The following is a 108,762-nucleotide window of genomic DNA, read 5'->3' on the forward strand; positions in this document are numbered from 1 at the left end:
TTGCATTACGGGTCTAATTATTTTGTGTGGACAAAAAAATATTTAAATTTTAAGTACTCAATAGTTATATATCTAATTAAATTTCTTACGTCCTAACTACCGTTAAGAGATTCGCTCGTATTAGTTTTACACACTTTATGAAATCTGTGGGCAGAAGTGAATGGCGAGATTGGAATGTGTAGAGGTGTGCACGGGAGGCGGTATCGATCCGGGCTGCGCAACAAGTGCCGTCCGCCGCGGCCGCCACGCGCCGACCCAAAGCTGGGGTTGCTAGATCGAATTACTCCAATAGCGGAAGATAAAATAATAGGCTACTTAACCCTTTTTTAAAGTCTATTTCATATCATTTATTACTGTCCAATTAACCAAAAAAAATACTACCATATTTTATTACGACTTCAAAACCACAAAAAAACATTTATAAAGTTTACTTTAACTTAATTAGGCAAAAACATCATTAGCCATGTTAATCTATAAACTCTGTCAAACAGAAAAGGATGCATATTGTTTTCTTTGTTCTTATTTACTGACAGACTTGTTTGACAGAGTATAGATTGTCTGCGCATGACGTAAATCGAATTGAGCACAAAATTTTCTGACATTTAAGTTATGAGGCATAAAGTTCATCATGTCAGTGATTGACTCGGCATGCAGTTAAGTTAGGTTCTATGACGTCACTACACGTCTGACAGCGTTTTCGGTGGCCAAAGTTAAAATAAATATTACACACATTTTTAATCGAAAATACGTAGCCACAATACAATACAATACAAATACTCTTTATTGCACACCTCAATACACGAAACAACATAGCAAGTATAAACAACCCACCATACACTTTTAATACCCAAAATCTATAAAAATTGGTTTCTTATGTTAAATACTACAGGAAACAATCATTTCTTGTGCCAAATTCGATAAGAGTCTAGTAGCCTATTATAATTTTTCCCTATATTTATAACGCTGTGCTGAAGCGATGTGACATTAGACTCTGCCCTCTCCCTAAAGCTAAATCCTTATTACGTAAATTCCTACTGCCTCTAACTTACGAAGATTCTAAGGAAATATCCTGTCCTAAACAATAAACATTTTTTACAATAAGTCCCTCACACACACACCATACATATTCTCACATACTCTTTCACACTACCTAAATCACTAGTTACGGAACCCTCTGTTTACATTTGATATTTTCATTCTTAGCTTGACATTATATTTTTATATTAATTGTAATAGGTACCTATATTTCGTCACTACTTTGCAAAAATCTCGTATCTCACGCTGCACCTCAAAGTTAAAACGCAGTAAGTCTATATGTATTCCATACATACTTACTAAATTTTCTTTTCATTGACAGACGAAGATACAAGTTTTTTTAAAAGTAGTGACGATTTGTAAGTTTGCATTTATTTTTTCTTAAGCCGCTGTTATCTGGTAAAATCACGCATGCAGCTGACTTCCACGATGCAAGCTTAGCCTAGTGTGGGGGTCGTCGATTAATTGCATAAGTACTATATTTTAAACAATTTTGTTTGAAGTGTTTTGTCACTTGCACCGGTCCTTTGTCTCTTTCTTTCAATTTGTGTACGTTCTCTCAAGCAAATCCCTAACCGGTTATGCAGTCCTACACTGACTTAGTTAATACAAACTCAAAGCCAGACAAGTGCGAGTCGGACTCACCCAGCACGGGATCCCTCACATAATACTCGTAAATACGGATTTTGATTTTCCTCGTTTTAAGATTTTTTTTACCCGCTCTGAGTTCCAAAACAGCCACTTAAATGAAATAATTATTTATTGAAGTTATTATTCGAGAATTATTTTTCTTTGCCGGTAGTCGGGATGGTATATAAATAATGAGGAGGCACACTCAAAGGTTATGACAGATGGCGCCACCCTATTCACCCATAGTACAAGCTTAGCACCCATATTACAAGCTTTGCTTAGTTTGGGGCTAAGTTGATCTGTGTAAGGTGTCCCCAATATTTATTTATTTATTTATTAGTCCATACGTGAGAGCGAGAAGAAGATATGTTTTCTCTCTCTCTCACATATGAATGACAATGACATGCCTAGACACTTGCACAGGCGCCGCCTGGCGGGAGAATATGTCAGTGTGCCTCCTCATTGGCAGAATTCTGCTAATCCACTATAATCTGGCAACCCCACCCACACCATGCCTAACGTCTTGAGCGCGCCGACAATTTAAGATTCCTGCTTATTTGGAAGATTTGGAAGGGAAAATTATATTGACACTTTCTTACGGGGCTAAAAAGAATTTTTATATGAGGTAAGATTGGCGTCATATTTTCTTTGATATTGATAGGTACCTACTCATTGACTACTGGTGTATCTATATATTATGTATATATACGTGATAACCTAAACACAAAATTTAAATTTTGAAAAAACCCCGACCGCGACATAGTGGACCGATTTTCATGAAACATGGCTAAGAACACTCCCGACTAACTCAGCTTTCAGACAAAAAAAAACTAAATCTAAATCGGTTCATCGGTTCGGGAGCTACGATGCCACAGACAGACACACACACAGACAGACAAACAGACAGACAGACAGACAGACAGACAGACAGACAGACAGACAGACGGACGGACAGACAGACAGACAGACACGTCAAACTTATAACACCCCTTCGTTTTTGCGTCGGGGGTTAAAAAACTGGGAATTATGACAATATGAACTGGATTATAACAAAGATAAACAAAATGTGGTGTAAAACTCCCGTGAGACTCATACATATTTAAAAATATTTTAAGCGGGTATGCGTCGCGCTCTCGACATGTAAAGGCGGGGTGTCGCTACTCTTGAGAAAGGTTCTCGAAATTGAACCGAAACATGTCGAACGCTATATCGACTTAATACGTGAGTAACCCGCTTAAAATATTTTTAAAAATGTGGTGTTTTAATTAGATCCAAAAATAATTATTATTTTTGCTATAAATTTTACGTGTCAGTAGATTTGTACCGTTACAAATGAACATAAAAGGGTACTCCGTGTTCAGTGTCTCGATTTTTATTGCGAATATTGACGTAGAAAAAGTCATTGTATTTATAACTGTTTAATATGTACCTATCTGTCACTTATTTCTCTTTATGTATTCGAACAATTTTAGTGTAGGTACTTTATTGTTTATTTAGCTTCTGGATTGTATGTACTCGTACCTAGCTATAACTATAGCTTATTTACACGTGGTCACATGATTACATAGCACATAAAAAATCTCATTTAAATAATACCATATGGTGGCTTGCGGATTGCGAAGTAACCAAAAGACCCAAAAGTAATAAAACTGACCCATAAAAATACGAATAAAACCAACAAAACTTCGACAACTACGTACCTACCCACACAATAATGATATAACTTTTAGTTACAACATACATATTCTTCTTTCAAATGGCCATACATACACAATCCGACTGCAGGGTTTCTGAAACGTTGTTTCAATGGCTTTAAAAACACGAATATACCTAAGTTAGTTTGTAACACGAATATAGGGTGCAATAGGGTAATTCCGAACAACAGAAATGCTCTGGTAATTCCGAAAGGGGAATCTTGATATGATGGAAATAATGGTGGTTTTTATGCGACTTTCGTAATTAGACGACTTTCGGAACTACCCTAATGCACCTTACCTAAGTTTGTGTTTACTTCTGCATTCGAACTTCTGTGGAAGTCGGCTTATCTTAATTTAATATTAATTTCATAGAAACGTATCGCCCATATATTTATTTATCTGAGCACGTGATCTAAAACTTACCAAAATGCGAGATGCATAATGAGCTGTCTTTTGAGGTTTTCCCTTGCGCTATGACATGCGGTTCTTCAAGAAGCAGGTATTTAGGGTTGATAATAGGCCTAATGACGATGACAAGGCTTATTCTGGTTTTAACAGGTTGTAAATTAGATTAGAATCTGGCCCGTCGTTTTTAAATGAGCATTTCTTTTTTTGCCATTTTTTTATTTTGATTGTTTTAGGGAATTTTAGGTCAATTGTACTCAGAATCACGAGTAATTTCAATCTCACTGGGAGACAAAAAATGTCCCAGAATTACCATACATTTTTGTTACCCCACACAACATGTACGGAAAATGGTAACAAAATAAGAAATATCGTATGGGACAGTTTCTTTAATTACTAGGATTGAAAAAGCTGGTAATTCTGAGTAGAAATAGCATATTTTTGGGGCAAAAACGCAAAAAACAATGCTCAAATGTGACGTGTTTGCTTAAATAAATTGCCTGAGCGATTTGGGAGTACATGCTCGTACAAATCCATATCAAGTCACTATCGCAAAACTTTTCGCGTCCAACTCGGAGATAAAACGAGTTCCGGAATTTGTTAGTTCGCTTCATGTGTCGTTAAAAGGTCGGGAACTAAGGGGCCGGATTCTAACTATTCCTAACTAAGCCAACTTAATGTGATCTCAAACGGAGTTGGCAGCGCTTTCTATTGTAGTCAGTCAAACATTGTCTTATTCAATTTATCAAAACCATCATCAAGAATCAATATATTTAAACTTTCACGATTTATACGCATATTTAAAATTGCAAACGGGACTTAATCGCGTATTACTATGTTTTAAACACTATGTTCTAAACACTAACCTCCGACGTTTCAAGGACGTCATTGTCCCCGTGGATTTTTAGTCCTTATTCTGTGCCTGAAACCTGTATTCTATGTGTTTTTGATCTGCAGGGTTAGCACATGATTGCCGCGAGAGTTTGTCGCCGCGAGATAGACTACCCATCCTTATGTCATTAATACAGTTAGAAGAAGACGTGTGATCTATCTCGCGGCGACATACTCTCGCGGTAATCATGTGCTAGGCCTACTGAGCAAGTTTTAAACACCTCAGCACAGTGAATTAACGTTTAGTATGCTTTAGCACTGATAAGTGCAATTAAATATACATTATACTCACACAATAATTAAGATTTTAAAGATTTTTTTGTAGATATTATGTCGGTGGACTCGGAGGCCAACAAGCATACGGCCTGATGGTGAGCTGTCTCGTTATATTTTCACAGTAACATAGAAAATTTGACTGGCTTGTGTTCGTTTCCTATCTGCTTTTCACACATTAGAAAGGTATAGTTACATACCTACTCTATATTAAAATTTACATAACTATATATATACTTACTTCCTACTACTTCTATATCACAATACTCAGATGGGCCATTTTTTTTTCAAAGTTGTCCACCTCCACTTTTTTTTTAGATTTGGAAATTTTTATGTGGTTTCCACTCAGAATTCCGAGCTCTTTCAATCCTAATAGGAGAAAAAAACTGTCGCAAGGGTTTTTCCCACTCCGTCACCATTCTTTCATACATTTTGTATGGCGGTAACGGAATGGAAGGTTTGAAAAATGTATGAAATTCTTGGGACATTTTTTTATACAGGGTGTAAACCTAATACGGGCGAACCTCTTAACGGTGGTGAGTATAGGACATAAAAAATGGAATTAGATAACTTTTACTTAAAATTGAAATATTTTTTTTATCCATACAAATTAATTCGGCCCGCAACGTAATGCAAACACACTCGCGTTAAACGCTCGTTGACAGTTGTCATTGATTGTCATCGCAACCACGTTTACAGTACATTGCTGCTGGGAAATTTTTCAAAAAATCATTATGGGGTGAAAATTAAGAGTAACTCAAAAACACCTCTTAATTAATGATAACAATATTGAATTATATGCCTGGTTTCATTTATCGCCCTTATTAGGTTTACGCGCTGTATTTTATATTTTTTTATAGTATGAATCGCGTAAAAAGTACCCATGTTACAAAAAAAGTGCGGTGGACAATTTTGAATTTTTTTTTTTTTTTTTTATTATTCACAAAAATAAACTTATAATTAACAGTTTACAGGAATCCTCGCCAAACTGTAACGTCCCATATATTAAACATATTGCTATTAAAATTCATAATTTCCTCAACATTATGGTTGAACTAAGTTAGAAAAACACAACACAACTGCGGCGTTCAGAGTTTTATCTGTTGCCGTTTTGCCGCCGGCTGACATCCCGTTCATGCTCGGCGTGACCTTTAGCAACCGGATACAATGTTACAGGGAAATCATTTTATATTTATAATTTTGTCTGAGAAAAATATAGCCGGAAAGTTCTGCTTAATTTGTTTAAAAATATCGTGGCAAATTTACGAATTGAATTTTTATAATTATTAACGAATCTGGGAACACGGTACTGCCCCCGCAAAGACGAGCCAAGCGATGCGCAAGGGCACTACCTACCTAGCTTTTCTCGAAGTGGTTTTTTTAACCCTCGTAACTTGGGTAGATCTAGATATTCAGTCTTGGCAACATTTTACATGAAAATGTTTTCTGTGGGATATTTATTTGTTTATTTGGTGATTGATTCTACAATAAAATTCTACATATGTACTTAAATATGTTTCATCCGTTACTTGATTAAATATTCATATATATATACTTTCGTAGTGTTATCAAACAAGGACAGGAGTCATCAAATAAAAATGTATCAGTGCTGAAGTATATTAATGTTTATTCAAAGACAATGTTATAACATTCTGTATTATTTCCTTAAGTAGTCGTATTAAAACATCTGTTTCAAGTATTATATTTAAAACACAGAATATACTGAAATTTGTATAATACAAGGGCCCTACACATTTCAAATCCTCAGTGCTAAATAAGACGATCACGTATTTTATACAGCATACAATATTATATTTCGTAAACATCAATATTTGGTTATTATTGGCTTTGTAGTGGTAGAAATATATTTTACATACAGGTAGTATAAAGAAAGGCAAATTGTATCTTTCGCTTTAATAAATTTGTCATTATAATTAAGTACATACTATATTTATATTCTAAAGTTTTTGTAACATTGAAATGCGTAGTTAGACTATGTTATCATGTTTATCCCTTATTTTTCCGACAATCATCTCCTCAGATTTTTAACTCCATGTATTTTTTATGTAACTTGTGTTAGTATAGTAACTTACCTGTGTATGTGTTAGTGAGGTATTTTATTTAAGGTATTAAATCAGCAAATAATTTGTCGGCAAAACAAGGGAGCATCGTATTTTTTTTCAATACAACCGAAATGAATCAACAGAGTTACAACTGGGAACTAAGGATCCCTATTTCTTAAAAAAGGCACATCCATAAACTTGAAATACTTTAAGTTAACTATATAAATTCTTCGAAGGATCAACTTAACTATTTAAATCTTACAAAAAATTAAAAACATGTCTACTTTCTCAGGTAAATTTAAAATAAGTTTTATGATAATTACGAGGTAGATTATACTAGTTAGAAGGGACAGATAGTTCTTAATTTACCATTTATATTTTTATGGCTTTATATTAGCTAACTTTTTGTGGAACACATTAGATAACTTCAAAAGTTCCTGCATATGAAAGGTGGTCATAGTTCTTAAAAATATTAATAATAGGTACGGAGACGTTTTTAATTAATACAGACTTAAAATACGTAGACACCGGGATATTTATAAGTAATATAGGTACAAAACATGGTTAACTATGTACGTTTGATCGTCTGGCCCGCCCCCTGTATATTCAGAAATGACGACAGAATTAAAAATCTTACAGATACCTATATATTTCCTTATAACTTACTTGACATTTATATTTCGGTAAACAGACAAAATTGCGGACAGGTATTAAAAATGTTTCAACAACCTGATTGAATATTGTACACATAATATATCTATTTAAGTTTCTGAATACGCCTCGCGGTAGTTGCATGTACAGTCAACCAATTGGAACCCTAGGCCACTCTACAACCATGTCAAAATGACAAGCAGTAAGAGATTTCTTACAATTTGATTTATAACGTCACTATGACATAGTTCTACAGTGGCCTAGGGTTCCAATTGGTTGACTGTACCTACAATCTGCAACATGGTTCTCATAGTCGCTTACATTGCGGTCGGATATCCAAGGACATACAGATATGATGCGAACCATGTTACATGCACCTGACACGCCAATTTGCCTACGTAACGACCGATTTCACGTGTAAACTAAACCTAGATTAATTTGGGATTCCAATTAGAAATTTTGACTAGCTCTCAATTCACATAGTAACCTCTCACGGTCCACACATTTCGCCAACTAGCAATTATTCATTTAAATTGGGGTGCAATAAAGTAAAAGTTTAATGAAAAAATAAGTTGCTATTGTGTGTCATGCTACTACGCAACGGTTTTAAAAAAAGTGAAATCAATATTTTAAAATAATTTTTACATATTTTTAAGTAGCAATTTAAAATGTGAAATATATGCCGTAGGCGGAAAATAAATGTCTCTAGCGGTTCATTGTCTTAATTAAAAACGCTGAAAGCGTTGTAATGCGTGAAGATTTTAAGAAAAAAGAGCGAATTTTATTATGCAAAATTAAAATAAAAGCTAACTATTGTTTTCAGAAATATAAAATTAGGTACAAATTGTTCCATCTTTCTCGGGTAAAGCGCATGTACTCAAAAAATAAAATGAACAATAAACGCTATCGTAACATTTTCTGATTAAATTTAGTTAGTTTCTTTTCAAATTTGCAAGAGGACAACACGAACTACTGACTATTCACGATAAGAATCACACCTACCTAGGACACATCTGAAGTTTCATACAACACATTCAGTCGATTTTGTTTCTCTACACTGGAGGTTCCCAGCTCCTTCTACTTCTGTACCCTACATTCATCTTACATATAATCCAGTCATAGATACAATCTTCTTATCTAACATGTATTTTTACATCCATTGCTCTGAAATATAATCTAAACTTACGTCGAAATTTCGCTTTGCGTTGGCGTTATTAGACATACACACTGTGTATTTATTTTACTTTTTTTAAACAAGGATTTAAATTGGACATTGTATTACAAAAAGGAATACTGCAAAGTTTATTTGATTGTGCTTTCTAAATTGACCAGAGGTAATTGGCAGTAAGATTAAAGGAATATAGTCAAAGTTTTCTGATTTATATACGTTAAACCTACTAGGGATATAAATTTATATTAAAGTACAGTCGACGTCGTAAATACCTGATCTAATCTGAAACCGTTTACACTCGTGAAAAATGTAAGCAGGATTTACGGAGCTGCTGTATGTTTTCCAATTTATTCGGAAATACTTTCTACCGCATTATCTCCTAGTTATTTATTAGGGTATAAATCCTAGACAAAGCAATCTCTCAACACAGATTATAATATAAATGGAGGTTTAAAACTTGAAAATTAAATTTCTTAAGAACTTATCCACTGGCATGTCTTAGACTTAGTTCATTGGAAGTAAATATTTTGTGTTAATTGAAAATAATTAATGAACAAAACATTGCTTAACATTTGTAACATTATTAAATGATTTCTCCAATTGTTACTGTCATAAGTAATTAAAATTATAAATAACCCAGCAGTAAGTATTATTTTAAGGGGTAAACTTTCGCCATTAAACAACTTTTCAACACCTTGTGGGTACAGAAATAAAGTTTGTGGAAGTTCAAATGAAAATTTACTTTGAGGTGATTGTTTTAAAAGTCAATACAAAAGGTATTTGTTTGTGGTTTACGACGTAGAACATTGAAACATGTTTTATTATTTTATTCAACGTGAATAACAGCTACAGTCAATAATATTGTTGAGATATAAAAGTAGTCAATAATATTGCTTATAGTTCATGTCATTCATGAAGATTCGCCCCACTGATTTGCCTAATCGCAAATATGTAAATATGTAACCTTTTAGCAGATTTTTTTTATGGACTGATCGGCGATTAACCCAGTCACACCTGATGGAAAGTGAAAACAGAGTCTGAGACGGAGCTCACCGATTCAGTAATAGACTATTCACTCTTGCTTTAAAGAGACCGAGGTCGTATTTTTCTGAGAACACCGATTTTGGGAGCGCATTCCATTCATTTGCATTAGTTCAGTCTAATACACATTTATTAGATCATATAGCTGCTCGCAAATAATGTATGTCGACAGGACTACTAAATGGCTCAAAATGTCGCAGGCACAAAAAAATTCCGAAGAGGAGTTTGGAGCATCTTTGTGAATGCCACGAACTACTTATCTATGAGATTAATACGGACTGCAATAGAAGTTTATTTTTGTCAAATAAATAACCACACATTGTTTAAAAATCGACAATCTACCGATCACCTTTAAGAAATGACGCAAGAGTTGCGTTTGCTGTTGGCGTGCCGTTCCCTAATCTGTTGAAGGTGGGCGAGCTGCGCGGGCGAGGGGACATGGGGGGCGGTGGCGGGGGGCGTCCCCTGCGGCCCGGTGGGCAGAGACTGTCGCCTGCGCCGACGCAGCGCCGGCGACAGGTTGTACTTCACTTTGGCCTGGACCAACAGCTCCTTGAAGATCTGGGAGACGTTCATGTTGTCTTTGGCTGATGCTTCCACGAAACCGTTCTCCCAGTCGACGGTTACTACGGACTCGGTTGTGTGGAAATCGACCTGTTGAAGAAAAACAAACTTATTTTCTGGTGATGAGTAAATCCTGGCAGGCAAGTATGGTCGGGCGATAAATGATAAAACATCTGGCCGTCTCCATCGCACTTACAAATAGTGCGATAGGGACGGTCATCATTTATTGCGCGACCATGCTTGCTGCCTGAAAGCAAATGTTTCAATGAGAGTTCAGGTGTCGTAGCCGAATGGCATTTCTGCGACGCGAAACGAAATCGAAACGCCGCGAAAGGTAGTCTGGCGCTATCGCGCCAATACGCAAGAGCGATAGAGATAGATATCTTCGAGTTTTGTTTCGTGAGCGTTTCGTGAGCGTTTGTGCCATTCGGCTACGTACCCTGATATGGATTTAAGTGGAAAGTTTCAGAAGTAGAAGTACGAAAGTTTTGAAACAGGTAAAATAAGGATGCTCATATGTAAATCGTGTTTTTATTCTTTGAATATTTTTAAAAATAGAACAACCAATGATACCTAAAACAGAACGGAACTCTCTAAGATTAATTTTTTTATTAAGTAGGTACCATTTGAAGGAGACACGTGTCAAACTTTGTCCTTTTTTTGTTCCTATTTCAATGAAAACGTGGACGAGCAGTGCCATTAAAATCTCTTGTCAGAAAATATAATGTCCATTTCAATTTTCTTTAACATTTTTAATATTTTATAGACGATAATTTACGAACTTAGTTTCCTAGAAAGCTATCATCAAAGGCCGGATTCCGAAGAAATTATCAAGTGGAAATTGATTAATAATTAGCACGTCAACGTCAGCGACCCGTGCGTTGAACTTTAGTGAGCTCCCTGGCGATTTATTGCTCGAAGTTTTACGAGTCAGGATCCTAAGGTGCGAGTGACGTCGGGAAATTTGGCAAGACCAAAGATTATCCGTACGTAGAATCTGCATCGTAGTGCTAATTTATTTATGCCACGTCGGTTGGAAACAGGAACACCTTCCGCCTGATGTTACCTATGGAAGCCTGAGCTCAAGGGGGCATGAGCACCCTGTCGATGGCGAGTTGTGCATAATTGGTAGAGAACTTCGTCTGAAGCCGTAATTGTGCCCGAATCTCTTTATGTAACAAGAGCTCAGGTATACCTGAATAAAGTTGAAGGATGGATACGCGGAAGGAAAATCATTAGTCACTTTTTTCCTTATCTATATTTGTAAATATCTTACTGAAGTTATTATTTTTATTACATAATTTTTTCTGCAAACATGGTATTCATCTTATATAAATCGTGTCTTTTTTAACCCTGACGCAAAAACGACGGGGTGTTATAAGTTTGTCTGTCTGTCTGTCTGTGTATATGTCTGTCTGTGGCATTGTAGCTCCCGAACGGATGAACCGATTTAGATTAAGTTTTTCTGCCATGTTTCATGAAAATCGGTCAACTATGTCGCGGTCGGGGGTTTTTTCAAAATGTTTAATTTTGTGGTTAGGTTAGTTACATACGTTTTTAGCGTGTACCCTTCAATTGCTAGATTCATAAACAGCATAAGGGATGAAACTTTTACAAATAAGGATTTATATCTTCAGTTTGCGTAACTACCAATATATTTGTCACAGTCTAATTATTTTTTAGTTTTGTTAAACTGTTCGAGAATTAAATGCAGTGTCACTTTTTAATGGAACTGTAAGCTTGTTCTATTCTGGTCCATCTAGAAGGCACTTGATCTGTAGACAAGACAAACGAGCAACAGATGCCTACTCGTATCTCTTAGGAAACCGGAGATAATATTCTTAGTCGTCGGTCTAGTGAAAAATAAACAAAAGTATTCGAGGAACATTCCGCATGTAACTTCATATGAGTATAAACCGGAAAAGTTTTTCAATTTAGATGAAGCTTTATCTTACAAAAGTATTTTTTTTTGTAGTCGTAGGAATCAAAATACTACAATGCTTTCTGTATACAGTTAAGGAATAGTTATTAAGGAATATGTACTTCTATTTATTTGTAGGTTTACTTATTGATTTAAAGTACCTACCTACTAGGTTTTTTACTCATAGTTATAAATAAACAATGAATAAGTAATAAATACTGTGGGGTACCCTTACACAGATCAACCTATGTACAATTTTACATAGTCCCAATCCAAGTAAATCTTGTTCTATGGGTGCTAGGCGACTTGTGTATATAGAAAACATCCATGACTCAGCAACAAATATCTGTGTTTATCACACAAATAAGTAAATTCCCTTACTGGGATTCGAACCCAGAACTATCGGCTTAGCAGGCAAGGTCACTACCGACTGCGCCAGACCGGTCGTCAATAAAAACGGACTTGAAAAATTCGTATATGTACCTCAACTACAGATGGGCCGAATATTCGGTATTCGGCATATTCGGTAATTTTTTCAATGTTCGTATACGGCCGAATAATTCGGTTGCATTGCCGAATATTTACCGAATAAACAAAGTAAAAAATGAAAAAAAAAATGAAATATTTATTTTTCAAGTAGGCATATTACAATGCGCATATGAACGTCAAATAAAGCTACGCCGGCTCTAACCCTACGCCTCAGCCTCGAGAAGATTTCAGTCCCCCCTCAGTTGGGAGGGGGGTATCCACTATGGGACCGGCAAGAAACTCGGCGGGCAACTTCTTTTTAAAACATTACATCTTATAATTAACATGCATTAAATAACAAGATACAATTTAACATGCAAAAGTATTCATCAAAGAATATGAACAGACTAGTCTTGGAAATTAATTTCAATAAATTATATTATTGCTTAATAATACGTCGTTCTTCTTCAGAGAAAACATATCAAATTGTCACAGAAGAAAATGATAATATGAATCTCAATGTCATTAAATATGTAATTTACCTACACAACATAAAATATAAAATATTTGATGTGCTTTTTGTGTTTTGTAACTAACTAATGAAGTTCTTACATATTGAATTGGATAATAAGCTCCTTATTTTAGTAGCTTTCTAAGGAACTACTAAAAAGAGATAATTACCTATGCGTCAAAATAGAAATACAATTTTTTTGTAAAAAAGTTAAAAAACTGTAGTTTAAGACTTGAGAAGAGTTCAGAGTTGTTTTGACTAAGTTTCAGTTATCCACTGAAAACATAGGAACATACTATGTAACCATTATCTATTCGGCCGAATGTTCGGTTCGGTAAGAGCTGAAACGAATCTTCGACGAATATCGGTATTCGGCAAAGTCCATATTAGGCCCATCTCTGATCTCAACTATTTCTACTGTTTAAAATTGAAAACATAAACCAAAACTAACGTCAAGGACAAGTTGGAAGTTTCAGAAAGGTCTATTATTACAAAATATCCTTTCCCAAACACGCCAAAGTCACCTGATAGTCAATAATGTGTACACAAAGTTTAATCGAAATCTGCTGAAAACTTTCAGGCTATCCCAAGGATCTGCTCTATCATGAAATTGAACAAGTTATTTTGGTTCATGGTCGGAAATGATCTGCCTTTTAAAGTGACGATCAGTTATGAACTTAGTATAAAGTTAGTTCGCGACACTGCTAAACTTACTAAAAACTGGTTTAAAAAAGATGAAAAGGTTAAAGTAATTAGTTAAACTAAGGATTCTGTTTAGCCCAATGCTTGACTGGTAGAGAATGCCTCAAGGCGTTAAGTCCGCCATTTGTACTCTTTTTTTGTAAATTTGTGCAATAGAGTTTAAATAAATAAATAAATATGTCGGAGAATGACTAAAATGTGGTTTGAGACACGTTTTATGACGCTATATTTGACAAATAGAGCAAACAAGGGTTTACAACTTTGTACAACCTGGCTGGTATTCGACTGAGTTCTGCCAAAACGCCAGAGAGGACGTTATTGTCTAAAAGAACAGAATCGAAAAACAGATGATGAACAGATGATTGGAGGCTGCCGATCGAGCTGCAGGCAAAAATGGTTGAGGAGTGCTGGCGTTGTTGGAGGTTCTTCGGTCTAATCCGGCAGTTTGCTCGAAATAATAGGCGGGATGTAATCTATAACGTGTTTTAATGTGTAATCGATTTTGTGAAGTAAATTCTGTGATATGGACATGGTATTTCATTGAAAAGCTCTCATAAACAACTACAACGGGTCCTGACAACGGTTCTGGTATGATACGCCCACGATCCGACAAATATATATGTACCTACTTGAAGAAGTCTTCGAACCATGAAATTATAACCAAAAGGGATATTTCAGATGAATTATTTCTTATCAGAAAATTTATACAAAAACGTGGACAAAGAATAAGTACAATTTCTATTTTTATAAATACAACACTAGAAAAAGAAGGTAACTTGACGGTGACGTCATAGTATAATATAACTCATGTTTCATAATGTTCTGAGCGTAACATGTCGGTTTCACAATTCGAAAAGAGAAACCGATTGTTAAAAACTTTGGGATATAAGATAAGCCTTACACTTACGTTAATCTTTACAATGTTTTTAATGAGCCCAAACATTTAGCATTTATATTATTCCACGGGGCATGACGAAGATAAGAAAATAATGTAGGTAGGGTATACCTACCCACATTAATTAATACCTATTACTACGACATTAGAAAAGGTCAACAGATCGGTATAGACGCTAGTCTAAAGTACTCTGTCGATTGAGATAGCCAGCTGTCTTCAATCTGCCATGAAGTGGTACTTAAACGTCCAATACGTTCGGCGAAGTGTATTAAGAATGGATATTGGCGAGTCAGAAGTCGGGCCTCCGACACTGCGACCGGACGCTGCGGCGGAACTCTGAACTCTGAACTCTGCAGAGTACGTAGCCAAATAGGCGAGACGACTAAAAAAAATAATAAAATAAATAAATATTGGGACACCTTACACAGATCAACTTAGCCCCAAACTAAGCAAAGCTTGTACTATGTGTCCGTCAGTTAGATTATCAAAGAATTTTGACACGTATTTTTTCTTTTTTCTCGTAAACGAAAAATGACGACTGTACCGTCGTGCGTTGAAGTTTCGCGTGACGTCACGCCTAGGTATTTTTTTTACTTAGAAGTGACGTCACAAGCGCCCACTACGGAACTTTCATGCTCTTATATCTTTGTATTTTTTCATTAATTAGAAAAAGCGAAAAATATGTGTTCAGTATTTTTGGACGGTCTAACTGACGGACTAAACAGAATGCCATTTTTCTTATGTAGTCGTCATCCCTATTCACGTCGACGATTGTCATTCGGCTACGCCGGCAGGTACTGTTTTATGTTCCAAGCATTAACATTTACTGTTGTGGAATTTATGAGTAAACTTTTATGAGAGATAAGCGGCGTAAAACGGTTGAGTGGCTTGAAGATGTATTGGTGCAGGAGCTTGGATAGATACCGAAATGAACATACCTCTCGCCTACGCCACAATTTAACCCATATCCCACAGTCGACTTCTACGACACCCACGAAAACCGAAATGAAATTTCTATGAAATGCACAAACCTTGGGAATTGTGAACACCCAAAAGGTTACTATAGTATTTTATGCAACCGGCATTTAACGGAGGTCATAAGCTGGGTCCACACTTGTGACATGGCGACGGACCGGACTACGTGGCATCGAACAGGACATGTTACGCTAAATGATCTAAGTTACAAGTTTAGACGCATGGTGGCGAAATAAGACTGCTGCGTGGCGTGGCACGTTATTCTTCCTTCCAATAATAGGCTACTAGGCTCATATCGAATTTGGCACAATAAATGATTGTCTTCTGTGGTATTTGACATAATAAACCAATATTTATAGATTTTGGGTAATAGAAGTGAATGATGGCTGCGTATTTTCGATTAAAAATGTGTGTAATTTTTCATTTATTTTGGCCACCGAAAACGCTGTCAGCGATATAGTGACGTCATCGAAAATAAATAAAAATAAAATAAATTCCTTCATACTTAAAAAGTCATATCATAAATCATAAATCATAAATATTTTATTTGTAAACATAGGTACAGATACGGCCTAAAGACGATGGTCAACTCAGCGAAAAAGTCGCTTGCAGCGAAGTTGAGCACCATCTATGCGTTCTTTGTATAATTATGCTATTATTCCTATACACAAACCTTACTGGTATATTTAGCTGTCACTAGATGGCGTTGGCGTCATTGAATACAGAAAAATACATTTTTATGTTGATTGCAATCTTTCATTTGCTAATTTCGCTTCCATCCTAATTATTTCAAAGTTTTTTTCTTAGCCACATTTTTCTTTTCATTTCTATCAGGATCAGTCTGAGAATAAGTTCAAATTGGTGTCACGGAGTGCCATTTCAAGCCAAGACGCTAAAAAACACAAAATCACGTCATTGTCATGGCTGGGATTTGAACCCGGGACTTAGGAGCGCCCGACTCGTTTGCGCCTTGCAGTCTCGCCACTGGGCCATAGCATCATTAACGAAGCCGGCGAAATTTACTACCACTTAAAGATCATTCGATAAACATGCCAATGGAATAGGAACCTTATCCGAATGCAACAACCCCCAAATTGACATATGCCTCATTACTGTAAATTGGCAATACGTTTAATTTTACCAGTATTCCGTTTAGTATTAAAACGTTAAGAGGGTAGATTTAAATTCTATTCACACCATACAAAACTATTTTTCTATCAGACTTTTTCGTTGTTCGTCCTTCGTTGCCGCTTACGTCCGAATTAATTGCGTTTTGAGTTATATTAGGTATATATGTCACCGTAAAATTGTAAAAACCGTTAAATTCGATATATTGTTTAAGGAAACGGTCGAACTTTCCAGAGAAAAAAAATTGTATAAGTTACTTTGCTTGTTATGTGGCGGCTTAATTTCTATATTTCTTGTGATTTAATATTCAGTTTTCAAAAAAAAAACCGTTAGTTTATAATCTTACTAGTGAGATAGTTTCGTTTCGTTAGATTATAATCTAACGTAAAAATAATCCGTCAAATTGTGAACTGTACGTTGCGGTTACAATATTTCGTTAGTTCATAATCTCGCTAGTGAAATTATAAACTAACGGTTTTTACAATTTTACGGTGACATATATACTCATATCATAATAACGATGAGTTCTCATTCCAACATCGACATGATAATGAGATCGCAAATAATTGCCTTGCACAAAGAAGGATTTAATAAATCAGAGATAGCAAGAGAAATGGGTGTAAACGTAAGTATCTTTTTTAATTTTCACTTTTCCTTACAATACATGAGTTATAATGGCATTTCTTTGTTTTATACTTTTCTTATTTTTATTATGAAACAGGAAACCTTTTACCTACTTAACATTTTGTGAAATAATAACATATTTCTTTTTATTTTAAACCATTTCCTTTAATTAATGTATAAATGCAAAATTAGTATTCGCCATTTTATATTGTTGTTTTGCTAAAACATTTGAGTTTAGTAAAATCAACTCGAGCTAGACATTATTATGTGATGATAATAAGTATGAATATTGTTACATTGTTTCAGCGTAAAACTGTTAGCCTGTGGGTTGACAGGTATCAAGGGGAAGGATCTCTGTTGCATCGGCCTAAATCAGGTAGACCATGCCTAATAAACACTGAGCAACGTCAGCTAATGGTGCAGGAGTATGATCAAGATGGCTTCAGGCCCACAAGGCATTACGCAGGATTGTTTGGCACGAGTGCGCGCACTGTTCGGCGTGCGCTTCATAAAGAGGGTCTCCATCATCGCAGACATGCCGTCAAACCTTTGTTGACTGCTGCACATAAAACTGCTAGGTTACAGTTTGCTCGAAAACATCTAGACGACGACTGGACTAACGTTATTTTTACAGGTTAATAATTTAGAGTTAGGTTATTTAATTTACATTTAGTGTTTTTTATTACGTCTGTGTTTGTTTATTTCTCCATTTTATGGTAAAATCAAATTAAACTGGTAAAGGCTGTTTTAATTCTTCTAATACAGATAGGTAGCAAAATTTCATTTTATCCACAAGAGTGTAAAGTAATTTCATACAATTTTTAACTTGATATCCTAAACTGGCTGGTAGAATTTAACTACCTATGATATTGAATCACAAATATTGAATACTGAAATAAATTTATTTCATTTTGTTTCATGTTTTACAGTTAGGATTTTGTTTGGGTTGGTAAAAATTTGTGTGTTTCTTTTGGTTGAAAACTTTGTTTAACCTTCGTGCGTTGAAACCCTCGCAACGCTCAAGATCCCACTTTTGAACCACACGCTACGCTCGTGGTTCGCGGTTGGAATCTGTCGCTTGTTCGGGTATCAATATTGGCACGTGCGGTTAAACAACAACTTTGCCTCCTTGTAAATCAAATGACTGTTTTACAGATGAGAAGACATTTAAATCGAGCCAACACGGACGGTTGAATTTGTGGCGTCGAAACAATACGCGGTATGACAATGAGCGTGTCGTGCCCAATATGGAGTCAGGTCGCATCACCGTGAACATGTGGGGTTGGATGACTGCAGCCGGTCCGGGAGAACTAGTCAGGATACCTAGCCGCGCAAATAGTGACAATTACGTGGACGTGTTGGAAAATACGATGTTACCTACAGTTCGAAACGTGTATCCTGAGACTGAATTGCCGGTATTGTCGTTTGTGCAAGATAATTGCCCGATACATTGTTCGCGTACTGTAAAGGAGTGGTTTGGTCAACACAAAAATGACATCAAGGTCACCTGGCCTGCAAGGTCACCCGATTTAAACCCAATAGAAAATTTATGGGGTGTCATTGTCCAACGATGGGACAATCAAAACGAAAGAACACCGGCAGCATTGGAAGCACATTGTTTAAAAATTTGGGACAATATTCGCGGTACCGATTTGTGTCAAAACCTAGTTAACATCAATGAGATCCCGAGGTAGTTATTAATAACGAGGGAGGTTACACAAAGTATTAGTGTGTATCATCTTATAAGTAGTGTTTAGTGAATTCCGTGTTTAGTGATCAATAACAATAAAAAAAATATATTTTGTGGATAATAATGTAATTAAAGTGTCATTTTATCAAAATCACTAAGTAAGTATGTCACGACAGTAGAATTCAAATTTATACAGTGTGGAAAAACTACCCAGTTTTGTTCGTTTTCTAAAATAAAATAATATTTTTATTAGGTAAACTGAGTTTATCTACTTATATGAGCGCATTCCATCCAAGGCCACTCTGTATAAATTGTTATCTACACTACAGCACAGTTTTTTTATTTCTCTATTTAACCTGCAGTGAAGTTATGTCGTTATTAGATAAGCAAATACTTAATCAGGTCAGTAATATAACACTTTCGAGGTTTCAGCTGGCAAATACGTAAGATATATAGAAGATCGGATTCTCGATTTATCATATAATTATAACTTGTTTTAATTTCAAAGCATTTTTTTGTATTTTTCAATATACAAATAATCTTTTTTTTTAATCACCATCAACTCTGTTTGTTCCCTGCTATAAGGGAGAAAGTCACAATTTTCTAATGTGGTTTTCCATAGAGAAGGGTCCATATTATGCTTCATATGCAGTAAGGTCTGAATTTCTGTTAAAATTTTAGATGAAAAGGACCTTATTACATTTACATCACCAAGTCTATTTAGGCGCGGAATTAAATGTTTTCCTTCTGTAAGTGTTTTTTTAGGTTTAAAAATAATTTTGATACACAATAATTTGTTTAGTTCTGTTGACGTCAACAGTGCACATGGTAGTAAATATATTTTCACCTTGGGCTTTTGAATCTAGATTTCACTACGCTCAGGCAAATACCTTCGTAGTAAATATTTAAAATTGCTTCTTTTATTAATTAATATTCTGTTATAATACTTTGTTACATAGCAGTCCGATCTTCTATTTTAATACCTATTATTTTTATTGTGGTGAAGCGTCAATCCTTTTCCGTTTTGCAGAAATGCTACTTAAGCTTTAATCTCAATAAAATGTTAGGTGCTTGCCATTTTGAAGAACTAAATAACAGCCCTATTATAGATAGTTGGTGGCATAATTTTGCTAATCAAATAACTGATTTCTGATTTCTTCAATTGATTGTCAGCATGTGTAATACACAGAGACTAGCAAGGTAAACATACTATATTGTTAAGTTAGATTCCTTCTGTCGGTTTAAAAATATTCAACTAGTAAAATATTTATAGATGTAATGTAATAATATAAATATGCAATTAATGTCCCGTGTGGTGACGGTCCCGTGTGGTAACGGGTTAAGAATTTCACCACCCCCTTTCTTCCCGTGGGTGTCGTAGAAGTCGACTGTGGGATATGGGTTAAATTGTGGCGTGGGCGAGAGGCTGGCAACCTGTCACTGCAATGTCGCAATTTGGATTTCTTTCAACCCCTTTTTGCCAAGAGTGGCACAGAAACTTAGTAGTTCATGTGCTCTGCCTACCCCTTTATGGGATACAGGCGTGATTATATGTATGTATGTATGTATGCCATTAAGTATAATTAAAATGACTTCTAAATAAAGGATTAATAATAATAAGATTAATAAGTGGTTTAATGTTTATGAATTCCTAAGGAGAATCTAAAATACGAGTCCACCCAATAAGTAAGTATTTAATAACTGTGAAAGTGATTTTATTTACCTAATTCTTGGTTATTTTTATCACTAGTACCGTATAATGAAATAATGATAAACAGTGTTGACATGGCTAATAATCGAAACACGATTACGACAAAAATTTAACTATTATTTATAAATGTAAAAGCAAAATACCTATTTGATATAATAGGTAATAGTAAGAACGGTAATAGTCACATTTCGGCGCATTTAATTGCGTTATTTCAAATTAGTTCTAATCAAAAGGCACATCAAACGATGGTCTAATGCTAAAACTCGAAGTATTTAAGAAACCCATTGTGATTGTGCCCGTTATCGGCTATTGATAAGGCACTTTTCTAACTTAATAATACGATACTACTCTCCTGGCCGATTTCGACCACGGCGACTGTTTCAATATCTATTTCGTTGGTGCGAACCCACAAATACCCGTGCACATGACGGGCAGAAAATAATATGTATTGTATAACTTAGTAAATTATCATTGTTTCCAACCGGCACAACGAACTTTGCTTGACCAGTTTTACCGCTGCAATTATCAATATTATCATGCACTTTTTACTAAAGGTTAGGTTAGGTACTTAATTGTGAAGAATATTTTTATCAGTATGATGTTTGTTTCGAGAATTTAGTGATGCCGATAATTGGTATAAATGGCTTAAGTCTCAATGAGTCAATGGCACTTAAGACTATTATAAGTGAGCAAGTGGTCACATACCCACTTAGTCATAAAAGTTGCTACACTGGTTGATAAGTACTACGTAAGACCACAGATTATAACAGCTCTTGCTATAAGATATTACAGATGACTTCTAATGGTATATAACTATTATTATTTGGGTAAATAATATTACGTTATATGTACTCCATTTATATTATTATTCAGAAACGAAAATTTGATTTTTAATTCGTTAAATAAGTCCGTTTGGCCAGCAACGCCATCTCGGTAAATATTTGAACACCTTATTCAATCCGACCGCAGGCACGTGCATGCGATAATCGACCTAGTGGTTTCCATGCTGCTATGGTCGAGAGTGTACATATAGATCTTACATGGAGTTGTGTCAGTGTCGCTATGCTTTGCCTGTAGGCATACAAATATTTTAGTGGCGATTGAGCATGCAGCAAATATTTAACAAATAAGACCTAAGACTAAACCTTATTTAAATGATACATCTACAATTCAGAATCGGAGAGAAATTCTTTAATAGAATAGTAGGCTTTCCTTGCCAAAAATTTAAATAGACTTTTTTTTAAATCTACTATGTCACCTAATTCTAGTATGTTGTTTGGTAATTTATTGTAAATCTTAGGTGCCATACCGAAAATACTTTTCGCAAAAAGAGCCGTTTTTATGGAACTTGTGTAAACTTGGTTACATCGCCGAGCACTATTGGAAACAGAGAATTGGCTAATATTATTTTTGACATAGACGGCTGATTCAAAGATATATAGACAAGGCAATGTTAGAATATTATATTTAATGAAATGTGGTTTGCATGTATCGTCTATTTGTAAATTACACAACGAACGTAAACATTTTTTCTGGGCTTTAAAAGCTCTTAGTCGATCTGTAGAGTTACCCCAAAATATGACGCCATATCTCAAAGCTGAGGTAACATAAGCTCAAGGACCATTTAATACTAGACTGATATAGCCCATACAAAAAAGCGTACCCCTCAAAAAAGCTTAGTTTTTGCTTTAAAACTAGATGGCGTTGTTTCGTAACCCGGGAGTGGAAAAAAACATATTTTCACACATATTTTTACTTGTTTTTATATTATACTATGAATAACTATCAAAAAACTTTATTTTAATATCAAAATATTGGCTCAAAACACAATTTTTACAAATTATATTTTTTTGTCGGCCTCGACGTAGTTGTGATCGCTTCGCTGGCTAAGTTTGTTCGCATGTTGTCTAATTATTTCCAAATAAAATTACTAGATGACGTTGGTGGACTAGGAAAATGTCACATCCGTTTCGTTGTTCATTAATATAATATACTTAGTGATAATAAACCTATATGTTGAGCTCAAATACGTTCAACAAAACGCAATCATTGTGCCAACAGATGTGACATCCATGTCACATCACAAATGTCATTGTATGCTTTATTGAATATTCATAATATGGATATTAAATATTTTAGAATCGCAGCAGCAATGCGAGTAGAGATACAGAATTAATAACTGTATAAATTAATAATTGTATGACCAATGACCTCATACATAAAATTACCAGTTTAGGTGACAGAAGGCGAATCCAATTTGTAAACATTAAATGTGCTAAGGAAAAGAATCTTTCCGATTTTCAACGGGACACGGCTGAAGAGGCGAGCTGGTTTCGACTGCGCCCATGCATCTCAATTGTCCAGAAAGTTCATTCGATAATCATTTTGCTTATAATAATCTGAGTAATCACAGTGAATGGTTTGACAGTATTTCAGCTAACATGTAGAGAGACTTGCTAGCTTCGTCGGTCAGGCTTCGTCTTGGACACAACGCGGATAGTTAGGCCGCCAGGTGTGACACTTTGGATTACGTTTTACGTTTTTATAATAAATTAATGATAGTTTGTATTGTTTTGGTAATATATTTTCTACTCGTATACTACTCGTTTGGTACTCGTATAAACCTAAACTGAGATAATAAATGAATAAAAGGAAATAATTAGTGAAACTCTGACATAAGTAATAATTAATGAGACTAAATGCGTTTTCACATTATCCGATCCGATATCGGATGTAGGACTGATACCCCATACATTACAGGCGCTATCTTGGATTTTTCCCATTTAAATCCTTCCGACATCCGATATCGGATCGGATAATGTGAAAACGGACTAAGACAATAGATACCTTGTTAGTGTTATATACCTATGCCTATGTATATCCCACCAAAAACAGTCTGTTCAAAATAGCCGTCTTGATGGAGCTGCTTGTTTATCTCTAAAAAGTAATGAAATCTACATAAAGTTCCTTACTGCGATTTCTTTATTATTATAGTTAACTAGCCTTTGCCCGCGGCTTCGCTCGCGTTAAATTCGAAAATCTCTCCACAAACTTCCATCCTCCATTCTAAGGAAGTGGGGGGATATAAAAAGAGACAAAAAGTAGCCTATGTCACTTTCCATCCCTTCAACTATCTCCACTTAAAAAATCACGTCAATACGTCGCTCCGTTTTGCCGTGAAAGATGGACAAACAAACAGACACACACACTTTCTCATTTATAATATTAGTATGGATGTTGTGTGACTTGGCCGTTGAAGTGTAGCGGTGCTGGCGACAGATTGGTGCAATGGTGTCATGGAGCACCTGGTTATAAACTTCTTTAATACCCTTGTGTATAAAGAAGTTTATAAGTTTCATATTCGATGGTCCGAGCTAAGGTTCGTAAAGCCATGAAGCCGAGCTGATAATCATTGTCGCTAAACGCCGATCGAAACACAGTCTGAACTGAAGTGGGTGATAAACGTACGATACGAGCAGGTATGCGTACTTATGGCTCGACGACCTTTTTCGATTGTGTGTCACCGTAAGTACGCGTAAAAACCGCTGCGCATAGTAGTCGACCATCCAACGCGTACTTGCTCGTACGCCTATCACCCACTTGACGTCGCGCCAACACTTTATGGAAAAAGCGGGTTTTCGACAACTACCAATAAGATTTTAGACATTCAAAAATCTTCAATAATACTCAACTGTTTCGGTCGCACTCGTTCAAATATAGGATAGGATTGGTATGAGCGAGACGGTCAGGAGATTGATTGTCAACATGATATCTATCATAAACACCGTTCGAAATGGCCTCATTAAAATCTAAATTTTAAATATATTGAAAGTAATATTACTAATCATTGACGTCACGCTCAAAATGAAAGAGATAGAAAATTTGACAGTATGGTACTCTTTTGCATGATTGTCATAATTCAAAATAAGAACGATGGCTTGCGTTGTAAACAGGGACTGAAACATGACACGGGCCCCTAGCGTCATCTATATACTTTTCACTGTATCACTTGTAATGCCGTTGAACTACCGCGTGCGTATTTTAAAAAAAAACGACATTTTTATTCAAATGACACTCTTAGTGACATCTAGTGACATAAATTTACGGCTGCCAACGGGGTACGGTATTTAATATGGACTCTGCTGGTCCTTTATAATCGTCCTTGAAGTCGAAAGTAGATAAAGGGCGAGTCGCACAGTTTCTCGTCAGTCATTCACTAGCTGTCGCCGAGCTAATATAAGGAAGAAAATGGACGAATTAAAAGTGCATGTAAGGCATTGATTACTATATGAATTTCAGTCTGGCCATTCAGTCGCCGAAGCAGTGCGTAATATATGTCAGCGTGTTGCTCCTGAAGTTGTGTCTGAGGCCACGGCGAAACGATGGTTCCAGCGGTTTCGTAGTGGCGACTTTTCATTATCAGATCAACCTAAGTCTGGTCGACCGGTGAAGATTGATGTAGCCAAATTAAACCTTAATTGAAGGAGATCCGAGGCTAACGAGTCGTACTCTTGCTACCGAGTTAGGCTGCTCTCATGTCACCATAGAAACACATTTACACGAGTTGGGAAAAAACTACAAATACAGTGTTTGGATACCGCACGAACTTGATAGAGATCAACTAAACCGCCGTGCCGATATCTGCATACAACTTCTGTCTTTTCGCCGCACATTCAACTGGTTGGACCATCTTATCACTGGAGATAAAAAATGGGTCTTATATATAAACCACACACGCAAACGTCAGTGGCTAGCTCCAAACGAAAAAGGAATAGAGGCACCAAAAACAGAGCCTCACCCGAAAAAAGTTATGCTGTCCGTTTGGTAGGATATTCATGGTATTATTCACTGGGAACTCCTACCAAGTAGAATGACTGTTACCGCATCAGTATACTGTAATCAGCTTGAAAATTTAAACCAAAAAATCTGTCAGAATCGTCCACAGCATGCTAAAGTTTTTTTCTTACACGACAATGCTCGCCCACACATTGCAAAAGTGACTCGGCTAAAGCTATTGGAGCTAGGTTGGAAAGTGATACCTCATCCACCGTACTCTCCAGACTTGGCACCTACGGATTACGCATTGTTCAGATCGCTAAGCAATGCCTTGAATGAAAAAAAGTTCGATGATCAAGCCCATCTACGACAGTAAATGCTGAGTTTTTTGAATCTAAACCTAAGAACTTCTTCGCCGATGCTATTCATTCTTTACCAGAACGATGGAGACAAGTAGTAGATAACGAAGGCCGTTATATTTTTGACAAATGATTACTTTCTTACCAACCCAATAAAAGTATACCTACTTTAAAATGTTTTTTTGCTGTTTTTAGGTCATAATAAAACATCCTAATATTTTATTTCCGTTAATTGGACAATACTTAATCATATGAGACAGACTTTAAAAAAAGGGTCAAGTAGCCTATTGGACAGTAGGGATGTAGTGGACGCACCGCCAGTGATCCACTTCTCTCCCGTGTCTGTCCCATGTCTGTATCTGTGTCATCTGGCGTACTTGACAAATATGCAAGTGTGGACGTGTCCTAGTCACGCAAACAATAGCAAACATCCTTTGAAAAAAAACCTACTTTCGTTGGATTGGCTCGAAACACGTAACTTTAATGCGTGACAGTACACAGGGAGGGGAGTGCGAGCTTCGCCTCAAATTGTTACCCACGCCACTCGTCTTTTTTGACCTCCTTTAAACGCCTGTTGCATAAAATACTATTGGGTTGGTAAGAAAGTAATGAGCGAATCATAACCAATATTGTAATTTTTATTTAATTTATTATTTTAATCATTTATCAAAAATATAACGGCCTTCGTTATCTACTACTTGTCTCCATCGTTCTGGTAAAGAATGAATAACATCGGCGAAGAAGTTCTTAGGTTTAGATTCAAAAAACTCAGCTATGTAGTGTCGTAGATGGGCTTGATCATCGAACTTTTTTTCATTCAAGGCATTGCTTAGCGATCTGAACAATGCGAAATCCGTAGGTGCCAAGTCTGGAGAGTACGGTGGATGAGGTATCACTTTCCAACCTAGCTCCAATAGCTTTAGCCGAGTCACTTTTGCAATGTGTGGGCGAGCATTGTCGTGTAAGAAAAAAACTTTAGCATGCTGTGGACGATTCTGACAGATTTTTTGGTTTAAATTTTCAAGCTGATTACAGTATACTGATGCGGTAACAGTCATTCCACTTGGTAGGAGTTCCCAGTGAATAATACCATGAATATCCCACCAAACGGACAGCATAACTTTTTTCGGGTCAGGCTCTGTTTTTGGTGCCTCTATTCCTTTTTCGTTTGGAGCTAGCCACTGACGTTTGCGTGTGTGATTTATATATAAGACCCATTTTTCATCTCCAGTGATAAGATGGTCCAACCAGTTGAATGTGCGGCGAAAAGACAGAAGTTGTATGCAGATATCGGCACGGCGGTTTAGTTGATCTCTATCAAGTTCGTGCGGTATCCAAACACTGTATTTGTAGTTTTTTCCCAACTCGTGTAAATGTGTTTCTATGGTGACATGAGAGCAGCCTAACTCGGTAGCAAGAGTACGACTCGTTAGCCTCGGATCTCCTTCAATTAAGGTTTTTAATTTGGCTACATCAATCTTCACCGGTCGACCAGACTTAGGTTGATCTGATAATGAAAAGTCGCCACTACGAAACCGCTGGAACCATCGTTTCGCCGTGGCCTCAGACACAACTTCAGGAGCAACACGCTGACATATATTACGCACTGCTTCGGCGGCTGAATGGCCAGACTGAAATTCATATAGTAAGCAATGCCTTACATGCACTTTTAATTCGTCCATTTTCTTCCTTATATTAGCTCGGCGACAGCTAGTGAATGACTGACGAGAAACTGTGCGACTCGCCCTTTATATACTTTCGACCATAGAAGATTCTAGAACTCTCTCAAAAATTGTATGTGGAATTCAATCGATCGCTCATTACTTTCTTACCAACCCAATATTTTTACGACCATGAACCATAACACTACTAGTTCTCTAGAATAAATTTCGTGAAATTCACAGTTTTTCCTGTATTTTGACGCAAAGGTTTGCACTACCAGCGCCCGCGCCAGCTGTCCAAAGCCGGCCCCAGCCGGCCTGCCGGCACCCACGCAGTAACGTTATAACAGTGCGTTGCCATGGTTACAGAGCCAAACAATGCTTTTTAATTTTTTTCGTTACTACGTAGGTGCGCGGGAAGCCGGCGGGGCTAGCTTTGGGGAACAGACTTTTATGTAGGGTTTTAAAGATCTATGATGCACGACCTTGTAAATGACGAAGAAAAGTTCGAGAGTAGAAAAAATATACAAATTGTGTGATTCTGAGGTTTTATGTAAATACAGAAAGTTTACTGGATTTTTGAATTATTCATAGTACTTAAATCCTTTTTGCTGAAGTTAACCGATAGTTATTTCAGTTCTTAGCTACTTTTTATATTGCTAACAAACTTGCGAACTAAATATTGTTAGTATAGAAGTACAGTAACTTCGGAGCAACGTAGGCGTCTTTGCAGTCATTTAAATAACTCTGATAAAACTTTGGAATATCATGTTCTTATGACAGGTATGAGTATTTTGGATTTGTTTTTATAGTAGCTGAGAAAACTAATTAGTTCATTGAATATGATTATATCCCTATTCATTGATGATGTTGACTAAACATCAATATAATGTATGTATTTAATAAAAAAACGAATGCAAACATGTCATATACATTGCATGACATTGGCATATTTAAAAATAAGGGTAGTAAGTATAGATCCAACAGATAACCACCAGTGTACAATGATAATCAACACACATGTAAAAATAAATGGTAACATATTTCTGCAAAGTTGAGTATCTAACTAACCTTGACATACAAACAGTCTATTAACGTTTGTAGGTTGGTTCTGTTGTTTATAAGATATAACCTAAAGCATATTAGGTAATAAAATGAAAATGAATTTACTTTATGGGAGGAGGTACATTATTCCAGCATTTAGATGCTGTAACATAGAAACTGTCCTTAAATGAAATAAACAGATGTATTTTATTTAAGGACAGGAAAGGAGTTACTCAATCCAGATGGACAGAATCTGATTAATGTTAGTATTTAATAGCAAAACGTGAAGTAGGTTAGTATGATACCCGTTTTTGTAATACAAAAATGCTTCTAAGCGCATATTAACTGTCACAGAACACAAATGCAACCGCCGTGACAGCTGACATAGTTGCATGTCGGTCGTGTCCGAGACATCCAGCGCTCACACAGGAAATTCGATTCCGCCCCTGCTGCCAACAAATTGCAACTGGACCCACACACTTCCATACTTCCGCAGCTAAAATACAGAACGCTAAAAGGATTGACCTAGAAAAGGATTCACTGTTTGCATGGAGCATTGAACATTTCATAACAATATTCGCTTTGGCGTTCTCTGTCAAAACTCTTTATAAAGCGTGCAACGGACATCAAACTGGCCTAAAATTGTACCTTTGTTCTGTGCGGGTCCAGCGAACTACGAGCACTTGATGCTGATTGTTCACTTCGTTTAGATAGAAACATTTTGTATGTTTGTATGTAAGTATATAGGCAAGGACTTTCAATCCGGAGGTCGCGAAATCGATCGCCGAGCGTAACGTCACGTTCGAAATATGAAACCAAACAAGTGTAACGATTGAAGACCCGTTTTAGTGTTAAAAATTACGAATAAAAATGTTGTTAGTTGCAATCAAAATGAATCCCATATTTTCAACCTTACTTGTATTTAGGGAATAAATTATAAGCCCTTATTTTTCACCAAATCTAGGGTGAAATGTAAACAAATAACTTGAACAGTACGCCAATCCATCAATTTCACCTGCGACGAAGGCTGTTCAATTTTGCGGCAGTTGCCAGTTGAGTTTAACCACAACAACAAAAGCACTTCAGTGAAAGCGGGAAACAGGAATAAAAAATAATGTTTTTGCACAAGCGGTTTATCGGCACAAGATTTGTGTGGATTTTGTGGCTTATAGGTAGTACATTATTATTATAGTAACTCTTGATATATTTTTGCATTGTAAACCATCTAAAATGTGCATGATTTTTAAATTCTAGTTTAACGGTGTAGCGTAATTTAAATTAGGCATAGTTAAAAATGAATTGTACGTTACTAATGCACTTCAAACACCTACATCAAAACCTAAATATACTTACACCACGCTTACGTTTACTTCACGCTTGCACCACGAGGTACTTATTGTACATACATAATATCTTCATACCTAACTAAATTGCCAGTAAGAATCACTGAAATATACATAAAAGTTCCAATTGGGCCTTACTTATATCATATCAATTTGTATCTTTCTGAACACGAATTCATTTTAACGTGACTATGCGCGCATTTCAATTTATTCTAGACATGTAACTACCGATTTATTCTTATAAATTCCAAGAATAAGCACTACATGCCTGAAATATATTGAAAGGCGCCATTTCAGTCACGTGCGGCACGTAGCCAGGCCTACGTGAGTACCTACAGAAACACTGATTTGGTCCTTACCCTTTTCCACTCAATCGCTATTTATGACTAATAAGGTATGGACGCTTTGGGTAGTCCGATTAAATTATACATAGGAACCTTTGCACGCATTGTTTACATTGCGATGAATACAAAATGTAATAAAGGTAAATACGATAACAAATTGTGTGTGGTTATGTTTGTATCACAAATTGTTTGAAGAAATGTCACGTTTGTCGTTGACTGATCGGTATCATTGCAATCTCTTAGGCCCGATTTAGACGGCGTGCGAACTCGCATACGATTTTAGTTACATTGCGGGCTGTTGAGGCTACATACAAGTTTGCACAGCCATCAAATACCGCAATGTAACAAAACTCGTATGCGAGTTCTTGTACCGTCTAAATAGGCCCTTATTCACAATTATTATACGAATACGGCAAGTCTTGTGTTCTAAACAATAATATAAACATGAGCATTTAATCTTTGTTGTGCTCAGCTTATATTGCACGAGTTGTGTCTTATAAATAAATTGATGTAACGCCCGCCCACTTAGTTACAAACTTAATAACCGTAAATAAACTTTTCCCCTCACTACCTCGGAAACACGTGTTTTGTCCTTTAATACCAGCGGGTAAAAACGCATTTTATCCACTAGTGGGTAAAGTAATTTGACCTTGAATAAAGTCAAATTAACTGCTTTAAAATTGATAAAAGCAGGTGAATCTAGTAATAAAGATGATTTACCATCTGTGGAACTACTGGAAGCAGTGATAAACGCATTTTTTGCGTTGTAGTTTCCTCGCTATAGTGAGGGGAAAAGTTTTGTGTTACACTCGGGTGCAAATGTATTTTACTTCTCGTGTGTTAAAAAACTCGCAAGTTCAGGATTCTATTCTCGAACCACTCGCTTCGCTCGTGGTTCAACTATAGAATCCTTTCACTTGCTCGTTTTTCAATTCCACACTCGGCGTTAAAATACAACTTTGCCCCCTTGTATATCAAATAACTATTACCAATTCGTTTGTCAAATTAATTTACTACGCCATTGTGCACCAGTTATACTGAAGCATTGTAAAATTCATTAATCAATTACGGGAATAATTTAATGGTGTGCTCAGTGCCGACAGTGTAAACACTAATATTGGCGCGGGGAGCGCTCCAAAAATGATTGACTCGGATCGATGTTTGTTGGCTCATACAAGTGGTTCGGAACCGCTTCGTTATCAGCTCTATTTCGTTACCTTCTGAACTTGTCACTTTCGTGACATATTCCGTCGGTCTAGTCAAGGTCACAATTTGTTATCGCCTCGACGACAAAACGTGATATTGGTTAACTTCAATTCGAAGTCAAGTATTCCTCCCAATTTATACGACCCAAATTTAATAAATGCTCACTTTCTTACTATCCCAGGAAATGATAAAGCCGCGATCTCTGAACTTACCTTTTATGAATTTAACCGTTACAGTTCGTCTATATTTAGCTTTCAACATGTGAATAAAGAGTGCGTCAATGACTAATTTTTGGCCAGGCTGACTGATTTGTCAAAATCTTCACTTTTATATTTTGTCCACATTTTATATATAGGTATAGTCCAGTGTATAATTTTTTTTTCTTCATAGCATAATTACCTAGGTACATAAGTTAGTGAAAAGAGTATGTTCCCATATTTATTCATAGAAGGAGTAGAATTCTAACTGCAGAATAATGTGTGTTACAATATGTAGACGAGCACAGTGTTACTAGTATTTTACCGATGTCCACATTACGAGTTAGCAAAGTGACTATACTGTACTAGCTAGGGTTTGTATATTGACGACATAATTTATATAATGACAATTTATTTAGTAACCGGGTCCACACAGGGCGAGGCATGTTGCGAGGCAATGTGCTCGCACAGCAACTATTTAATGTAGACGCGCCTCAGCCAAAGCATGTTGCTCGGCCGAGCAAAACTTGCGTACTTACAACTAATGACGAAACAGGATAGAACGAAGCGGTCCTGGCCCCGTAGCCGAATGGCATTTCTGCGACGCGAAACGCCGCAGAAATATAGTCTGGCTCTGTCACGCCAATACGCAAGAGCGATAGAAATAGATAGCTACGAAAGACATATTATCGTGAGCGTTTCGTGAGCGATTGTGCATTCGGCTACGCACACTGAGACCAAGTATGTGTGTGAGACGTGGGCCTCAGGGCTCCGGGGACATGTCGTGACGTTGGACTAAACTTGTTTGTTCTTGTACCACTTTGTTGCCCAACTAATCCCGCTTGTTACGTAGATAGTCGTACTTTGATACCTAGTTAGTGAATTATTTACACGGAACATTATCCCTGATTCCAACTTTAAGATGATAAGTAAGATACATCAAATATTAGATCGAGTTAAATATGGTTCTTATATACTTTTATAGACATACATGAACCGTATTGGCACTAGTCAACACTGACGTAGTATGGAGTTTTGACACTGTCTTTTTGTGATATTTGTTTGATACAGATAAGTATAATTATATCCGATCGAAATCGTATCTAGAGCTAATATTTGATCTTAACAATATCTGAAAGTTCTAATTACATCTACTGTTAAAAAATATTGAGAAATAGACTGAAAACAAATGGGTGCGGGCATTTTCAGAATTTGGATCCCCCCAATTAGCGTAAGTTGTTAACAAAAATTAACTCGCTGTCAGTTTTGTGACGACAATTAAGCATAAAATCTGTCTAAAAATTTACTCTTTTTTCACATTCTGAATGTAGATTATCGTTTAAAGTTTACGTAATTAACACAAAAACAATATTTTTATTGAAATTGCATGCTTAATTATCGGCACAAAGCTGACATTGAGTTAATTTTGTTAACGACTACACTAATTGGGGGGTCCCAAATTCTGAAAATGCTCGTGCATGCCTATTTTTTGTGCCAGTTTGTTTTGTATTCTTAGAGAATAATTCATACACTCACTGACTTCTATTTATTCTACTGTAAATATCTAGTCCCCGTGTGGAGACACGTGTCTTCTTCGATCACAATCACAAGTTGCTTTCAACAAACCAAATGTGGCGTTCCATTTCTAAAGAGAAAATATTCTTCATGATTTCAGCTGGAGTGTCAGAAGCGCTAGTAGCCTAGCGGTAAGTACGTGCGACTTTCGTTCCGGAGGTCGCGGGTTCGAACCCCGGCTCGCACCAATGAGTTTTTCGGAATCTATGTGCGAAATGTCATTTGATATTTGCCAGTCGCTTTTCGGTGAAGGAAAACATCGTGAGGAAACCGGACTAAATCCAATAAGGTCTAGTTTACCCTTCGGGTTGGAAGGTCAGATGGCAGTCGCTTTCGTAAAAATAAGTGCCTACGCCAAATCTTGGGATTAGCTGTCAAATGAGCCGGTCTCATGAGCCGTGCCAAATGCCGGGATAACGCAAGGAGGATGATGATGATTCCGCTGGAGTGTCAGATGAAACGTTCTTAATGCATTTGAAGCATGAGGACCCTTGTCAGATAAAGGGCCACAAATAACTCATGAACGTGTTCGATAAAGCATCATGTTTTGTTTTTAATTACATACATTGAAGCGTTAAATTGTTTCTTGATGACGTTAGTATTTGCGTTGTTAAAATATTTTGTTGTGAAACGTGCTGTTAATTCGTCCGCTACATTATTTTATATAAATAGTCAATGAAAATGTTGTTATGCCGCAAAATTTTTAAATTATATTGTGAATGGAGTTGGTTAATTACTCGTGATGTTCTCATTGATCTACATTTATTGAACAGAAATATGGTAATTATTCAACATTCCTTTCCGCTTTCATATTTTCTATACTATAAATACATTTAAAAAATTGGGGTGGAATAAAGTAAGCTGTATTTAATTGGAGCACTGACTTCTTAGAACCATTGGGCGTTCAGCTATATGTGAAGCTCAGCCTTCGGTCTTAGGGACTTCGGTTCTACACGGATGAGCAAATGCCTTGCCCTTTTCCTATTATTTGGGGTCGGCGCAGCAGATCATCTTCCTCCATTCCTCTCTATCAGCCGTCATTTCCATACTAATACCTTGTTAAAATAATTATAAGTATTAGGCTCGTTCACGACACGAACTATGAACTGTTAGGAATAAAATCCCATCAATGACCGAAATGAACTGAATCTTTCCGTGTCCTGTGAATCGGTCTTTGCTCATTTAGTTCAGAAAAAAAAAATGCTTTTTTAAGTGTCCGCTGTTAGGTTCCTAGTATAACTTATCTATGGTACTTGTGTCTCACTAGTAATGTATCTGTGGTACGAACTTTCTTCTATGCCAAGAGGGCGTCTTAAACAGAGTTGTTGATTTTGCTCTCTTAGAAATATATTATAAAATAATATTAGTCTTTTATTCCCATCATCAAACATCCCCTTAGTAAATTGAACAGTCCTTAAGTATGAAAGTTACCTGTCTCGCTCCTGTCTCTGCCAAGTCCACTTTGTTTCCCACTACCACTATTGGCACGGCCGTACTGGCTTTTGTCTCGTGAATCTGATCCCGTAACGTCCGCACCTCAGCGAAGCTGTCAGGATCCGTGATATCGTATACTAGAATAAAGGCATCCGCCGACTGCATGGACAAAGCTCTCATGGCAGGGAATTCGTAAGCCCCAGATGTGTCTAATATGTCTAATGTCAATCTGACGCCAGCGACGTTGAAGTCTCCGTGATGCATTTCTTCGATCGTTCTTTTGTACTTGGGGGAGAATGTGTTGTAGAGGAATTGTGTTATGAGCGAGGATTTGCCGACTTTAGCGGCACCTAGGACTACTATTTTGTGGCGCACTGCATTGTTGGTGAGGGTGGTACTACTGGCGACTGTCTCTTCTGTTCGCTCGGTCCTGTAACAATAGAAGCTGCAATCAGTTCTCCATTTCAAATATTTTTTTAAATATTCGTAATTATTGCAGATAAATTAGATAAAACGTTTACAGGAATTTATTCCCAGCGAGCTGTAAATCATGTTGCGTCGTGGATTCTTCTTCTTCTTCTTGATTAGGGGCTATGTAAGGCTTCAGGGCGCCTTATGTATCACTGCGACCATTTCTGATCTATTGTGATCGCCACCTACTACAACTCTCCATCAAGTCCTACAAATTCGAAGATTTGCGTCGTGGATTACATTAGTTTAAAACCAATTTAAAACTAAATGAAGGTAGGAACGATTTGCAGCTTGCTTCTAAAAAGTTAAATTTGACTGGAATCCAATTTATACGGATATCTTAGATAGCCACGTGTAAAAACCCTTAGTGCGTTTTCACATTATTCGATCCGATATCAGATTTCGGAAGGATTTCAAAATCAAAAATCAAAAATGGTGGCTTAAATGTACTGGATATCGGTCGTACATCCGATATCGGATCGGATAATGTGAAAACGTACTTGATATTGAGGAAATACTTCATAACTGTGTTTCTTTATACCGTGTCAAGCTGTCAAGATAAATGACTAGGAATTGAATTCCCAAATGTCGCTTCTAGGTGAGCCGCTTTTCTAAAGCGAATGATTATCATGCAAATCGGTCATGCGTAGTTCACTGAAATATGGCGGCGTCCTTCGATAAAACTCCGCGAAAAAAGCCACTAATGTATTCGGGCGATAGATAAACAATGAGGGTACCCGGTTCCTTATCTGGCGGGCTGCGAATTAGCCAAATGTCTAACATTATACAAGGTTTTTATTTTATCTCTTGCAATAACTTACGGTGTTACCTACAGCTTTTAATGTCATATTAAGCAACTTTTACTATGGAACCTGCCCTGAAATCACGAAAATAATTGGTTGCTTCATACATTTTAACTACAGGGTTAACCGGAATATTTGCGTCTGGTGGAGTAATAGCGTCTTTTGAAGATATCTTCTTAACGAAACATTTTAGAAATATTGCAAACCTCTACGTCCGAAGTATTGTCACCACACTTAAAATTTATACGGCTATCATATAACTAGACTTTAATAGTTTCATGTGCTCTGCCTACCCCTTTATGGGATACAGGCGTGATTGTATGTATGTATGTATCATATAACAACTATATTTCGTTTAGACAATATCTTCTGAAAACACATTTAACCCATTTGCCGGTGGATGCTATAGTATGTGTGGTTAGTATAATTGGCTCTGTTTAGCCTATATTAGGTATTATGAATTTGTAAATGATTTAGGTAACTAAAGAAACACCCTTTCCTGAAATGTGTTTATATAGCCTAGTTCTAAAATCACAGAAGCGTAACGAAGACATGAATTGCAGATTTCTCAATTATTTCGAATACTGACATTGAAGATAATGTTACAGCTAATTTGCGTAAATTCGAATTCCTTTTCCCAATGGAACGCATATCAAATGTTTACATTCAAGAATGAAGACTGTTTTGCCTTGTTATTTTTTAATTATATAGGAGGAATAACAATAATTTTACATGTGCAGTCAACCAATTGGAACCCTAGGCCACTCTACAACCATGTTAAAATGACAAGCAGTAAGAGATTTCTTACAATCTCATTAATATTTGAGTTGCAGGCGTCCATAGGTTACGGTGACCGCTTTACATCAGGCGGGCCGTATGCTTGTTTGCCACCGACGTAGTATAAAAAAAAATAAATAATAATAATAACGTCACTATTACATACGTAGTTCTACAGTGGCCTAGGGTTCCAATTGGTTGACTGTACCTAATAACGCAAAATAGACATAAATAACATTAATTGTATTAAAAAAGTTACAGCGCTTCAAAATGTTCATTTAAATTACTATATCCAAAACCTACATACATTTTCCTGGTTGTTTACCATCTTTAAAGTAACATAGGTTTTTAACACATCAATATCAATACCTTTTAATACATGCTAAGATAATAGAGAACTAACGATCCCCTTAAATATTAAAATCAGATTAGATAAGAGGCCACCACAAGAATTAGCGGGATTCCTCGGTTATCCCGGGTCGCAGTTACAACTTGTTCGGAATGTTCGCTTCAATTTTCTTGTTTAATTGCCCTTATACCCTAGTTGACTTATACTCGTACCACAATGGGATTGAATAATAGCTTTAGTTATCTATGAGATATTGCCTATTTTGTTACTGGAGGATTCTGTCGGAGTACGTCGTAGTTTAATTTGAAATCATGTAAATATATTAGTCCCATTTGAATTAGAGTAATTATCTAATTGCATATAATTACGGTACATGCTATAATAATTTATGCAAAATTCGAAAAAGCTTTTTATAGCTTTTTTTATATACCATGTCGGTGGCAAACAGGCATACGGTCCGCTTGATGGAAAACGGTCACCATGACCTATGGACGCCTGCAACTCAAGGGGTGTCACCTGCGCGTTTCTGACCCATAGAAACATTTGCACTCCTTTTTTGAAGAAATTACTATGATTATACAGGTACAGTCAAGTAGAACTATGTCATAGTGACGTTATAAATCAGATTGTAAAAATCTCTTACTGCTTGTCATTTTGACATGGTTGTAGAGTGGCCTAGGGTTCCAATTAGTTGACCGTACATAAATCTATTCCATAGTCCTACCGGTGGAAAAGCCTACAGAATTTTGATAACAGCAGTCTACCTACTGAATAGTAGATAAATCATATTCGAAATCCACATAAATTTAACATTATAAAAGGCTCGAATCTCGTAGGATTACAGGTGAATCGGCACCATTCATCAATCATAAAGCGCTTTGTGCTACAAAATGGCGGGTTTTATCTGTTCAACGCGTCGCGTCTAAAATTAAAATGGTTGCATTGTCGTTTTCAATTAAAGGATAAACCTTGGACAGTTTTCCTGGCCGATATTTTATTCAGTTTTCTAAATACTCTAGGCAATACAAATACAAAGCATGTTTGTTTCGCAAGAGCGCAGGTGTGTTATATTTTTAAATCCAGTGTAAGTATCATACAGTTTATTTATAAACAAATACCTAAGTATTTAAGTAGCTACATTTGACGGAATACAAGCGATTTTGAAATTGCTTGAAAACTAGACGATTACTTTAACCACTCAATTGCTTTAAAAAAACTAGAGCTACCAAAAGCAACTGAGTGGTCAACATGGGCATACTGTATTATCAAGTGATTCTGAATATTAACGTTTTAACATTAACGATTTTTTTTTGTTTAAGTAACCGTGATATACGAGTCCCTTTCTTCCCGTGGGTGTCGTAGAAGGCGACTATCTATGGGATATGGGTTAAATTGTGGCGTAGGCGAGAGGCTGGCAACCTGTCACTGCAATGTCACAGTTTCGTTTTCATTCAACCCCTTATTTGCCAAGAGTGGCACTGAAGCTTTAGTAATTTCATGTGTTCTGCTTACCCTTTATGGGATACAGGCGTGATTGTGTGTATGTATGTATGATATACGAGTATGAAAAAGTAGACTCCATTTTTAATCAAATTGACATAGTATGAAATGAGTATGGTAGTTATAACAAGGTCAGTCGATTGCCGTGAGTCGTACACAAAGCTTGCATGATCATGAGTAGCGTTCATGAAATGTTAGTTCTTGTAAATGGAGATAGGAAACAGGTGATGCAAGTAGCTAATAGTACATTACGATAAAAATGCGTAAAAAACTGCACGTGTATCGTACGACGTTTTTCAGTACAGATGGCACTCCGAAGTTTCGACCTGGCATATAATGAACCACTTCTCGCACTAGTGCGTAAAAAAACAGCATCTGTACTGAAAAAATGTTTATTAAATCATGTAGTTAATTATGTGTAAGGAATTCATTATTTGTAAATATTATTTATCACAATGGAACCCATTTCCTACATCAGTCAACATCCACGACACTAACAAGAGGAAAGGGGGTAGTGAAATTCTTAACCCGCCATCACACGGGACTCCACCGGTTCATCAGTCGTACATATCGGGTTCCAAGTTTCAGCCATTAGGCGGGAACTCCATTACTGCGGCAGGACAATGGAGCAATCAAGCGGAGTTAATTGAAACGTTTCTGTCAACAGTAATCACTGTACGAAGCTTCGAATTTGCATAAACGCCACAATTTCCATGTTCACAGCCCGCTGGCTCTAATATGGTTCAATGGCGATTGTTATCAAGTACAATGTTGTGAACAACTGAGCCATTTTAAATATACTACACTAAAGAGCAGCATGTAGAAAACAAATTTTAATATTAAACACTGATTTAAACCTACATATTAAACTGACCTCCAACGTTTCAAGGACGGCGTTGTCCCCGTAGTCTCGGAGAACGTTGGAGGTCAGTTTAATATGTAGTTATACGCGATTAAGTCCCGATTTTAAAAATAAATTTTAATATTGTCAGGGCAGAGCGTAAAATCCGCCTGATCTTAAAGTTCCTGTATACAATTTTGACCAACCAATAGATAGCTCCACTCATGGAAGCGCGCGGTCCGTCGAAAATGAGCTACGAGCGGCTGGTTTGAGCTGGAGCGAGGCCACAAGGGTTGCTGAAGATAAGAAGGCGTGGCGCGAGCTTGTGAAGGCCCTTTGCACCTCTGGGGTGCCTTAGGACTACAACAACAACAATATATAGGTTCGCTAGATTGCTTCAGATGCCCAAAAGGTAAACGGTTCATAAATATCACATTTTGATTTTTCTATGATTAGTCTGTTTTAGAATCTCACTGCTGGGCAAAAGCCTACTCCGCTTTTTCCACTCAACCCTGCCATCGGCGTTTTCCCAAGATTTTGCGTAGAATGCATCCAAGTCATCTCAACAATGAATTATGCTTTTACAGTGTTTTGTTTAAAATAATTTATGAATAAATTATAGTTAAGTCAAATGTTTATTGTCCGAAATAAGCGATTTTCATGTTCACATCTCGTCGGCTCTATTATAGTTCAATGGCAACTGATCAAACGAGTACAATGTGGATACAACTTAAATGGGTCAGCTAGACCAATGGTGTTTATCAAAGTCATTATCACTTACAATTTATATTGCTGTGCGCGGCCAATCGTGAACAAAAGTAAAGTTCTGTGCATAGTTTTGACGGTAGTCACATTAAACTAAAAGATCCGTTAGGTAGGAAAGATTTCATAAAGAGCTCTAAGGACAAACTGACCAGAAAATTAAATATCTTCAAAAATGATATCTACAAATGATACCTACCTACCTTCATATTATTTTCATAACAATATTTTTTAGTATTCTACGAAATATAAATTTCAGTATTTACAAGGCATGAGCCAATACTGCATATTGATCGGTATATTTGCAGAGCGATAAGCTTGGTGACACGTGGACATCCATAAATAAGTACCTAAAAAAGTGCTAGCACATATCATATTATAGTCAAAAAATCATATCACTTAAAACATAAAATATGACTGTATACAATTATATTTAAAAAATAACTAGTATCATTTATATGTTGTTTATGAATAAATAACACAAACATTTTTATGAAATAAATTTAGAAAAGATAAGTATTTGCAGACTGATAAACTCGCTCGCTGACACACGGACAGCCATATATTATTATACTAAAGCCAGTATCACACACGTGAAAAAAAACACCTAGTTTAAAAGAGTTTTGAAAAGGCAATCACGGTCTATATCCCGGTCAATATAAATCTAATGACACCTAGTTTATTATCAAACATGCTTTTATAGTAAGCATTCAAACAATACAAATACATGCCAGGTTTTACAAGGCATGAGCCAGTGTGCATATTGATCGGTATATTTGCAAAGCGATAAGCTCGGTGACACGGCCAGCCCTAAAATACATCCATAATTATTATTAACTATAGTCCGAATCACAGCATAAAATACTTACTTCCCATATCTATGGGACGACGGCTTAGGTAAAAAAGAAAACCTAGACTTGTATAGTTTGTTACCAGTTTATGCCAGTATTTATAAGGCATGAGGCAGTGCTTCATATTGATCGGCATATTTGCAGTGATAAGCTCGGTGACATGCGGATATCCATTTTTTAATACGAAGATACCTATATTAATGTAACATATATCATATTACTAGCTTTTTTCCCGCGGCTTTATCCGCTTACTAAATCTAATCTTGTTTTCCCATAATAACTTTGGACTCCCATTGCACTCAGAAGGTAAATTTTGAAAAAATCCTTTCTTAGTGCTCCTCTACATCTTATAATAGTAAGGAACCTGCGTGCCAAATTTGGAATCTTTAGACTCAGCGGTTTCGGCGGTGCGTTGATATGTCAGTCAGACAGTTTTTTCTTTTATATACATACTAGCTTTTGCCCGCGGCTTCGCTCGCGTTAGAAAGTGACAAAAAGTAGCCTATGTCACTCTCCTTCACCTATCTCCACTTAAAAAATCACGATAATTCGTCGCTCCGTTTTGCCATGAAGGACGGACAAACAAACAGACACACACACTTTCCATTTATAATATTAGTATGGATTTAGATAGTCATTTTTTTCCCTATAAACGAACACGTAAAAAAAAACTAAAAATGTATAGATACAAATATTTTTTTACAAATATTCATAAACTAGTATAAACTTCAGTATTTACAAGGCATGAGGCAGTGCTGCATATTGATCGGTATTTATATTTGCAGACTGATAAGCTCGGTGACACGCTGACGCGATACGCGAGTATTTGCGTTATCGACGGATTACGGTTGCACAATAACTAACTTGTTGCCTTTAGTGCGATGGTATATGAAATAATAATATTTGAATATTTAAAAACCTATACCCCTAATATTATCCCTTACATTTCATTAACCTTTTGAACGCTTTACTTCTCGCATCAAAATGTGGCCTACACGCCAATACTTCTAATAGTAAATAAGGAAAATAAAACTTATCTGTCAGCAGGATAATTGCTTTGACAGCGTCCGCCATAGTCATTTTAGGCGTTGCTGGCGTCGTCATACGTATGCTGTCGTCATACGACGCCTTTACGGCTCAGCCATGATATTGGTCTAAGCGCGACAGCAGTGAGCGGCGGCCATACATTGGAGCGAGACACGGCGATGGGACTTTTCATTCGCACGTATGTCTGCCGCTCACCGCTGTCGCGCTTAGACCAATGTCGTGGCTGGGCCGTAAAGGCGTCGTATGACGACAGCATTCTTGGCGTTCTTGGCGGTCAAAGGGTTAGAGTATGCTCCACGCACGCCTCCCAAAGATCCGGAATATCATATGGCCTATGGTTTCCATATAAACTAGTATTATGCTATACATTCCTGTATTTTACATGATTCATATGAGCCTACTGCTATAGTTATTAACACTTTCGCTACCAAGAACCCGACTGTCGGGTACACCGCTCGTAGAAGCGTAGCCGATTACATGGGTTTCCCCGTATGTAGCGAAAATGTCGTAGCGCCGCGTAGAGCCCGGTTTCGAAAGTGTTAAACGACTTAAACTATTTAAGTATACAAGTTCAAATGAAATCAAAAATGATTTCTTTTATAGTATTCAGTCAATTCAGGCCCCGTAGCCGAATGGCATTTCACGCCGCAGAAATGTAGTCTGGCTCTGTCGTGCCAATACGCAAGAGCGATTGAGATAGATAGCTACGAAATAAATATTATCGTGAGCGTTTCGTGAGCGTTTGTGCATTAGGCTACGCACACAGACATATAGGTTTCATGAAGACTATTATTTATACTAATTTAAAGTTTTACTTTCACGTCTGGGCTACTATTGTAGTTTTGTGTTTGGCGCCGTTAATTTATTTACTTTTGCTTTTTATTATTAAGTAAATATAGTTCTGCAGGCGCATGAGTTGAAGTGCCTATTATTTTAGAGTAACTTAAGGTGTCAGTTCTATTAACCTTTAATAAATCACCGAAATAAAACTTCACTTTTATACAAATAATTACCCAAAGTGTGATAATAAAGCAAATTTTATACCCCGTAAATACAACAGTAAGAAGAATCTCATAAACTCCACATGTATGTTACGCTTCAAAGGATACATAAAACATTTTATTACTTCAACAGAGCCCCATCTTCAATTAGGATTATTTGGGGTGTCTCACGCCGAGTAAACATACTGACGAGAAAGTCTCGAAGCTAATAAAGTATCTCACGATACAACACTCACTCTTCAGACCCTTAGTGATAAACTTTTTGACTTCATTACCTATTCTCTTGCGCAAATCATTTTAATTAAATTCTGATCCTCTAGAATACCTATCTTATCGAACGAACGTTTATATTTGAATAATGCTGTTATTTACATTAAACAAACTGACCGTTTACGCTGAATTTCATTATTTAAACAGTCTTGATAAGACTGCAATTTATCTGCAAAAAAGAAAATAAAAATGAAACAAATGCAAAACGAGCACGGGCGAACTACCCTACTAATTACAGCCGGCCTAGCCAATGACAACCGTGGCCGCTACGACGTGGCGACCGAAACGCAGTCTGACTCTGTCGCACCACTACATGCCCTATAGCCAAATAATATCAATCAATCAATTATTTATTCGTGATAACTACAAAATACACAAGTAAGAAAACAGAAACAGCAAATAAAAGAAATTAAACATATACGTTACCACGAAATGGTCCCGACTCAGCATAAAATGCTAACCCGAGGGTTAGCGCTGGTCTTCCGTCGGGACCATTTTGTTGGTCACGAACGCAGCTGTACGACGCGGACCTGTGACACAGTGAACGCAGCGCAAAGGTTGCTGTTTATGTATTTTTTGTATCTTTGTTATGTCTCTGTTTGAGCTGATGGCCGTGTTGCCAATGCTCTAAATAAATTAAAAAAAAAAAAAAAAAAACTAAACGCAGCGGTGAGCGCCATATTGTTGCCGCTAAGACGTCATGGGTCATGGTGACAGTTATGTCATCAGCCCACGTCGCACAGTATGTGGATACGTGGTGGATACAATTATTTTATATAAATATTATTGCCAATGTAGCTATCCCTAGTACAAATAGACGAACACAGTGCAGAAGACGAAACAAACTATACTATAATGTGATTTACATACTGTAATATGGCATTTCTGCGACGCGACGCTGAAATGTAATGTATCTCTATGCGTATTGGCGCGACAGAGCCAGACTGCATTTCTGCGGCGTTTGTCGTTTATTTATTTTGCACGACATAAAACTATACAAATGTTGGACTTAATGCCTTAAGGCATTCTCTACCAGTCAACCATTGGATCAAACAGAAACTTTAGTTAGTGCAGGATTGTCAATATAGAGATGTGACAAGAAACACAAATCAAATTAACTATGTATCCAATAAAATATATCTGTTCGCGCCAATACGCAAGAGCGATAGAGATAGGTATCTACGAGCGTTTGTGCCATTCGGCTACGTACTACGTACCCAGAAGAGCGATAGAGAGCTGCGAAACGCAAACGAAGCTTAAGGGGCTGACAACACCCAATTGCGCCAAATTGATGTTACTTGCACAGTTTTTTAAGACAAACTATTAGTTTTAGTAAGGCAAGTAAATTATATGTTATTCATTATATTTCAACGAACATAGCCGTACTCGAAACACGATTTAATGAAATCGGCTCGATAGAAAAAAAATACAAAGATTGGTCTCGAGTTCGTCATTAAACGTTCTATGTCGTTCAATTATTCACTTAGATGTCTTTAATTATAAGTACAATTACATAAATATACATAATCTAAAACACTAACGAAACATATTGCACAAATAATGCATCTTTCTATTTTATTTTAATATTTTTCCGTACTTTTCCGCCCTCTTTTAGTGGCATCGCGCTCTCACTTACTCCCATACGAATAGACAGTGTACGCTAGCGTCAAGGCCATTGGGTGTTTCAGCGTCTTAAGCAATTGTGTCATTGGCTAGATACCCTGAAGCGCTTTGTCGAGCTTTTCTTTTGAGAAATGGTGTTTTTCTATTAGCGAGAGTAACACAGTATGTAGAGAAAACGAGGCATATTCGTGTGAGCCCCGAAAAGGCTCGCAATAACCTCTTTATGAGCGTCTCTTTATCTGCCAGCGGGCGGCATCATATCAATTTTATTGACCTATTGTACGAGTAATCGACGTATATAACCCAAGGTGTATTTTTATTTCCAAAGCTATGATTCTCGAATGCTTCAGGCAGTTTACATTGTAGTAAAATTAACATGCTTAATTTAAAAGTAAAAACCGTGTTAACACACCGAATCGCTGATATTCTGCGCCTAAAAATAATAGGCTTTTTCTGTAATGTGACAGATAAATTTGCTATATAAAAATAATTATGTAATTTATACAAATGGGAACAAATATTTTTTAAGAAGCGCTGGTAGCCTAGCGGTAAGTACGTGCGACTTTCGTTCCGGAGGTCGCGGGTTCGAACTTTGGCTCGCATCAATGAGTTTTTCGGAGTATATGTGATATTTGCCAGTTGCTTTTCGGTAAGGTCCAATAAGGTCTAGTTTACCCTTCGGGTTGGAAGGTCAGATGGCAGTTGCTTTCGTAAAAACTAGTGCCTACGTCAAATCTTGGGATTAGTCGTTAAAGCGGACCCCAGGCTCCCATGAGCCGATAACGCAAGGAGGATGGTAACAAATAATTTTTAGTAGAAACCAAATAATTTTTGCTGCTTCATTCTAAACGTCGATACCAAACTCAAGGCTTTAAAGGGGGTTTGAAATCGATTTACAACTTGTGATTGGGTGGAGTTTTAACTAACAATTCCACAGTTCAAATTTCTGTTTAATAATTTTGATAAATATTTGTTGTGTTTTGAAAGTTACCGAAACGAAATTAGGCGTTGAAGGTCGATATAAGAATGCCTCCTGGCAGGCAATCATGGTCGCGCGATAAATGATATAACATCAGGCCGTTCCTCTCGCACTATTTGTAAGTTCGGTAGGGACAGCCTGATGTTTTATCATTTATCGCACGACCATACTTGCCTGCCTGTTCGCGAAAGAGAGAGAACTTTTAACCGATTTTGTTATTCCCATCGCATGTAGCATCGCACTGACGCTTACGATAATATCGTTTTTCTACTCCCGAACTGTTATTCGTCATTTACAGGGTCGTGCATAAAACGTCGTCGTCGTGCTTTAAAACCCTACATAAAAATATATTCCCCAAAACCAGCGTACGCCGGCTTCTCGCGCATGCGCGCAGTAACGAAAACATTGAAAACGCATTATTTGGCTATGTAACCATGGCAACGCATTGTTATAACGATACTGCGTGCGTGCGCGGGATGGCTTTGGGCAGCTGCGCTGGCAGTGGAAACCTTTGCGTCAAAATACAGGGAATGTCATTTCGGCTAGGCTAGCAGGACCCACTATTCCTTGACCAAAATTGTACTTCTGTAGCCAAGAGTACAATTGTTGACGCCTCATGACGTACGATACGCAACTGGCTCTGTCGCACATTGGATTACGCAAGAGCGATAGAGAGATATGAACAAAATACGCTATGAGACGTCAACGCTTGTGCTTTTGGCTATAGACAAAGGGGTTTTATATAACAAAAGCCTAAAGCTATACATAGTTTTTTCTGCGACAAAGCCTTTATTGATGTATTTAAATCTTTTTACGGCAAAATCGACGCAGAATGAAGCTATTTGTCAACCCGTTCACACCGGGACGCACACTGGCACCAATTAATCTTGCAAACCGTTATTACTTTATAGCCTATTATGTGTGATGTGTTGATTTTTTATGTGCGCTGAAAGGTCAGCAGTTCACCGAAGGTGGACAAAAATGTTTGCTCACAGATATTAGCAGGGGTTTTTTTGACCGGCGTAATTTAAAAATAATTAGGTATACTTATTTCATAAAACTTTTTATTTATAAATAAACTAGCTTTTTCCCGCGGCTTCGCTCGCGTTAGAAAGAGATAAAAAGTAGCCTATGTCACTCTCCATCCCTTCAACTATGTACACTCAAAAAATCACATCTATTCGTCGCTCCGTTTTGCCGTGAAAGACGGACAAACAAACAGACACACACACTTTCCCATTTATAAGATTAGTATGGATAACTGAATAATGTAAGGTATTTATTTATACCGGTCTACAAGCCACCAGAGATAGGATTATCAAAATGTTATAACCCCGTTGTGAAAGTGTATGAAGCGAAAGTGGTTTGTCCGGATCGTAGTAAATGGAAATCTGTGATCTCTGCCTACCCCTCTGGGAAACAGGCGTGATTTTATGTATGTATGTATAACAGCTATGGATTTTTTATCCGAAATAAAATTTTTTTTTTTTATATACAATCTCATCGTAAACTTTCGAGGGATGTACGCCGTTTGATCACCATATATCGACTACAGTATGGTGTATTCGGGTGATTCTGAACTTGGACAAGCGTCACTGCCGAAACTTTACACTTATTGTGAGGTTTTCTTTTTGTGATATTTATACGTTTACCCCACGTACCAAAATATCCGAATACACTAACCTACACAATGCTGCCATTGGCAACAATGCCTCATCATGCAAGCATGAGACGTTACTTGTTACAAACAAACCCCGACTTCCTGGCGCCGATTTATTTTTCCTCAACTGCATGGGAGCGGCATTCCCCCCTCCCCCCTCTATCACAATAGGCGATGACAGCACATTTATTTCCCAAAAAACAAGGATAAAATTTCCCTTGCCATTAGTTTCCGATATCATAAGGCTGCATCGTTATTTTGGACGGCCGAATTTCTCATGTGAGATCCGACAATAGGTCATTAATATTGTTCTTGGTGGTGGATGATCGCTGAGCTATTTTTATTATCTTTTATATTTTTTGTGACCGACTACGACACACTCCTGTGACGGTCACCCAGTCAGTGTGACCCCCAGTTCATGTTTAGTAGTCACTTTGATACTCGTATCTATGCATGCACATGTAAGGTACTGGCACCCAAGATAGCTTGAATCTAAAGCTTTCCCACTATCAAAATTTTGTAAGAGTAATCTTGAATTATTCTTCCATGTTCGTGAGTAAGTACCACAAACTAAACTGCAAGTTTATATTCAAAATCAGGTAACTAAAAATAGCAATGGGTCATTTTAGACGCCGATGCCTTTTTTCTTAGCGGTTTGAAAACTATTAAGAAAGCTATGTTCCCTGACTAGTTATTCATACTGTAGTCATTTATGCCTAAATATTTTTGTTTGCATGTGAAATTGTGCATAATGTACTTGGTGATTAGATGATCCTTAAAAAAACTACTCCGTTCCTGTGTTCCGTGACCGCTTAATGTACATATTTGCCCTTGCATGTGCAAGTATTCTTTAAGCTTAGACGACTATTCAAAAAAGCTGTTAAGTTCTTTCGGGAAGCTTGAAGCTTTGGCGTTGTATCAATGCATACTCGAAGCACTATTACTTACTTCTTAAAAAGTAGTTAGTGATTGTTTTCTTACATCTTTTATTCGTTAAATAATTTGCTTTCTATTACTACGAGTATGTACATTTTAAGATTCACAAAATAGGTAAGTATTTACTTAAATACAGGTGTGAAATACCTTAAGGTATGTTTCCAGAGCATTTAATAAAGGGGCTATTAATTAACGTGGCTATAAATGGCAGGATTAGAAGCCGCGCTCCAGTCGGTAATTGATTATATTAAAATGTATCTCGAGAAGGAGTAAATGGTTAACGTTTTGAGTGCCACTAACACGTTTCAAGTACCTATAATTACCATATATCTAAAAATACTTCACTGTACACAAACACGCGTAAGTAATATGTTAGAAGGCTCTTTTTTTTAATATGAGTAGCCTGATTATATGTCCCACTGCTGGGCAAAGGCCTCTTCCCGTGATTTCCACAGCTCTCGTTGGTGTGATATTTCTCGCTTAGGCCCATTCATAATATTAATTAATGTAGTAGGTATGCTTAAGACATCAGACTTGTATATTTTATTGCAAAATATGCTTTGAAATAGGCTAAAATAATTAAAATAAAGTTTGTAAATATTCTCTATTTGTCATGGCGCTTTCAATTATTTAGTAAGTTATCTAAATACATTTATAAAAGAAGAAACTTAGTGATTGACTGACTGATTGACTGACTGACTGACTGACATATCAACGTATAGCCGAAATCGCTGGACTGGATTCAAAATTTGCCACGTAGGTTCCTTATACGGTGCAGAGGAGCACTAAGAAATGATTTTTCAAAATGCACATCCTAAAGGGGTGAAATGGGGGCCAAAGTTCAACGTTTGAATAGGATTACTTTTAGTACGCGGGCGATGCCGCGGAAAAAAGCTAGTTTATTATAATTTACGGTATATAGTAGTCACAGGTTATAAATAAGAAATTTTTGATATAAGAACAACACCAAAACAGCGAAAAAAATACAGTTTCATACATTTTAGACGTCTAACGTTGACACTTTCTATAGGACAATATTTTTTTAATACTGAGATAAAATTAAAACGCGTACCTAATAAATAAAACAACCTAAAACATCCATAATATATGCTCTCTTTTATATCATAACCTTCTGACCCATTAAACGTCGCGCATGGCTTTTTAACTAGAAACAAATGGCGTTGAAAGCCCGTCCATTAGATATCACTCATTAGGAGAGTTCCAAAGCATTAAGTACAGTCAACATCAATAATAGTGGATGAATAGCACCAAAAGTATCTGATAACCTGAATCAATTTTCTAAATCATCCAGCCGGCGTATCATGCTGCCAATTTTATCACTTATCCACGTGGATAAAGCATCCGTCACGCTTTAGCAAGTATCTCAGTGTGAGAGTGACAGATATCTTATCCACGTGGATAAGTGATAAAATTGGCAGCATGATACGCCGGCTGGTGAAGAGGTTGTCTATCGCGATTCAGCGTGGCAATAATGCGAGCGTGTTGGGCACCTTAGCGCCTGGGATGACGCGGGGGGGATTTTTGACTGATGTTAGTTAAGTTAGTTAATATATGTAATGAAATTAGTTAATAATAGATTGGTTTTTTGTGTAATTTAAAAAAAAATTCTAAATATGCAGATAAAGTACAGTTCTGGTCAGACATATCAAAGGCCCTTAAACACATCTCTTTTGGTTTATAGGTTACAGATATAGATTATGTAGTTATTTGAAATTTAATTCCTTAACAGTACGTCAACCGATTGGAACCTTAGGCCACTATAACCATGTCAAAATGTCAAGCAGCAAGATATTTTTTACAATTTCATTTATAACGTCACTATGACATAGTTCTACAGTGGCCTAGGGTTCAAATTGGTTGACTGACCTATATTACATACAATAACGGTATTCTTAGTTTCGTCAAATCCCGTCTTAACTGAACGGAACTTAAAAATCGAAACAAGATGTCATACAGGGTGGGGCCTGTAACAAAAGCAAAAAATTAAACTGTAGGCTATACTCCTTAAACTGACCAACATTTGTTCAGTGACTTTTAAAGATTATGAAGTCTTTAAATTTTCAATTTTTCATCTAAATATATAAAAGAAGAAGCTGACTGACTGACTGACTGACTGACTGACTGACTGACTGACTGACATATCAACGCACAGCCGAAACCGCTGGTCCTAGAGATTTCAAATTTGGCACGTAGGTTCCTTATATAGTGTAGAGGAGCACTAAGAAAGGATTTTCCAAAATTCACCTCCTAAGGGGGTCAAATGGGGGTCCAAAGTTTGTATGGGGAAACAAGATTAGTTTGACTATTTTATTCGAAACTTCACAGGAAGATTCCTTAAGACATATGATTGAATACGTGTTTCAGGTTTTTTGAAAATTTAACCCCTAAAAGGGTGAAAAGGGGGTGATAAAGTAAAAAAATCAATATGGGTATCGTTTTTATGGTTTATCGGGTCGCTGCTGATCACGATAAATATAACGTTTTTAAAATCTAATGAGGCGGAAGTGAAATATCATCTCCCCTGTTTGGTGCAAAAGGGTTTAAATATCAAAAAAATATATTGACTGACGGACATATCAAAGCACCGCCGAAACCACTGGTCCTAGAGATTTTAAATTTGGCACGTAGGTTCCTTATATAGTGTAGAGGAGCGCTAAGAAAGGATTTTCCAAAATTCACCTCCTAAGGGGGTCACATGGGGGTTCAATGTTTGTATGGGGAAACAAGATTAGTTTGACTATTTTATTCGAAACTTCACAGGAAGATTCCTTAAGACATATGACTTAATACGTGTTTCAGATATTTTGAAAATTTTACCCCTAAAAGGGTCAAAAGGGGTTAATAAACTCAAAAAACCAATATGGGTATCGTTTTTATGGTTTATCGGGTCGCTGATCACGATAAATACAACGTTTTTTAAATCTAACGAGGCGGAAGTGAAATACCTTCTCCCCTGTTGTGGTGCAATGGGGTTTAAATATCAAAAAAATATATAGACTGACGGACATATCAACGCACAGCTGAAACCGCTGGTCCTAGAGATGTCAAATTTGGCACGTTGGTTCCTTATATAGTGTAAAGGAGCACTAAGAATGGATTTTTCAAAATTCGCCTCCTAAGGGGGTCAAATGGGGGTTCAAAGTTTGTATGGGGAAACAATGTTAGTTTCACTGTTTTATGCGAAACTTCACAGGAAGATTCCTTAAGACATATGATTGAATACGTCTTTCAGGTTTTTTGAAAATTTTACCCCTAAAAGGGTGAAAAGGGGGTGATAAAGTAAAAAAATCAGTATGGGTATCGTTTTTATGGTTTATCGGGTCGCTGATCACGATAAATACAATTACGATAAAAAAATATATAGACTGACGGACATATCAACGCACAGCTGAAACCGCTGGTCCTAGAGATGTCAAATTTGGCACGTTGATTCCTTATCGCCTCCTAAGGGGGTCAAATGGGGGTTCAAAGTTTGTATGGGGAAACAATGTTAGTTTCACTGTTTTATGCGAAACTTCACAGAAGGATTGCTAAAGACATATGACTAAATACGTGTTTCAAGTTTTTTAAAAAGGTACCCTTTAAAAGGGTGAAAAGGGGTGATAATGTCAAAAAACCAATATGGGTATCGTTTTTATGGTTTATCGGGTCGCTGATCACGATAAATACAACGTTTTTAAAATCTGACGTGGTGGAAGTGAAATACCTTTTCCCCTGTTGTGGTGCAATGGGGTTTAAATATCGAAAATAGCCATATGGATTTCTTTTTTATGTTTACTTCTGGTTCAAGAGATTTCAAATTACACGTTAGTTCCTTAGAAGAGCACTAAGAAAGGATTTTTCAAAATTCACCGCCTAACATGATAATTTGACAGGGACAGGAACAGGGACGGGGCGGGGCGGGGCGGGACGGGACGAGACGGGACGGGACGGGACGGGGATAGGGATAGGGATAGGGATAGGGATAGGGATAGGGATAGGGATAGGGATAGGGGAGGGACGGGGACGGGGACGGGGAATATATATGGTAAGCGTGTTCAGTGGATACATCTAGAAGTATAATGCCCCGCTGCACCTTAATCGAAATAATTGCGGACAAATGTACCTACATAGAAACCGACGGATCCAAATGAAAATCTTATTTTTTGTAAACGTTTGAATAAGAATACTTTTATTACGCGGGCGAAGCCGCGGGTAAAAGCTAGTACAAAATAAATATTAGCTTCAATGTACGCCATTATTGTTGTCATTGACGTTGTCTGTCACACTTTAGACTTAACAGAATTCGCAATAAATTACCTCTTAGAAAAAACTTTCAAGGGTGATAAAAATCAAAATACAAGTTATTTTTAAAAGTCGCTGAACAAATGTTCATCAGTATAAGGAGAATAGCCTACAGTTTAATTTTTTGCTTTTGTTACAGGCCCCACTCTGTATATTAAAGAAAAAAATGACGGACACCACCAGTGACGGGGTGGCCTAGGGGTTCATGGCGTTAGCCCGTATTGCTAAAGACGCCAGTTCGAATCCGGCCTTCGCCACTGGTGGTGTCCGCTATTTGCCACGAGTCGTCCGGAAAGGTCAGTTTACTGCCTGAGGTGTGTAATAAATGGAAGTGCCATTAAATAAATAAATAAATAAATATTATAGGACATTCTTACACAGATTGACTGAGGCCCACGGTAAGCTCAAGAAGGCTTGTGTTGTGGGAACTCATACAACGATATATATAATATATAAATACTTATACACATAGAAAATATCCATAACTCAAGAACAAATATCTGTGCTCATCACACAAATGAATGCCGTTACCGGGATTCGAACCCGGGACCGCGGCGCAGCAGGCAGGGTCACTGCCGACTGCGCCAGACCGGTCGTCAAAACCATTACATTTCCTTCTTTTAATTCTGTGAGTAGTAAGTAATACCAAAGACCTATATAACTTCGTAAAGACCGATAAAGTCTAAGAAAAAAACGTACCCCAAAACCATACAGAAAAAGGTACGGTGAGCTAGATGGCGATACACCTTTGGGGTACGCTCGACTAGATGGCGCTAATATTAATATTTGACATTTTAAAACATATCAAGCTAAGAATATGGGCCAAATTGTCAAAACTGAGGTTCAAAAGTTTTAAGCTTGTGTCGAGAGATGGCAGTCTATGCACTGTGATTACACATTTTACTTTGACAGTCATTCTCTATAATTTAATACTCGATCCTCTTTGGTAATACTTATACAATCATATCACAAAATTGGGATTGAATCTAAATAAGTGGTTCTTATTAAGACGTTAAATTTGCATATTTCAGACATATTCACGCACCTTGGTTACTGCGATTTATACTTAATTATATCAATTTTATTGATCAAATACTTTTTTGAATACTCATAAATGTCTACTACATTACACAAACATAAATAGTCTATTTTAATATAACCAATTTACTAAAATATAAACGTTTATTTACATGAACAAATTTACAGATCTGATCTAAATTAAGATCTAAAGGCCCTTGAGGTATACCTACTCGTATCATCCTTAATAGAATACCTCAAGGGACTATTGTACAAGGGCCTATACCTCAAAGGTCTACAGACCTTCTTACTTCAGATACACATCAGACATCAGACGTCATTTTCTTACATCAGAGTGGTATATTTCATTCATATCCCACTGGCGATATTTCCTCGCTGTATTGTAATGCTGATACGTCTTCTCTCTCGATTTGTTTAATAACCACAAAATCAAAGTTTAAAAAAAACTCCGACCGCGACATAGTGGACCGATTTTCATGAAACACGGCTAAGAACACTCCCGACTAACTCACCTTTCAGACAAAAAAAAATCTAATTTCAAATCGGTTTATCCGTTCGGGAGCTACGATGCCGCAGACAGACACACACACAGACAGACAGACAGGCAAACAGTCAGACAGACAGACTGACACTTCAAACTTATAACACCCCGTCGTTTTTGCGTCGGGGGTTAAAAAGTGTAAAAAAGTGTATCCATCTACAGTATCCATATTCCCCGATATGCGTATCGTCCTAACATGGCGGTGACAAAATATTGTCTTCGGTTACCGCGATAGTTACTCATGAAATAAAACTATGGAAACGGATTAATTTTTCCTCAGTCACCCGTTGACCACGAACGCTGTAAAGAGTTCGAAACGTCGGGTGTATTTTAAATTCATTATACGCGATTTAATCCGTTTCCATAGTTTTATTTCATGGCGGTGACAATTTTAACGAGCAGTCGGCGGCGAAACCGGCGTGACGCTTTATGACACTCCTAACGCGAGTGATATCTAATGGACGGGCCTTCAACGCTATTTATTTTGTTTCAAGTTAAAAAGCCCTGCGCTGTTTTAAATGGAGCAGAAGGCTTTTTTCTAAGTATTTTGATCAAATTATTAATCAAAACTCAAATCTCTGTTCTAATTAACAAGTAAATTTTGATTGATTGCGTGGTGTTTTACCCACTTTGGTGGTATCCGTTGGGTGAGTCTTTTTAATCAACTGCGTCGAAATATCGGGAGCTCGACAAAAATCAAAAAGGTAATCACGGTCTATATCCCGGTCAATATAAGTCTAATGAAAATAACCGTGAATCATTCAAAACTCTTTTTAATCCCGTCCCAAATTAAGCCAAAATTCTTGATTTTAGAACTAAACAGGGCTTAATCGCGTAAACACATTTATATTTGCCCCGACGTTTCGTACATCTCGTTATGGTCATGGTCACGGGTAGACTGGCGAGGAATTGTATCAACATCTTCTAGCCGCGCGAGTTTTTCGAACTACCCGCACTTGTTCTTGATTATTCACTTTTGCGCTGGGGTTGTCACTTTGCCTACACACAACACTCACGATATCATGTCGGGCCAAATGTAAATGTAAGTTTTTACGTGATCAATTCCCAGTTCGAAATCTGGAGAAGAAACTTGAATGTTAGGTAATTAAGCCGTCTACACTTCTCGAAACATTGCGTGTCGTCCAAACATGGCGGTAGTAATTTTAACAAGCAGAGACCTCTACCATGAGATTTTGACATTTTATAGTGGTACAGACTCAGTTGGTAGCGAAACCCGTATGTACAGTCTGCTGCAGAGAAAAGTAAACCCCCCTCTACTACTCTACTCTTATCTGCAGCTGACTGTACAGTTAGCATTCAAAGTAACTAATCGAATGATTCTTCAAAAATAAGTAACAAAAGTAAGTGCAAAAGTAATGTGGAAGATAGGGCCTAGATTTTATAATTATGAAATTATAAATGCAGACATCAATCGCAATGAAAAAATCAACAGTAATCGACTCTGGCCAACGTGGGACTCGAACCCACATCCTTGTATAATTATGTGTTACGTTTTCCAAAATATACCTACCTACTTAATAATTGAAATCATTCATGATCATGACATGAATGTATTTAGAAAATAGTGTTGATTTCAATGCATCAAAAATACTTTAAGCAATAGTCGAAATATTAAAAATTATTAAAACCTAAATATCATAGTTTAAATAATATACACCGTGTTTTTATTGAATTCCGTTAGCTTCGGCATATAGTTAGGTCCATTATACGAAACAAAATAGCATAGTTAGTTTTTTTTAATTCGTAACTTTTTCTGAAAAGTCATATACACCTGCGATAGATGTTACAACAATTGCTGTTAAGAAACGGGCTTTGTGTGTTTGATGTCATAGTTTTGACAGTTACTTAGTGTGAGTTTATTGTATAGCCCGTTTTTCAATAGCAATTGAAGTTAACGTCTATCGCAGGTGTATGGTTTTTTAGAAAAAATATAAATGTAAAAAAAACTAACTATGCCATTTTGTTTCCTGTAATGGACCTAACTTTATGCCGGAGTTAACGGAATTCAATAAAACAGGGTGTAGAAGGCTAAATTATTTTTACACGACCCAAAAAATATAACAGGACAGGAAGTAACCCAGAGCGATACGGGCTCATGAAGAGCCAACGAGCTGTAAGGATGAGCCGCGTTGAACTTTTTTAGGGCTGATCAATTTAGAAGTACTCCATAATGTAATTTTATTTAACCCTTAAATGCATGAATTTTTATTTTAACGAGATATTAATATATGTGATAGACAATGGTTTTCTGAATCTGGGAAAAATAATAAAAAAAATATTTAAAATCGATTTTTATACTAAATCAGTGTTAGAAGTTAAAAAGGCAAAATTTTATTTATATAAATATATAGTAATTGGTAAGTTTTATTTAAAAAAAATACGTGGAAACACTATTTGTGAAACCTTTATGATAAAATGTTTAAACATAAACTAATTTCTAACTCCGAAAAAATCAGCCTAAATCACATACGTCACGTCCTGTTTTTTCACACTTTTCCGCCATTTTATCTTAATCCTTAAATAATAAATAGTAAATCATTATATTATTTAATTTATTTAATTGTATATTAAATAATAATTAAGCTATAAATGTGATTTTGGATAGCTACATATCGAACCACGGGCCATCAAATATATGATGCAATATATACTTCACCATGCATTTAAGGGTTAATGAAGTATGACAATATGAATTATTTTAAACAATATAAGATATTGTTTCTAATTATCATATTACTGTTGGAATAAAATCAAAATCTAAAAACACAGAAAAGTTTATAAATATGATCATACATTTTAGCAGGTCCGATTTATTAAAGTGAATTGTAAAATACCTATAGGCTACTTGACCATTTTTTAAAGTCTGTCTTATATGATTACGTACTGTCCAATTAACCGAAATAAAATATTACCACATTTTATTATGACTTAAAAACAGCAAAAAATATTTTTAAAGTATACTTTTACGTAATCAGGCGAAAACAACACAGTCCTGTTAATCTATAGATTATCTGTGAATCAGGTCATCCTATTCAAAAACAACTTCTTCTGACTTTTTAAGTATGAAGGCATAAAGCTCAATATATCAGGGATTGTTTTGACATGCAGTATGGTTCAAATTCGATTACGTCACTACGTCGCTGAGAGCGTTTTCGGTGGCCAAAATAAATAAAAAATTGCACACATTTTTAATCGAAAATACCTAGTCGTCATACACTTTAAATACCCAAAAATCTATAAATATTGTTTTTTTATGTCAAATACACATATACACTCGCCTTACAACCGGTCAGCTAAAAATGTTAATGATCAAGAATTAAGAATAATAGGGCACACTTATGAGTGTTTACATGTAAATAAAAGGAATTGTATTTGTGATAAGTTACAATATGTAAAAACATTTAAATATCTTGGTCTAACAATCGACACTAATTTTAATTGGAAACCGCATATGAACGATATTTGTAATAGGTTGAGGGCGGTATTAGGGAAGTTCTACCAACTAAACGGAGCATTAAATAAGAAAACCTTACATGTTGTATATTACGCTCTTGCTGACTCCTTGATTAGTTACGGATTAATAGTATATGGTCGAACGTTTAAACTTATATTAACGACATCAGAAATCTACAGATGAGACTGCTCAAGTTCCTAGTTATCAAAAAGATAAGGATAGTTGTAATAAAAACTATGATCTATTATTTTCTTTATGTAAAATATTACCGGTTGATAAGAAAGTGACATATTTAGTAGGATTAGAATATTACTTTCAAGATTGCTATAAACTAACGGTAACAAATAAGTATAATACAAAAAGCGTCAGAGAAAAACGATTAATACAGCCGAAGGTAAATAATTATTATGGAGAGAGAATGTCCCAATACGTAGTACCTAACACTTTTAATAAAATTAGTATATTGAGACAAACGCCTAAATTGTCTAAAACAATGCTTAAGTCGAAACTGAGGTCTTCTCTCCTCGATAACAAGCCAAGGTCAACAGGTGCAAGCTATTAGTAACGTAAACATAACAGCCGACGAGAACGCCGCACGCATGTTATCGAGGAGTGAGTACCTACCTTATCATTATTTAATTGATTTAGCCTACGCGTAAGTTCCTATAGTATGTATGTAATTATGTAAATAGGTTAAGATATACAATTTAAGATTGTTTAAAAAATGAGCGCATCTTGCCATTAAACGTAACAGTTTGGCAAGTTAATTCATGTACAAAATTAGTTTAAGTTGTTTTTTTTTTTTCAAAATAAATAAAAAAAAAAATATCATTTATTGTGCCAAATTCGATATGAGTCTAGTAGCCTATTGTAGTTTACTAAAATCATATCCCGAATTTAAACTTTTGTTGTATAGGAAGTAGATACTTGTTTGTGAAAAATAGTTAGGGATCAACAAATAATAAATGCCCGTTTTGTGTCTGATCTTATGTAAAAATACTTTTTCCCGAAGAATGCCAACAAAAATCTATTGGCTATTGAGTGTGCATTCTTCACCCACTGGAACGGGCAGCTTCAGCAATTTCATGTGTGGGTCAATGTATAAAACTTCTCATAGATCATGATTTAAGAGGAAAGGGACATTATTAATTGGACGTTATAATTGTTTATGTGAAACAGATTATATTAGACTTTTTAAATAGGTATTTAATATTTAAAAAATGGAGCTAAATATGTTTAACATTTTTTTTTCTTTTTTTTTCATTTCTTACTGGCCTCTGTCTATTCGAGTAGTGATTTTATGAAAATGTTTGTAATATACACCGTGTTTTTTTTGTTTTCCGTTAAATTCGACACGTAGCTAAAGTGATATACAGGATGGTTCCTGACAATGCACCTTGTCAGGAACCATCCTGTATATCACTTTTAGTTAAATTCGCAAAAAATGACATTATTTTCATACATAATAAGTGTATTTATTAGTGCGAGAGACCTTTAAGAATAACATTCAAGTTAGTGTCAAGTGACTGACGGCACATAACAAAACAAATATCATTAGGAATTGGTAAAGGCTGTGACTACGTGTTCAGTAATTATCTTTATTTTTTTAATAGGTAACTCGATAACCGTAATATTTAAGACGCTAGTTTCTTAGAGTAATTAATTGTATTTGATCTAAAGACACTTCTCTTAAGGTTAACGGAATTCAATAAAAACAGGGTGTAGAAAAAACTTATACAAAAAAATGAAAAATACAAGGTTTCAAATTTAAACAAAATTTATAGGTTTCCGAATTGATTTTACAAAAAAAAAACATAAGTAAATACAGATGTAATGCGAAAAGATTTGCCTTCATATTGTTAAGGAAACGTACGAACGTGTCATGCTATTTCAGTCAGTCTCAGTACAAGATGTACTGACATTGACTGAACTAGCATGACAAATATGAAAATTTCCAGAAAAATACGAAGTAAACCCATTTCGCATTCCATCTGTAAATATTATATTTCACATAACAGGTATTTTCCAGATATTTCCCGCAAAATATTCACATAATATGTATGAGATATGCAAGTCAAAATCACAAACGCTCAGTCACGTATTTACGCGTCATCCCTACATAGAATTGTAGGGTAACGTCGTCATTACTCCGTCAGGTAGAAAATAGCACATTGTGCGGCCTCGTATTATTGTCGGCGGCAACTCGCGTGGAACGATAATGGAACGGGTTGAGGGCGCCATTAAAAAAAGTTTAGCTCAATAGTAAACTTGGCTTACATCCTTTGACCTTTGGGATGCCTCGGCCTAGCCGAAGCGACAATCCTTGACGCTTCGTGGCGATCAACAGTCTGGCACCGTAGCCGAATGGCATTTCTACGGCGTGAAACGAAAACGAAACGCCGCGAAAGGTAGTCTGGCTCTGTCGCGCCAATACGCAAGAGCGATTCGTTTCGTGAGCGTGCCACTCGGCTACGCACCCTGGATCTGTCGCGCTTCTACCACACCTCGGACAATGGCGATCATATTTCAAATTAAATTTAAATGGTTTATTTTTCAGAAAAAGGGTTAGTAACAGGTCCTAAAATTAGGTTAATAATTGTTGCACCTTTATCGGCTGGGCATTTTCAGAATTTGGGACACCCCAATTAGCGAAATTAACTCACTGTCAGTTTCGTGACGACAGTTAAGCATAAAATCTGTCTAAAAAATTACTTTTTTCACATTTAAAGTTTATTTAACACAAAAACAATTTTTTTATAGAAATTTCATGCTTAACGCTTAAGTTAGACGGTACGAGAACTCGCATACGAGTTTTATTACATTGCGGTATTTGATGGTTGTGCAAAATTGTATGTAACCTCAAGAGCCCGCAATGTAACTAAAATCGTATGCGAGTTCGCACGCCGTCTAAATCAGGTCTAATTATTGTCACAAAACTGACAGCAAGTGAGTTAATTTATGTTAACAACTTTCGCTAATTGGGGTGTCCCAAATTCTGAAAATTCCCGGCTATCTCAAGACAGCTTGCAACAACTTATTCTTAAAACTATACAGGTATCAAAATCGGGTATTAGGTATATGAAAGAAGCGCGCTCCTACGTAAACAGTCTAAAAAATAAAAAAAATAAAAAATAAATCATTTATTCAGAAAAAATAACCTGGCTACATTTATTAACGTGCCCGCCAAACTGTAAAAACAGTTTGTTGGTGGAAACATGCTCTCATATAACTACTTGCCTATTTATAAGCTATAACAGGTAAGCTCGTGTAGGCGAACGCGTACCATGCTAGGCGATAACTGTGAGGTAACCGAGAGGTGGTGGGCGGCGCAGCGGGAAGCAGGGAGTGGCCATACTGTACGATAGTACTCTTTATTATACTGTGCTACTACAGAAGAGCTATAATAGGGAGAGCTACTTACAAAGCCTAAGGGATTCTAGCGGTGGCTAGGTATCCTAGACTCTCAGTTTACTCTGTGTAAATTTAGCGGCTAAAAGGAAAGTATGTTTATCTGCTTTAATGTAAATGATTTCTTTTGAAGTGGAGGTTAAAAAGGGCGACATTGTATAAGGTACAGCGGGGCAAATCTCGACTGGGGGGCAAATGTAACTGGTCCATGTTTTCCATGTTTTACAATGTTTGAATTATTAAATAGAGTGTTTACCGGTTATGTAGGCACAGTAGGTACCGGTTATATAGGTAGTAGGGACAGGTAGGCATGTTCAGTGGGCACATGTAGAACTCAACATCATAGTGTAAAAATGGAAAAAATGGACTAGTTACAATTGCCGCCCAGTCGAGATTGGTCCCGCTTTACCTTAGTTTATAAATATTTATTTAAACGTTTACTTGTACATAAACATTCTTAGTTGCGACGATAACTTTAGATTCATCATGTTTAGTGTGAGTACATAATCAAAGTTGATGTAATAAGATTGATATTATACACGTTAAACTTCCGTGAGACATATTCAAATAATTAATTGAAATACGGTTGTACTCACGTTATTATATCGCTATTGCTGCGACATGTTTCGGGCCAATTCGGAGGCCCCTCTTCAGGCGTATAGGAGTTCACGCGACGGCTAGACTCCGCAACATGTCGCAGCAATAGCGATATAATAACGTGAGTACAACCGTATTTCAATTAATTAAGATTGATATTTGATAACATTGTTTTACCGTAGCACTTTCCGTAGCTAGTCTACGCTACAAACGTGTAGCGTACATTTACGATGCTACGAGAGTAATTTTATTTACTGCCGGCCTTTCATCTTGCGTAATGAGTTGGGTAAGCTAGTATCGTTTTGCAAGAAACATCTCTCGTAATAATATCTCATGATAATCCATTACACTACCGGTAATTGGGCATTTTCGCGAAAAGAAATTTAAAAACTTTTTTCCTAAAATTTTATGTTTTTCCCACTCTGAATCACGAGCCTTTCTCTCCTACTAGATGATAAAAAGCGTCCCAAGTTTAATTTTTCCACTTCGTTACCTTTTTTCAAACACTCACGTTACAAAGTGGAATGCATGCCAAATAATAAAAATTAGGACTAATTTTTGGTCTCTTGTTTTTTATCCTAGATCAAAAGGCCTCGTGGTTCAGCCAGCGTATTATGCTTCCAATTTTATCACTTATCCACGGTGATAAGATCTTTCGCTCTCACACTGACATACTTGCCGTAGCGTGACGGATACTTCATCCACATAGATAATTGATAAAATTGGAAGGATGATACGCCGGCTGAGTAAGAAAAACCTAAAATTTACCCACCTTAGAAACAATATTTTTGGTGATTCTTCTCCCGAAAATGCCCAATGACAACAAGAGCATTTGTATTGATATCAGGAGTAATTATGACGATGGCAACTTCTGTTCCTTTGAAAATTTTCGAACTACATCTTGGAACCAGGCGTGTGAGCTTTTGTGATTATTAATCCACCTGCTTTTGACAAACTTCAGAGGAGATAAGGTGAAATGAATATTTAATTTCAAAAACTATTTTATGTATGAATATCTAATTCATAATAGGAAAATAAATAAATATTATGAGGACATTCTTACCCAGATTGACTGAGACCCAAGGCACGGTAAGCACAAGAAGGCTTGTGTTGCAGGTACTCAGACAGCGATATATATATAATATATTGTACAAATACTTATATACATTGAAAACATCCATGACTCAGGAACAAATATCTGTGTTTATCACACAAATAAATGCCCTTACCGGGATTCAAACCCGAGACCGCGGCGTAGCAGGCAGGGTAACTACGCGCAAGGCCAGACCGGTAAGTACCTATATTATTTCCAAAAAACTAAAACAAATTTAATTTCTCTTACAATTTACTGTCAATCTGAGAATATATCGAGATAGATTGCACACGCGAGCGTTGCACTTAAGTAAATTGAGTTCAATAATATTGAACACACTCACAATGCATTTACAATGCCTGCCATAGTATCCGAAGCCAACTTCTCATTCAAACAAGTTTGGCTAAACTTGGCAAGAAATCCACGCACTATGATCTCGACTGCATGCCCCGTTTTGGCCCCTCGCCAATTTGTCGCACAATCGGCTAGCGGGGTCGTTGACCTATATAGATGTGGAGATATGAATATTATTTTTTTAGTGTTCGTTCTGAAACTACCCTATTATACAAATACACGGTGTAACGTAAGGAAATCGAATAATTTTAACAGCGTATTCCTCATTATATTATAAAAGTAAAATTTTATACAAACTTTTGTGGATTAAAAAATACCAATCTCGACTGGGGGCAAATGTAACTGAATGAATGAATTACTTTATTGCGATAAACATGGTATACATTAGGTGGTACATTATTATTTTGAGTAGCAATACATGTTTAGCCACAAATGGCAATTTTTTCCACGTTTTACAATGTTTGCATTATTAAATAGAGTATCCACCTGTTATACAGGGTGTAACATTAATGCTGGTGATCCATTTAAGAGCATAACCGGTATCGAATAGCGGTTACGAATACCACTTCCTTTTTTTTAAAATAAACACCATGAAAATTAAAGGTACTATAGAAAGAAGGTAATGTATAAGCCGTAGGATTTATCTTCGGCAATTATGTTACATAGTGTATATGGTAGGCGTGTTCAGTGAATATATATAGAACTCAACATCATAGTGTAATAATGGAAAAAAATGATTAGTTACAATTGCCCCCCAGTTAAGAATTACCCCGCTACAGCTTACTCATTATTTCTCAAAACAAAACGCTGTTTTGATAGCGATGATGCCGTTATCGGACATAATCTAACTGTCCTCGTTGCTATCACGTTGTTATATCTATATATCAAAAAGTAACTAATAGTGTTGTGACTCATTGCATAAAAATATTTTTCAAAAACAATTAATTGACGTTTTTAAGAAAGATTTACTTTTTTTTAGAAAATACATCCAAAAAAAACTTTTAAAAATTACACAAAAAAAAATTGTTGACGTCATATAATTTTTTATCTTTATTTTGTCCATAGAAATGCGTAGTATATCTTTCGGTTTCTTTATGTTACACCGTGTATGTTATTTTAATCATAAATAGATACAGAAATATAAACTTTGCATTGAAAAAGGCTAAAAATACATTCATTATTTTTTCAAGTTACAACAATAGACACGGGTTTATAAATACAGTTCACGACATATTTTTATTCAAACGCGTACCTATTGAGAACCTTCGAAATACAGTATTCTACGAAAGCGTAGGCTGTGTAGTAGGAAACTTGAGTAGATGTTTTACGAGAATCTACGCAAAAAGAGTATTGCTTACGCCGGTAGAGGGCGCCTTGTAAATAGAACGATAACAGAAGCTAAATAAGGCCTGTTAAAGTGTGTGTGTCTGTTTGTTTGTCCGTCTTCCACGGCAAAACGGAGCGACGAATTGACGTAATTTTTTAAGTGGAGATAGTTGAATGGATGGAGAGTGACATAGGCTACTTTTTGTCTCTTTCTAACCCCCCACTTCCCTAAAATGGGGGGTGGAAGTTTGTATGGAGCATTCCGCATACACAGTTCAGAGTACGGAGACAGGATAACGAATTTGTACGAGTTAGAAATCCTTCCACAGATGTCTTCAACCTTATTGCATGATTAAATGCTGTATTAGAACAATATTTCCAAGATGTAATGTTTTCAAGGTGTGTGTTTGACGAGCGGTCTGGCCTAGCGCGTAGTGGCCCTGCCTGCTACGCCGCGGTCCCGGGTTCGAATCCCGGTTAAGGGCATATATTTGTGTGATGAGCACAGATATTTGTTCCTGAGTCATGGATGTTTTCTACGTATATAAGTATTTGTATATCACTACATAGTATAAAACAAAGTCGCTTTCTCTGTCCCTATGTCTCTATGTATGCTTAAATCTTTAAAACTACGCAACGGATTTTGATGCGGGTTTTTTTAATAGATAGAGTGATTCTAGAGGAAGGTTTACATATAGGTATAGTACCCGTGCGAAGCCGGGGCGGGTCGTTAGTTATATATATCATTGTCTGAGTACCCACAACACAAGCCTTCTTGAGCTTACCGTGGGACAATAAAAAAAAATGTATCTGCGATATGGTACCGACATTGACCTTTCTTAAAAAATATATTTTTTGCCGTAGATGTCATATCGTTTCCATTTCGTGTCTAAATTTAATATTTGACTTAGGTAACTTTATTTGTATTTAAGTTCAAATTCTGTGGCTCACTGATAATGATTACAATTACAATTATTTTTATAATAACTGTAGTTGACCGGGCCGCCGACGGTAAATAAAACATTAAAAACTTTATATGTACAGTTTATACACACCAAATTGTTTACATACAAGGAAAAAACACAGAAATATATACAAATAAAGGCTATTTACACGTATTATTTACAAAAGTACACAAAATAAACCACTTTCGCTCATTGACATGACAGAACCCACTGCGAAAAAAAATTATGCAAAAACAAAAGACGCGCGCTAGCAGCTGCAACCGCAGCGGCCAGGCTGCCAGCGCGCGCACAGCACGGAGCTTGGTAGTTCCGCACTGAGAGAAATTTGCATTGTGAATTTAACAAGTTCGACTTGTTGCGGTTTATCCGTTTGAATCAGCCAAACGTATGTTTAGAACAATATGTGTCAGGTTGTTTTTATAAAATCGACTTGTTGATTCAAATATACTTATTGCCGATTCAAATGACAAGTAGCTTGTTGTTTGAACCAAAGAGCACGTAGGCGCTATTTTAACCAAAAAACTTGTTGAACGAACATGAAAACTGGTTGTATTTTCTCTCAGTGCGTCGCCAACAATAACCTATTACGTAATAAAAGGAATCTCTGTACAAAAATAGACAGTTTCGTATAATCTGAAGTTTAGTTTAGTTTTCGGAATGACTTTAGTGTATTATACCTTCCGGTATTATTGATACAGAATGTACAGTCAACCAATTTGATTCCTAGGCCACTCTAGAACCATGTCGCAATGAATCAATTTGTGACATTTTACATGACAAATCTTTTATGACATGTTTATGACATGCGCAATGCATTCATATTGACATCTCGACTTGCGAACACGTGTCAACGATAATGAATAGGAAAGGTTGAGGAAAGGAGTTTGCTTTTTTAAATTATAAATAAGCTTACTCTTTGCCACAGACTAACCAAAGGCAAAGACGGCCTACTATTGAATATAATGATAATGAGATATTCGATAGAATCGAGTTGTGCCTAAGAGGCCACAGTACTGGCTGTTGAAGGAATACTGTCATATTTGTATTTGGTATAGCAACCGATTCTTTGATATGTTTGTTTACGTTTTGTAAGTCAGTCGGTCAATAACAGTTCTCATGTAAACATTGAATAAATTCCTGGTGTACACTTTCTTGGTTTCCTTGTGCTATAGATCTCTGCTATATAGTGTTAGACCTGTGGGATATCCCCCACAGTGGTTATAGATTTTCTTCATGTGATAATGGTTCTAAAACTGAAGTGCAACTGCCAAATACATTATTTGTTCCGGATTTGCGATGTAACCTGATTTCAGTAGCAAAAATTACCGATCAAGGTTATAGCATTACGTTTAACAAAAATATAGCTAGTGTTCAAGATAGCTATGGTAATACTAAACTGGTCGCAAATCGTAAAGGTAATTTATATTACGTCGAGGAACATTGTGGTGTAGTGTCAGCGATTTCTGAGCGAAAGGTTGACGTATGGTCGTGGCACGAACGTCTTGGTCATTTAAATGCAAAAGATCTTGTCCGAGTTTTAAATAAATCTGGCATGAACTTAAAGATGTCAGATGTAACTGAATTGTATGATTGTGACATTTGTGCGAAAGGAAAAATGAGTAGGTTGCCATTTTCTAGCTCGAGTGGGCCATGCGATGAGAAGTTAAAAATCATACATTCTGACGTCGTAGGACCCATGCAACACACGTCAATAAGTGGAGCGAAATATTTCGTAACATTTATCGATGATCATACTAGATGGTGTGAAGTTTATTTTCTTAGCAAGAAAAGTGAAGTCTTCACTACGTTCAAGGTATTTAAAAATCACGTTGAGAACCTGTTCGGACGTAAAATAATTTATCTTCATACAGATAACGGAGGCGAATACTGTAATCGAGATTTCGACGAGTTCTTGAAACAAGAAGGAATAGCACGAAGATTGACAATTCCTGGAGTTCCTCAACAGAATTCAGTAGCCGAAAGGAAGAACAGGACCCTGGAAGAGATGGCGAGGTGCATGCTAATTTCATCAGGACTTTCCCCTGGTTTCTGGGCAGATGCTGTAGCAACAGCTTGCCACATAAGAAACCGTTGTCCAACGAGAAGTCTTGAAGGTGAGATACCCTATGAGAAATGGTTTGAACGACCTGTCAAGTTAGATTACTTACACAAGTTCGGATCTAAGGTACATGTCTTGGACAAGTCAAGCGGGAAAGATAAGTTTGCCCCAAGAAGCCTGGAAGGAATCTTCGTAGGATATCCTCGAGATCGCAAGGGTTACAGAATATGGATGCCAAAGCAACGACAAGTTATCATGTCAAGAGATGTGAAATTTCACGAAGCAAAAAGTGAAGAAAGAGAAAACGTGAACATAAACGTGAAAATTGATCCGTTTGAAATCGATAAGAAAAGATCGACAAATCAACCTTTATCGGTAGATGTAGAGTTCCATCCGGCTCAGACTAGTGGAAATCCGGTAGAACAGATCTCTGATCACGAGGATGTGTACATAAGGTCATCGAGTGATCGTGATCCTGAACCCGAGAGAGAAGAGGATATTCCTGTTGAAGCCCGTCAAATGACAGATGTTCCAGGTACTGCCGCAGAACCATCTCAACATGATCATCATCAAGATGAAGTTCATGTTGATGGGGGGAGGATAGTGAAGACAGGTCCAGGGCGACCGCGACTGGAGAGAGGTCATGTTGGGCGTCCTCGGAAGATATACAACACAGTTATCATAGAACCGGATCCTGTTATCGAAGAGCCAAAGGTTATCGTAGAGCCAGAGATTGTCGCAGAGCCAGAAGTTGCCATAGAACCAGAGGTTTCTGCGGAAGAAGGCTTTGAGTCAACTGAGGAGTATGGAGACTGCGAAGATTTCGTTGGAGTTGCCGAGATTAGCCTGAAAGAGGCCTTATCAGGTAACGAGCGAAAAGGATGGAAGGATGCAATAATGTCAGAAGTCAAAAGTTTAATTAAAAACGACACTTTTGATATCGTCAAGAAACCCATGGGCCGAAATGTCGTTGGTTGCCGATATATTTTAACGACGAAGTTAAATATCGACAAGACTGAGAAGAAGAAAGCTAGACTGGTGGCGAACGGCTTTAGCCAACGTTACGGCGTCGATTACCAGAAAACCTTTGCGCCAGTCGCCAGACTTGATTCAGTAAGATTATTAGTTGCACTTGCAGTGGAATTGGATCTTGAGATTCATCAGTTGGATATAAATACGGCATATTTAAATGGATTATTAGAAGAAGAGATATATATGAAGGTACCAGATCTTCTTGACGAATGTTTGCAAGATTTAACACGACTGGAGCAGCCAGGTTCATTCATATCTGAAAGAGCTAGCAAATTGTTATGCGACCTGAGGTCTGGAGGCAATGTATGCAAGCTCAAGAGGTCGCTATACGGCCTGAAACAAGCTGGTAGACAGTGGAACATCAGACTGGATGAACAGCTGAAGTGCATGGGATTGCAAGCATCTTTAAATGAGCCATGCCTTTATTTTAAAAATATAGACTCGCAAACTAAACTCTTTGTATTAATTTATGTGGATGACATACTCGTCGCATCGCAAAGAGGTGAATGCATCGAACATTTCAAAAAGGAACTGGCCGAAAAGTTTGAATTGAAAGATTATGGCATTGCGAAGTATATGTTAGGCATAGAGTTTGACAGATTTGACAATGGAATGAAATTGTCACAACAAAAATATATTGACGATTTGTTAATTAAATTTAATATGAATGAAAGTAAACCGATATCTACGCCTATGGAATTTAAGCAAAAGATAGAAAAACCGGTGAATAAGTGCAGTGCGCGTGAACAATACCCATATCGCGAAATTATAGGTTCGTTGATGTATCTTTCTACGGGAACGAGACCTGATATTACGAATACGGTGGCTGTATTGAGTCAATTCCTGGATTGCCCTAACGAGGAATGTTGGAATGCAGCAAAGCGTGTCTTGAGATACCTGAAGCATACGAAACAATATGGACTTATTTACAAAAAGACAGGTAAATCATTGCATGGTTATTCGGATGCTGATTGGGGAGGTTGTTTGATAGATAGGCGTTCTTATTCTGGTTATGTTTTTATGTTAGGAGCTGGTTGTGTAAGCTGGAGATCAGAAAAACAGAGATGTGTGAGCACTTCATCTTGTCAATCGGAGTATATAAGCTTGGCATCGGCAATGAAGGAAGCTATATACCTGAACAGTTTGCTTACTGAAATTGGGTTACGTAAGTATGCACCATTATCTTTACATGTAGATAATCAGGGGGCAATATGTCTTGCCAGCGATCCAATGTTTCATTCTCGGTCCAAACATATTGATATAAAGTATCACTTTGTGCGAAGTGTATTAAAGGACAATAAGAGTATTGAGTTAAAGTACTTACCGACCGACTCAATGCTCGCCGATATATTAACGAAGGCTTTGCCTAGAGAAAAGCATTATACGTGCATGCGCGGTTTGGGCATTGCTTGTTAATTGTTTACATTTTTAATAGTTGTTCTTTGATATCACTTTAGTTTGTTGTATGTTTTATTGTGTTACAGTTTATTTTGAATATGCACATTAAGGGGGCGTATTGAATATAATGATAATGAGATATTCGATAGAATCGAGTTGTGCCTAAGAGGCCACAGTACTGGCTGTTGAAGGAATACTGTCATATTTGTATTTGGTATAGCAACCGATTCTTTGATATGTTTGTTTACGTTTTGTAAGTCAGTCGGTCAATAACAGTTCTCATGTAAACATTGAATAAATTCCTGGTGTACACTTTCTTGGTTTCCTTGTGCTATAGATCTCTGCTATATAGTGTTAGACCTGTGGGATATCCCCCACACCTACGATAGAGTGAGCTCAAAATAAAGAAAGAACCCCGCAGCAAACATAGGGAAAAAGTGGTTTCAGTCAAATCGCATGAAATTTTAGTATGATGTAGATTTAAGTCTCTTGATTATTTTTTTATAAGGGCACAACTCCCTCAGACTTATACTTTCAGAAATAATCAAGTATATATTTTTCTATTTACGCGACGTGTTTTTAGAAATCAATATATCTAAATGATACTCACTGACAGTTACTGACAGTTATTAATAGTTTCCCGATATCGGATTGCAATATCGACTTTCTGTAGGTGGTCGATTGGAATACGTCTCAAACCCCGAGGAGCGACAAGATTATTGCAGACAAAGCAAAGATTTCTTGCTGCCATCATCTAGTATGCTTAACATAAGTGTTGTGCTTAATTAAAATGTGCTTATAATTAAGTACGTAATTATCGAAAATAATAAAAAATAATCAGCAGACTTAATTCTACATCATACTAAAATTTCATGCGATATGACTGAAACCACTTTTTCCCTATGCTTGCTGCGGGGTTCTTTACTTTTATGTGAAAACTACACTGAAACAGGCCACGGGAGACTGGTGACCATTTTAAGTAGGTAAAAAAAAAATCTCAATTCGCAATAATATTTATTCAAGTATAATTTTCTGGATAAATTAACTTCAATATTCCGTAGTATCTATGATGTTTTTGTAGAAGCTTAAAAAGATATTAGAGAAATAAATTCTTCAATTACTTAAAAACAGACAGGATCAGGTATACACTAGCAAAAACAGAATTTCAACAAACTATGCAAACGTTTTAATAGATATTTATCACAAATGAATCGAAGCACAATAACTTTAATAACGCGTAAATACACCATCACTTTGCATTACGTTTAGAAGTCGCTTGTGCATTGAGCCCACTAAATCCGTGCAAATGTCTAAGGCCCGCAGTGACTCCCAAACTTGTTGACAATGTTCTGTTAGAGCAGCCCGCGACTTCTCATTTGATTTTCATTTCATTTGTTGCAAACTTGAGGCACCTTATCTTGCGGATAGAAGATTAGGACAGTTGGCAGCATGATTTGTTCCAAAATATCCAGATAATCTGTTGCATTTAATCGAGGTGGCATATCAGCAAATTCAACTGCCAGACTCGTTCAGCCCCATAGATTAACACTGACGCAGCCTGACCCGTGGTTAGGAACAACGTGATCTTCGGTGTAACGAGTGTTGTCGTATCGCCACAAGTGCAGACGACCTGTGTCACTAGATTGGAAGGTTTTCTCATGTGAAAATATAACATTCGTCCAATCGAAGTCCAGATACTCCCGAGCGAAAGCTAATCTGACGTCTTTGTGTCAATTCTTCGCATAGTGCCTGTGACGGAGCCCCAAAGAATGCAAACGTTTTCTAATGGTTTCAACACAGACATTAAATTGATCAGCAAAATATTTGGTGAAATAAAATCATAATGCATAAATAAAATTGATGACAGAATGTTAACAATGTTGACGTCAATTGTCACTGTCTGTCATTACTTCTTTTTCTGTTCATGTCATGGAGCAAAATCATTTACAAACTCTTTTCTTTTATTTCATGTTATGATCGGAAAGCTGATAATCGTTTGACACGTTATTTTGACGTTATTCCTATCATTCTATCCATGAAGAATAGAGATACCTCTATTCTCCATTCGATTCTATCAACTATCTAGTACTTATTGCGACAAAGTTCTATAGTGGCCTAGGAATCAAATTAGTTGACTGTACAGTATGGTAAAAAATAAAAAAAATTACATTTAGAATATTTTAGGATTAAGATATTTATATTTTAAGAAGAAATGCATTGAAGCTGCGTAAAAACCTTTTGCGTGGTGCTTAGGGTTCGTTGCCGGCTCTCCGTTCAATATCTCTCTTTGTACGTATTTTGCTTTTCTTATTACTTATCTTTGAATCCAACTCGTTAATATTGATACTAAATATTACAACATCTATTATTTACTTCTCACTTTGGTTGTAGATATTTGAATAATTGGTATGGTTGGAAAAAATCTAAACATTTTATATGGGGACAGTGAATTTTTAGAAATAAATAAATATTAGGGACACCTTACACAGATCTTAGCCCCAAACCCCAAACTAAGCAAAGCTTGTACTAAGGGTGCTAAGCAACGATATACATAATCAGATAAATACATACTTGTATACACAGAAAACATCCATGACTAAGGAACAAATAATATATCTGTGATCATCACACAAATAAATACCCTTACCAGGATTCGAACCCAGGACCGTGCTTAGCAGGCAGGGTCACTACCGACTGAGCCAGACCGGTCGTAATTTGTTAAGTTTAATTTGTTTGTGTTAACATTACTTAGATAATACATCGCTGAATTAGTAATGTTTGCTTCCTTCACATGAGTATTGCAGTGTTACCACTGTTACCACATATACCAAATGCCACCGCGATGTGAAATTGAATTTAACTGGATACAAGCTTCAAATTGGTTAATATGTAATGAGAACTCGTAACTCGTAACTTGAACTTAAGACACAAATTGTTAGAATTGTGTGGAATGGCTTAAACTCGTCATATACACCGTGTTTTTTTTTTGTTTTCTGTTAAATTCGACACTTAGCTAGGTTCATTATCAGGAACCACCCTGTATATCACTTTTAGTTAAATTCACAAAAAAAATTTTTCATCATTTTCATATAATTATAATAAATTAATTTATTAGTGTCAAGTGTTAGTGTCAAGTGATTGACGGCACATGCCAAAAAAATAACATTAGGTATTGGTAAAGGCTGTCACACACGTGTTCAGTAATTTTTTTTTTAATAACTCGATAACCGTAAGAGTTAAGACGCTAGTTTTTTAGAAATTAATTGTATTTGATCTAAAGAACCTTCCCTTAAAGTTTACGGAATTCAATAAGAACAGGTTGTATATAGGTATTGTAGGTTCTAAGCGGATTACGGTAGGTTGTCCATGCAAAAGTAGTTTTCATTTAGGTACTTAGCTGGAAAAAGACTATAAATGCAAAATACTTTTTCTCAAACATGCAATGAAATATTGTCTTTACGTTCCTTAAAATGGGCTGGGAAGTATCGCTTTTTGGGCGCAACAACTCGAGAGGACTGTAAAGGGATTTCATATTATTTTTTAGGCCTAGGCCTGCAAAGTAACTTTTTTTTATAAAATATTGTCCTTTAGAGCATTTTTATTTTATTTCATTGTATGTTTGAGAAAAGCACTATACATGCCTTGGCGTGAAAACGGATTCCCGGCCTCGTATCCCTATCTATATACCCACTTGGCCGGAAATCCTCATTTTCCCGGCCTCTGATGTAATGTACTATTTTTGTATTTTGGTTTATCTAGTTTAATCTTAAATATAAGCTTTCGTTTCATTTCTTTGTGTTCTCGTTTATTATAAGTGTGGGAGCAATTGAAAATGTATCTGAAACTAGTTTTCGCTCCATAATTGTAACAATAAACATTCAAAAACAAAGGGCATAAAATCAAACGTAAAGTTTATAATTAAAGTACACAAAAAGATGTAATAATATTTCCGTTTCTATGATACGGAACCGATTTTGAAGCGGAAATTTTAAGCCTATTTTATTTATTAACTTTTACAACTATCAGTCTGAAGCGGCTAGAAACATTATGCGAAAGTCGCGATTACCTTTTGAATATGTAAAGTGTTTCTAGGACAAGTTATATATTAACTTTGTACATATTTGTGGTGTCTCAGATTTCCCGAGGGAAAGCAAGTTACCAGATAAAAATAGTCAACACTTGATTATGTATGCGTGCGGTTTTATTTTTAACTACAGCTCTGCATCTGAAGTAAGCAAATTTATATTTTAAATACTTAAATAACGTTTCTAAATCCCTTTTCTTCTTATCAAATCAAGCGTTTTCAGTTTTACAAAGCAGTAATACCACGTTGGTTAGGGTTCTTAACTTTGGTGTTCTAATTTTAAAAAGAAATTCTAAAATACGAAAGATCCTTTTTCGCAGGAAAAGAAAATGTCTATTCATTTACACGTTGATATTCTAATTTGAGACAAAACCTTGACAGGGTACCTAGCCAACACGACACAATTGCTTAGACGTAAGCGTATCGTAGTCAGCTCTCCATATCGCTCTCTTCTCTCTTGCAGTGGCGCGACAGAGCTTGACAGCATTTCGAGAGCCACGTAGCGGCTACGATTGTCACTTTGGCTAGGCCAGCAGAAATTGTCTTACTTTGGTCGAAGGGCGGAGGCCTTAAAAAAAACATTAATTCTGCATGAATGGGCAATAATGAAAAGTCGCTGAAAGGTGGTAGGTGTCAGCGCCTTTGAATATAAAAGGCTAGTTCGTGGAACCATTTGACGCATCACGCGAAGTTGGCGCGTTGTTCGTCAAATGGGGAATGACAATGCAGGTTATGATTGTACTAATCAAAGCACTAGGACGCCCCAGCTACGACATTGGTCTAAGCGCGACAGCAGTGAGCGGCAGCCATACGTGCGAATGCAAAGTCCCATCGCTGTGTCTCGCTCCAATGTATGGCCGCCGCTTACCGCTGCCGCGCTTAGACCAATGTCGTGGCTGAGCCGTATGTTTTGCTACGCCTACCCATACAACCATTTCGGTCGCAAAATCTTCAAATCAGTAACTAACTGTCAAATGTGACATAACGCGTGGTAACGTCGTGCAAACAATGCGACCGTATTGATACAATAACAAAATGTAGTCGTCGTGTGCACTCGTTACGGTAACAAAATGTGTACGAATTTGTGGCTGTCAATGTCACTGTCAGAATGACTTTTAACGACACTTTATTAGTCGACGTTTGCACACATAACGGTAACAACATGTGGACGAATTTGTGGCTGTCATTGTCACTGTCAGAACGGTTTCTGACAGTGACATTGACAGAATTTGTACACACATGTGTAGGCCTGATTACCGAACTGTTCCTAAACCACTGTATCCGCAAATGACAATCTGAAATACGAAGGTTTCTCAAACTGTCTTGTGAAGTTGTGGACTGGTTGCTTTGAATCATTTAAATATGAGCGAATTAAATAATAATAAACGACGACGACCATTTAAGCACTCTTCGACATTTTATAGAAATGTAGGAAAGTTAAGAAAAGTGCAGAATGATAATACAAATAGATAAGCACTTTATAGTTACTTAATGTATTAAATATATAATTTTTAATTCTTATTGATAAAAATTAAAATTTTGAAATAACCCCCGACCGCGACATAGTTGACCGATTTTCATGAAACATGGCTAAGAACACTCCTGACTAACTCAGCTTTCAGACAAAAAAAACTAAATAAAAAACGGTTCATCCGTTCGGGAGCTACGATGCCACAGACAGACACACACACAGACAGACAAACAGACAGACAGACAGACAGACAGACGGACAGACAGACAGACAGACACGTCAAACTTATAACACCCCTTCGTTTTTGCGTCAGGGGTTAAAAATGAAGTGTAGTGTTGCTTTACACAATAAAAGTAGGAATCAAATGAAATAGAGTATTTACTGTGATATTAATAGAATTTCTGTTGCGCAATGATAGTTTTTTTCAGGACAGATGCTGCTTTTTTTAACGCAGTAGTGCGAGCAAATCAAGCAATGATTCATTCCTTGTCTGGTCGAAACTCTTAGCTTAGATTTAGGTACTGAAAATCGTCGTACGATACACGTGCGAAAAGGACATTCACAACTCGTGTTGATTTAAAACACTCCCTTCGTTCGTGTATTAATTTATCGCTACTCGTATCGATTTTCCTCTTTTCCGCACTCGTATCTACAAGTATTTTGTTTGGGTTACAAAAAAAACACATTATTTACTCTACTACGTTTTATTTATGTCTCTTTAACATTACAAATTTGTAGACACTTATCTATACAAAAATCTTGACAAAAGAAGTACAGATCGCTGAAATGAATGTTGATAGTAATATTAATGAAGACTACTTCAACAAGTGTCAATTGTGAAATGCCGCAAAATACTAGTTAATATGATCCCCGATCCTTTACAACCCAGCAGCTCGGTACGCACGTTACAATTTTTTTTAATCTTCTTTAGTGAGGGCAACTGAGTACGACGGCATATTTAATTGTTTATAAAGTTTGAGGATACCTGGAAAAAAATAATACAAGAAGCCATTTTGAAAATATAATAAATATTCACTGCTTTTGGTCACGCGTGTACGCTGCGACCATTTTGCAACCGTTTGTCAACCGTTTGGTGACCGTTTGGCGACTGTTTTTTACATGGAATATTACCGTCTTAATCCACATTTTAACAACTTTATTGGTTTTCTAGGCATTATTTTTATTATTTCAGTATAGTATATGCACCGGAGCACTAAAACTTCACCAATCAATATACATAACACGCAAACACCGAGTAGTCAATAATATTATTACTGGTTAAACTGAGGTAAATTGATGGCGCGTTGATAAATTTAGACTTATTTTATGAAATCACTCGAGCAATTTAATTGGCCATGGTAATTAGCCCACATTATATTACAAATGCAAACAATATTTATCTTTAACAAATTCTTACGCCATTACATTTTAATGTCAAATTATTTTATTTCTTTTTTACTTTGACGTCTCTGACAGTCGCCATTTGAAAAGAATGAAATGAACGAATGATTTTGGGAAAGTAGTCGCCAAACGGTAACAATGTGTGCACGCGTAGTGCACACTTCTGTCACTTCTGTGACCATTTGTGCCTGTTACCAATCGTCCCCATTTGGGTCGCCGCGACTAAACGTCGACCGTACTGCGACTAAGCATTGAGACCCGAAGACCTGTGTGTACACAAAATAGGAGGATTTGCGTAGGAACGGCGACCGATTATGGTTATATGGGTAGCTTTGGTATTGAAACCGTGTCACTTTTGATTTAGTAACTCTTCATAGAAATCACGCCTCGTCCTACATAAAGTGAGTAATAAATACGAAGCAAATTAGCCTAGCTGACTGAATCAATGGACGTATATGACAGAATATCAAGGGGTGGCTTACGCCACATTTTGTAGTGTAGCGTCGTTCATGCCATAAATATTAACAAGACAATTTGAATGTACAAAGATATCAGGTTGTGATATCTAACTCATGTCATTTCTACATATATATATTGTATACCGTTCATATCGGTCGTTCTTATATGTCAGCGCCAGAGACATCACGCAGGAGTATCATTCATATATTCAAATGTCATTGTTATGTACACATAATATGTTGGAATGCTATGTCTAGCCTTATTTATCGATCGTATAAGGTCTTACTTTTTACGACAATCTCCAGGCGTGATCGCCAGTAAATTAAAAAAAACAATAAGTTTATTATGCACTTAACTACAGGGAGACAATTTGACTGGCGGACGAGTTCAACAGTTTTATTTCAAGTTTTGCATTTTTTATTTCTTTATTTATAAGTCGCAAGTCGGAATGACCCATAATTGAGTTAGTAGTTGTAGGTAGTTAGAATTAATAGACCTTATCAGTAATCTGCGATCGAATCGAAAAAAAAATCGAATATGAAAACCGGACTTAATATAAACATAATCTCATTATAATAATATTCAGAGTGGGCCAGTGAAGTAATATCGTCATTTGAATTGCTTTACCATTTTGACATTTCATTCCTTAAGTGGTTTTATTTAATTCCAGTCTTGCCTTTTAAAATATGACAGTTGCTCTTATCTTCATAATCGAACAATATTATATTACGTATTTTATACCATGAATCTGATAGTTATATATTATAATATTTAAAAGAACATTTTGTTACGAATTTGCCATGATAGAATTCATCGATCGGTCATTTTTTTCGTTTCAAATATGGAACGTTTAAAAGTGAACTGACAGTCAATCACTAGTTTATAATATTAAATTACCTCTTATTAAATAAGTTAAGGCTATAATTAAGGCTGTATTTAAGGCTGTACATATTGTAGAAAACTTATTATATGGATGTAGATAACAAGGTAAAATAATTATGCAACTGTACATAATTAGGCATTTAAACATTCGTGTTATCTGGACTGACGACTGGTCTGGCCTGGCGCGTAGTGACCCTGCCTGCTACGCCGCGGTCCCAGGTTCGAATCCCGGTAAGGGCATTTATTTTTGTGATGAGCACAGATATTTGTTCCTGAGTCATGGATGACTGTTTTTTTTGTATATAAGTATGTATATCGTCGCCTAGCACCCATAGTACAAGCTTTGCTTATATTATTAAATTAAAATGGGACTTAATCGCGTAAAACTTACGTTTATTTCGGACATGACATTACGTCCGTGAGTTGTATCAAAACGTCGAAACGTTGAAACGTCGGGTTAAATATAAACGTAAGTTTTACGCGATTAAGTACCGTTTTAATTTAATAATATGAGTGAATCTTTGCTTAGTTTGGGGCTTGGTTGATCTGTGTAAGGTGTCCCCCAATATTTATTTATTTATCTTATGAAACTCTCCTTTCGGCTCGTGTCTTAATGCCTCTCATTACTCATTATGCACCAATCACATAAAATAACTATTAATAATCTTCACATACGTAAAATGATACGTAAAGGCTCAACGAAACCCCCTTTTTCAATTCGCACGGCTTGTAAATCGCACGTAATGTATCTTTTCACCGAATGCTGATACGGCGAACGTGGCTAAAGGAACTATTCCGGGGAAAATACGATACGTGATTATTTAACGTGACCTTTCTTAGCCTTTAGTTTACGACGCCTGTCGTGTTGTGTGTCGTACCTGTTATACGATAAATTCAGGGGTACACTACTATGTAAGCCTATGTTCATGACATTGCCAAGAATACTTGCGAATCTGTCTCGTTCTCTGAGATCTATCCCAATCTATCGGCGCGACTTGAACTTCAAGATAAATAAATATCCATACTACTTAATATTATAAATGGGAAAGTGTATGTCTGTTTGTTTGTCCGTCTTTCGTGAGTGAATTGACGTTATTTTTTACATAGGCAACTTTTTGTCTCTTTCTAACGCGAGCGAAGCTTCGGGCAAAAGCTAGTTCAATATAAAACATTCTTACACAGATTGAATGAGTTCTACGGTAAGCTCAATAAGGCTTGTGTTTTGGGTACCTACTCTGTGATCATCACACAAATAAATGCCTCTACCGAGATTCGAACCCAGACCGGTAGTCACACAAAATAAGTCGCCAAAAACAAACAATAAATACGTCAAAGAGAGATGATATGGATCAAATGCATTAATTTCGTATCTAGAGCTAATATTTGACATATCTTAAAGTTCGGATGTGGCCGCATACATGAGCAGGATGCAATTATGTTAGTAATATCACAGTCTGTTGGGTATTTCGCATACATTGTTTACCGAAAACATGAGTTTATCTGCTCATAAATTTGTATAAGGAAACTCATTTTCGGCGCATGGAGTCCTCTCGTTCAGAAGCGAAATGTATAAAAGTGCCAGATTGCGACGCAATATCGCTTTTAGAAGACTGTCAGGCGGAGAGCGTGGCCCGAACGGTGACGCGCCAGCACTCTCCTTTATTTTATTCACGGGCTCTTTTAATCAATTTTTAAACGTTGCACCAGAATGCGATTTGTTTAGTGATAGATTTAGACAACTTTGCTCTCGTTTTATACGCTTTTGTGAGCTATCTTTTTAATAATGCTGTATTGTTTTATTTGTGTGTGTGCTTATACTTTTTGTTTATTTTAATTATAATATTACCTTAACTCTTTCAATTTTACAGCGCATTGGCCTACTTATATATAAATAAGTATAAGCTGTAATGTTGTAAAATTTTCTTTGAATAAATGAATATATAAATAAATATTATGAATTTATGATTGACATAACGGATTATAAATTACACACCTGGCAGACAAGTATGGTCGCGCGATAAATGATAAAACATCAGTAGGCCTAGCACATGATCGCCGCGACAGTATGTCGCCACGAGATAGGTGACACGTCTTTTTAGATTAATGACATAAGTAATAATTGTATTAATGACATAAGGACGGGTAGTCTCGCGGCGACATACTCTCGCGGCAATCATGTGCTAGCCCTTCTGGCCGTCCCTATCGCACTATTTGTAAGTTCGATAAATGTTTTATCATTTATCACGCGACCATGCTTTCTTGTCTAGTTTAGTAATGAATCATAATATGTTCTTTCGATCTGAAATACCAACAGAAAATTTCATTTTATTTTATTTATTAGGAAAACACACAGCTAAAGTTACTATAAAGCTTATAACATAGTAACAATGAGCCAATATGAAGTTTCCACAAATAGAATTTTGATAAAAAGATCCATATCGCGCAAGAAGCATAAGATCCCTTCTGTAACGCTGTGGCTTGCGTGGGCGACGGTCGCGCGACGGCGATGCGACGCATACGAAATCAAACCTTATCGATATGGAAGTGACGACGACGCGACGGCGACGGTCGTGCGACCGTCGCCCACGCAAGACACGGCGTAATTGAATAAGATCCCTTTGATGATGGAAATCCGCAATTGGAGTTAAAATACCTACTACAAGTTACTAAATAGACAAATTAAAATATTAGCTGAAATTGTTATAAAAATAAATAGAAACTTTAAAGCTTTATTTTATAAATAAGGATTAACTAAATTTTACTACAACAAAATTTTATAACAATGTCGATTTGTTATCGTAGTGTGATAAGTATATGGACGAGGTTTCGCATCCCGATAAGGGAATATAAGTATAATATGTATTTTTAATACTTGTCATGGAGTGTTTATCATAGTTAGTAGGTATAAACTTATAGGTACTACTAAGTTTATATTATTGTGTAACGATATAGCTATTGTGAGCTTGTTGGTTAGCCTGGGTGCGTAGCCAACGTGACAATCGTTTACGCTTCGTAGCGAACAAATTGCAACCGTCTCTGTCTGTTTTAGAGTCTGCTTGGAAAGAGGAAAGTGGAGTAATGTATAAAATCGGCTCTTACGTCCTTCCTATACAAAATGTACTGAGGAGACGTTTTTTGAATTACGCGAGTGGGAACGCTTCCGTAGTTAAGTGATCCAATGAATCCTAGCAGGCAAGCACCGTCGCGTGATGAAAGATAAAACGTCATTTTCGCACTATTTGTAAGCGCGATAGGGACGCACCGATGCGATAAAGTGATATATCCAAGTAGTGTGCTACGTACGCCTGCTAGTTTCCGAATCGTAATTCGTAACGTGTCCACACTGCCAATCACGCGCAACTTCATGCCAGTGAGTAACGTGAAGTTGAAGCAGATCCGCTTCCACACTGTCTCCGCAACGATAATTGGTCTAACCTACCTGTTGGCGACCTGTAGGTCGCCCCAAAAACGCTCTCTTGACAACCCTTTCCTGTCCCATTATAAATCGGTGACTGAATAGGTAAAGATTGAGGGGCTTTCGTTTCACCGATTATGCTAAGTTGGGTTAGTCAAATATTGCACCAATGTATGTTTCTTTACTTACTGAGAAATGTTAAGTAAACTCCCTCTTTCATTTTGTGAATTGAGTTCATCCCCAATATTAACCCTTTTCAGGTTATCTGTTTGCATAATTACCATAAATAGGTCACGGGTCACGGACATAATTCTGGGATTTCTGGGAAAGGTATAATACCTTTGTTTAAATGAATTAGTCAACTACATTTCGTAGAAGATCTAATTAATTGTTTTAGTTTAGATAATTTGTAAATAAATGTTTTGGAATTACTCATTAATTAGGACTACCTAATAGCAAGTTGTTTTATTTTGTTTAAAACTCATTTAAAACTAAAATTACTGAAACATATTTTTTTATACCACGTCGGTGGCAAACAGGTATACGGCCCGCCTGATGGAAAGTGGTCACCGTAACCTATGGACGCCTGCAACTCAAGGGGTGTCACATGCGCGTTGCCGACCCATTAGAAACTTGTACACTCTTTTTTTGAAGAACCCCATACTGTAGTTTATCGGGAATACCTCGGCAAGGAGCTCATTCCACAGCCGGAGCGTTCGTGGGAGGAAATTCCTCTGAAACCGCACGGTGCGCGATCATTTACGTTGCAATACAAGGTGTGTGGATGAGCGCCCTGTCGATGGCGAGCGGTGCGATGATGAAAAGTGGCCGTTGGCATCATGTCAAACAGTTCTTCAGAACACAACCCAAATATCATTTAGCATTAGCGAATAATAAGAATTCTAAAACCTGATAGCCTACTGCTAAAGTAGCCCCAAAAAATTTTTATAACTCAGTGAAATAATCTGAAACGAATAAAAAGCCGAAAGGTCAATTATCAAGAGACTTTTGTTAAAGAAACGCCGTGAAATTTACCGTGAAATCTACGTCAAACTGCAAAGTGGGGCGACGGAAAACGCTGAACATTACGAATTATTCCGGAAGACGTGAAATTGAAGAAAATTTACAGATAAAAACGACCGTCAAAGACAAGCCTTGCACGGTCATCATTTCCTCCACTGACTGATATAACTACCATCAAAATGTCGGTATATAAAATATTTACCGTCTACTACCAAAGCGGTTCGTATATACAGAGTGTAACAAAAATGGTGGTGATCCGTTTAAGGGCGTACTCAGTATCGTATTCTTATCAGGAAAAAGTAGAAGAAAATTTTTTTTTCGCTTAAAAAATTTTTACTTTTGTATGAACCGGGCCGCGCGAATCGATCGAATCTCCATACAAAGATAAAAATATTTTTTGCGAAAAAAAATTTTTATCCTACTTTTTCCTGATGAGAATACGATACTGAATACGCCCTTAAACGGATCACCACCATTTTTGTTACACCCTGTATATGTATATCTTGCCTATTTTAAAGTACTATTTTGCCATTGTTTTCTTTTGTTTTTCTATATATGATACATAGGTATAATATGTTTATAGTCAAACACGCACGTATTTACAAGCAAACGACGAGGAAGTAAAATACTATTTATTTTTACAACCTGAAAATTAATAAAACCACGCGGAAAAGGGCGGGTAAAATATTAGCAAAGAAAACATTCTCTTTTAACTCCGCTGCCAACTTCATGGGGATCAAGTAGCAAGTGGGTTACATAGAATATTTAATAGAGGTATTAAGTTTCTTAAACGTCCAAAGTTTTAATCGCGCCGAGCAAACAAAACGTTTACGCGCTACGCGCCGTAGATACCTCTACGCGTAAATTTACATAAATAAAAGATACCTGTGGGGCCTTCGTTCGTCTTCGTGTTCTTCCTTTAAGAAGGATGGTTGCAAGCTGAACCTGCGTCGGAATTGGTGTCGTCCCTTCATGGTGGAGTCACTTAGCACATGTTTCGAGTTTGTCACTGGAGCGCGTAAGTTGCGGGGCGCGGGCGGTACGTGCGCGGCGCGCGGCGGTCGGGCGGCGAGTGCCCGGCCGTGCCTCCGCCGGTGCCCGTAGTCTAGTACAACGCACTTCAACGCATCCAATATGGACGGAGGGCTTTGTCACAGAATTGTGGAAAGACTTTTCCAAAAATGGTTATACTGAATGATTGATTTTTGTCTCTTTGAAATAAAAATATTAAGTCGTTATATTTTGTCATGTGTATAATTAGATGCTTTGATCATGTACAGTAATATGTTATTTATTTTTAATCGCACGAAAATTAAAATCAGATACTTAATTATAAATATTTGACTATGAAATATCTCAAAAATCTCTTACGACTAAACTGTGAAACTCAAGGAACATTCTGGGAAAATTTGAATGCAAGTTACCACAAAAAAAGTTCCTATTCAGAGAAAGAGTTACTCTTATTTAATGTCCTTAACTGCTGCTGGCAGTTTTATTTAACATTTATGTAAACTTAATGGCTTATATTTCCATAGAGATTGCAGATGACAAATGTGAAAGTTTAGTAATAAATGCCCAGAAAAAACCGAGACTTTATGAAAATTTCCTTTAACACATTGCTATCCCTTAATGTGCAACAGACTCGTCATCAAATTGAATTGTGAAATGATATTCGGTGCATTATGTTATGTACCTACAGTATCTGGCGCGCAATTTTCCCAATAAACAATGCCCTTGTGTTTTTTTTTCTTTCTAACTAAAAATGATACGGCAAGCATACGCTTTCGCAAGAGAAAATGTCCCTTAGGACCTTTGAAATTTCCAGTGTCGATATACCTACATGTACAAAGCCAGCTTGCTACATTCTAAAAGCTACGAATGTTTTTCTCTTATGACTACAACAGTGAGGAAAGAATAGATTTGCGTTGAAAAAAGGGATACCAAACAGAAAGGGTTTTATTTATTTATTTTATTTCGGGCAACTCACTATTTACTTTTCCCGTATCGTAACATACCCTGCCATTTCAGTAGATGTAAAGGAATCAAAGCAATCCATTGACATAAAAAAGTCAGTTTGCCAGTCCCAAATAAATATTTTAAGTACAATTTGCGATTTACTCGGGTGTGAGGGTAGCCCGGGGGTTACCTATCAAAAAGTCGAAAATTGTAATGTCGATTATTAGTAGCCCGAAAACGTTTCCCATTTTATTAATTGGCCTAAGTTTTGTTTGCCCGAAAGTACTTTTCCCCTATTATTATTTTCCCGATTCTTATTTCGCTGTAATTTTGTTTCGCTTATGATTCGAATCAACACTTATTAAAATTCCTAAGAATCATTTGACAACTACGTTTTGTCGCGTAAAATTTTTATTCCGAAATATTATTTAACCGCTATATCAAAAATTCGAAATTCGAATTAACACTTATTAAAATTCCTAAGTATCATTTGGCAGCAATTTTGTATGGCGTATAGTTTTATAATTCGAAATATTATTAAGCCGCTATATCAAAAGTTCAATAAATCCTTAATTTTCTAACAAAAGTTTGTTCTCCACCGACCCTCACGGTCCCAGTTTTTACTTGACCTATGAGTCCTTGCCATAAGAGTTTGTGGCAAAGGTTTGTTTCTGTAGGGTCGCAGTTCTAACCTAACCTAACCCACTTTCTTACAAATGTTTGTTTCTGCGAGGGTCACAGTTCTAACCTAACCTAACCCGCTTTTCTAGCACAAGTTTGTTTCTGTAAGGTCGCAGTTCCAACCTAACCTAACCCACTTTTTTAGCAAATGTTTGCTTCTGTATGGTCGCAGTTCTAACCTAACCTAAACCACTTTTCTTGCTAATGTTTGTTTTTGTGAGGGTCGCAGTTCTAACCTAACCTAACCCACTTCTCTAGCACAAATTTGTTTCTGTATGGTCGCAGAGCTAACCTAACCTAACCCACTCTTATGGCAAGGGTTTGTTTCTGTATGGTCGCAGTTCTAATCTAACCTAACCCACTTTTCTTAGAAAGTTTGTTTCCGTGGGGGTCGCATTTCTAACCTAACCAATTTTTTTTAAATGTTTCTATAAAATTATATTAGAGAAAATGACATTTCGATGTCGCGTAACATCGGATTTATGAAAAGGTGGTTAACGATACGGTTGTCAAATGATAAGATTGGCAACCGTTCTTCTGGTTATTGAGTTTCTATAAAATGATATTAGGGAAAATGACATTTCGATGTCACGTAGCATCGGATTTATGAAAAGGTGGTTAACAAATTGGTTGTCAAATGATAAAGTTGGCAACCGTTCTTCTGGTTATAGAGTTTCGGGAAAACGATAATGTGGCATAGCAAACTAGCGACATTTTAAAAATATGGTAAACAATGTATTTGGATTATAAAAATTCTGTCAACCGTTTTCGGACAAGTGATAATCGGACAAAGGATTTTCGAAACATCGATAGGTTACCTAGCCCGGGGGCGTGTAAAAGGATATAAATGCAAATGTTAATTCGTGCCATTTGCAAAACAAGGAACGATATTAAAATTTTAAATAATCCTAAAATTAAAGCTGCCTAATCCAATAGCATATGCTCATCATCATCATTGGTCACAGGATCTTTCTAGATGATAGTTGCAGCACTTGCAGCGACTAAGTAAGAGGTAGGTATTCTGAGTAGGCAGTCTATAGCCTACGTCGGTTGTGATGGCCAATGGCGGATCGGCGTTTTCTGCCGCATCGATGACAAATGTGCCTTGACTTTTGGCTCTTGGGGTGATCCAGCAGCTCTACGGAGACGCTTTTGCTTGAGTTGGTCCAACCAAAGCTCGTCTTGCTTTACCATACCCTCCCTCAAGCATATGCTAGGCATTAGGTAAAAAAGCGCTACTAAATAATACTCATGGTAAAAAATACAAATTACTACTATGTTTGTGATAAACAATATAGTAGGTAGTGATTCGCTATGAAGCGATTATTGACATGTTAGCGTATTAACTATGTTTCTTTTCATTAGGCATGAGAATGAGAAACTAAAATTCTTCTGTGGTCTACTCCGCATTTTCCATACTAACTTTCTACGCAGTAGCAAGTGAAACTTCTGCTATTTAGTATGTATGTACCACTACTTACTCCGCACAAATGTTAGGAATATCTCTAGGGTGTTTTTGAAAAGAGGTAATAATGCAAATGCGGCTGTTTCTGCCGACACGTAAGGTATTTGCGAGCCGCAATTAGATTTATGTCGAGAGATTATATTCAGTATGTAAAACAGAAAATAATGTAGTTTAACCACCTCACATAGGGCATATTGCATAATAATTTAAGTAGGTAAGCTAATATTTTAGTGTTTTTTTTTTGGAATATACATAATAAATAAATAAAATAAATATTTTAGGACATATTACACAAACTTGAGCCCATAAGGCTTTTAAGTTCAAGAAGGCTTCTATCATGGGTAGTCAGACAACGGTATTGGTGTATATTTAAATACTAAAATAAATAGAAAGCATCCATGACTCGAAAGAAATACCTTTACTAATAAATGCTCTTACTGGGATCGAACTCAACCATCGGTTTATTAGAGAGCTAGAGAGGGTCACTACCCACACTACCAAGTAGAGTATATGTTTTGTTGTAACCAAACTGTTTTTTTGACAAAAAATCGAGAACGGAACTGACTTGACATTCTCACCGACGATAATTCATACCTATACAGTAAAATGCCGATAAGCATTTGCGATTCAAAACGGCATTCCAGAACATTAAATGCCCCATTATTAATTGTTTGTAAGTGAAACCACTTACAGCGTGGGCGCGGCGTGGGTCGCCTGTTGCTATTGTGCCCGTGAAAACACGTATCTATGTAGTAATATAATACTCTTTATTTCGCACCTCAATACAAGACAACAATACAGATGAAAATAGTAACACAAAAAAGGTAAACAACAGTCTTCTATAGTACTATGAATAGTTACCATACCAATCTATATATAATCTACATGTCTATGTGTGTATTGTCTCTTTATAAGCCACTGAACAGTTTGATTTTGGTACACAGAACGCAGCACGGTTGCGTGATATAACTGATATAGCCTATCGCGTCATCACTTACTAAAATTGTGAAACGGACGCACCGACGCGATAGGCTATATCACACTAGTGTACTAGGCCCGCAGGATAAGGACATGTAATACTTATACCAGAAGTCATCTCTTAAGAGGGTAAACATTATCTCATTTCCATCCCAAATGTGAGATCATGGAGTCAGCGCCTGGTAATACATGTTAGCATTATGGTCAAATTGAATTACTATTGCCTTTATTTTTTTATCAGGCGCTAATTAAATAATATATTCCACGCAAACAAAGTACGGCAAAAGTTTGTGAGATTATAATATTACTCTTTGTAGACTCACAGTGTACCTGGCGTGGTCCCGAATACTTACAAATCTTTTGAGTTTATCTCGAGCGCCCTCAATCAGGTAAATAGGGTAGGGTTCGATATCTGCGGGTCAATCCATGCGATTCATTACGGGATTTTTGGGAATGTTTTTATTACTCTCACTTGGTCGTAAAAAATAATCTGCATGTTTTCCTTTAGCGTCTTGCCTTTTTTTGCACTAAGTGTTTACCGTATTTAATTTGACTGTATTACGTAGGTACACAAAGACATCCTACGTTTTGAGAATGGCATACGTAAAGTGACAATGACATATTCTAGCTGCACATACAAATATCGAATATCGTCAGTGTTGTGTTTCGACAGAGTAACATCCGTAGTACGCAAACAGTTCAAGTTGATAATCAAAACCAAAAAACTCGCGCGGCTGTCAGAAGGTGTCGATGTCATTTCAAGCCAGTCTTCTCCGAGACCACGGGGACAACGCCGTCCCTGAAACGTTGGAGGTCAGTTTAATATGTAGTCGTACGCGATTAAGTCCCGATTTTAAAAATAATTATGTGCCAATACATACATACATACTTACATATTTCTCGGACTAATTTTATGATGACAAGTGTTTTGCACACTCACGATTTCGCACTGAATAATATTGTATAAAATCGGGAAAGTTGAAATCAGTACTTTATACCTACTATTCTTTACTTTTATATGCAATGTACTTAAAAACATATACCTACATATTGTTGTGAATAAGGAATAACTCATTACATTTAGGTAAGACTCAGTAAGTCGGCGGACTTACCAATGATGCTCAGATAACATATTAAAGCTACACAGTGCATTACATGTAAGTACACAGGACCAAGGCACATTGTATTTGGTGAATAAGTTAAATTGTAACATTGCTGCATTTAACTGCATTAGCTGCTGTTTGCTACAAAATTATAGTTTCAGTACCTACGAATGTTTTAGGAAATTTCGTTTGTAAATTAACTTGTCACATGACAGCCGGTCAAACAACTTGTTTTCGCACACAAACAGCTTTGAAATTTGTTGAAACGTGTGGTTGAAACTTTTGACAGGAGCTAGGTATTGTTATTAATTTATATCTAGGAGATTTAAAACGAGGCTATACCTATTGTGTTTCTGTAATTATGATCATAATATAATGCTATTAAATACATAGCTAATAAAGTATACCTATAAGATAAGTAATTTTATGGTTACCTAAACTAGCTTTAATAGTAAACATAATTATACCTAGTGTAATTGTTTGTAAGCAATTATGTATCCTTGATTTTTGAATATATATATTTTTTTTTTATAGCGGCTAATTTTCAGGGAAGTAAGCTTAGCTCTACCAAAAGGCTATCTAGATTACTTTTTTTTATGGGATAGGAGGCAAACGAGTAGGTTGCCCGATGGTAAGCGATCACTGCCCGGCCGCCCATGGACACCCGAAATACCAGAAGGGTTGGAGTGGAGGTGCGTTGCCAACCTTTAAGATTGGTGTAGGCTCTTTTCTTGAAGGTTTAACCCTTAAATGTATGGTGATGTATATATGCATCATATATTTGATGGTCCGTGGCTCGATATGTAGCTATCCAAAATCACATTTATTGCTTAATTATTATTCATTATTTATTATGTTTCTCCGTTTTTAAACTCTCGGGTCTTTCGAGCCCGGTCATTTATAAGGCGTGCGTGGGGATATAGATCCAACACGTAGAGGCCGTTTGGAGATATTTGATGTCATGTAGAACGCCTGCTGGAACCCATTCACGGGTACATGAATAGATACCCGTGAACCGGTTTCAGCAGGCATTGGAAACTATTGTCAATAAAATGGAAAGAATAGATCAGGTCTATGGGTTGAAGTTTGGATGAGTTATGAAAATGGGCTATTGCAAAGGTCCGGACACCTACCATAACATTGCGTTAACAAGTTATCGAGGCAGGCGGTGACTCGCCACTCGGTAGATGGGCACCTGATTTGCCATCATAAAGACGGCCAGGCGCAACACCGGCGTGAGTGGCTCAGGGGTGTCGAGAGGTGGTGCTGCGCTTTCTCCGAAGGTTCTCGCGGCGTTATGCCCTTTAACACTTCCACCCCTGGAGCGAAAGCTCAGACGTTCCTCTCTGGACGGCCAATGAAGGCAAGCCAGAGCTGAGAGTCATGCGAGTCCCCTTGGGGTTCCACTCCGGCCGGCGAAGACACGCCGGAGACGGAGACCCTGACCGACTCTCGGGAACACTCGGGTCCGTGGGGTCGTCACTCGGGCCCCCAACAGCTCGTTCAAAACAACAAGTCTGCCCTGCAAAAGTTAGAGGGGGGGGGCACTTTTTTTCCTCATTATTTATTATTATTTAATATACATTTAAAACTTTACAAATAATAATAATATAATGATTTACTATTTATTATTTAAGGATTAAGATGAAAATGGCGGAAAAGTGTGAAAAAACAGGACTATGGCGATTTTTAGTATGTGATTTAGGCTGATTTTTTCGGAGTTAGTAATTAGTTTATGTTTAAACGTTTTATCATAAAGGTTTCACAAATAGTGTACCTTTTAAATAGTAGTTTTTTTTTTTTTTTAAATAAAACTTACCAATTACGATATATTTGTATAAATAAGATTTGGCCTATTTAACTTCTAACACTGATTTAGTATAAAAATCGATCTTAATAGTATATTATAAAAGTTGAGTACCGCGGTTAGGCCACGAAGGCTTGCCGAGTGGCCTAAGTAAGGTACGAGACTTTTATAGCCTTCATAATGTTACGATTATATACTATACTTTTTCTACGACAGCCACATACATACTCGAGAATAATAAAATGGGTTAGTTACTTACTTCATGTAATGAATGGGAATATTTGTGTGGATCGTCGTAGCATTGAGTATTCTGTCCACAATGTTGATGGCGAGAACTTGTTGCACAATTCTTCAAAATATGCCAACAACGCCGTTTCAGAAAAAGTTGAAACATTTTTTTGCAATTTCCATGTCAAAACAATTATAACATTTTTGGTACGCTTTATCTGACTTTTCATGTAACAAATTGTCAGTCACTTTGAGCGCCCATAGCCTTGATTTCTTCGGAAGTGCATTTTTCACCAGAATCACTCATAATTACTTATGTTTTTGCACAATAACGTCGAATTAAAACAAACTACACACCACCGAAATAGTTCAAATATTTTTTTATTATTTTTCCCAGAGTCAGAAAACCATTATCTATCACATATATTAATATCTCGTTAAAAGAGAAATTCATGCATTTAAGGGTTAATAAGGTCGTATCGGTCCGGAAATACCGCAGGCGACAGTTCATTCCATAGTGTAGCTTTGCGAGGCTTTAAGTTTCTGGAGAACTACTTACTTACAACATTATGACATCAGGCGGTCTAGCACAACTTGCGCTGTCGCCCGCGAGTCCATACAAAATTCTTGAAGTCGCGCTTGATGTACCTATGGACTCGCGCGCCACAACGCAAGTTGTGCAAAACCGCCAAGACAGTTGCTTATTTCTAAGATGCCATAATGCGTATATACCTACTGAAAAACATTAATTTATAAACATTGGCAATATTGCTCATCAGTGATAGATTTCTGGTGACATTTAAAAGACGTGCTCTCGAAATGAAAAATCTTGGCGTAGGTGTTCCATTACTTCTGGATAAAGCTAATTTTATTCTACTGCGTAACTACGTCGAAAAAGACTGTCACAATATATTAATCCAATAATTATTTATGTAACTGTAACAATAAATCAATCGTAAAGAAAATAAGTTTGGAAATTTCACGAATGAAAATAAGAAAGAAAACAAATCAGAAAACGCATATCTAAAACGTATTTATTCAGGTTAGCTAGACGATCTTTTTCTTTAAATCTTGCCCATTGTTTCGTGAATATTCGAATGAGTTTGAAGGCAAATAGAATATTATTCTAGATGTCGTCGAAGTTATAAATTGAATCCATTTTTTGAGAAATGCATTGAATTATATCGATTCGTATTTAAATAAGTGGCATCTACAAAATCACGTATTCTAAATTAAAGCACGGTAAAGTTAAATAATTGTTAGATTAGACTTACTTACTTACATTGACCGGGATATAGACCGTGATTACCTTTTTGATTTTTGTCGAGCTCCCGATATTTTGACGCAGTTGCATGCGGCACAGTTTGGACAGACCATCGAGTGTGAATGCGACCAGTGGTAACGCTGAAAGTGAACCCAGCCGACGCGTGCGAAGGAGGGTAGTTCGCGCGCTGTCTACGCAACTTTGACATCCGCCCGCCCTCTTCAGTTTTCCGTGATCATGATGCATGCAACTGCGTCGCAATATCGGGAGCTCGACAAAATAAAGGTAATCACGGTCTATATCCCGGTCAATATAAATCTAATGAAAATAACCGTGAATCATTAAAAATTCTAATTGTTAGGTTACATTAAAAGTTATACTCGTAATGCTTGTTGTATTTAATACGTAATACAGGAAAAGGAAGGTAATCTGTGATTACGGACAGACAACGAGACAGGTGAAAAAATAAAAGCTTGTAAAATACACACTGTATAAGACAAGAGCAAGGTCTAGTGCTAGGTAATCAGAGAACGGCTCAACAAGTGAGCGCAGAATTTCACGAGACACACTTATAAAGAAATTTCCCTTCTCCGATTTAAAGTTGAAGAACTGCTTTCTGCGGACGACTTGAATAAACAAAGCTGTATTGTTTGTTGAAATCTTTAAGGGGGAAGGGGAAGCCCCGAAACCGGTGTTTCATACAAATGTTATACCCATTTTCCTCTTTGGCAAAAATTGTACAAAAGGCCAATTTAATGGTGACATTTTCTACCAGCTAACTGTTTCTGACATAATTGGGAATATTTTACGCAGGGGCATGTATTTCAATCATAAATAGTTTTGGATTATTTTAAAGTTTATGAGCAAAAATGGAATGCATACAATTATTTTTTCTGAAATTGGAAGTTACATTCACAATAAAAAAATCGGCCAAGAGCGTGTCGGGCCACGCTCAGTGTAGGGTTCCGTAGTTTTCCGTATTTTTCTCAAAAACTACTTAACCTATCAAGTTCAAAACAATTTTCCTAGAAAGTCTTTATAAAGTTCTACTTTTGTGATTTTTTTCATATTTTTTATTAAACATATGGTTCAAAAGTTAGAGGTGTGGGGGATATCCCACAGGTCTAACACTATATAGCAGAGATCTATAGCACAAGGAAACCAAGAAAGTGTACACCAGGAATTTATTCAATGTTTACAGACCGACTGACTTACAAAACGTAAACAAACATATCAAAGAATCGGTTTATACCAAATACAAAATATGACAGTATTCCTTCAACAGCCAGTACTGTGGCCTCTTAGGCACAACTCGATTATCGAATATCTCATTATCATTATATTTAATATTACTTTTTTTCCTTTAAGCGAACGAAAATATTAATATTATCAAAAAACCCTTATTCATTTTTAAATACCTATCTAACAATATATCACGCGTTGGGGTTGGAATGAAAAAAAATATCAGCCCCCACTTTACATGTAGGGGGGGTTTTATTAAAACATATTTTTCCATTTTTTTTATTTTTGCACTTTGTTGGCGTGATTGATATACATATTAGTACCAAATTTCAGCTTTCTAGTGCTTACGGTTACTGAGATTATCCGCGGACGGACGGACGGACGGACAGACAGACATGGCGAAACTATAAGGGTTCCTAGTTGACTACGGAACCCTAAAAAGGAAAAATGTGTTGTTTATAATTAAATATATGCATATATTACCATTAAGTAATTAGTATATTTTTATTAATTATTTTAATAATACTTCATAAATTGGTAGAAAATTCTGAAAAATGATTTTTAGGGGCAAAGCTATGATTAAAACACATCAAATATTTTGTATAGAAATGTTTTCCAAAACATCTAAGTAGTGTAAGACCTGAGTGCACACTCATATTGGGCGTGCAGCTGCCCCACGTCGCTGGGGGCGTGCATGTCAAAACAATTGAAGATCATACTAGTGTCCTGACTCGACGCTGCATGGGGTGGACGGACGCTCGCCCACCCGACGGCACTCCCCGCAAAACGCCCTGCTCCGACCATCCACTCAGGGTACGTAGCCAAATGGCGCAAACGCTCACGAAACAAAACTCTCGTAGATATATATCTCTCTCGCTCGTGCGTATTGGTGCGACAGAGCCAGACTACCTTTCGCGGCGTTTCGTTTTCGTTTCGCGTCGCAGAAATGCCATTCGGCTATAGCACCAAGCCTTACAGAGCATTTCTTTTTTTTGCCATTTTTTTTCGTATGGGACAATTTTTTAACTACTAGGATTGAAAATTTTTTCAAAAATTTCACAGTTCATAAAAGTGGCAAAAAAAAAAGGAATGCTCTACAAAGAGGAAAATGAGGACATTTTTTAGGAAGAATTGATCGTCGTATCCTTTTAAAAAATAACGTTCTGTAATAGGATTGTGTTTGTTAGCGATCTCCTGCGAATTGAATTACGTAACAGCTCTATTCGATGAAAATACCGTTTCGAGAAATCGAAATATCTAGTACAATTTTTAAAATAAATCAGAACGTAAGGAATGCAGCGTTTTTAAAACGCGCTATTTCTATAGCAAATATTAAAATCGAAATTTAACATACCTACATCAAATACTAATAGCTCTGAGTATATATACAATAAGGAGGTTTTCTTTGTTGAATGAAAGTGATTTTTGAGTCCTGGCACTTTCTGTAAGTGCTAAAGGGACGCAACGACGCGATAGGGTATATCACGCTACCGTGCTTGCCCGCCTGGTCTATTCATATTGAAACGAATATTTGTGTTTATAATTCCAATCCAGGCAGTTCTTTTAAGATATTTTTTAGTACAGATGGTGTTATTTTTACGCACTAGTGCGAGAAGTGGTTCATTATATGCCAGGTCGAAACTTCGGATGGCCATCTGTACTGAAAAACGTCGTACAATACACGTGGAAAAGGAACTTCCTTTTTTACGCACTTGTATCGTAATGTACTATTAACTAACAGATAATTAGCCTTGTATTTGAAAATTACACAATCAATACTAAATATTATTGCTATATTATTTAATTTGTACATCGATACCTACAGGTTTTTTCACAAGCTGGCTCTAATAAAAAAAAATCTATTTGTATAAATCAACCGGTACAAACAAAGATATATTGTTCAATTTCAAAAACGGTGACAAATCCACAGACCCTGGTATTTGTATTGCAGTAATTTATCGTAATTTGCAAGTGATTAAAGCCCAGTCGCGAAGCCGGAAAACAGAAACAAAAGAGTAATGACACTGAGGATTGAGACAAGCCTGATAGATATAAATTATTCCTAATAGCAGTCTCACCGTTCGAGCGTTCCCATTTCCCTTTTATTCGCCTCTATTAAGAGTCCGTAGCCAGACCTTTGTGATTTTAGCGCCCGACTAACAGATGAGATGTGAGAGATGATGATTGAGGTGCTAGCATGACGGAATCTCTCCTTGCCGTGCAAAGTGAGTTTTATTCACTCTTAACTATTACTCATTAGACATGCTTGCTACTCGATTGAAGAATTTATGTGTATAATAACAACCAAAGATCGTTGACCCAAAATTGCACTAAAAAAAAAGAGCAAATAATTAGTGTTACATTAATGATATTTAAATTTTAATTGTGTAAATTATTGTAAATTTTGTATATTATTTTTGACTTGTAAAATGTACTTTTATTTTATCAATAAATTCTGTATTCTGTATTCTGTTTCATTTTAAAACTCCTTGTTGGATTGTAATAAAACTTTGCATCCACATAATAGTTTTTTTTATATTGCCTACTTCAATCATATGCTTGCAATAAGAATTATATGCTTGCTCTGTTATATGGACTTACAGTATCTGAGACAAACACCCGGCCTATTCCAATTCATACAGTTAGTTATCTCTGACGGTTACCCTGCAGATTAAAAAACAAACGAAATAGAGCAAAAACAATTTTAATACTACATATGATCTGAGGCTACATCCTAATATTTATAAGTACGAAGTTTCATATTACATAATGGTTTTAAAATGAAAATACTGTAATATTGTTATGGAGAATCTTATTAGCTTGCTGTAGATGCTCAAAAATATAAAGATAATTATAATATGTTGTCACCAACATAACATTGCATTATTACATAGACATAGACAACTTTTATTCAACATCATAAGAAATTGTTACAAATAGAGAAAATAGTGTTACATTATATTTGTTACTGTAATATTTTTTTGTTGCAATTCTGTTTTCCGATTGTAAACGGACTCTTAAGAAACGATTATATTCTTTGAGAACCTGAAAGTTTTAAATACTATCGCTTGTCTTTAGTTTTAATCGTTCTTTTACTTTTTCCCGGTGCTCATTATTCCTTTGTCTATTTCAATCAATTTTATGTTGATTAAATTGTTATTTTATTCTTTCAATTAGATAGGGAGAGTCTGTGAGACTAAACTTGCACAGGTAAGATACTATAACTATTGTATATTAAAAATAATTAAATAAGTAGGTATCAATCGTAATGTAATAATTATGGGAGTAGTCGCTGATAAAAAAATGTGCTTGATTGTGGTGTTTTGGACAAACTGATGAATTACTAGGTACGAGATCAAATTAAGTACTCTTCCATAGAAAATTTCATGGGAGCACAGCCCAATTGCTATTCCCGTAAGTTAGTTATAAATGCACGGCATGCGCGCAGCCTGTTGGCCTACACATTGCCGTGCGCATAGATTTCTGTATGACTATGACTTTATTATGATAACCCCACCCCATAAAATAGTTGATTAAATAAACAACAACATTATACTCATAGACAACCCTGCAGCCAACATTTTTTTTTAATTAACTGTCGTGTTAAAGATCCCTCGCTAGAAATACGGGCGACCATTGAAGCTGTGGTAAATTGCTCTTTAGGTGTTATTGAACTTTTTTAGACTATCTATTGCATACTAAATCAAAATGATTCCTCAGCATTGCCTTACTTACTTAACTGAAAAATGTTGGCAGAAAAACAAAATGTTAAATAAAAACAAGTCACGCCCGAGAATGCCCGAAAACGACAAAGCGACGGGCGTTGAATGTTAATCATTTAAGCCAGCTTTATTGATTTAATCAAAAAAAAAACAGACTATTTCAACTCCACTGATGAAGCTTCAAGGTTTGTTGTCAAAAGCAAGTGAATTTCGGAAATTGCGAATGCAATCATTGCCTTGGGTGAGGCTAGAACTCACGGTCTCTATTATAGATCCATACTCCCTCACTCTGCCACCAAGACCAAGACTCGGTGCGGGAAAAAAAAACACACCTTATGTATTGAAAAAAATATAGTACAAGCATAAGCATAGTTTGGGGCTAAGTTGATCTGTGTAAGGTGTCCCCAATATTTATTTATTTTGATCCCTTATACATGATAATGAAATTAATGTTAATCGAAGAGCAACTCAAAAACGAGTCTAATAAGCTCGCAAAGAGCTCTTAGCACCCTCGTCTATGCAAAATATCACTATCACTACATAGTATAAAACAAAGTCGCTTTCTCTGTCCCTATGTCCCTATGTATGCTTAAATCTTTAAAACTACGCAACGGATTTTGATGCGGTTTTTTTTTAATAGATAGAGTGATTGTAGAGGAAGGTTTACATGTAGGTATAGTACCCGTGTGAAGCCGGGGCGGGTCGCTAGTGTAGAATAAACCATCGTATATGTAGAGATGGAGAGACATTCGAATTGAATATTAGAAGGTATGTCATTGAGATGTTATCATTGGCAGCTAAAATCTTGTTTACTCGGTTTACATCTTATACAGGTACCTATAGTATAGATGAAAAAAAAAAAGCAGCAAAATGATAGATGGTGAATTTGTGTGTCATATCGAACTACTTACTTTTATTATGGGACCAACACTGCAATCGCGAAAACGAATTTGGCTATTTCATAATTTATATGGGCCGTTAATTTATGACATACTTATGGGACAGCCAAATTTAAAAAGCAAAACTGGTGGAAAAATTTCGCCTGTGAACCGCACGGGCCCGAAAAAGTGGCACAAATGAGTGATGCGATGATGCCATACGAGTCATCATCCTCCTTGCGTTATCCCGACATTTGTCAGGGCTCATGGGAGCCTGGTCCCGTAGCCGAATGGCATTTCTACGAGGCGAAACGAAAACGAAACGCCGGGAGAGGTAGTCGGGCTCTGTCGCGCCAATACGCAAGAGCGATAGAGATATAGACATCTACGAGCGTTTCGTTTTGTGAGCGTTTGTGCTATTCGGCTACGCACGCTGGGGTCCGCTTTGACAACTAATCCCAGGCGTAGGCACTAGTTTTTAAGAAAGCGACTGCCATCTGACCTTCCAACTCGAAGTGCAAACTAGACCTTATTGGAATTAGTCCGGTTTCCTCACGATGTTTTCCTTCATGATGTCATACGAGTATTAAGATCAAATTAACCTTAAGTATTGATATCGAACCAGCCTTCTATGATAACCTAATATACTTCACGTGACGTGTGAAAATCTCCGTAACACGCAGCTTATTAAGCGAGTTATTACGGGGTTATTATTGGATATGATTTCTAGACACGTCCCGATTATATTTATATATGGCTCGTTTGTACTGATCATTGGGTGTATATGGGTTTGGAGTCTGAATGTGTTTATGCTTAGTATGTTGACGACCGGTTTGGCTCAGTCGTTAGTGGCCCTGCCTTCTGAGCCGCGGTCCTGAGTTAGAATCCCGGTATGGGCCTTTATTCGTGTGATGAGCACAGATATTTGTTCCTGAGTCATTCGCGGCTTCGCTCGCGTTCAGTTCGAAAATTGAGAAAGCCCCATACAAACTTCCACCTCCCATTTGAGAAAAGTGGGGGTTAGAAACATACAAAAAGTAGCCAATGTCATCTCTCCATCCTTTCAACTATTTCCACTAAAAAGACCACGTCAATTCGTCGCTCCGTTTTGCCGTGAAAGACGGACAAACAGACGCACACACTCTCCCATTTATAATATCAGTATGGATTTGTATATTATGTATACGACCGGTCTGGCTCAGTCGGTAGTGACCCTGCCTGCTGCGCCGCGGTCCCGGGTTCGAATCCCGGTAAGGGCATTTATTTGTGTGATGAGCACAGATATTTGTTCCTGAGTCATGGATGTTTTCTATGTATATAAGTATTTATATATTATATATATCGTTGTCTGAGTACCCATAACACAAGCCTTCTTGAGCTTACCGTGGGCCTCAGTCAATTTGTGTAAGAATGTCCTATAATATTTAATATTATTATTTATTATTATATGTATATCATTCTCTGAGTACCCACAACAATACAAGTCTTCTTGAGCTTACCGTGGGGCTCAGTCAATCTGTGTAAGAATGTCATTTATTTATGTCGAAAATGTTATGCCGATATCACCGATACTCTTTTTATCTAAATAAATGTAGCGTTTTCTTAGTTGTAACTTTAAAGAAACACATATCTAATACTGAATTTGAAAGGCTATTTTAACGTTAGTAGTTTTATGTTAGGTACATCTAAAATTTTATTTAAAAAAAATGGTTTTATTGTGAGCTGTACTGTACCACGAGGTTTTAAATTTTACGTAACTTGAGCGTAAGAACGTATGTAATTTTTGGTTATAGTGCCTAGGTAACCGTTTGTATGTGCTGTTCACTATAGAGGTATCTATAGGTACAATTATTTATTACGCTATAGAGAAGCATATAAAAGATTCATCATTTGGTAGGTACCAATTAAGAGCTGAATGTACCCACAACAGTCTTTATCAGCGAAAGTTGACGTAGAATCATACTCGTAACAATTTATGTCCAAATATAGATAAAAACATTGACTTTTTAGCAATGCGTACGCCTACAATTTCTATTTCTGAACTTACGTGAGTAGGTGCGATAAGTATTTTGAGTATCGTCTATTTAATTGTATATCATCATCGATTTGAACTTATATCATTATTAAACCTATAGAAAGTACAAATACTTAGCATTCTTAATTTAGCAAAATACAAACTGTAAAAACGAACTCCAAAGAGAAATAAAAGGGAAACGTCTTTTAAAATATCAGAAATAAAAGAAAAGTCGCGTTGAAAAGCAAAAGGCATCAAACATGAGGTAAAGAGTGCCGCGGCTTCAGCCCACCCTACGCAAGCACTGGGAATCAATAGAAATTTCAATAAAGACATTCTTTCCTCAATCACGGTTCGCTCTGCTATTTCTGCCGGTGGAATAAACGGCCACTTAAGATTTCTTCAATGGGGCAATTCCACGTAACTGTAATGTAAGTGACCACTTCATTGCATGTTTTTTTATTTATGATGCAAATTGAAGTCTTAATTTATCTCTAGATAAGCCTACTTTTAATCCTTAGATATATTGATATTTAAATTAGCACCATGAATAAAAAAACATGCAAATAATTGGTCACTTACATTACTCTGTTACATGGAATTACCCAATGAAAGTTTCTTACCAAATATCCCTTCATAGTCTCGATATTACACCTATACTTCCTTTATTTATTGGTAATTACCACATACATACATACAATCACGGCTGTATGCCATAAAGGGGTAGGCAGAGCACATGAAACTACTCAGTGCCTTTCAGTGCCATTCTTGGCAATTAAGGGGCTGTGACTTTGCAGTGACAGGTAGCCAACCCCTCGCCTACGCCACTAGTTACACCTACCCATATCTCACAGTTGATATCTACGACGTCCACGGGAAGAAAGGGGGTGGTGAAATTTTTATTGCTATTACCATTATTTAAGTTATTATTGAATGAAGAGAAAACTAGTTTTTTTTTATATTGTTACTAACGTTTTTTTATAATCTATGACACTGATTGATCTTTTTTTAATCCAATTGAAATCTAGATTAACAGTCAGAGCGATAAACCTACAAATTGAAAAAAAACTTCGGCAACATTTTTATTCAACACCGACGTACAAAAAACTGGCAATTAACCTCTAAGCCCTAGCGAATAAGCAATACAAAGTAATTGATTTTTTATAACACGAAAAAATAAATTTAATAGAAATTAATTTACGTTGTTCATTTGATAAATGAAATATTAATTGAAGTAGGTAAGTGAATATTCCCTTTGTTTCAATATTTGATTTCTCGTACTTATTGTTTTATCATTTCTATTCTTTTGTCCGCCAGTATTTTTAATATCCGCTGTTGTTCCATTTTAATAAACATAAATATGCATAAACTTTAGTGATCAGGCAAGAAAATATTTTCCACTATATTTTCATAAAAAGTATACTTATTTCGATTACAAAAAACGTGTCTATAGTTCATGTGATCTTTTTCTAGGTGGATCAATTGTGTGAAATTACGTACTTGTTTATTAAGATGGTAGCAATTAATAATGTTTTTACACGCAGTATCATAAAAGGTGCAAAAAAGATACTGCATGTTGCACAAATACGTTTTTGGGGAATAGACATATGTGCGCGATACTGTAAATTATAAATAATAAAATTTTGGGAGGTGACAAAAATTATTACTAAATGTGAAAATTAACCAACGAAAACTGCCTAAAAATTAAAATCTTTAAAAACCCCCGACCGCGACTTAGTCGACCGATTTTCATGAAACATGGCTAAGAACACTCCCGACTAATACAGCTTTCAAACAAAAAAAAACTAAATCTAAATCGGTTCATCCGTTCGGGAGCTACGACGCCACACATACACAAACATATAGACAGACAGACAGACAGACACGTCATACTTATAACACCCCGTGCGGTAAAAGTGAACCTGAAATATAAACTACTTACCGTAGACACGTCAGGCCGACATTACTCATTAACGTAATAGCTTCTATTATTAAACTCGCTTCCATATACATAACTAGCTTGTACCCGCGGCTTCGCCCGCGTACTAAAAGAATTATTCAAACGTATACAAAAATTAAGAACTTTCTCGCATTATCGCTTACAATTTTTTTGCATTTTGCTTATACTTATTGCAAACGTAAACTTATAAAAAGCAAGCAAACGACGATCTTCTTACAGCACGTCCCTATCCCTATCTTTATCCCTATCCCTATCCCTGTCCCTGTCCCTGTCCCTGTCCCTGTCCCTGTCCCTGTCCCTGTCCCTGTCCCTGTCCCTGTCCCTGTCCCTGTCCCTGTCCCTGTCCCTGTCCCTGTCCCTGTCCCTGTCCCTGTCCCTGTCCCTGTCCCTGTCCCTGTCCCTGTCCCTGTCCCTGTCCCTGTCCCTGTCCCTGTCCCTGTCCCTGTCCCTGTCCCTGTCCCTGTCCCTGTCCCTGTCCCTGTCCCTGTCCCTGTCCCTGTCCCTGTCCCTGTCCCTGTCCCTGTCCCTGTCCCTGTCCCTGTCCCTGTCCCTGTCCCTGTCCCTGTCCCTGTCCCTGTCCCTGTCCCTGTCCCTGTCCCTGTCCCTGTCCCTGTCCCTGTCCTGTCCTGTCCCTGTCCCTGTCCCTGTCCCTGTCCCTGTCCCTGTCCCTGTCCCTGTCCCTGTCCCTGTCCCTGTCCCTGTCCCTGTCCCTGTCCCTGTCCCTGTCCCTGTCCCTGTCCCTGTCCCTGTCCCTGTCCCTGTCCCTGTCCCTGTCCCTGTCCCTGTCCCTGTCCCTGTCCCTGTCCCTGTCCCTGTCCCTGTCCCTGTCCCTGTCCCTGTCCCTGTCCCTGTCCCCCTGTCCCTGTCCCTGTCCCTGTCCCTGTCCCTGTCCCTGTCCCTGTCCCTGTCCCTGTCCCTGTCCCTGTCCCTGTCCCTGTCCCTGTCCCTGTCCCTGTCCCTGTCCCTGTCCCTGTCCCTGTCCCTGTCCCTGTCCCTGTCCCTGTCCCTGTCCCTGTCCCTGTCCCTGTCCCTGTCCCTGTCCCTGTCCCTGTCCCTGTCCCTGTCCCTGTCCCTGTCCCTGTCCCTGTCCCTGTCCCTGTCCCTGTCCCTGTCCCTGTCCCTGTCCCTGTCCCTGTCCCTGTCCCTGTCCCTGTCCCTGTCCCTGTCCCTGTCCCTGTCCCTGTCCCTGTCCCTGTCCCTGTCCCTGTCCCTGTCCCTGTCCCTGTCCCTGTCCCTGTCCCTGTCCCTGTCCCTGTCCCTGTCCCTGTCCCTGTCCCTGTCCCTGTCCCTGTCCCTGTCCCTGTCCCTGTCCCTGTCCCTGTCCCTGTCCCTGTCCCTGTCCCTGTCCCTGTCCCTGTCCCTGTCCCTGTCCCTGTCCCTGTCCCTGTCCCTGTCCCTGTCCCTGTCCCTGTCCCTGTCCCTGTCCCTGTCCCTGTCCCTGTCCCTGTCCCTGTCCCTGCCCCTGTCCCTATCCCTGTCCCTATCCCTATCCCTTTCTCCCTATCCCTATCCCTATCCCTATCCCTATCCCTATTCCTATCCCTATCCCTATCCTTATCCCTATCCCCTCCCAACTTTGAAAAATCTTTTCTTAGTGCACCTCTAAGGAAATCACGTGTCAATTCGAAATCTCTTGAACCAGAAGTAAACATAAAAACTAAATGCATATGACAATTTTGATATTTAAACCCCATTGCACCATAACAGGGGAGAAGATATTTCACTTCCGCCTCGTTAGATTTTAAAAGCGTTGTATTTATCGTGATCAGCGACCCGATAAACCATAAAAACGATACCCATATTGGTTTTTTGACTTTATCACCCCCTTTTCATCCTTTCGGGGGTAAAATTTTCAAAAAACCTGAAACACGTATTTAGGAATCCTGTGAAGTTTCGAATAAAACGGTCAAACTAATCTTGTTTCCCTATACAAACTCTGAACCCCCATTTCACCCCCTTCGGACATGAACTTTGAAAAATCCTTTCTTAACTGCTCCTCTACTCCATATAAAGAACCTACGTGCTAAATTTGAAATCTCTAGAACCAGCGACTTCGACTGTGCGTTGATATGTCAGTCAGTTTGTTCTTTTGTATTTCTTTTTAATATTTTAACCCCATTGCACCACAACAGGGGAGAAAGTATATCACTTCCGCCTCGTTAGATTTTAAAAGCATTGTATTTATCGTGATCAGCGACCCGATAAACCATAAAAACGATACCCATATTGGTTTTTTGACTTTATCACCCCCTTTTCACCCTTTTAGGGGTTAAATTTTCAAAAAACCTGACACACGTATTTAGTCATATGCCTTTAGGAATCCTCCTGTGAAGTTTCGAATAGAACAGTCAAACTAATCTTGTTTCCCCATACAAACTTTGAACCCCCATTTCACCCCCTTAGGAGGTGAATTTTGAAAAATCCTTTCTTAGTGCTCCTCTACACTATATAAGGAACCTACGTGCCAAATTTGAAATCTCTAGGACCAGCGGTTTCGGCTGTGCGTTGATATGTCAGTCAGTCAGTCAGTCAGTCAGTCAGTCAGTCAGCTTCTTCTTTTATATATTTAGATAAGAATGTAACAAAGTTGTTTCTTTACTTAGTTTTACTTGTATTCAGTATTTTTTAGAAAACAAGGGAAACAATGTGTACCTGAGTTAGTTAAATAGAGATACTTGGCAACAAAGACAAAACAAAGCTACCATTTAACTAACTTTTACTCTACCATAGTACAGTTTGGCTACTAGTACAGGTTTTTCTAGTACGTTACACGAGCGATATTCATCGAAATACCTGCCATTTGGATGGTTTTGGAGTTATACAAGGTGCTCGCGAGGAACCCATATTCTTGGTCACATTTTAAGACTAAAATGTCATATAAACTTTTCTAGATTTCGTCTAGTTTCAGAGTTATTGCCAATTTAAAAAAAACATTTCCGTATTGTTACTCAGTAGAAAAGGTTTCTTAACGGCGCTGATGCGCAATAAAATTGTGGAACATAGTCTCACAGTAGTCATTGATAGATGTCAAAATGTGACAAGAAAAACTTCCAAATAATTTGGGTTTTAGAAAAATAAATGAAGGAACTCATTTAAATTGCCAAGTTTATGGATAAAAAAAAAATTATGTGAAAATACGTCCAAAAAAGTAAAAAAAAAAAAACAAAAAAAAAATTTTTTTAGGCGAAAAATTTTAAAATTCATATAACATTTTTTTCTTTTTGCGTTTTTGAGGCAAAAGCCTCAGAAACGCGTGGTTCAAGTTATGCGGGTTCCTCGCGAGCATCTTGTATAATTGAATTACTTAATAGTTATTTATTATACAAGGGGGCAAAGCTGTATTTTAACGCCGAGTGTGGAATTGAAAAACGAGCAAGTGAATGGATTCTATAGTTGAACCACGAGCGAAGCGAGTGGTTCGAGAATAGAATCCTGAACTTGCGAGTTTTGTAACACACGAGAAGTAAAATACATTTGCATCCGAGTGTAACACAAAACTTTTCCCCTCACTATAGCAAGGAAACTACAACGCAAAAAATGCGTTTATCACTGCTTCCAGTAGTTCCACGGGTGGTAAATCATCTTTATTACTAGATTCACCTACTTTTATCAGTTTTAAAACAGTTAATTTGACTATATTCAAGTTCAAATTACTTTACCCACCAGTGGATAAAATGTGTTTTTACCCGCTGATATTAAAGGACAAAACACGTGTTTCCGAGCTAGTGAGGGGAAAATATTTTTTCCCCTCACTAGCTCGGAAACACGTGTTTTGTCCTTTAATACCAGCGGGTAAAAACGCATTTTATCCACTAGTGGGTAAAGTAATTTGACCTTGGATAAAGTCAAATTGACTGCTTTAAAATTGTCAAAAGTAGGTGAATCTAGTAATTAAGATGATTTACCACCTGTGGAACTACTGGAAGCAGAAATAAACGCATTTTTTGCGTTGTAGTATCTTCGCTGTAGTGAGGGGAAAAGTTTCGTGTTACACTCGGGTGCAAATGTATTTTACTTCTCGTGTGTTAAAAAACTCGCAAGTTCAGGATTCTATTCTCGAACCACTCGCTTCGCTCGTGGTTCAACTATAGAATCCTTTCACTTGCTCGTTTTTCAATTCCACACTCGGCGTTAAAATACAACTTTGCCCCCTTGTATAACAAATAACTATTAGCTAGATAAGTTCACATATTTTTTGTCAGCCAGGTAACATAATTATGACATAATATGGGTATAAACATATTTACATATTATAATTATAAGAAACTAAAACAAAACTTAAAAGCCAGCTAATGTATAAAATAGGCTTAAGGCATTGTTCCAATGATACTGGCAACATTTCCTCGTTGTATCATGCTGACACGTTGTATGAGGAAATCGCCAGCTCTTCGGTCACCAGCGTGCGTAGCATGCACAAACGCTCACGAAACGAAACGCTCGTAGATATCTATCTCTATCGCTCTTGCGTATTGGCGCGACAGAGCCAGACTACCTTTTGCGGCGTTTCGTTTTTGTTTCGCGTCGGAGAAATGCCATTCGGCTACGGCACCAGCTTCGCGATTTCGAAAAACTTGTTCGCGCTGGGAACATATTGGAAGGAAGTTATTAGACCTACCTAGTCACAACGTTAAAAGCTTCCATATTCACATTAAAAAGCGCTTTTAGAGTCAGGAACAGACTGTTCTATGCTTTAAGGAAATTTAATCAACTAGAGGGGAAAAAAATATAAAAAATATAAATTAAACTCAATTTCTGCGTTTAACGAAACATAGCTAAAAGTGAATTTGAAAGCTTTAAGCAAACTTCTTTTTATTGAATAATGTTTTTTGGGTTATTGCGAAAAATGTACAGAAACGAGATACAGTCGAAGTGACTTCTTTGAGAAATACAGCACGGTGTCAATAAGACAGGGTTCAAATTGGTTGACTGTACTTTCTCATATCTGTACTCATAGATTAATGATCCATTATGAAGTCTTTGAGATTATGACCTATTATCAATCAAGCTTTTTCCAACAGAATCTTAAGAATTTTTCTTTGTATATTGTAATAATAGTACATTACTACAGAGGCCGGGACAAAGGCCCATTTCCCGCCGAGGTATGTATAGTGCTTTTCTCAAACATGGTATGAAATAAATAAAGTCTACTGAAAATAGTAACTTTGGATGGCTGTATCTCCTAAACGGTGCGTCGTAGCGCAAAAATAATCGAATTTTCGTTCCCCTTTGACACCCCGTATACGCTTATAAAAAAACAAAAGTTAAAAAAAAATTCAAAAAAAAACGAAAAAATTTTTTTTTGTATGAAAACGCATCCAAAATCAAATATTGTCTAGGGCCCGTACCAGTTGCAGTCGGCACGTCTATAAAGCCCCTTATAGTTTTTTTTTAATTGGCTAAATACCTGGATGTTATGTCACAATTATCTGTGTTTGGAAATTAAAAAAGAAGACTGCCGGCCTTGGCCTGCAAGGTTTGTATGAAATTCCATTATCTATCAATCGTCCTAGCCGCACCTGCATCGTCATACTTCGCTGCCAATTATAAGGCACATAACATCAATATTTCATACCATGTTTGAGAAAAGAATATAATGATTGCTACATTACTTAAAACTAACAGGCAACTTAAAAAAAATAATGCATAAAAACATGAAAGTATAGAATACAGATATAGCACGCCTAACGAAGACATTTAACTGTCCGTCGGCGGAAATAATTCGTGTATAGGCGAATTTTGGCATAGTTGTAGGGAATGGTGTTCTAATCCACATACTTAAAGTACTGATGGGTAGGGGAGGAGCTAACGGGTGGAGGGGGGTGTAAAGGTCCCTTTTTTTAGTTTTTCGCGAATAACTCTTAAACTGTGGCACATAGCAAAAAATGTTCTGAAACACAAGTAATCTTCATAAAATTCTCTACAAAAAAGTATTATACACTTTTTATCTGGGACCAATCGTTCATGAGATATGGAAGGAAAAAGATGGACAATAAAGGAATAAACTCATTTGTTTATGAACAATACGTTTATTCTTATAGAGACGCGGTAGCGTGTCAAGCCAGGTTCAAGTAACAAAAGTAGCAAGCAGCACCGTGTGTAATATTACACGAACCGTTTGGAGCCACATTTGACCCCCTTCTAACTCAAAAACTATTTCACATAAACGTGTTATAATGCAACGTAAAAAGAAACCAACGCGCGTAGTAAAAGTATGAGCTATAAGCGCTCCTCAATAAGCCCGGTACTAGCAGCCCGCCTTAGTGCGTTTTCACATTATCCGATC

General features: G+C 36.9%; 1 protein-coding gene and 1 long non-coding RNA gene across 2 annotated transcripts; one reads left to right on the forward strand and one right to left on the reverse strand.

Annotated features, from left to right (window-relative positions):
• Positions 1 to 9,853: 9,853 nt before the first annotated feature.
• On the reverse strand, positions 9,854 to 84,235 carry LOC125228346 (ras-related protein Rap-2b). The gene is made up of 3 exons (XM_048132880.1): positions 84,067 to 84,235; positions 34,983 to 35,415; positions 9,854 to 10,511 (listed from the first exon to the last, which is right to left on the reverse strand). Exons 1-3 carry the CDS (start codon positions 84,153 to 84,155, stop codon positions 10,209 to 10,211), a joined length of 825 nt encoding a protein of 274 aa, XP_047988837.1. The 5' UTR covers positions 84,156 to 84,235; the 3' UTR covers positions 9,854 to 10,208.
• Positions 84,236 to 91,015: 6,780 nt separating this feature from the next.
• Positions 91,016 to 108,282, forward strand: LOC125227833. The gene is made up of 3 exons (XR_007177225.1): positions 91,016 to 91,027; positions 95,078 to 95,081; positions 108,150 to 108,282. It is a non-coding gene; the product is annotated as an uncharacterized LOC125227833 (long non-coding RNA).
• Positions 108,283 to 108,762: the final 480 nt, after the last annotated feature.

Source organism: Leguminivora glycinivorella, chromosome 7 (assembly GCF_023078275.1).
Source record: "Leguminivora glycinivorella isolate SPB_JAAS2020 chromosome 7, LegGlyc_1.1, whole genome shotgun sequence".
Classification (NCBI taxonomy): Eukaryota; Metazoa; Arthropoda; class Insecta; order Lepidoptera; family Tortricidae; genus Leguminivora; species Leguminivora glycinivorella.

Coding starts and splice junctions, on each gene's coding strand:
- LOC125228346 (XM_048132880.1), bottom strand. CDS start 84,155: ATGAAGGGACGACACCAATTCCGACGCAGGTTCAGCTTGCAACCATCC. Junction 35,416..84,066: donor GACGAACGAAGGCCCCACAG/GTATCTTTTATT, acceptor CTATTGTTACAG/GACCGAGCGAACAGAAGAGA. Junction 10,512..34,982: donor CAGAGACAGGAGCGAGACAG/GTAACTTTCATA, acceptor TTTCTTCAACAG/GTCGATTTCCACACAACCGA.